Source organism: Castor canadensis, chromosome 12 (assembly GCF_047511655.1).
Source record: "Castor canadensis chromosome 12, mCasCan1.hap1v2, whole genome shotgun sequence".
Taxonomy (NCBI): Eukaryota; Metazoa; Chordata; class Mammalia; order Rodentia; family Castoridae; genus Castor; species Castor canadensis.
The window spans coordinates 26,041,950-26,186,128 of NC_133397.1; the positions used below are offsets into that span (position 1 = coordinate 26,041,950).

Below are 144,179 nucleotides of genomic sequence, written 5' to 3' on the forward strand. Positions count from 1 at the left end.
CAATTCCAAATCTGCCCTGCTGTTAATACTGGAGCTGGATCCAGTACAGGTCTCCTTGCCTGCTGGTGTAATGCTCTACTCTGTCAGTAGAGGATGTTACAGGGGCACTGCAAGACTGCAAGACCTAGCAAAGGAAGAGCTCCTTGCCCTGGCTCTAAGTGCCTTTCTTCTTCCTGCAGCGTGATTACCAGCGGCAGTAGGAGACCTGTGTGCTCTCTCCAGCGAGCATCTCCAGGACCCAGCAGGGAGCCTCCTGACCTGCTCTAATCCACTGGCCCCCTGTGACCTTCTATGCTGTTCTACAGTCTGTGGCTACACTCTTTCCAACAAGGCCTGAATGTCGTCCAGGTTCTCTGTTCCTTGTTTGGGTGAACTACCTCAGCCCTTAACGGCATCAAGCATTTACTGATCTGTATTCCTCACAGGCCTCTTTTGCTGCCCTTTAATAGTTTATAATAGTTCATACATAATATATTTTCCTTATTCAAGTTGCTGGTGTGAATTTTGTCTCTGGACTGGACTCTGACAAATTTATAGTAAGGATGATCATATATATCATTCAATGATAGGGAAAATTGTCACACATAACCAGAAACTATGGCAACTCTAGAATTTACACCCCCAACCTGAGTGAATGACTTCCTTCTTCAAGGGGTTCTGGAGTGTTATCACTGGACACTTGGTGGTAGTTTAGGGAAGACCAGGAAGAGTCAAGGTGAGGAAATCAACAGCCTCATCCAACAGTTCTGCAGTTTGCGTACTGGAAGGACCAAGAACGTCCGTCTGGAGAGATCATGCAGGGCAGAAAAATTACCATAAACCAATAAAGACCAATAAACTCAGACTAAAAGTTGGTAATAAGGAACGTGATCCAAAGGCAGGAGCCCAGCTCTTCTAGGATAAGAATAATACAGAGCTCAGAAAAGAGTCAATAACCCAGCTACCTTGTCCTCAGGTCAGTTGGGTTGGACCCTTGTAGCTGTAGGGGAAGGTTCTGAACCCTCGACCCACAGTTCCATGTTGTAGAACATAAATATAGGAGTAACCTGTGTTAAAAAGAACTCATCTGCATCATTCTTAGGGATCTGTAAGCCCATAGACCCCAGCAACAGGGCAAGATTCTGGTACCCAAAGTGGGCAGATGTATGGCTCCCTGCCCTTACAGAACATTAGTTCAATCCAGCTTATCCTGGTTGGTTTTGCTACTTTTCCACCTCAACAGATGGTAGCTGGATGGAGGCCTTGGCATGGAATGTACTCTAGGCTCTGCTGCACAGCCATGTGGAGGTGGGCATGCAGATAGAAATGTGCAAGATTGCATGAGTGGAATCCAGGGTCCCTGTGCTGAGCTCCGACTGCTCCTACTTTGTAGGGATCCTGACCCTAAACTATAAGCATGGCAGAGACTTAGCGAACAAGGAAGCTTGGAAGGGAAGTATTTAGGGGCCAGGTCGACCCCTGGTTGAAGAAACTGACTAAGGTCCAAAATTGAGATTACAGCCTGGCCCTGCAGTCCTCCCATGGTGGTTCATGTCACCATTGCTGGGACTGTACTTCTGGCAACTCCTTGCCTGCAAAGCTCAGCCCCGGGGCTAGGTAGTAATGAGTAGAGATGGCCATTAGGTGTCACTGCCTCACCATTATCCACCCAGGGGAATGTCAATGCTGGCTAAAGGCCAACTCTAGATAGGTGAATGGAGTTTTTCATTTTCACAGTCATAAACATACAAGGTAGAGCAGCAACTTCCAGGCTGAAGGAAGAGAGCACTGTTTGACTTACTGTCCCAGTCAGATTTGCTGTTGCTACACTGCTAGGGACTCTTTCTTTTCCCCTGGCTATTAATTGGCACTCTCAATGATGATTGCTAATTAGAATTTATTAGGATCTGGCTCCCCAAGTTTGAGACATGGAGGGACCTTTGAGATCTTCAAGTCCAGCCCCTTCATTTTTGGAGAAAGAGGCAGAGAAGGAGAAGGTCGTTTTCTTAAGGATGCACAGCTGGAAGGAGGAAGAATCTGGACCTGAGCCCTAGACAGAGGTGCTTCCCTGGGTCCTGTTTCTCCATTGTGCTCCCTGTCTTTATACTACATATGCTCAGTCATTCTCTTAACATTCATGGAGCACTTACTGTATGCTATTTTCTTTGTAGCTGAACAGAGCTGGGAACTCTTAGAGACATAGATGAGATGACATGTCAGGAACAAAATCTGGGTGACCATAACTCAGGATCAGTTTTCCTCCTCTTTGTCCAAAGAGCTTGCCAACATAATCCACTCTTTCTGAAAACAATGGCATAAGTGAAATAAGGACTCAGAATTCAAAGGGGACAATTTCACAGGAACAGCAGCTTGGATGGGGCGTGCTCAGGCAAAACTCACTTATTGAGCCACACTGAGGTCACACTGGTGACTTCCATGGGCAGGAAACTTTGGAAGGTGGACGATTTGCAGGTGCAACATTGTGACCATCAGGGGGCAGTGTTTCATCACAGAAATATTTACTTTCTTCCGTGTTTGGTTAGATTGGATTCTACTAGCGCTGAAGAAAGTAAATCTTTTTAGGGAACAGAGGGTGTTTGAAGTAATATCCTAAATGCAGAAAAGAGATAGATATGTCAGTTTGAACTTAAAATCTACCTCTCAAAGGCAGTCACTGTATTGTTTTGCTTGTCTCTCCTTTTACCCAGCATCAACATCGTTGACACAGCTGCAAAATTGGAGAACTATCCATGTGCCTAACAGTCTTGCACATGGCCCTTCTTCCACAGCACAGAGTTGTTGAGAACTTTAGAAAACTTCTGGTGGTACTTGATGGTTTCAGAAAGAATGGTCTGGAATCTGGTTAGAGATGCTCCAGGATGTGTACCCCAAGCCAGTCCATCTTTCCCTCCTCTGTTCTCCATTAGGCTGGAGGAGGCCCCATTACCCATTCTGCATCTGTTTTCTGAGATGCATCCAGAACCTGCATTCCTGCAGTCCTGGGTCACTGGCGCACTCATTATTGACCATTCTGCTGGTATATTAAGCATACTGGGCTCGCCTAGAGGACGGTTAATCAACAACCTTGTCAGCGTGATGGATTCTCCTAAGATTATTGCTTAATTAGCTTGTTTAGAGGGAAAAAAATCTACCAGGACATCAGTTCTCTGGGAGCTGGAAGGAAGAGGGGAACTGAGCAGAGGCAGAAAGAAAGAATCTTGGAGCTCTCCCAGATGTATTGGTTGGGGCAGGGAGGGGATGGGGCTTTTGACCAGGGCGAGCATTATGCTAGAATTCATTAGGCTAGTTCCCCTTGTTATAGCTGCTCTAGAATTGTCCCATTCAGTTGAGTTGAAGGGCAGTGATTCCTTAAATGTCACCCAAGGACCAAACACTTCACCTGGGGAGGTTGAAAAATATAGATTCCAAGGGCTACTTCCAGACTGTCTGCATCAGAATCTTTGAAGGGTTGTTTTTTGTTTTTTTTTAAAGTTATTCCAGGTGCTTCTTGTGCACAAGACAGTCTGAGACTTTTAGCTTCAGAGGCTGAATAGAGGAGTGAACAGATCAGCACTAGGCAAGTCCACATTTCTACCAGTCACAGCTTTCTCTCCAGTCTCCACACCAGCACACATACATACATGTCAGTCTTCGTCCTCCATTTTCATCTTTGACTTCTGTTTTGTCATCTGTCCCTCCCATCTTTGTCTTTATTGCTCTTTGTCATGTCTCCTTTATCTGCCTATCATCTGTCCTAAAGTTTCCTCCCCTCTACCCCAGATCACTCCATCTGCTTGTCTTTCCTTCTCTCTCTCTCCATTTTCTTTTCTCTGTGCTGGCTGTGTTCTTGGCACCAGACACCCTTTACATCTGTTTCTATATTAACTTCTATCTGGCAGGGACTGGGAGCCTGAGAACTATCCTTGCCAGGAGGGTTTCAGATAGATTTGCAGTCCCACTATTGAGATGAACTGTGTGGCATTTGGAAGACATAAGAGAGGCTGAAGCAGGTGGAAAGACACGTAGACTTCAGCAGAATGAAGTTTTGTCTTGCAAATCATCCATCTTGGCCTACTGAGCTGGGACCATTATTGACAGCTCCCTGTAGTGTCTGATTTTGGTGACAGAAATATTCTTCTTGAACCTGGGAGTTAGTAGTGACCTTCCTGGCCTTTGTTCCTCCAGACAAGCCAACATCATGCAACTACTTTATTCCCTGTATTAAATCTCTTCCTTCTTGAAATACCTTGAGTGGTTCATGTTTTTCTGACTAGATAATCTCTCTGTTCCTCCCTCGTACTATCCTCTTCTTTTATTCCATACTCTCCCCCCTTTCTTATTCCTTCCTCCTCTTAATGAGTTATTAAATGGGACTAAAAGTTTTAAATGATTAAGTTTGAGTTACATTTTCTCAGTTCTTAGTCAAAAACATGGGTGAGTTGAACTCTTTAAGTTGGAAAACTCCTCAATAAACTTACTTGTCTGTATCTGAAACCCTACTTGGATTCTATCCTAGAGGTTCAGGCCCCTTGATGAAGAAAGGGGGAGGAAGAAAAGAGAGGGCGAGAACATTCATGACAAGTCTCCTGTGATTTCCTACTATGGATCTTGCTTCCATCTTCCTTGGACCTGAAGATGCTGAGAAATGAGTAAAATGAAGGGACCCATTTCTGTTCTAGGGTCCCTTCTAGGGAGGGAGCAAAGCTGAAGGCACCCCTCCCCCACCACCATGTGGTATACACATGGTGCTGCTTTCTGGAATCCAGCTGCCCAGTGAGTGTTCATATGCTTTCCAGGAAAGTGGGCCTGTCTTTTCCTCTCCTCCACCCAGGGCCACTCTAAAGCCAAGTTGCTCTAGGAAGTACTGTCACTGAATCGGGGACTTGAATTTTAGTCTTGTATATGCCACCTCTAGTGGTGTGGCCCCCTCCTCCCTGGGTCTTAGGGATCTCATTTTAAAATGGACAGGAAGAGCCTGGCAACCTGCTTCCCTCTCCAGGTGGCTATAGCTTCAGAAGTTCTGAGGAGTCTGAGAAGCAAATGCCATTGTGTTTGAGAATTTCTCATTTGCTCTTTGAGGTCTCCCCAACCCTTCATTTCATCTATCTAGGCACCAGCATGCTCCTAGCATACCTCCTTATCTTACAGAGACAAAGCAACCTGTTCCAGGACCCACAGTGTCTGAGGTCCTCAGCAACACTCATGCCCATCTTGCTTTGGGCCTTTCTTGACCTTGGCTGAGGGATGTGAGGACCCCCAAGAAGGTGCATCTTGGAGACATGCTGGCAGATTTGCCCTGAATTTCCCTTCCCCAGGGGGATTGGAAAAAGTATCTCCCAGCTCCAGGCAGGAAAGCCAGAGCCTCTGTGCCACCATCATAGCCTCCCTGAGCCCTCTGGAGCCCCAGTGTGGCTGTGAGAGTCAGCTTTTCAATCAATTAAGTAACCTCTTCCCTACATCCTGTTAGTTTTAAACAGAAAATTTCAAGTCTGGTTCCTGAGTGAAGTCCCATGAAGGAGGAAACTGCTCTGCATTGTTTTGGACACCAATCTAGCCAACACAGAAGAGGCATGGTCCACACCATGACTGCTCACTATTGACCCTAGGCTTCTAAAAGTGGTCTGTCCTTTCTTGTCTCCCAAGACTCAAGCAGTCCCAGAAGGAATTCTGGATGACATGTTTGAGACAGCACAAATACGCAGTAATGCTGGACTTTCTATGTGGATGTCCAGGAGAAGGTGACCTCTGAAGGTGTCCTGCAGGAATGGCCCATTCACTCCTTTGGGCTTTCCCTTTCAGCAGAGCCTATGTTGACCAGGATATATACATTTTTTTTCATGCAGAAGATCTCATGTGACAGGGAAGTCTAGCAGGCCTGTACACAGAATGTTTAGACATTATCTCTGTTCACACAGAGGACCTGGAGACAAAATGACCTGCTCCAAGGACCACACAGCAATGAAGAGCTGACTCTTCAACGAGTCCATACCACCTGAAATGAGGGTTTGTTGGCTATTTGTACTCAGAATGTGTCAACCCCAAATAATGACCTCATTCCTGGCATAAGGGAGTGTATAAGAGACAACCCTTCCCCCACCATCCTACCTTTTGATGGGGGTCTGCTTATACAGTCATGCTCTGGAAGGTCCCCACCTCCTGTCCTTTAGACATGTACTTTCAAGGATCCCCACTGGTGAGATTTTTGCAGAAATGAGCTTTTAATAAAAATTCTAGTGAGGAGTCTGACCTGCTCATTCTCTGGAATTTTCTTCTAGATTCTTGTGGGCCATGATGTTTTTGAGACACCCAAGGACCACTTCATAGATGAGGAGGAAGGAAGTACCAACTTTGCTAGCTGGATTGTCCTTTCCCCAAGTGTATTTCTGAGTTAGGACTGAGATTCTTCTTTTAATGAATGAGACACCTTCATGGAAAAATGTGTTTTATTTTGCCATTTAGCTGTGAAACAACCAGGACTCAAACATTGGAGAATGTGATAATTTGACAAATGATGCCAAGTTGACCATTCCTGGATCACTCATAGCATCCTGGGGATCGGCAAACTGGAGCAGTCTGGCTCTTCCAAGAAATGGATTCAATCGATGGGAGGGGACCAAGAGGAAGATTCTCCCCTCCTTTCCGAAAGTGGACATTATCTGTTCCATTGTCCAGGGAGTCCAGGTTGATGTCAGAGTGCTCAGATGACTTGCTTAGTGGCCTCGGGTTTATCAGGCCTGACTTGCTTAAGGACCTAGGCCAGGCTCTTGGAAGGAAGCCTTGACTCCTTTTCAAATGGAAGGCTCAGCTGTATCATACACAAGGGGCAGCATAGCCTCATGGAATGAGCCAGGTTCTTGAGTGACCACTGGGAGCTTGTTCTAGAGAAAGACATGGATGCTTACATGAAGAAGGCCCAAGAAGAGTAAAGAAACTTGCCCTTCCTTCAAGTGACAATGGAGGCCTGGCTACTTTCCTATAGCTGCTATTCTGAATCATTGGATAACAAAGGGAGCACAGAAACTGCAAAGTTGACTGACTCTATCACACCAGGGGCCCCCAATAGATGTGTGTCCCCCATTTTTCAACCCCCCTCGGCATGTTCTAACTGCTCTACACTGCCTGCAGCCTGGGTCCAAACCACACCACACCTAGCACTGTGGACAGAATCCCAGGAAGCAGATTTTCTGCCCACCCCTGGGCAAGTGGGAAAGGCTGAGGCTGGGGGCAGCTATAACAATGACTCTGCCTTATGTCTCAGTCTGCTGGCTGTGGACTTCTGCAGAGGAATGACTTTTCTCAAGTGCATGTGGCTTGGATTAAAGTGACACTCTTGCATAGATATTTCTTCTACAACTGTAATTGGTCAACTTCCCTGCCATGGGGTAAAGAAGCCCTAGCTCTCCTTCCCTCTCTTACATCCTAAGCTCTTGACTTTCAGACTATTTACTAGTTGGCTTACTTATTTTTAAATAATAACTCAGTTCAATGTCCATAATTTGAAAGTTCAAACAGTACTACAAGTCAGGAAGGAAAAAGAACAATCCCTGATTCCATTCTGATCCTTAATTCCCCTCCTTAAACTCTTTCTTCTGATGCTCTCTCCATATTTCTAAATAATACAGTTACATAGCTATTCCTTCACTTGTCAACTTCAATGCCTATTGACTTCTTATGATGGAATATGGTGCCAGGGAGCTCCTAACCCTCTTTTATGTCTATATCTTCTCTCCCTCCATTCTCCTTGTATATTTATACCACACTTTTGTTAAATCAATAGTCAATTTTTATTTTACTACAATTAGGTATGTACTGTTCACTGCTGAGTGAAGAAATACTCTGGGATCACATTTCTTTTTTTCTATAACTTTTTGTTCTTCTAGAAGTTAATCATTACCTCATTTTTTTTGCTTGTGTAGTCTGTCATTACCCTAATAATTCTTCCAAAACTCTCCAGCAGAATTTTAAAACCCTTCTGAACACATTTTTCTCATGATTAAGCAATCTGATAAATGAGTGGTTCCATTTTCCCAACACTCACTCCTCCTGTTTCCTTTGGGACTGCTTGCTCTCTTGCTCTGCTGCCTAGCTTTGGCATTTGGACTTTTCTGCCTCTCTCTGGTGTTGGATCTCTTGCCTTCATCTAGTGGATCTCCTGTTTCTTGGATTGCATTCCTCCTCCCTCTTGGATTATGATCTTGGAATGTGCATTCCAATGTTGGGTACATTTCTCCTCAAAAGCCAGCTCCAGAGGTTGGATGCTCTTGCCTTGTAAGGTGCCTGGTAACCAGTAGGTGTATGTTTGTCAGTGCAGTCTAGAGATTTTAGCAAACTCAGACTCTCAACTATTAACTAAACTTGCATGCGAGAGTTTGATTCTAGCCTTTGGCAGTCTTGTCTGCTCCATGGTACCAATCTTCAACCCAAAGTCTAGTCAGACATCTCAAAAAAGAATTTCTTTGGTCCGAAGGATGGGAGAGGTGGATACATGAGATGGAAGCAAAGCCACAGTGGAGGAAACTGTTGATGCTACTCAGTGAGAGCAAGACCACAGCTTCCCATTTCCCCTTTGTATAGCTCGTGAGAGGGTGGCCCTTTCCTGCAGACAATCTATTTCTATGCAGTGGGAAATTATTACAAATACCAATTTTTTTTTTTTTTTAGAATAGGTACTTTACTGCCATGTTGGCAGTACATCAGCATGAACATAGAGAATACTAAATAGACAAGCTCTGGGTTCATGGCAGGATGTGATTTGCAATATATAAATCATTTAACATCAACATAGCCTCAAATGTCAAAGGAGTACATCCCAATGCAATATTAGCATTTTTAAAGTATGAACTTGATATTTTAACATCTATCACTTGTGATATACCAATGGAGGCACACGCTTTGTTTTAAAGAAATAGACACTATGGGAGGGGAGGAAGAGCAGTTCAGCCTGGTTACACACACTGATATCCTAAACTACTAGGCCAGAGGGAAGAATATGGGGTGAAAATGAGAAAGAAATAGAGGAAAAGAAGCACTGTCACAATGGCATTGCAACTCAACTTACCCATTGAGTCTAAGGGTGAGGGGAAAGGCTTCTTGTACATAATTTGTAGGAAATTACTCAGAAGCAAAGTAGACTGGTGATGAAGTCCCAATAACCCCCACTGCAGGGAGAAGATTACTTAGCAAATGTGACAAAGTCTTTGCTTATTCCAACAACACTGCTTTTCACATAAGACCAAACGAGTGGGTGGGGGAATTCCTTTTGGACTGAATGCTGGGCAACAGTGAAAGTCTCTTTGCAGCGATAGAAATCCCAGAAGAAAGTAACTTTGACTTTGAAATAGCAAGGTGAGAGAATGTTAGGGAGAGTTGAAATGAGGCCTGGGCATAGGAAAACAAATTTCAAACAGATGAAGGATAAAAAGATCAGATGAGAACCTTTATAAGCAAATACAGATCATGATATATTACAGACAATATAAACTCTTCTTCAGTACACCGATGGGGAAGAAAATAGAGAAATAGCAGGAAACGGGTACAAGATAATATTTACAAAAGTCAGAATGTGAAAAAAACAGAGGAAGATAAAACCTTGAAAGAACAAGTTCTTTAGGTCATTTGGGAAGTGGTTGCTGAATGACTTCCCTGTTTGAGGCACTTTGCTTTGTGCTAAGGAGATAGCAACAAACAAGATGTACCTAGACATTAGAGTCTAGCAGTAAATACAGACATCAAGCAAGTAATAAAAGCATGCCAACTTAGCCAACTACAAACAGAGGAGAACTTCACCAACCTGACAAATGGTATCCTAAAGTTAACATCGTATTTCATGATGAAGGACTGGGTATTTTGTGCCAAGACCAGTAACATAAAGATGCCTGCTTTCTCTACCTATATTCAGCATTGCACTAGACATTCTAGCCAGGACAATTAAGCAAGAAAAAGAAATAAATGGAATACAAATTATAAAGGAGAAAATACTAGCACTTTCAGAGGACATGATTTTATATAAATAGATAAAATATATTATATATATAATAACCTGTATGTATATATATACATATATAACCTGTATGTATATATAACCTGTATGTATATATAGATTTTATTTTATGTGTATATAATCCTAATATATATAATCCTAAGGAATCCCTTCAAAAACCATTAGAACCGATACGTGAATTTAGCAAGGTTATAGTATATATTATCAGTATACAGAAAATCAAATTTATTCTTATATACTATCAATAAGCAATCTGAAAATTAAATTAAGGAAAAATTCCATTTATAATAGCATCAAGATAATACAATACTTAGGAATAAATTCAGCAAAGGAAAGACAGGGTTTCTACACTGAAAACAGTAAAATATTTTTAGGAGAATTAAGATATTTTAAAAACTGAGATACATCCTATATTCATGGATAAAAAGCTTCATATTGTGAAGATGACATTTTCCAAATTAATCTATAAATTCAATGTGATCCCTATAAAAATATCAGCTGCACCTTCCTGTGTTTTCTTTTCCGAAACTGACAAGCAGATCCTAAAATTCATGTGTAAATGCAAGAAACCCAGAATAGCCAAAATAGTCTTGAAAAATGAAATAAAGACTCACACTTCCTAATTTCAAAATATACTACAGACCTATATTAATCAACACAGTGTGGTGCCAGAATAAGGACAGACGTGAGAATCAATGGAGTAGAACTGAAAGTCTAGAAATAAATCTTTACTTACGATAAGTTTATTTTTTGAAAGGGTGCCAAGAGAACAAACTGAAAGAAAATGTAGTCTTTTCTACAACTGGTGCTGAGTAAACTAAATATCCACATGCCAAAGAGTGAAGCTAGACTCCTACTTCACACATATAAAAAATACCTCAAAAGAGTTCAAAGATCTAAATGATAAGAGATGAACTGTAAAAATTTTAGAAGACAGAAAGAAGTAAATATTAGTGACTCTGGGTTAGGCAATGACTCATTAGATAGAACACTAAAGATGCAAGTGACAAAAGAAAAAATAGATAAATTGAACCACATCAAAATTAAAAACTGATGTACTACAAATGGCATCAACAAAAACAGAAAAGACACCCTGTAGAAGAGGGGAAACCTTTGCAAATTACACATATGATAGGGAACTAGTAAATAGAATATAAATAGATTTCATATTTGCAATTCAATAGCAAAAATTAAATAGCCCAATTTAATAACAGACCAAGGATTTACATAGATATTTATCCAAAGAAGATACACAAATGGCCAGGAAACACTGAAAAGGAGCTCAGCTTCATCGTCATCAGGGAAATGCAAACCAAAACCTCACTGCGCTCCCTTTAGGATGTAATGTACAGACAAAAGATAACAAGCACTGGTGAAGATGTGAAGCAATTGGAACTCCCACTCACTGCTGGTGGGGATGTAAAATGAGAGGTAGTTCCTCAAAATGCTACACATAGAGTTACCATCTGGCCCTGTAATTCCATTCCTAGATACATAACAAAGTGAAATGAAAACATATGTCCACCCCAAAATTCATACACACACATTTATAGCAAGATTATTAACAACAGTCAGAAAGTAGAAACAAGGCCTGGGCACAGTGACTCATGCCTGTAATCCTACCCACTTGGGAGGTGGAGATGGGAGGATTGCAAGGCCAACCTGGGCAAAAGTTAGCTAGATCCCATCTCAACAAAAAAAGGTGGTACGCATCTATCATCCCAGCTATGTGGAAGGCTTAAGTAGGAGGATTGCACACATGTGCAATGGAAGCAACACTAGGAATCTCTCTGTATAGCTTTCTCTCAAACTAGCAAAAACGCTATAGCTTTCTTATTGTCTCTTATGTTTTCTCTTCAACAAAATTGGAGAACAAGAAGGTGGAACAGGTTCTGCCTGGAAGCGGGGGTGGAGGGGGTAAGGAGGTGGCCCAAACGATGTATACACATGTGAGCAAATGTGAAAATGATTAAAAAATTTTTTTTAAAAGGCCAGCCCACAGACAAAAAAAAGTTAGCAAGAGAACCCCCATCTCAACCAATAGCTGGGCACGGTGGCATGTACCTGTCATCCCAAGCTACACAGGAGGCTGAGATCAGGAGGATCCAGGCCAGCCTAGGCAAAAAGCAAGACCCCATCTCCAAAATAAGGAACTGAAGGCATGGTTCAAGTTGTAGCATATCTACCTAACAAGCACAAAGTCTTGAGTTCAAAAACCCTAGAACCAAAAGACAAGCATAAAGGTAGAGTATCCATTAACTAGTGATTAGGTACACAAAATGTGCTGTATTCATACAATGACATATAAAAATACTGGTACATGCTATGACACGGGTGAACTTTGAAAACAGTATGCTAAGTGAAAGAAGCCAGATGTAAAGGACCACATTTTGTATGTATATAAAATGTTCCAAATAGGCAAATCTATACTTAGAAGTCTTTACTGCTGGGAAGATGAGGAGAAGTGAAAAATGACTGCTATTGAGTATAGGGTTTCTTTTGAGGGCAACGAACATGTTCTAAAATTGATTGTCCTGATGGTTGCACAACACTGTGACTAAACTAAAAACCATTAAATCATATAGCACGAGGCAAAAAAAAAAGTAATACTCTTCCTGAAAAATAACTAAAGCAAAAAGGGAGTGGTAGAGCACCTGCTTAGCAAGCATGAGGCTCTGAGTCCAAAGCCCAGTACCATGAAGAAGTAGAAACAACCTCAATGTCTACCAATGATGAATGATGAATAAAATATGGTATAGAAACCATGCCATATTACTTTGCACTAAGAAGAAATGGCATATGAATACATACTACAATAAGGACGAACCCTGAAAAAAAATGCCGAGGGAAAGAAACAGTCACAAAGGACCACATATTTTATGATTCACTTATATGAAATATTCAGAATAGGCAAACCTGTAGATACAGAGGTAGACTGATGGTTGCCTGGGACTTGAGAGTGGGATGCAATTGGGAACTGACTGCTAAATTGGCATGAGGTTTCTTTTTGTGATAATGAAAAATGCCCTACAATTGTATTGTGGCAATATTTGCAGAATTCTGGTGGCCATACTAAAAACAACTGAACTCTATACTTTAGATGGGTGAATTGTATGGTATGTTAATTGTATCTCAATAAATCTCTATAAAAAATGAAAGAAGTGGGCATCAAGAAAAATGTTTTGAAAGTTAAGATTGGGGAAAGGTGATAAATGAGTAACTAATTTAGGGACTCAGTAGGGTAAAGTGTGAAGGATCAGGGTAAGGTGTGAAGGATCAGGGTAAGGTGTGAAGGATCAATGGAAGCAGTGAGGTCAAAGACATGGACAATAGAAGAGAATAAAGGAGGGCAGGTGTTGTGGGGATGGAACAGGAATAAGGTGTGGTTAGATGGGTGGGCAGGGGCTAGATGATGCAGGCTTTGGGGGTCCATGTTAATGACTCTAGACTTACCTTTTACAGCAATGGGAAGACACTGAAGGGTTTTAACTTTGAGGATGCAGTGAGTGGATCTGAATTTTTAAAAGCATACTCTGTCTGCAGGAAATTGATTTGAGGGATATGAATGGATATAGTAAAATGAGATCAGGAGCCAATGCAAGCTTCAGGGGAGACAGATGATGTCTAAGAAATCCAAATTGAAGTAGTTTCAGGGAAGAGTGGGGGTAAGGACATAGAGACAATTAGCTCTTATATGAAGTTTGGCTGTAATGAGAGGAGAGAGAAGCAGTTGTAGCTAGAAGGGAATATGAGGTGGAAGAAATTTAAAAGACAGACATGTTTGAATGGGAACTGGAAAACTCCAGAGAGACAGAGGTTTAGTATTCAGAAGACAGAGGAGAAAATTCATTCAATCAGGCCCTTGCAAAGGTGGATGGTAATGAGATACAGAACACCCTCAGAGAGACATGCCCTTTAACAGAACAGGAGGACAGGAGGAGGTGGTAACGAATGCAGGTGGATTTGTAGATTTGGAGGAGGAACTTACTCACCCCCAATTCTATAATGCAACTCATGAGCCAAGAGTGAATGGATAGGCTGCAATAATGTGATGTCAGAGAGCCGTGATCAATGAGGAAGCCAGGGAGCACTCTTAGGAGCAATGATAGGCATTAGTGAAAGATACTGAAATACACATAACCATGCAACTTATATTATACCTTCCTTCTCATATGATCTTCAAAATGAGAAGGGTAGAAAAATTAGTTAAGAGGGAACTGGGACTCTAAATGAAGAAAACATAGCAAGGAAGAAGTCAGTCACTTCAAAAGTCCAACCATTTAGGCTCTGTGTGCCAAGTTAGCTTCAAGACACAACTGAAGAATCATTCTTAATATTAAAAGTCATGCATATTGTAAGTGGCACAATAAAACTGGAAATGATTTGTTTTTAAAAAGCAGTGAAAAAAGAGTTCAAGAAGATATCATTGAGTCAAATTGACTGTGAATCTGTAGTTTGTTAATTTGTGATCATTAGGACACACCAAATGCTCATCACGAAGTATTTATGCCAAAATATTATATCTTTGTAGAGTCACTATCTCATGATTTCAAGGTACATACAATGATTGATAGATTAAATAAATACTGTTTACAGAAATAACAGTTTCAGAGGGCATGAATCACAGGCCAGCTGTATGGAGAACTGCACACTTCAAAGAAACATACAGAGCACACACAGAATGGTTGCCAGTAGGTTCCCAATGAGAACCAAAAGGGATAACTTAAAAAAAGAGGCTTTAGGTGAACAACAAAGATATCCTCAAATACTCTAAGGCCTGGTATGTCTAGTCACTTTTTTTTCTGGAGTGGTCCAGAGAGTAGAGCTAGAAGCAGGGGTAGAAGGTTCCAGGAAAGTAGATTGTTGCCTCTTGATAGAGAATATATAACACACCTGGATATGGCCAAAAATGGAGAGCATAAACTATCAGTCTTGGGTTGTAGAATACTCTACCAGGGCTTCTGCTACAGCAGGGTAGGGATGTGTAATTCTATACACTATATAACACTTGGATCTGTTCCATGAAAATAAATGTGAGTGATAACTCATCAGCACACATGTGCTAGAGGTATAAGTGCTGTTGCCTACAGATGTCCATGATCTGCCCAAAGCAACCTAGTGGGCCATTGACTGAGCTGGGGATGGACTCGACTCTCCTCTCCCAAGGCTCAACTGTTTCTATTATTCCACACCATTCTATTTTCACCGTTTCTGTTCCCTTGCCTGCGGTAGCAGATCAGCCTTCTTCCTTGGAACTTCAATTAGGAGTTTTAAGTCCCTCATTCATGACTCTCAGGACATACTCTTCATGAATGCCCAATGGTCTACATGGTCTGAATGAAATTCACAGCATTGGCCTTGAAACCTGGGGGTCCTGAACAGCTGAGTCTGGCTCACACTGATAAGCTTTCTCAAGTCCCTTGGGAGCTTGTTTCCAGGGAGTCTTAATGTGTACTTCCTGGAGGAAAAGGAGAAATGTTCACAGGAGGAAAGGATCCTAAAACCACCATGTCTTACCTGGTCCATGGTATCTTCTGTATTCGTCTCAGTTGTACATGACCAGGTTCATCCACTAAGAAATAAGTATCATCAATGCAACCAATTCTTTAATCTTGTTCACTTATGCAGAGCAAGGCAAAGGCTACCCTCCTCCCTTGGAAAATCATCACTCCTTTCCAGTTAATTTTTCCTAAGCAGGAGGTCTCAACACCCCTGTCACAAAACATCTTCCACTATTCCCTAAATAGCCAGGCAGTGAGAGGTATATCTGAGGTCGACCAGCTAGCTGCTGGAGTGGCTCTCCAATTCAGTGGGAGCAAGTTTAATGTACAGTGAGTTCAGCAGGCTGTTCTTCAGTTCCCTCTTGGATTTATGACTCCTACATAATCCTCTGGTTTATTAAGCTATTGGAAAAAAATAAAATTGGTCTGCCAAGATCCTAAAGCAGCCTGGCAGCCAGCAATATATAAAGGCAGTAATTGGAAGCAGGGGGGCAGCAACTTGGCTGGCTTTTGATATATTCTCAGGCAAAAAAATGCCCCCGAAATCAGATCACGAGAGGTGGCCTGAGACTGTGCCTGGTCCTGAGACAGGAAGGTGTCTCACCTCCATTTCTGTCAGGTAGAGTCCTTTTCCATCCTTGGAGAGGTTGCGGAATGTCTCTAGAATAAAGAAAGAAAGGTTTTGACTGACAGAGGAAGAGGAGAGCAAAATAAGTCAGGGCCCATGTGAAGACAGAAGCCAGTGTGGTGGCTCTGTACAAAGCAGTCTTCACTGTCCATAGAGTGGCCTGTCCTCCATCCTTTTCTTTCCAGTCAAGGTCTATACCATGGGGTGGCTCAGAGCTCATCTCCATGAAACAGCTCCATGACTGCTCTGGCCTCTCTCCTTCCAGATTACCTGCACCTTGCCTCTCTTCACACTCAGTCTATGTAGATGGGAAGGCTTGTCTTTCTTTCATGGACACAGTTTGGAGACCTTCCTAGTCTACCTGGGAACTTCCTGGGGGCAAAGGTTATGACTTGGGATTCTCTTTTACCCTCCCAGGGCTCTATTTCCTCCTTTATTAATTGCCCCACTCAGAACCCCAAGTGTACAGAGGTCTCATGACAACATTCAGGTCAGAGGTGTTTTTGGCACCCACTCTATCTCATCCTCAACAGCTCCATTTTGAGCAACTCTGTGGCCTGGGGTTTCAGATAAGATTTCATTTAAAACAAAGTCTGTGCTGCTAAAAAGTGGCAAATACTCTGGCCCCGTCACTGGATTTCTAAAGCTTGAGGACAGACCTCCTGCCCCCACCCGTTCTCTTGTGTATGAAAGTCCTTCAGCAGAGACAGTTCTTCACGCCTGACTGCAGAGTAGGTTTCAGTGATAAGCACAGCCTGGAGAGGAGATGGGGTGATTGAAATTAACCTTGTTTCTTAGAGGGAAGCTGAACAGGGTGAGGAGGAAATAAGAGACCTGGGATAGAGGAATACTGGGGGAACAGGGTGCGGAAGGCAGACTGGGGACAGGGCCAACCACACTATTTTACAGGCTCACTTAACCCTGTCCTCTCAGAGCAAGGGTGCCTTAAGCAAGACACCAGCCTACACACTCCTGAGGCCTTGCCCAGGCCTGGGGCAACTGTGTCACTGTGAAGGTCCTCAGGATGTCTTTCAGGGACACTTACTTGCCATGGCTTCCAGGCGCATCAGGAAACAGACCAGACTGGGGAAGCTGACCCTGCCGGTGCTGTCACTGTACCGGAGGGTCATGAGATTCAGCAGCTCACGGCTGACGAAGATCCCTGTAAGGAAGTCTGGGGCCACAGGGCAAGGTGGTAAGCAGGGAGGTGGCTCTTTGTTTCAGGAGACTTGAGAAACCTGTTCAGAGGGTGCTATAGCCTTCTACCACCTCTCCTACTCAGCCTGACTTGGCAACCAGTCCACCTCACTCAGGGTCCAATGCCCCCATTTTCTTTTGCTTATTGGCTACTAGGCTCCCCAGTGACATAGCTCTCCAGGTTCCGGACACCAACTCAAGGGATTTGAGACACTGTTCTTCTGTCAGATTCAGTTCTAGGTTGGCTGTTCAGGGAAAAAGTCTCCTCAGATGGGGAAAGCAGAACCCAGAAGGTGGCCTCAGCAGGGAAGGAGATAGGCACCTTGCCCTCTTTGGCTTTGTCATCTTTCATGCCTAGTTATAAGCTCCAGGGAGCCACACAGGGTACAAAGGCAGACTGGCCAGAAGTCTGGCTTTCAAGCTCTGTTGAGCAAGCAGAACCTTGCAAGCTGGGCCATCCATACAAGGAATGAGCCTGGTGGCCTATGGGCTCTCATGTGACCAGAGACACATTTGGTTTCTGCAGCAGAATTAATAAAATATGAATCAAGATGCCTTCAGATAGGGCATGTACTCTTCCAGCCTGCCACTTCTCAAGTCACTTATTTTCTTATGGTTAACTCCCTTGTCCTTTTAAGTTACCTGCCTGGACCCTGGAGGCCTTTGAGTTGAATTGAACTATTCTCTATTTCACTCCCTTTCGTTATTCTGCAGTCATAAGTGAAGGCTTCTTTAGTGATTCCATCTTTAACTTGTTCTTCAGTGGTTCTCAAGGGGTGATCCCAGACCAGGGGCAGGAGCATCACAGTGGAACTTGTCAGAAATGCAAATACCCCTGCCTCCAGGCTTCCTGAATCCCTAACTGAGGGGAGGCTCAAACTTCTGTGTTTTCACAGGCTCTGCAGTCAGCTCAGATGGAGCTCAGGTTAAAGTGTCACAGCTCTGTGCTATGAAGAATTAAGGAAAGGAGCCATGCTCAAGTCGGGCACAGTTTTGTATTTCTACCCCTCTTCATGCCAGTTGCCATGGGAGGGAGATTTATGGATCCTCTCCTTCCGAGTTAACCTGAGGGAACATGATTTTACAGTTTATTAAGGAAGGTGGCCATTTTCTTATGTAACCTTTTGGTGATTCATTTTCCTCATTGCTACTGTGGAGGTAATGATTCCTGCCCTTCCCAGTTGGCTGGGTAGTCAAGACAATCAAGTGAGATGATGTGAATAAAAGTTCTTGGTGAACTATGAAGCAGCTATGCACCTTCCGGGGTTGTTATCATTATCCCAGCACTGAAAGCTTTTGCCTACTTGAAGCCAACAGATGCCATTTGGTTTAATTTAGCCCCAAACTCTCTGTGAAGAAAAAGAAGTGAGATTATTAGCCTGCCCCTGGGTATTTAACCCAGACAGTGAGGTGGAGGCTTCTGGAAGACAAGCTCCATTCCTGGTACGGTATCAATCATATAAGGCTACTTTCTCACAATTAGAGCCACACTGGGGAGAAAAGGCAGCTGGGAAAATTGAGTGGTCCAGGAGAGCTCAGATGGGGGGTGAGTCCCAAGCCCTAGAGGGCCACGAAGGTCAGTGTAGACAGGGGAGGATGTGGGAACTATAGCTATCCTCTCTCCTGACTGCTCAGCCTTGCTATGCAAGCTTTGCCTACAGCATGCTGGGAGTGTGGGTACCACAGCCACCACAGAGCCTCCAGTCTTCTCTGTTCGGGTCCCCCAACATTACCTGTATTCTGTATGGCCTTCCACAAATCTGAGCTCAGAACTCCAGAGCTCTTGTGAATGTCCTGGAAAACATGCTGGTGTGGAAAAAGAAGCAAGGAGACAGTGAGAGGATGTGGATTGGGGAGGCCCTGGAAATCCCTTTTCCATCCCTGGACGTAGACTCATTAATGCTTGGGTGGAGCAGGCTCAGAAGTGGGCAGGGCAGCAGAGGGGAAGACAGAGCAGGCAGGAGGAGCTACACCTGTTAGGTTGACCAGACTGGCCACAGCCGAGGGCCATGGGCTCCCCTCTCTTTTGTACGTCTAGATAGGGCCCTGTACAGGGTAGTTTGGGAAGTGAGGGATGCACAGGATTCTCTAAAGAGTTTGCATGTGTAGTGGTTAAGAGCACAGACTTGACAGTGAAATTGCCTGATTTTAAGTCCCAATCCAAGTTGCTTCATCTTTCTAGGCCTCTGTTTCCTGATCTGTAGCACAGGGCTAATTACGGTAGCTACCTCATGGGTTTGTTGCAAGGAATCAATAAGCACATATACAAGTGAGTGCATATGCTCATATACTAACACAATCACTTATAAATTAGAGAGTGCTGTGTAGAAAATATTGAAAGCACATTAGAACTGAGTCCTGGGTCAAGCATAGTTGCAGAACATACTAACCATAACACCTCATTGCATTTACCTGAGGCTTTTCCACTCAGCCTAATCCTGGTCATTATCATACTTCCCAGATGAGGACACTGACACTCAGGCAGGTTAAGACTGGACCTTGAGTGAAGTGCGCAGCTGCACAGGACTGACCACAGCACACCCAACTGTAGTGTGTGCACAGCTGCCCCAAAGGAGATTTTCTAAGGCAAAATAACCCACTAGCAGGTGTGTGAGGCCAACTGTGGGAAGCAATGGTTGAGCAGTTACCTCTTGGGAGCCTGTCCTTGGCCTTAGTTGGCTTTGGGTGGGTGTAAAAACAGACCTCGAGTATTCCGCATGAGGTTTTCTCCATTCATTTAGTAACTGATTAGTCTGGTCATTTTTCAACAATATTGAATGCTCTGTGTTATACACACTGTAGAGGCTCTGGTGAAAGATGAATTTGAGGGAGTCCCTGCCTTGGAGGATCCTGCAATCTAAAGAGGAAGTGGACATGACAACCACTACAGTGCCCTGGGAGAAACCAAATAATCCTGGTTAAGGGATTAGGTGACCACTGGCATAGCCACATAGCAGCACTTTATTCAGCGTTTTAAAATGTTCCAACCCAGGCATGGTAGTTCATGCCTACTAGTCTAAGCTACTTGGGAGACAGAGACTGGGAGGATCATGGTTTGAGGCCAAAAAAATTTTTTTTGTGAGACCCCCATCTCAACCAATAAAAGGTGGGCATGGTGGCATGTGCCTGTCATCCCAGATACTGGGGAAACATAGATAGAAGGATTACAGTCCAGGCCAACCTGGGCATAAAGGCAAGACCCTATGCAAAAAATACCTAAAACAAAAAGAGCTGTGGCTATGGTTCAAATGGTAGAGCACCTGCCTGGCAGGCACAGGATGTGAGTTCAAATCCCAGTACTGCTAAAAAAAATGTTCTAGAGATATTTAGTGACATTATCCAGTTGACATATTGATGCCTTTTATCTTTTAAAAGCAGATTTTTATTTATGTGTATGTACACATATTATAGGATGAATTCTGAAAAATATTCATTAGGTTTTAATACTTTCTCTTTGGCAAGATATTTTCTTTTTGCTCATCAATATTTTCTACTATGAACATGCATCGCTTTTATAACAAGGGAAGGTTTTTTAAAGAACAACTTAATAAGGCAGTATAGCATGGCTTACCCTGACAGATGTGGGCCCCAGTGTGATGAGCCAGATGGGACACTAATCAGGTCATGGGGGCTGACAAAGGCAACTCATGGGCAAGGAAAGTATGTCTGAGGATAAATTCTTAGGGTAGGTGAGCACTGGCCAAGCTTAAGGTGCAGGGAAGGGAGATGGAAAGGACAGGCCAGAGGCACAGGGCATGGCAATTACAAGGAATAGCGAGAAGTTTTATAATTGGGGTCAGAGAAAGTGGGATGAGTAAGAAGTGCTTCCCCTGAACCCAAAAGTAGGAACCCAATTTAGAGGGTCTATGTGCCACTCTGATGAGTTTAGACTTTGTCCTGAGGACAACAGGAGGTCACACGCAGGCCATAGACCAACCATATCTGTGATTCCACAGGTCCTCTGGCAGAGGCACTAGAAGAGAATGAAATGGGTTTATAGATTGAGGGAGACTGAAGTGAATCTGGGAAGAAATGAGGGAACACTAATGGCTGGAGGTTCTAGCTATGGTACACAGTGACTTTTTTCTCCTCCAACCTCTTAAGAGTGCCTCAGGCAGTGTCTAGGCCTTCTCTTATTGCATGTACCTCTCCCCAAACAAAATGCGAGCATTCTTGGGGGGCAGGGGCAGGGTTTCCTCTCCTTTCATATCCCTCAACTTAGGCATGGGGTTGGGCACCCAGTAAATATTTGCTAAACTGGACAAAATAAGAGGATTAGTCATAGAGAGCATGCTGGTACCTGGCAGCAGACAAGCCGACTCCACAGTCTCCCAAACTCCTCCTGGTCGAGCCGCCCATTCACTTTCAGCTGGACAAGTAGTTAAGAATGAACCAGTCCAGGGTGCAATAGCAGCGGGGCTGCTTTCCCTGCCAACAAAGCCAGAGTAGCTCCATCCTTCAGCCAGTGACTCAGTCAATGTGATGCCACCTAGAAGTGGCCCTATGCTAGCTGGTACCTACTCTGGCTGAAGGCAACCTTGATTAGATTTGTTTATATAAAGGAAAACAGACTATTGGAAGAAGGAAGCCCTAAGAAAGAGAAGCCAATTTCACTTGCATCCTAGGGAAGACAGTGAGTCCAGACATGGTCTTCATAATTGGGGTGGATTCCCTGACAGGGGTAGGTGGGGGAGGAGCATGAAGGGGTCTTACAACTCCAGAAACACAGGGAGAAGTGAGTGTGCCATCCTGGTGCCATGTATGGAGGGAACATACTTGTATTAATGCAGCTCTCACCACCCTGTAGGATGGGCTATTGGTCACTAATGAAGGGAAAAGAATCAACCTCTCTGAGAACTGGAATGGAAGCCATGGGAGAGGAGAAAAGATAAAGATCTGTCTGCTAAGCAGGGGTCCTGCCAATGGGACCTCCCCTTGGGGCCATAGGGCTGCCAGGGCCATTTGGTTCCTCTGTGTCTCTGAGTAACTGCAGACCAAAGCCAGCAGAGACAGGACCTGATTTATGATTTCATCAAGAAGCCCTCGTGTTCTACAATGGCCAGTTTCGCATTCACAATCGAGTCTTGTTAACGGTGTAAGAGCTGGGTAATCTGTCTCTTAGGGAGACAGCACACAGCCAGGGAGACAAGTTGCCAGGCTAGGATCCACACAAGTATGTCTCTCCTGTCTGCAGGGAGGCAGGGTGGATAGGAGGAGAAAGGGCTCCTTGGAGAGCAGAAGTCAGGATGAGAGTCAGGAGACTGGGGTTTGATTCTTAGTCCTGCCATTTGTAGCCATGGAACTGAGTGAGCCATGAATGGCAAACACAGCATGTTAGCAGCTATGGGTGCTGCTGCTGTGTACACTAAGGAGGTTGATGCATGTTTATATAGTTGTTATTTTTGCTGATTGGGTGATTGATACCTATGGAACCAAAGTAGTGAAGATTTCTCTAGTGGTAAGAAAAGGGGTAAGGGAGAGAGATCCCAAAGGAGGAATAAATATAGATATTTACCAGTGCAATACCCAGCACACAGTAGGTGCTTGATTGATGGTAACTATTCCCATTGCTTGTTTGGTTGATCTAGAGAGGTATTGAGTTGATAGGACCCAAGCCCTTTGGTGAATCCTAATTAGATCCTTGGGAAGCCCACAGAGCAGGTGGGCTTCCAGCGTGCAAAGGATACGTCCATCAGAGCTATGATGCTGCGGCACTGGTCCAAGCAGAAAGTGTCCCCTGGAAGTTCTGAGGAAGGAGAACAGAAAGGACTGAAGTGCCAGTGGAAGCGAGGACTGGGGGCCTGGGGTTGAGGCCAGCAGGCCTTCAGGATGACGATACCTGTCAGGAGCTCCTGGTTGAGAAGACTCTGAAGCTGGGTGGCATCAATGTCCTGCCCCTGGTCCAAACAAGAGAGAAACATGGGCATTAATCTGGGCCCAGGACATGAAATGCACATCTATGCAACTCTGTAACATCTCTCCAACTTCTATGCTCTTCCTTCCCATGGTGTGCTTGTCCAGCCTTTGTCCTGAGCCTGACCTGGTGCTCCAGCCATGGCGGTAACTCCCTTCCTGCGCATTTGTGGTGCTAGTCACTCCTGACATTCACAATCTGTCTGCGTTCCCTGGCATTGTTCTCTCCATTCTTTATAGAACTGAAAGCAGGCTTCTTCCTCCTCAACCCACCTCAATGCCTGACACTGGTGAACCCCTCAGGATAACAATATTGGATAAATCAATGCTTTAGGTGTCTTCCCCATCTGCTTCCAGAAAGAGACTACAAGAAAATATGACTGTACGTACGCATATGTGTGGACACATGTGTGATAATAGGAGTTAAAAATAATCTGAAATCTAGGCTAAGAGAAGCTGTTACAATTGAGCCACTGAAGCAGAAAGGGAGGTGTCCTGACTTTCCTTAGATTAAAAGTAGGAAGCAATGGAGGTTTCAGAGAAAGAGGAAATTTTCTGGGCCTAACATTTGGAGGAGTTAACTGCACTGGACTTTCACTGGGGCGCTGTCGGACAGTGTGCTTGATGGAAGCTTTAAATCTACTTTAGGGAAGCTTTTACTTGGGAAGTTGGCACTAGAGTGAGGTTTCTCAGCTGGTAGCTTTGTAGAGTGACACAGAGTCAGGTGGTAGAAGATGCCTCCTGGGGGTCTTCTAAGAACCAGTACATCACAGATAATAGGCACACTGTCTCTTCCATCTCTCAGGGTTGGCCTCATCACCCAGCACTGAAAGCAACAGCAGCCCCATAGCCTGCTTCATGGGGTCCTTCAGTGAGAAGCATGTGCCCTCAGGATGACCCCAAGAAAACATTTTGCCAGTGGCTGAAATTGGTCTTCAGGTCACCCCTCCAATATCTCATCGTTTGGGCATGTCAGGGAAGTTGCTATTGTGTGCCCAATATGAACTAAATTTCTCCTCCAGAGAATCTGAACACCTCACTGTAAACAGCAGTTGACGTGCTAATGAGGATTCCTGACAAACATGGAATCACCTGAAGAGTACAAAGCAGCATTGCCATGGACCATGTCTACTTCCTTCTCCCCACCTAAGACACAGTTTGACCTGGACCCCACACTCTGTAACCCACCAAAAGCATTTGAAGAAATGAAGGCAGAAATGGAAATAATGGTGGCTTAAAAGAATTGTGCATTTGCCTCTATCTCCCCCATGTGAGACTCCCAAAGACTGATGCTTTGATATTCCCAAAGCTTTGTGCAGTACTTGAAATATCAACCAAATAAATGATGGATGGTGAATGGATCTGTACCATTTCAGACCCCAAGTGCATCCTTCCTTTCTCACAGGCAAACTCTTGGTTATAGTACTGTCACCATTGCTATGGCTAAAGAAACTAGCAGTATCAATAGTAATAAACTGCTACATTAGTTTAAAGCTAGTTAAATCCATATAAGAGATCAGGAAGAAGACACAGCAAATGCATGAGGGAATATTTTGCTTTAAAATGTCATGGGAGAACACAGCCTCTGAGGATATTTTCAGACTGTGCAGGGTGATAGTTCAAGGGTGCCTGGCTGAGAAATGACCTTGGCACAATGCCGTGTCTAATTTAATTCCCACCAAAGTCCAATATGAGCCGCTAGGAGGAGGCATTTGGCTGTTGTTTGGAAAAGTCCTGATTAGGGAATCAGTACCATCTTACCATATGACAATTTATATTTTTATTTTGTTTAATTTTTATTTCATGCAGGTGCATGGAACCTGCATGAGAATTTGACACCTTCCCTGAAGATGCTTGGTCTCAGTCATCCTAATTGGGTGCTGCTGACCACCTCAGGGCAGCTATCCTGAGTGTAGGCATAGGTTCTGGGGAGGATAATCTATCTTAATTCAATTTGACAGAAATGACTGAGCATCTCGTCTGGGTGCCATTCCTGCATTTGAGTGCTCACAGATTGGGGACAATCTTCTGTGTCAGTCTTGTCATGCACCAAGTGAAGTGTCCTTAGAATCAGCTCAGGGGTGGTCTGAATTCTCAGCACTGATTCCAGGGAGGTCCACAGTCCATCACTTTTTGCAGCAGGTACCCCTCATTCCTGACACACTCTTTCCCTCAGGCCCAGCCTGCCTCCAGGATATCATTACCCTACTTGCCCTCTGCATGTTGGGGAGGACCTGGCATTCCTCCTGTCCTTGGCCTCTGCCTGCCCCAAGCCAGCACAGCACACATGATCATCATATCACTTTCTGCTCCCCATACTAACATGGTCATTAATGGTTAAAGGCCCATCACACAGAGCCCTTGGCAGATATTTTATCCTGATGACTCAAAGAGTTCTTTGTAACAGTTTGTTAAACCATTACGAAAATCCCAAGTGCACATAGGTGGCTTGGCAAGCATTTTGGTGCTTCCTGAAGCTAGCCAGCTCCTGGTAGGAAAGGCAGTTAAGCCAGAGAAGGAAAGATTTCAAGAGGTAATGCTAACCAACTGCTTGCTTACAGGTATAAATGGCAATACACCCCCCCTAATACACACATCTTATAATTATCCCCTCCATTTCCAAGTTCTGAGTTCCAATGTGTCACCCGGATGGGGGGGTACCACTTCTTTTCAGAGCTTGGCAGCAAGAGCAGTTCTGGAGATGGTCCAGGGAAAGCACGAGGCTGATAGGATGACCCATCAAGTCCCTTTTCCTCTCTGCATTCTCATAGGGGCTTGGAGATCCCCCTCCCTGAGGACTCTGTATCACCTGCCCTATGTTAGGACCCTTGGTGTTGGCTACTTTACCTGCTGAGCGTATCTGTAGAAAATGCTTTGCTGGGAGCCACTTTCTAAAGGACTTCCCTAGAACAAAGGGAAAATAACCAATGTAAAATTTCTGGGGAAGAGGTCACCTGTTTGGTACAGTGAGGGCATGACAAGCCTCACCTAAATCTGAAGAAATTGGCAGTTGGAAAAAATTGAAGGGGGGATTAGAAAACCAAAGTTTGTGGAAGAAAGATGGTTGGGATTCAGCCTAGCCTTGGAGGCCTGGTTTTCTCCTCCCACTCTGCCATCCTCCCCTTTGAGCCACTATTGACCCATTGTGGGATCTCTGTTTTTATTGGTCAGTTGTGAGGTGAGGCAGGACATAAAAGCTACAGTGGAAAGGATATGGCTTTTCAATCAGGAAAGCTTTTCAATCAAATCTTCAGGCACACCTACCTTCAGTGCTCTGAGGTTATAATTGCTGTTTGGATTCCTAGAAAATGACAGAAACAGTGTGACAAGGATGGCTAGCCCCCATCTCACAGGAGGTGAGGGCACCCAACAGCATCTGATAGTTCTGTCATGGGTGAGTGGAAAGCCCTCAGCACCACAGGACATGAAGGGGGCAGCCACAGAGTAGCAGACAGATGAGTATGATGACCACATGTCCAGCCTTTTGGGTGGACATGGTCTGGTCTTCTAACTATTGTCTTTCACAACCAGAAACATATGTATAGTATTGCCACGATGACAATTAGCTTTGTCCCATGTTCCATCTTGAATTGGTGGTAATGGCTACCTGCCAGATGGACTGAGAAAGCCTCCCTCACATTCACTGCAAAGACCACATGACTATAACAATGTCTGCCCCAAGCCCAGAGTGGGTAGTGCTTGTTCATCCTGGTCTTAACCCACTGACTTGGCATTCAAGACTCTCAAGACCATTTTTGTCTCCCCTCTTTGTCACCCCATATTCCAGCCACATTTCAGATAAGTGGACTCACATGCTATAGACCGCCTTCCTGTACATATTGCCAATGCCACTTAATCTCCAACAAGCCCTGTGTTCACCCACATCCCTGCTCCTGCTCAGGTTCTTTTCTTCCACTTGCATGGCCTTCCCCTTTAAGCCATCCAATTCTGTATTCCTTTGAGAACCAGCTTGAGTGCCATTTTCTCCAAGAAGCCTTTCCCAGTCTCTCTGGCCAAAAGTGTTCCCTCCACTCTGTTCTCCCACACAACTTTGCATCTAGCAAGGGCCACATGCTGTTGGGGTCTTAGTTATTGGTTCATAGATTTTCTTGTCCCCCTGGACAAGCAGGAACTGCATTGTGTCCCCACCAAAACAATACACACTGTATATAATGCACAGAGTACCAAGCATAATAACAGAATGCATTTTTATAACATTAAGTAGAATAAAACACTTAGGATCCCATAGGTTCTGTACCTGTTACTGTCTGGTATTTTCAGGAAGATTCGAAGCAAGAACTTGACTTTTTCTCTTTTTGCCCAGGGGACCACAACATAGGTCCCAGGGCTTAAATGGTAGGACTTTGTGAAGTTGCACCCTATGGATTTGTCACCTGTGCCCTCAGCAGCAATTCTGAATTTGGAGAAGAATGTAGATGGCAATTTCTCCTGGAACTGTTGGAACTAGAAGAGACATGATTTTTATGAGAAAGCCCCTATCCCACGCTTGGACCTCAGCCACCAGGACGGACCACTGCCTTCCAGAACCCTCTCTGCTCATCAGAAACTGAATTGCTGGCTCTGCAAAGGGAGACAGTGCTAACTTGAACCCTCAAAAACCCAGTAGAGTTCAGACTATTTCGTCTAGATTCTAGACACTACAGTAAACGCAAAAAAAAAAAAAATGACTCACAATTTTATCTCATTACATCTAATAGCATCCTGTATTTCTGGCTTTTTCTTTCTGCTTATATGTAGAGAAATAGTGACATGGAAAACTAGTGACATTGTTGTTCCAGTGTCTGCTTTCCTTCCTTCCTTCCTTCTTCCCTCCCTCCCTCTCTCTCTCCCTCCCTTCCTTCCTTCCTTCCTTCCTTTCTTTTCTTGGCTTGAGCCATGACTCCCAGCCCTTTATGCTCTGCTTTTGCCCTGGCTGGCCTGGATCACAGTCCTCACTGTAGCTGGAGTGACAGGTATATGCTACCATGCCCAGCTTTTGAACTTTTTGCTTGGACTGGCCTGGAACTGCAATCCTCCTTCCTAATCTCAGCCTCCCAAGCAGTTAGGATTACAGGTGCAAACTACCAGCACCTGACCCAATGCTTAATTTCTTTATGGGCCTCCTAAATCCCTTTCTCTCCTAAACCGTTAGTGACATACTCTGGGCTGCTATAGCACTACACAGTTGAATTCTCTTCACTTCCTCTGTTTCCCCTCTCCAGCAGAGCCCCAAGATTCCTTCTCATTGGAAAATAATAGGCCCTGATCATTTTCCTTTTATTTCAATATTTTCTTAGAGATAAAACAATAAATATAATGCATTCCCTATTATAGGATGTCACATACATATTACATAATAAAACCCCTTACTAAACAAATTTTCCCCACTATAGCCAAGCATGGGGATTTCACTTAGAATAGTTACGCAGCATGAAATGATTATTTATGAGCGGTGCAGTGGAGGAAGAACAGGGAGAGGGGGAAATTTTCTTTTTAGAGGGCTCCAAGGTGAGGCAGGAGATAAGTCACTGCCCCAGGGTTACAGCACAGGGCTGGTGGAACTTCCTGAGCAACTCCCATGGATTTGAGGTCCTGGCTATATTGAGCCTTTCCATCATAAGTAGTGCTGGACCAGTTCTTCTCCAAAGGGCCAGCCACGCCCTCTGGCTCTGGGTATGTGTGGACAGTATGCCTCCTACAATCCAGAAGGTGAGGACAGCCTTGCCTACTTGCTGTCTTGACCTCCCCACTCCATGCACCTCTGCAGCCCTGCTCAGGCTCCCAATCCTTCGGAACAGACTTGCTCAGTGGCAGGCAGATGTGCAAGTGCGGAGTGACAGGAGATCTTGACTCAGTGCTCAGAGGAGCCCGCTACATGTTGATGCAGGACCAGACAGGTGCAGAGCAGACTCTTATACTCTAGGGATGGGGCTTGTGCTTTTCCTGGATTAAGTCCCTAGCTTGGTCTAGCTCTGGGAACTGAAATGCAGACCTGTTTCTTGCACCTGAGTGCTTCCCTCAAAACCCTTCTGGATGTTCCCCTTCCACAGCCAGGGTGCCAGGGTGCCAGGGACCAGAGGCAGATCCTAACCTCCAGCTCTGTGGCTGGACTGATGCTGTGAGCCAGGTCTCCTTGCTGCCAACTTTCTGCCTGGGTTTCCAAGTATCCTCTGCTCTGAGACTCCTTACTCTGGCCTCTGTCTATCTAAAGGGCTCCTTTGGAAGGTCTAGAGGGGCCACAGTCACCATCTGTTGGCCACTGCCACATCTTGTTCCTTTTTCCATCCATTGTGCCTCCCTCTTGGCAAAAAGGTCATTGCCAAGCTCTCAGCTATGGGAGAATCTGAGTGCCTATGAGGGCAGGTCTTCAGAACTCTTTCTTTCTCCATCCTTTCTCATAGTTAAGTCACCTTTCACAATACTGGGCCAGGTTATCTGATTAGAAGGGCGGAAATCTATTTGTTAGAGAAGCTAGACGGTGTGCCTTGATATTGCATGTAAACAGCATGCTTGGCTTGTGGTGGATTTAGGGGGTGAACAAATCCAGGAAGCTGATGGTCTTCCCCAGATGCCCCTTAGTGCTGCTCTTGACTTCAACACACAGGAACTAGCTGCATCAGTCTTCTCTGTCAGGGCCAAACACTTGGAGACAGTTTTACATTCCTACCCCTCTTGAATGTTAAACAAGAGAATCTCCAAGGGTCCAACCTGCAGCTAAATATTTTCTTGCTTTGTTGAGCTGTTTGGAGTTTCTAAGCTTGTATCTGATACAAGATGTAGCAAGACCGAATCTGCAGCCTGGAGCTGGAAGTCTGGTGTTAGAAAAGGCATAACACTTATCAAGGGTCAGCACCAGAGGTGTGAGGACAGTGGTGAGCCATACCTGAGAGTCCACCTGTGGAAGAAAGGAAGAAAGGTGGTTCAGGACATTAGAACACAACAGAAAGGTAAGCAGGTCTCCCAGCTTGGCTCAGGGGCCCAGACTCCTTCTTGTGTGGTCACTCTGTTTCCTGGCACATGGGGAAGACATATGGTTACTCATCCCCTGTGGTTTTTTGTTTTGTTTAGTTTAGTTTTGTTTTTTAAAAAGGAACCCTACTAAGGTGTGGGAAGTAGCAAGAGAGGTGCGGTTACTTACTGTTCAATAGCAATGATGGAAACTCTAGAAGGAAAGGGCTGGAAATAAGACAGAACCTAGGTCAAGTGTAAATTCCCCAAGGTCAATTAAAAATTCCCTAGTGTTGGGAGCTTCAGTGAGAAGGCAATGTCTTTGATTCTTTCAGACCACTATTTCCTTTAAATTTCCTTTGTAGGAAATTTGTTCTGGGGCAACCAGTGCTTGTAGAGATATACATGTGCATATGAATGGGGAAATAGCTGGGCTCTTCTCTACCATCTGGTGGGAGGAAGCACTGAGGATGCAGTTTCATCTTTAAAGCCCTCTATAGTTTGCAAAGGATATTCATCATAATCCTGCAAGCAGACCCTGGGCATCCTATTTTATGTATAGAAATGGAGGCTCTTTAGGTAACAGAGCTGGGAATAGTGCAAGCTGTGTTGCATCTTTTATAATGAAGCCCTACCACTGCCAGACATGGTCTTTCCTAGGTGGTATGAATTTTGATTCTTGTCCTCTGTGAGCCTGAGCCTCACACATATGGACAGACCACTTGATTTGCCCAGACAGACTTCTCAGTCAGGGGAAAGTTGGGAGGGAGGTAAAAAATCCCAGCCTGGGGGAGGAGCATTGGTGGGAGGGGCTTTGGTGTGAGGATGAAATTTCTTTTATTTTTTTTTTAATTCATATGTACATACAATGTTTGGGTCATTTCTACCCCCTTCCCCCCGCCCCCTCCCTTAACCACCCCACCCCCTCCCTCTTCCCCCTTACTCCCTAGCTTCCAGGCAGAAACTATTTTGCTCTTATACTCTCTCTTCAACAAAATTAGAGATAAGCAATAATAGGAAGGACCAAAGGTTTTTGCTAGTTGAGATAAGGATAGCTATACAGGGAGTTGACTCCCATTGCTGTCCTGTACATGTGTGTTACCTTCTAAATTAATTCTTTTCAAACTAACCTTTTATCTAGTTCCTGGTCCCCTTCTCCTATTGGCCTCTGTCGCTTTAAAGTATCTACAATAGTTTCTCTGTGTTGAGGGCAACAAATGCTATCTATTTTTTTGGGTGTCTTACCTATCCTCATACCTTCCTTGTGTGCTCTCGCTTTATCATGTGATCAAAGTCCAATCCCATTGTTGTGTTTGCCCTTGATCTAATGTCCGCATAAGAGGGAGAACATATGATTTTTGGTCTTTTGGGCCAGGCTAACCTCACTCAGAATAATGTTCTCCAGTTCCAGGATGAAATTTCTTGTCCACTCTTATCCCTCTTCACTGTTCTGACTTCTCCCTGCCTGTTCACACACCAGTGGTATCCAGTTAATGTAAGGCAGAGCAGTGCTCCCACAGCAGATGTGGAGTCATAGCCTGCAGGAACTCCTGAGTCATAGCCATGGGCCTGGAGTCCTGTTTCAGCTGGGTCAGCACTGTACCTACTGAGCACTGGGGACTGCTAAGAGCCTAGTTACTGGCACAGATATTGCCTGCTTCTCAGTCAAACTGCAAAAGGCACCCAAGTGTCTTCTGAGATGTCAAGGTCTAGATTGTTCTTTGGTGTTTAACTCACTCAGGGTCCTGAAAGACCCACTGCAATCTCCAGAGACCCTGAGTAGATCTTAGATCTGAGTGCTTCTTTGATAAGCAGACAGCTGACAAATAATGCATTTCTGGTGAAAAGGAGAAAAGTGAGCTTTGTAATATTTTTAAGATGGGTTTGATTACAATCTTGCTAGGGATCCTGAACTGTAAAATCTTTGGGAAAATCAGTTAACACATGGCTGAGGTATTGCCCAGCTCTAAGGTCCCAGGATCATAGGTGACACTGTGAGCAGCAGCCCCAGGAGTGGTGCACTGGGGCAGCCCTGAGACCCTCTCTTGGCTTCTCACATCAAGAAATAAGAGTTGCTGAGACATTTTTTTTTAGTAGATTTATCTGGTGCTTGAGCTGTTCAATACCAGCTGGGCAGACCAGGTGACCTGATTCCTTCTCAGTTCTTTCTAAATCCTTCCCTCTGGCTCCAGCCTTTTGCTTTCTGAGTTGAAAATTGGGGACTCTGAGGATAAGGATCTTCTTAAAGGGCACTGAGTCAGTAAGGATTCTTGGCTGAAAGCAATGGAAAGCCACCCAGCCTGGGGGAGGGAAGTTGAAAGACATTAATTAGAAGGATAGCTCCTAGAGTCCTTGGGGGATCTAGAAAGTGCAATTGAGATTGTGGGTAGGAGTTGGCCAGACAGCACCATAGGAACTGTCCTGTATTACTGCTACTGTGCTGAAAGATGTGCTGAAAAGAACCCTTGCCTTTTCCTACCCCTTTTATTTAGTTTTTCAATGGTCAAAGCTTGGAGTGACCAGATATGTGGGTATGTGGTGAGGCTGTTGGTGGTGATGAAGGGAATATCTAAGTGGACAAACCGGGGTCACAAATCTACACTTTTTGCATCCCAGGCCTGGGGAGAGAGAATATTTGGCCACTAACTTCTGCAATGGGAGGCTGGGCCCTTCTTTGCACCAAGATTCCCTGAAAGAGGAAAGAGTGTTCAGGTGCCAGGTGGTGATGAAAATGACAAGTGTACACTATTGCATCCTTAGGAGATGTTCTTTGATAGCCTTGAGAAGTTTGAGGCAGCTCAAAAGCATTGTGTTGAGCCCCAACAATTTCTCTTCCATAGAATATACATACCTGGGCACTCAGAGCCTTGACTGTTAAAGAATTAAATAAAAGGAATAAGAACAGGGAAGAGTTTTGAAAATATAATGAGAGAGAGCAGACCCTACAGGCTCTCCTTCTAGAGCCACAGTCCTTGTTTCTCTTGGATCCCTGGGCATCCCAAGAAAGGCAAGTGCCTAAGTTCTGTTGAAAGTTCTGGATGTGGTACCCTAAGTGCTGGGATCAAACACTACCCCTCACCTCTAGCTTTGTCTTGGAAAGGTCATTCTTGCTTTCTGGCCTTTGGCTTTCCACAACTATAAAAGTAGGGATCACTGGGGGGTTTTTTGTTCCTTTTTTATGGGGGGATGTGGAATTAGGGTTTGAACTCAGGGCTTTGCATTTGCAAAGCAGACATTCTGCTGTTTGAGCCACTCCTCCAGTCTACTTTTCTCTGGTTATTTTGGAAATGGGTCTCTTGAACTATTTGCAAGAACTGCGACCCTCCTGATCTCAGCCTCCCAAGTATCTAGGATTACAGGTGTGAGCCATCAGCACCCAGCTGATAACTGGGTTTTGGGGACAGTGAATGTGAACATGCTTGTGATTAGTGACAAGAGGACTTATGACTAATGAGACCCTCAGCCAGTGTGCAGGACTCCTCTCCCAGTAGTGGGGTGTTCAGGAACCCTGCGTGGCCACAAATGGGCTGTGATCCATGTTTTTGAAACCTGCCTTAGTCTCAGTGAGCAGAAAATGAAATCATTCAAGGACACTTTAAAAAGAATAAATAAACTTGAGTCCCGTCTGTTAACAGACTTCTGATATCTGTGGTGCTCACAAAGATGACAGGTGTGTGTGACTGTAAGGTTAGGGGACATTTGGTACCCAGCCCAGCTCTGCCATTAGCTCTGATGTGTCACTTCAACTCACTGCATCCTAGTTTCTTCAACTCTAATGCGAGGAGAGTGGACTCCAGCATTTGAGGAACACATGATCTTATTGATCCACTCTAGTGCCAGGAAGTGGGGGATGGATGGCTTGAGAACCATTCTTTATCTTCAGGAATCATTGAATTGTTTGGGAGAGGAAGAGGCAGCAGAGGTATCAGATTTTCTTTTGTAACTTTTTTCTTTTATATGATATTTTTAAAAAATGAGTTTCCTGGTTACCTCCTCACAGTGGGTGTGTGAGCTGGCAAGTAGGTATGCTGTGAACTTGTTGGGGGTGCCACAGAGGGGAGAGGAGCCTGGGCAGAAGGGAAACCCTGGCTTTGAATAAGCAGCCAAGCAGGTGCTTATGTGAAGATCTCCAAGCTATAGCTGTACTTTGGTCTAGACATAAGAGAGCAAAACATACCTCTGGATTTATATCTTTTTTTTTTCTTAAACAATTCCCCAAATTTTAACAACATAATATGTGCAAGCATCCCTTGGGGAGCTTGTTAAATGCAGATTTTCAGGCTTGGTCCTTGCAGGTTCTGACTCAACAGGTCTGGGGCTGACCTAGGAATCTAGGTCAACAGATGTAGTTACAACAGATGGCCTTGGACCACATCACTTTTGAACTACAGGCATTAGATTCTCAGCATAACAGGAAAACTCAACAAGCAACACAGGCAGAAGGTTTATTCCATTGTAGACATGGTCAAGTCTAATCTTCTCTCCAATTTTAGGTTGTCTTGTAAATTTAGAGTTGGACAGGTAAACATTACAGACCCTTTGGGCTTTATCTCCAAAGTCATGGTGTACCCAATTCTCCCAGTCTGATTGGCTGCTTTCAGCAGTCCAAAGTATGTACAACTGTCCCCAGAAGGCAAGCTCTAAGTCAGACTGCCTTACCTTGTACACTTCGAAGGACAGTGGATATTTCAGGTCTGCTTCCTGTGGCATGACAGTGAAGGACACAACAGCATTGTGTCCTTCCATGAAGTTTTGCACAGAAAAGAAGTAGTGAGAGTCACTCCCAGGTCTTCCTGTGAGAGAAAGAACCTTTACTAGTATTCAGCAACACCCTTGAAACTTCCACTTGGGACCATGTCCAGTTTGTAGAGTTCTGTGGGGTTGAATTATTTAACTCGGGATTTAGAGACCTAATGCCTGGGTTTCTCCCCCCAAAGTTACTAGTTATGGCAAAAGTTTCTTTACATTCTAAGCTGCAGTCTCTTCCTCTTAAAAACAGGGAGGGGAAGTAGAATTCCTACTTGGTAAAAATAAGCTGTAAAGTCAAGCCTATTTTTTAATAAACGAAATTCCAGAGTCATCAGGGATGCATGAATTTATGCATTCGTGTTAACCATCAAGAGTCTTGAAATGGCTTCAATCACCAAGCACCAATGGAGACAGAGAAAACAGGCAGAAAGATGGCAATCCACAGTGATCTTCTACCCAAGCATGCCCATCGAAGTCAGAGCAAGAGAAAGAGAACTAATATGGGGACCCTGAGATTAAAATGCAGGAAGCAATGGAGATAAGTCAGGATAGAGATGAATGGAGCCTCATCAGAAGGTCTGGGTCACAACTGGGAAGCTATGAGAAGCTAGATGGAAGACAAAGACTGTCATGGTCATGGGCTTTCTACAAGGACTGAATAAGACGATGTATTAAAATGTACTTAGTAGCACATAGCACTGGCACCATTCCCTCTATCCATTCAAAGATATTACTAAAAATGGCCCCAACATACAATTTTGGTTAGTTCATTGATGTGCATTAGATCTAGGGAAGAGGGCTTTGGCTATATAGTCAGACAGGCAGAGCTCAGGAAGATGAATCAGTAAGAGTGACTCCACATTTCTGTAGTATCTGCCAGACGCCTCTGGTGAAGAAGCTCTGTGAGTAGCAGAATGATCACAGGAGCCTGAGGTCAAACAGAGGGATACCCTGGGGTCTAGGGTCATTTAGGGAAACCATTTGGGATAGGCAGCTGCAAATATACACATACACACTCATACACTCACAGATGTGTTGTTTATAGCCTCTCTTATCAAGGATGTACTGGCATACTAAGACTCTACAGGGAGTAGTTTCATTCATTAATGTCAAACAAGAAGCAGGAAGTACAGTGAGGGAGGTCACTCTCCTAAGAACAAAATCAACAGCATTCATTTCAGAAGAGTCAAAGGGCTTCTGAGAGGTGCCTACTACTGCTAGTTCATAACCCAGGCAGGGCACAACTATCTTACCTTGTGTCTGGGTGGTGTTTTGTGGGTTTACAGACAAGGATTACTAAGTCCACTGCCTACATTCAGGGAGGCTGAGAGCAAAGAGACACTCTATATTCTCAGAGTCACGAAGTTACTATATGACAAAGACAATGGTTTAACCTAGGTCCTGACTTTTGTCCAGTGCTCTTTCCACAGCCCTTCCCACTGTCCTGGATACTTAATGAAGGACAGGGAGCCTGTTTCACTCCCCCTAGGTGGGTGGAGATGAGCAAAAGGGCATGAAGGTAAGGTATGAAGGGCCAGAAGAGACACATTGGACATTTTCCTTATCACACCCACCAGCAGTCATTTTCCCTGGAGAAGCAGTGGCTGTTCCTTTAGGCTGACAGCCTCTGATCTGGCAGAATGATCACCAATGCCATACATACCTGCAGTGTTTCCTAGGATCACTTGGTTCTGAAATATCATTTGGTCCCATTCTTCATGAGGCATGATTCCACGGTCCAGGATTATTGGCATCTGGTTGCATATGAACAGGCTGGAAAAGTTCTCTTGGAAATCTTGACAAGACATCCTGTGGAAAATGGGTGCATATCACTAAATGACCACTGGTCGTGTCTTCAGGTAGAGGTCCCATATCTTCACCATATCATTTCAGAGTCAGCTGAAGTATCCACCTGTTGACCTACCACTGTCCTATCCAAAGACTGGAGTCTGATTCGGGTGCATTCAGTATCAGTCACCCTTGCATCTTTTCAGTCCCTTTCTCTCCCTTGGTTGGAAGAGCAATGATAGAGTCAAATTCTGGGTTTTGCATGTCACCTGGCAGGAGCTTTATCACTAACCATTTCTATGTCCCATTAATACAACTGTGAGCCCTCTCATGGCCAGTGGGACAGCAAGACTGTATGTGCTGTGGTCTTGCTTGCTATCAGGAAGTTTGTCTTTCCTTAGGGCCCTTTGCCAAATGTATTGTTGCAGTCTTTATAAAAATAAAATGGATTCTGAGCCTAAAATCCCACCTCCTACTGTGATTAAAGTGAAGATATTTGGAATGCTTTTTTAAAGAAAATTTGTCTCTCTGATTCCCAATAACTGAGACCCAGGCTCCTTTTCACACATGCTAAATTTCATTTCAATATGTCGTTAAGTAAACCAGACAACCCCTCTGAGAAATGTCCAACCTCCTCTAAGATGTGTGCATATGGCTGAGCATGTGTCTTTGCAACATCCAGTCTTGCCCGGCTTCTGGGTGATGACAATGATGTCCCACCCGGAATGCCACAGTTGGGCTGGGAAATGTACTTCCTGTTGCTCTTTTGGGGAGTCACACCAGAGGAGACTGGTGCTGCAGGGTCCCCACCATAAGGGTGTGACAACCAGCCTTCTGGTTTCGAAGGAGCTGTTCATTTTAAAACTCTGACACAGATTCCCCTTTGCCATAAAAATGTCCAGGGAAGTACAGTGCTCACCACCTGGATAACTTTCCACCAAGAGGGGCGCACAGCTATTTCCCATCCAAAGATTTTGGTCTCAGTAGAGAAAAAGATCCCTCTAAACAGATCCTGCAATGCTAATTTTCTTCCTCATAAAAGTTTAGAGAAAGCACCAGGAGTTAAGGGCTTGGACAATAAAGACTTAAAACATCATTCTTAAAGAAGGGGAAATACCAAAACTCGCCATCTTCCTTGTTCTCATACAGCTGGCTTTTCCGATGGTCATGAGTTTCCTGCCACTCTTGAGACCTGCATGTGGAGAGACAGACCATAAGGTGGTATCTTCCAGAGTGTTTATCTCAACCACATATGGCTTAGCCGGGGCTCTTTGCATGGGCCACTCTCAGTTCCTGGGAACTAGTGGAGGGTCATGCTACCTAAGGACAGGACTTTGTCATTCTTTACATGATGATGGCTTTCAAACATCTGTCCCCAGACTGCTTCTCTTTCCTGAGCTCTAGACAGATCTATAGTCCATTCCACATCTCCACAAGAGTCCCACTGTGACCTCAAGTCATCTGTCCCAGACAGTCCTCATCCTCCACCCCCTGTTATTGCCAAGTAAGAACACTAGGAGTCTCTTCCTCTCATTGCCCCACCTCTGAACAGTCACCAAATATTTTTTATTGATCCTACTTCCTAACTCTTTTCATAGCCATGCCATTCCCACTCCTCCTTCTGATATCCTAGTTCAGGTCATCCTCCTTTCGCTCTTGAACATTCAACTGGGCTCCTGAACCCATTCCTGACCACTTTCCCACCCAAATTCCACACTGCCATCAAAATGATCTTTCTAAGACATAAGCTTGTTTTGTCATTTCCCTGTCTAAAACATGTCAATGGCACCTATTACTCTTAAGGCAAAGTTCAAACTCCTTAAAGAAAACTGTGGCCTCTGATTACTTGTCCAACTTTACCTGGGTTGTTCCCCATTTCCCTTTTTCATCCCTCCTTCCCCTTGAACTCCATACTCAGCAACCACAAATGTCTTCATTTCTCAGAAGATACCCCCCCACACACACCCATACCACCAACACACACATCTCTTGGCTTTTGCCACGATGCTCCCTCGATCTGGAACACTCTTCTTCCTCTTTGTTCTATTGCCTGCTAACTCTTACTAATCTTTCCTCCTAAAGGGCACTTTTCTGGGAATTCTAGCTCAGCCCCTTCTGTTCACGTGCTTCCACACACATAGTCCATGTAATGCCCTCTTATGAGCACAGCAGCCCCTTGCCCCAATTCTTTCTCAGCACTCAGTGACTTGTGTTGTTATTGCTCCTTTATTTGTTGTTCTTCCTTGCTGGACTTTAAGTGCTAAGAGATCAATGACCTCGCTCTCCATAATATCATCTCAGGTGTTTGAACACATACTTAGGCACATAGTTAGGATGCAGTGGCTTTTTGCTTGTTTTCCTAGTTAATGAATGAATGATGGCCTCTTCATTGGGATGATGCTTTCTGGGGTCTGGTAGAAAGGAGACCCTTCTAGGCAGAATGGAGATGTTTCATCCCATACTTCAAAGTGCAGGCATGTGCACAAACAACAGGCCCCAGAGGCACAAGATTTTAATGAGATTTTTCCCATGGAGGAACCTGGGTCACTTCTGTGACAGGACAGCAAGGCGGGACCACCACTCAGGCTTCAGGCTGCAGGCTGAGGCAGTCCGATGTGTTATTGTAAAATGGCAATTTTATAATTAAGTGATAATTACATTTTCTGCAGTGTGTAAGGGAAAATAAATGTAGTGTAAATCAATATGCTATCGATTCACGCAAGTTTGCCTTTAAGTGTGTGCAACTGAAATTTCAATTATGGCTGAGATTAGACCATCCGGCTCGCTCCATCCATCTCCATTCCTAAAAAGTAGAGAAGAAATCTACCACCTGCATGGAGACAGTGATTATGTGGTCCCCAGCGGTTCCTTCCAATCCAGGTTCTGGTGGGAGGAGAGTGACCCTCTACACCAACCAAGGGACATGTACCTACAGTATAGGGTCTGCTCGGTACCTATCGCTCCCCTGTTCTGAAGCCTTCGTTCACGCCCATCCCTGTAGGGTACGAATTCAAGCTTCAAAACTGGCATCAGGCTCTTCAGTCCTGCCCCCACCTTTCCCTGTTTCAGGCCAGCTTGTGGGACTATACTTGTTCCTGAATAGGAATCATGCCTGTACTACTACTCTGACCCAACGTCTTTTCTGGAGTATACCATACCCCAAGTTTGACAAGTACCCACATAGGTCAGACCCACACCTGCCCCTGGGCTTACAGAGAATCAGAAGTCCTGCCATAGCTTGGCCTGGGGCAGCAGACTGGGTTCTGGGCTGCCCCACATCAGGCCTGGAACACTGATTGACTGCATCTGCCTTCCAGAATTCACTGTTCTCTCTGTATTGACTTCTACTGCTTGTTAGATCCTGTTCTGTTTTAACATATTGTGTGTCCTCTCTGGTCATGCTCCCAACCTGCCTCCTACTGGCAGCAATGCTGCAGTCAGTATGTTGTGACACTTTTCATGGATCTGCACAGACCCTTAGTGAAATGCAACAGGGTGCAGTCTTACTTGCCACCAAGAGGAGTGAGCCACCTGTTGCTGCCCCTCTGTCCTTTTCAGGAGCACCTTCTCACTCAGAGTCATCAAGGTAGTAGAGCACCAGGGGTCGGTGTCATAGGAAATGCTAGCCTTGGAGAAGCCACTAAGCACACAGCTGGGCCCCCATTAGAACCTGCTCATCAGGGTACTCAAGACCAATGGACTCCATCTACTCCTACCTTGTGCAGAGTGAATTCTAGGTACACGAGGCACATGGAGTCCAGATCAGTAGGAAGGACTCACTATCTAAGTAGACTGAGTAAAAAGACTATCCAGATCTTTGCCTTGGTTTCTCCAACTCCCCCAGCTATAAAGCCTTTTCCACCCTGATCCCATGGCATCATCAGGATCAGAATCCACAAGATCCCTTCTTGGGATGAGGCCCCTGCTCTCTACCTCTCTCTCTCTAAGTGGGGGCTTGGCTGCTGCAAATCCTAAGAATATCCATTTTCAGCCTTAACCTTTAGCCTCCTTGAGGACAAATCAGGTCTTGTCATCTGTATATACTTAACAACACCCACCTAACACAATGCACACTTTCTAAAGGGTACACAGTAGGTGTCTAATAGATACCTGGAGAATAGCATCATGGGAGCATGAGGTGTACCTACAGCCACAGGCTTGCAGTAAGGTCTGCAGTGGACAGGTCAGACACTGCCCTAGTGGGCAGGGCTCTTTTAGCACTGGACTCTCAGTGAATAATCTCCATGAAGGTTTCCAGAAGCCATACCTATCACTCCAGCGCCCAGTCCATTCCTTTCTGCCCCAGGGGTTCCATAGACACATGATTTCTTCCAAGCCCCTCCTGTACTGAATCTGTAATGAAGAAGAAAAAAGGGAATTGTCAGGCTCTTTGGCAAAAGTCAGCAGAAAGAGGGAATATGAATGCAGCTGCTTTTTACCTCCTAGGACTAATTTAACTTCTGACCTCATTTGGCTGCAGCCAGAAAAAAAAAGAAAGGAAAAAACAATCAACGTCTCTCTTGCTGCCTGCATGGAGTTGGAATAAGAGGAGAAAATTCCCCTTGTTTTGCTCAGCCCTGAGCAAGGGCAGGTGCATCTCCATCATGCTATGTGGCTGCATCCTGGAACCTGGGTGAGCTCAGATTTAACAGTAGGTAAATAGTAGGATCTGCTGCCTCAGGCTTCAGAGGATTTTCTGGGTCCCTAGCTTCCTGCAAGTCCTGGCACAGATAGCATCTCTATCCCATGGACACAGCCTGCATCCCTCCAGTAGCCTGCTAGAAGCTTTGCAGCAGGGGTTTTGTTTGTTTGTTTGTTTGTTTTTGTGAGCAAGGAGCATAAAGGAGACTGATGTGAATAAGACTGGGGTAGCCTGGGAGCTGAGATAGCTAAGGCTAGCGCTCCTTACCCTGCATCATGGCCCTGACCAGACACCCTGGTCTGAGAGCAGATGGCCTGCCATGTCCCTAACTTCCCTTTCTTCCTCATCATCCTCCACTTCAGGTACTCAAGATGCACCTTTGCTCCCTATAATCCAGAAGGTAGGTCTGTGGGGATTTTATAACAACAACAGCAAAGCCTTGAACCCACATTTCAGGGAGCTGGGAGCCCTCAGCCTGAACTGGGAATTAAAAGAGATAGCGCTGAAGCTGGGCTATTGATCTGTGCTAATGCTATCTGAGGAGACAAAGGGGTGAGGGAAGAAGCAAGCTTGTTCACTGATTATAGGTCACAGGAAGCTGAGAAAACCAAGCAGCATATCACCACGCATTGAAGAAACTCATACGTGGAGGCAGAACTCAGAGGCAGGCACCTGCTAACTTGCCTTATGTTCTTCAGTTCTCTGGGGTAAATGTTTCTACAGTCCTGGTCTTGTAGCAGAGGAAACTGAGGATCAGAGAGGTTAAGTGACTTTTCCAAGGCCACAAAGTAAGTGGCAGAGACAGAATTCTAATCCTAGCTCTGACAGTCTCCAAAGCACAGGCTCTTAATTTCAGAATGGGATGTGGGTAAAGGCCCCTTCTTGATGTGACTGTGTCCTTGGCCTCAGATACAATCCTTGAGCCACCTGGCTTAGGCCCATGAGGTAACCAAGAGGGCAGTGCCCTGAAGGAGGAGCACAGTCACCAAGGGCCCAGGACAGGTCTTTTCCTTTGCTTGTCTGCCCCCATCTCTGCAGAGGAAGATGTCCTGGCTGCCAGTGCTTCCCTGGGGCTCCCGGCACAAGCCCAGGCTTCCCACCCTCTCAGTTGCACCCCCAATCCTAGCACATAGGCTGTCATTAGCTGCCAGTACCTGCTGAAGTCCACTGAACAGGGACATGAGAAAAGGTCACCTGGCGGTCCTCAGAGTTTAATGAGCCACCCTCAGTGCCCAACGGATAGTTGGGGGCTCAGTTGGGCATGGGGAGGAAAAGCAGCCAGAGATAGGAATGGGTTGAGCACAGGGCTAAATGAGGCATGCAGATAAACACTCACCCCCTGGCCCGGGGGAGCCACTGGGAGCTAGGTGCATAATAAAAAATGCCAATTTCATTTATCTTCCTGTCTGTGTCCTGCCTGGAGGGAGGATGAACAGATTAAAAAGCACACTACATTTACAGGCTGCTTTAATCTTAGCACTTGTGGCTCAGAATTATAGCCTCCTCTCTCTGGAGGAAGAATTTATAACCAAGTCAAGTTCTTGAGTCCCTGTATAATTGCCCTTTATAACAGTGTCCTATTGGTGATCACATGGGATGTGGCCAGTTTTGCCAGGGCCACATTCAAGGGCAAGACCATGGCTGGGGATAAGAATGGCTAGCTCACATGATTCACTGCTCTGGCTATTGACCATACTCTTGACTTTGGTCAGCTCACTCAGAAAAGGTGCCACTGGGCAAGAAGTGGCCCAGTTTATCTACTGTAAAATAGTGTTTCCTTAAATGTATTCTCCTGAATACTAGCTCCATTGGCTATTAATAGTTCTTTCTAGAAAAAAAAGATTTCAAGGCTAATGATAGATTAAAACCAAGCAGTAGGTGTCTGTTAATACAGCCCTTCTCTGAGTATTTAAACCGCTAATATATACTATGAGTCTCCAGGAAGTGTGGGGTACCTTTTCTCAAATATATTTGGAAACCTGTTTTTATTGAGGATCTCCCAGGCTAGTGCTCCTGAGAGCGTGTTCTGCAAACTGTCAGCTGCTTAGAACAGCAGTGCAAGATGGACCACACAGGACAGGTGGTTGTGACACCTGTCATCCCAGAAAAGGTGTCTGTCCAGACCACTCCCTCATCCCATGCCCACCACATTGATCACAGCTCTTTTCCCAAATCTGGAAGCAGCATCAAAGTCTCATCAACACAGGAATCCAGACAGCATGGCCAAGTGACCAAACCCAGCACATGGATGAAATTTATTTGCTTTCCTGATACTTGTTCTCATTAAAGACAGAGTGCTGCAGGGAGCAGAGGGATCATATATGGCCAGGTGGGATGATGGTATTGGCTATTCCCACTGAGAATTTAGGGAAGAGAGGGTGGGACAGAAGGGCTGGGGTACATTTCCAAAGATGAGAGTCTGGAGCCACTGTGAACAGAATCTCTTGGCCCGGGCGCATCAGGGCAAGCCCTTCCTTGGAGGCATAAATGACCTCTGGCCTCTTTCTCTTCCTCTGGTTGGGAGATGAAGGACTTGGAGCATCTGTCTTGGGCTCACAGGTGGGAATCCCCTGTTGAGAATGGCAGAACCATCTACCACCCAGGATCATCTGATTACCTGAAACAGGAAAGAACTTGATCTTTTCTAAGCCCCTAGATTTTGGAGGGTCTTTGTTACATTAGTTTAGCTTGTATGTCATAAATAAAACCCGTTTCAGGGCAAAACTTCCCCCATGGGTGATCCATTCTACTTCCTTGTGAGGCTAATCCCTCATCTAGCTACATGCTCAACTCTGAGATCACTTCACTGAGAGCAAGGACTCTGGGGGCCTCCATGAGGAGGAAGGTCCTAAGTCAGAACTTTGAATGAATAGAAGGAACTGAGGCTGCCAGTCAAGAGGACCACAGCAGGCCTAAGATGATACTCATGTCAGCTTTGCCAGGTTTGTTGGACATGTGTTATTCTGGCTCCTGTTTAGAGGAGTAAGAACAGGGGTTGGAGCCCCAGAGAGAGATGCCAAGCCAGAAGGCCACTCTTACCTGCTCAGCCCCAATCATGGTGTAGGCATGCTGACTTACAAGCCCATTCTCCATCACTGTGGACTCGCCTGTCAGCTGCAGGGGAGAAAAGCAAAGGGAGCACTCAGCACTCACAGACACTGACTGAGGCAGTGGGGCTCCAGGCCCACTGCGATGGGGCATATGTGCTGAAACTCTTCTAGAGAGGCTGAGGTGGAGGCTGTGGGGTGGGTGAGGCTCCAGGTATTTCTGGCCCCAGGAGACACCCACTTCCCATGATTGATGGAAGCCACAGAGTCATGAGGACTTGGGCTGCTTGCCCCATCTACCACTCATCATTAGCAGACACAGCATAAAACATGTCTTCTGGGGCCTTTCTGGGATCAGGGAATCCCCTACTGCTCTAAGCCGAGGCATGAGGGTTTAAAAGGCACCTTCAGTTTCTGGTGGCATTTCAGATTAGGAAGGTGTGACTTGACCAAGCATTTAAAGTATATAGGAAGTACCCCCTGAATAGGGAGCCAGATGTCTTAGAACAGACACAAATAATTTAGGGTTCATGCAAGCTATTCAAAATGAGACATACCACCCTTAGGGCCTATGAGAATCAGGGCTGTTTGTAAAGTGAAGGAAAACACAAAAAACTTCCCATAGCAGCAGAAGCTGTAGCTGCCTTTCCAGTCACAAAGCCCCTGGGAACCCTGGTCAGGAAGAAGCAGTAGGAAAGGGCTTTGGTCAGCAGCATTTGAACTCTGTTCAGCATTTTCTGGCTGTGTGACAGTGAGTCTTTATTTAGCCTCGGATCCTGTTTCCTCTTCTGAATAGTGAATTCTGCACTCCCAGGCTTGGAGGGAGGGCTGCTGTAGGACTGAATGAGCTGACCTTGGAGCAACTCACCATCAGCACTCTATAGTTACTGCTTGCCTTTCCCCTCCATAGCTATGGGTCCTGGCTGGACACCCCCTGAGCAAGAGGAGGGTCAAAAAGTGCAATGGGACTCCTCATCTACTCACTCCTTTTGGGGTGGCACAGGTCATCAGGGAACCTCTCTTGGCTGCTGTCTTCACTGCCATCAGCAGTTCGGAAGGAGAGGCGTGCAGGCTGATGCTGGAGACCACTCCTCCCGTGAGGTCCACCAGGGCATCAGGGAGGTAGCCATAGTGCAGGTGAGAATAGGATCCACGCAGCCTGGGGTGAGGAAAAGAGTCATATTAGCCCTTGGGGTGCCTTTGGGGAGACAACCTGGGAAGAGGGAGTGCACATTGCCTCTCTTCCTCTCCCCAGGTGAGGCAGTGCTTCATTCACTCTGGTCCACGGCCACCCAGGAGGAGAGAAGACACCATGAGCCCTTAGTAAACGTTAGGTGTTAGGTGTTGTTTCAAAGAGTCTCCTGCTCCTAGTTTGGTCTGAGAGTGCAGTAAGGACTGATGGTGTCCCAGTGCCATGTTAGCTATGTGCTCAAAAATGAGCAGGACCTCGTCCCTGACCTCAAAGAGCTCACAGTCAACTCTGAGGCCAGCTTGGCCACATCAGCCTCTGTTCTCACTCTGAGTGAACCCTGATCCAGAGCTCCAGTCCCCAGATCACCCCTATCCTCTGAATCAGGTGGGAGATAAGGTATCTTTATCTTCACTCAAGGTACCAGAGGAAGGGATAAGCCTGACACACGCACCCTCAGACCTGTTCTCCAGAGCCCCTTGTAGTTCTCATGGACTTCTGTTTTCACATCTGTTCCCCAGAAATGTCCTGTCCGGTTTTCCTCCTGATTCTGCCTCCAATCTCGGCAGCCTATCCAGTCCTGGCTCCCCTCTTATGAGCTCTCAATCCTTGAGCAGAGGCCTGAGCTTTTCTTAGGCTCCCTTTGCCCACTTGGGGAACAGACATTAACACACCTGCCTCGGTGGGATGTATAGGGCTCCTGAGTGAATATGCATGTTGCACACAGAAGAGCCCCTGGCTCTGACAGCATTGTGAGGCCCAGCACGGTGGCTTCCCTCCAGACCTGTTTACCCTTCACCAGTGTGTGGGCATCAGGACCTGCTCTCCTTATACAAGGTTATAAAGTTCTTTGCTTTCCTCAGGTGTCTATTAGCTATGAAAACAAGTGAATCACTGTAGAACAGTGCAGGTAGACTGAGCCCATCCTGGGGGTCCAGGGAAGGCTTCTGGAAGGGGTATATTCTGAGCCAAGGTTCAGCTGGGCAAGGAGAGTGGCAGGAAGGCTCCCAGAGCCTAAACAGCATGGTGGAGCTGGACAGTGAGGAGGCCAGAGAGGCCTGTATCCCCTAGTAGAGAGAGTGGTTTCATCAGTTACAGTGACACCGCTGAAGCCAGGAGCAGATAGGGTTACATTTGCTTTGGGAGCTACAGTTCCTCTCAGAGGGGTGAACTGTGACCTCTAGTGGATTCCTGAAATATAGCCAGAGCAAATCCCAAAGGACAGGGAATGGAGGCCCAGTGGGCAGCAGACCCTGGGGCTGCTTCTTGGCTTTAAAGTTGCCCCATGGGTGCTGCTATCTCCAACAAGCAAACAGAAGTAGAGCCCTTCATAGGTGGTGGGCAGTGGGGGTACCTCTGCTGTGTTTTTTTGGTTTTTTAGTACTGCAAAATCAAATAGGGGTCAGGGACTTGGGCCCATCCTCACTGCTGCCTCTGATGGGGTCTTGGGCCTTGGACAAGACCCTTTCTTTCCCTGTCTTTGGCCTTTTCATTGTAAATGGAGGGATAGACTGGATCACTCTGGAGCCCTTAGATACTACTTTCTCACCTTTTCACCTGCATCATTCTCTCCTCCTGGAGACTACCCAGAATTCCAGCAAATTCACTTTAGCAAATACATATCAAGCAGCCACAGTGAGCAGGATACTCACTAATACTCCTAAGTATTAATGCCTGGGGTGGCTTCAAGAGCCTGTGATCACAGAAAGCTAAGGACCCACAGAACAAAGGGGCAATTCTATAAGAACTGCCATGTGACAGATTTATCTAGCTTGTTTAAAACTGTGTGGTCTTATCCTCTGCTCTCCTTCTTTCTGACCCCAAGTTCTGACTGGTATTGGATTCTGATCTCTGGAGTGTTCACTTAGTCAACCACCCAGCCTCCCTTTGATCAGAATTATGCCCCACTGGGTCTGAATGTTCAACTTTTGACATCACACGTATTTTTGCTGAGGACCCTGGAAGTTCACATGCACCAGGATTTTGGACCCCATCCCAGAGCTCCACCACTTTCTCCCTGCAACAGCCCTTCCTGCTGATCTTCTCTGACTTCAACCAGAGTTGTGGGAAACAGCTGGGGGCTCTGTCCTCTCTTCACTGTCTCATAGACGCCTATCTCAGCGGCTCTGGTCCTTCTCTGAGGTCTCACACTGACATGGTTCTGTAGTCACTACAGATACCCCACAGAACAGGAAGTGCTTCCTGTCTTACCACCCCTTCTACAGCCAGCAGCCCCCTTCTGGCTGTGGGTTCCAGAACCTTCTCTCACTATCTATAATGCCTGTAAAACCTGTCCCAGCAGCTGCTGGGTGTTTTGACAGGGAGCTCTCTCTCTACTATAAAACATGAGCTTACAGATCCGGCTGATGCTTCAGGAAAACAACAACTATTCTTAGCCCCCTTGGCTGATAGGAAATAGAAAGGAGAAGAGAGAGAGAGAGAGGGAGAGAGAGAGAGAGAGAGAACTATGTTCACCAGTGCTGTCACTATGCCTTGTCACGAACCCAGGAATTCTGAGCGAACCTTCCTTATTCCTCTGCTTCAGCCTCATTTCAGGGAAATGTCTGTCTGCCTGTGATGCTATGAAAGAGGGAGGAATCCAGATGTCTAAGCCCAAGGCAGACAGGATGCCGAAGTGGTGTAATTCTTACCTGCGGAAATTCTACACAGAATGATAGGTAGCCTGCCAGATCTTGTCCCCAAGATCCATTTTATGACTTCTAGAGGAAAAAAAAAAAAAAATCCCTAAACCTGGATTTCTTTCCCTCACATTTAACTGACTTGGCCAATTCATTTCCAGACTCCCCAGTTGCAAGAATAATTGAAAATTTTCATTCGGTGGCTGCCTGCGTCCTTGGAGGGAAAAAGGCCTCTGCATATGGACAGATGGGCTCTCCACATTTGTATGGGGTTCCCGTGTGCCAAGCATCAAGTTCCAAAGGAAGCAGAAGCCAAACCTCTTTCTGCAGGAATAACAGTATCAAGGGCTGATGGAAGAGTATGTGATGAGGAAAAACAGTTCTCAGGCCTGACCTGGGCTTGAATCCTATGTAGCCTTGGGCAAATCATTTCACTTCTCTGAGCCTCAATGTCCTCATCCTTCAGAGAAGAAGAGGGGCTCAATGCTCATGGAGGTATCTTCTAGCTCTAAAATTCTGCAACTCTATTTTGTTTGCTCCCGCATTCTATAACTTTCTTTTTTTGGATGTGGGGGGTGGGGTGGGGGAAGCTTTTAAATAGCTTTAATAATTTGAAACATTTCCTCCTCTACTAGGTTTCTTTAGGCGGTGGAATGTGGATTCTGGGGTCCACTTTCCCATTTCTTCTCAAGCCAAATGATTGCTTTAGGTCAGCTGTTAACAAAGTGGGGTCAAAGTCTTCATTTCATTCCATAAGCTTTCTAATTCTCCCAGTGAACTGCCAGGCTACCTCCTTTTACATAAGGAAGAAAAAAAAAAAAAAAAACAGAGGCCCTGAAATGATGAGGGTGGATCCATACTGGAAAGATAATGGCAGTGTTTATGTAAGTAGCTTAGAAGTGAATTAACCTCCCCAGACATGTGCACTGGTTCAACAGCCCTGGCTGTTATCTGGGTTTCAATTCTCCAACGTTAATGAACAGCTCTTCCTGAAGCTGGAAATGAGCAACAAACTTAGTTTTTTACAAGTTGTCTCAGAAGAATGTACACAAAGAGGTCTTATGGCACCTCTCCCTTTAGATTGTGACTTCCAGAAGGACAGGGACTGGTAGATTGTTGTTTTGTTACCACCCCATAGAGTTCAGGACTGGACCCGGCCAGGGCTATAGTCCTGCTAACTGGAGTCCTGCTATGGAGCCCCCTTAGGGCTACACCTGCTGTCATTGCTACCCAGAAGCTCAGCTTCCCATGTGGGACATGAAGAAATTTCTGACCCTTTGACCCTTTCTCCTGCTCATTTTCTCCCCAAAGGTGTGGTCATCTGTGTGGGATATGATGACTCCTTGCTCTAATGTGACTTTCTCTGTATCTCTGCCCACACAGCCCTTCTGTGGGGAACAGCTCCTTCCACAGATCCTGCTCACAGGGATTTATAGCCACTTGGCCCTAGTCATGGCTGAGTGGGTCAAAGGAGACCCTACACCAGCTTGGCCAGGTGGACTCTTACTCTGTGGAACTGGAATCAGATAAGAAGCAAGAGATGTGTTAGAACCAGCAAATGCTGAAGCCAGAAGGAGGCAGAGGCCAAGCTGTGTAATGAGGAATCACAAAGGAGTGAGTTTCCTGAGGAAGGAGAAACCAGGCAAAGAGAGAAGATGGGGAGTCAGAGCAAGCTGCCAGGCAGGTTAGGAACAGGTGTACAGAAGCTGGCCCTGCCAGGGAGGTCATAAAACCAGCCAGAGCTTTCTCCAGGCCCTGAGGTTGGACCTTATTAGAACTCTTATCTTGGAATTCTGTGAGATTTCATCAACCAATTCCCTATGTGCATCTTTCCCCTTCCCTAAAATATCACTGAAAAGGCCTATTTATTTTTCTTTTATTCTGTTTACTTATCTCTCTTTCCCTTCTTTCCGTTCTTTTCCTACCTTCCTTCTTCCTTCTTTCCTTCCTCTCTCTCTCCCTTCCCTCCTTTCCTTCCTCCCATCCTCCCTTTTTTTCCTTTCTTCCTTTTACTCTTATTCTCTTTCCCATTCACTGACAAACAACTATTTCAGGATGGTTAATGCGCACCTTTTTGTTTGTACAGGTTCTTATAAAATGTGTATTGCTGTGGTCATAGTTTCCATTTCCATAAATAGCTTTGTGTTTTATTGCTCAGTTTTCTTGCCCTATTTTCTCAGTACCCAGCCTCCAGGGACCATCCTATGTGTAGATTGGCTTCTGACTGCTGTGTGGCTTTGCATAGAGTGAATCTGTCCCACTGTGCCTGTGCACTCTGGTGGATGAACACTCCAGGCCACCCCCACAGCACTTCCAGGAACAGTCTCAGGCCTGTCCTCCTAGGGCCTCTTTAGGAATGTTCTTACTGGGTGTGAGACTTACATGCAATTAATCTAAGGGTAGTCAAGTGGCCCTTCAGAAGGCTGCCTTCTGGTACTCCCTCCAGGGTTGTTTAAGAAGTCCCGGATCCCCACATCCTGGCAAACAGGATGTCATTATCCAGCTTCTAATTTTTGTAGTCTGAGAGGAATAGAAGACACCTTATTAATCTTTTTATTTTTCTGATTGCGGAAAGTCTGAGCATCTCTTCACCTGTGAGGGTCTTTATACCAGCACCCTCTTCCACATATGCCCTTGGGCACATACAGCGCCTTTGCACACATCGCAGCCTGAGGATGTCTAACTCAGTGCCAAACATGGTGCCTGGCCTACACTTAAATGCTTACTAAACACCTGTTCAACAAAATAACCACCAAAAACCTAAGTAAGACAGGGGCGCTGGGAAGCTTTCAAATCCTTGAGCCTCTCCCACCAGAAAGGTGGGCCCTTTCATGGCGTGTTGACAGTATTAGAAGGAGCAAGTCTCTCCTTCCCCACAGCTACACACAAATGCAACGTCACTGAAGCCACATGAGACACTCAATTACCTAGACCTCACATTGAAGCATCCCACAGATGCCTTTGCTTGACCCACTCTTATTGGGTATGAGTGCCTGGGGCTACCTCCACCCAAGAGTCTCCCCTTACTCTGTGGAATCCTACCCATCCTCCAGTCTCACTCAGATGCCACCTCCTCTGACAACCTCAGCCTGACTCTCTGTGAGTCAGGAAGTCAGGATTATTTCCTTCCCTGCCCTCTCATCAGACTTTGATATTATAGAGTCGGCTCTCCACATCCACAGACTCTGTCTACAATTCAACCAAATGCAGATCAAAAACACTGGGGAAAAAGTTGCACCTGTACTGAGCATACGCAGACATTCCTCTTATCATCATTCCCTAAACAATTCAGTATAGCAATGACTTGTGTAGCATTTACGTTGTATTATGTGTTATATGTAATGTAGAGATGATTTAGCATATACAGGAGGATAGTATAATTTGGATACAAGTATGATGCCATTTTACATAAGGATCACAAGCATCCATGGATGCTGACATTCATGGGAGGGTCCTGGAACCACTCTCCTTCAGAGGCTGAGGATGACTGGATTTCATTTGGACTAGTCTAGCAAACCTATTCTCTGTTCATAGCTCCCCTGCCCATATCTTGCTATGTGCTGCTCAGTTGCTCCTCATGGCCTTGGCATTGATAATTGCACATGGCAATTGTTTATAGAGGATGCCCAACCAGGTGGCAAGGACTTTAAAGCTCACATTCAAAGGGACATTGCTTGCATTCAGAGGAAATATTGAGAGCCACAGGGTCAGCTGGTGGGAGCATTGTGAGGGCAAGACACTGGGCAGGCACGACCAGCTGTCAAAACTGGGCAGAGACGTGAAGCACACTTACTTGGCATAGGCTTTCTCCAGCAGGCAGGGCCAGAACTCCTTCTTGTTTCGAGGACACACAAAAAGCAGGGAGTCCTTGCCATTGACAGGTAGGCGGTCATCCACCACCACTTCCACCCACTGGCCACACTGCCAGAACTGAAAGAGAGCCAAGCATATACCTTAGTAGAGCTGGGGAAGGAACCCTTCAATGTAAGCTAAAAGATCTTCACATTTGCAACATGACCTCAAGGACGCAACAACAGACTCAATCCAGAATGAAATCCCAACCCAAGTTGCTAGGCAGGGCACAGGTGTGCCATCCTCCACTGGCAGATGGAGAAAAATAGTCACAGAGCAAGAAAATGAGGCAGTTAGCAAAAAGAAATATGGGGGCGGGGAGAAGGAGACTTGGGTTGTAGTTTGACTTTGCTGACTTTTCTATTAACTGGGGCCTTGCTTTGGCAAGTCCTTGGTAAACTTCAAAGACATGTATGAGACTCTTCAGGTACTTCTTATGCACAGAAGGCAGCAGGGGGAGCATATGCCAAATAACCAAGATGAGTGGCACATACAGAGTTAGATCTGGGAACTGAGGGCTGGAGGGAGGAAGCAGACTGAGAATGCATTCCAGACTGCAAGGACTACAGGGACAAAGGCCTGGAGGTAGGGTGATACAGATGACTTAGGAGGGTTGAGCAGGGACAACCTCACTCTGTCCCTCCTGTCCTCACATCACGCTGGCCCTGCCATTACAGCAGAAAAATGAAACTGGCTGGCTTTGCTACTACTAAGAGTGCAAATATGCCAGATGTTCCTCTCCAAAACAGACTGCTTTCATCTTTAGCATTCAACTCTAAATGGTTCACCCAGGGACACAGACAAATGAGGAACATTCATTTCAAAGCCAGCTTTCTGAGTTTCTTCACTGGACTCTCCTGTGCTGGATGAGCAGTAGGACTTCTGGCTTCTGGCCTGCATCTGGAGGAAGGCAAATCTTCACCAGGTGGGCTCTGCTAAAGCTGGGAGGATGTGAGTTCTCATTTACATGGCTCTCTCCACAGCTGGATGTCCAGATGTTGGGCTGTCACATACAGCTGAGGATGCAATTTAAGAGCAGAGATGGAGACTGAGACAGACTTGTCAGTTGAGACAAAGCAAAGATGTTTTCATGCTCATTAATGAGCCAGTACACTACAGCTCAGGTTCAGGCACAGCTGTGGACTTGTGTTTTTCTTGCCATGAACAGTAAGATGTGTAGGTGGTGATGCTGAGGATCCTCCAAGGAAAGTCCCTCCAGAAGAGGGGACTGGAAGGCCATATGGATTTTGTGCTTAATTGGGTAGCAACATTCTATTCTGTGGAACTCTGCCTGAATTCTAGTTTTGCTTCAGATGTTGGGCAAGACATTTACTTCACTGTGACTCAGTTTCCTTATCTGTCATATGATGGTAAGATTAAGAGCTGCCTCAGCAGTGTGCCTGAGATCAGATGTGGCTATGAAAGGGAGAGTGCTGCCTCAAGGGAGCTTCTCTGGCTACTTCCATCTTAGAAATCACCCCCACCTCCATCTTCCTTCACCAGTAAGGGTGACCAAACTTGCTTTCCCTATACAAAGAGAAGATCAGATAAGGTTACTGCTACCAGGGAGGATGCAAGCGGCCTGACTGGTGATCAGGAATGAGGCTATGAACCACATTTCCAAGCTCATGCTCTGAGTGAGGAAGGCTGGCATCTGGCCAATGTCTGTATGCATCAAGAACAATGTGGGTGCCATTTTGTTAATTTCTAAGTGCCTGACAGGGAAACCAGAAGCATTTGAGGTGCCCCAGGCATGGCGTGCTTTCCAGAAACAGTGCCCAAGCTCACAGCAGTGAGACAAGACCTACAGAGGTCAGCACCGCAGCTGTTTCTGGGAAACTGTATGACTTTTATTGTCACCCAGAAGAACAGAGTGTGTCCTGCCTGAGTTTCTGTTGTCTTGACCACCTAAGTCACTCTTACTAATGCTGGCAACTCCATGGTGAGCCCAGGCACAGCTCAGTCCTGGAGGCTCTAGAGCAATCCTTGGTGTGTTTGTTGGACCAGCAGAGGTATAATATCACCAGATGCCTGTCAGAAGCACATAGTTGGATTTCAGGAGAGGAGAACAGGGCAACAGAGGAGACCCAGCAATGAGAGGAAGGGAACTTAGCAGAGCAGAAGGAGGCTGGTCTTGAGACTGAAAGGCCTGCTGAATTCTAGGCAAGATTATTTTTTAAAAGGCACACATCTGAACATATTGTAGAGAAATTTCCCAAGTCTAGGAAGAGAGAGAGAGAACCTCATAGAGATGTGCAATTTGAAGGTTCAGACTGCATACAAAGTCAGGAGAATAGATAAACGCTGAATTTTTTTCTGCAACACTGAAAGCAACAAAACAATTTGACAATAGGAGTTGTGAGAAAAGGAATGTGACACAGGAATCCTACATCTAACCAAAATGTCATTCTTAAATGAGAGTAAATGAAAAACTCTCATATACTCTGAAGGAAATTAGGTAAGGACCTACTTCTGTCTAATGGAGTTAAATTAGAACAAAATCTCCAGGTCAGGAATAAGGAAGGGTGAGAAACAGCGGCAAACAATGAGTTTTAAATATTCTTTTTACAAGAAACATACCTGTGACAGTGAAAAGGAAAATGACAATAGGGATAAGCAAAGATGCAAGAGGGTATGTAGGCAACAGGAAGCTGGAGTGGCAATATGGTTAACAGATAAAGAGGAATACATGGCTGAGATCATTAAATCATTAACTATAACAAACAGGGATATTATACCAGGTGGGTTTTTATTTTTTTGGTGGTACTGGGGTTTGAACTCAGGGCCCACACTTGCTGGGCAGGTGCTCAGTTGAGCTGTGCCACCAGTTTTAACAAGAAGATAGCAAGATCACAAAAAATTTGCTACTACAGAATACAAACAGGAAAGCACCCAGAACCAGACCATCCAAAAGAGGTCAATTGCTATTTTAGACTTTGATAAACTAAGCAGACAAATTCAGTCAAGTTAAAACAGACAATTGCAGATCATATAATCTGTACACTAAAATGCTTGATTCCATAAGTAAAACACATGACCTTTGGGTAATATCTACTCTTCTGTGTCCATGAATCATTAACAAACAATTGGCCATAAATAAAACTACTTTAATTGTCTCCCCAAATGCAGACATTTTATAAATGTAAATTTTATAAATCTGGTCATAATTTAATAAAACTAAAACTCAGCAACCCAGTGATACTCCCTGTAAAGCACAATCACTTGAAAATTAAATAATCCCTATGTACATATGAAAGAACAAATCAAAACTAAATATATATATTGTCTTAAAATTAATAAAAGTAAGATATTTCAAATCAAAATTTATAGATATAGATAAGATCTCAGAGAAAAATTTATAGTCTTAAAGCTTTTGTTATTTAAAAAAACTAATAATGATAATTGTGTACTTTCAAAAGAAAAAAAAAGTAAAACTAGGCAAGAGATAGTAAAAGAGAATTAATAAATATAAAATTATAGTTCATTATATAGTAAACAATAACTTAAAAAAAGAATAAGATGAATAATGAAAGCCAAAAGTTGATTTGTTTTAAAAAATACAACAGGGTAATTGGATTAAGAAAATCTGGATTACAGGGAAAGAAGAAAAAGAAAAATATAGTTCTGGGATTAAGAAAGTAGATCTAGCCACAGACTACAAGAGATTAAATGAATTATCAGAGAATCATATTAGCAGCTCTAAGGTAAAACATTTGGAAATGCAAAAAAAATAGTTAATTTTTCCAGTAAAGTGTAAATTTCAAGAATTAACTCTAGCAGAAATGAGACCCCACCAATTTAATAGCAACTGAATTCATTGAAAGAGTTAAAGAAATCACATTGCTGCTGGCTCACACCTGTAATCCTAGCTACATGGGAGGCTGAGATCAGGAGAATCACAGTTTGAGGCCAGCCTGGAAAGCAGTTCAGGAAACCCCATCTCCAAAATAAGCAGAGCAAAATGGACTGGAGGTGTGGGTCAGGCAGTAGAGTGCCTGCTTTGTAAGGGTGAAGCCCTGAGTTCAAACCCCAGTCCCACACACTAAAAAGAAAAAAAGAAATCACATTTAAAAGGGAGGCAGGGCCAAGTAGTTTAACTATTATCTGATTTTCTTACTTTCTTTCTTTTTTATCTGTTTTTCTTTAACTCTGATTATCAAAGAGAGTCAGTGATTAGCAAATATTATTCAAATTATATCAAATTTTAAAAATATGCAATCAGTTCATTAAAAAAGCTAGCATAACTCAAGCATGATAAAAAAAATAACACAAGCTAGAAACTAATTTTATAAGAAATTAGGTACAAAAATTCTAATAAAAGTTTTAGCAAATTGAATCTGACAGCATATCAGAAAAGTATATAACTAAAATCAAAAGGAAGCAGAATTTCAACTCTTGTCACTCTGACTCAAATGTGTAAGTTTCTAACTAATGTGTCAAGCAAAAGAGCAAAATAAGTTCGATGGATATTAAAAAGAGACAAAATTACCTCTAATGCAGATAATTTTATTAGGTAACTAAAACAGTCCAGATTCTAATAAAGAAAAAATAAGAACTCATAAAAGAATTTTGTAAAGTGGAAGATACAGTTTAATATATAACCAACTATAGCTTTTCTCTTTTCCAGTGACATGTATTTGGAAATGAAGAGAAAACCCCAAAACACTTCATTCACATTAGCTTAAAAGATGTAAAGTATTTGGGAATAAATTTACCAAGAGGAGTATAGCACCAATATGAAAACATAGCTATAACATTTTATTGAAGGTCATAAAATTGGTTCTGAATAAATAGAAAGATATATCATGTTTCTGGAAAGGAATAATTAAAACAATAAAAATGTAATTTTTCCAAATTAATACATAAATTTAATGCTGCTCCATTCTACATCACGGCAGCTTTTCTTTTTAATTAGACAAAATGATTTTAAAACTCCCATGGAAGAATAAATGTGAAAGAATTACCAAGATATTTTTGAGAAAAGAATAATGAAGGAGAACTAGTTCTCCCACATGTTGCAATTTCCTAGAACACTCCTGTAATCAAAACAACATGACACAGCACAGCCATAGAAAGAGACGAGAACTCAGCGATAGTCACAGGGTTCTAGGTTAATGACTCTTCATTGTTCCCACCATTTCTTTTTATTTCCATCAAACCATTTTAACTCTCATCTTCCCTGTGGGTGGTCAGGTCATAAGCAGGAATCCTTTTGGAGGTAGGCAGGGTAAGTAAAACAAGAGGGCCACTCCCACCTCAGGCTCCCAGGCCATGAGGGTATTCAAGACCCCTGCCTCCTTTCGGAGTCACAGAGCACCCCATCACATAAGGAGCACACCAGTGGTGCACATACCCGGAACCGAAAAATCCCTGCGTACTGGTGGGAAAAGCTTTGGTCCATCAGGATCTTCTGCAGACTCTGAGGGTTCTGGGTCAAGGAGCCCAGTGCTGCCAGGAACCAGCAATCTCCTGGGAAAGGATAAAGCCGTAAGACACTGGCTGAACACACCTGGAAGACCCACCCCTTGATTTCAAAGGTCCTGGCCACCAGAGTTGGCACACCTCCTTCTGAATACAAGTTGAATATTTATCTGAAATGCTTGAGACCAGAAGGTTTTGGATTTTGGAATATTTGCATATGCAAAACAAGTTATCATGGGGATTAGACCCAAGTCTAAATATGAAATTCAATTTGTGTTATATACCTTATACACACAGCCTGAAGGGAATTTTAAACAATATTTTAGTGGGACTGGGCTATAGTTTAGTGGTAGAGCACCTGCTTAGCATACATGAGGCCCTTGGCACCCAGAGCCCAGCCTCAGGCTCCCTAGAACAACAAAAGAGAGGGAGAGAGAGAGGTGAGTACGTTGGGCTGAAATACCAGCTACTCTACAGATGGAGGCAAGAGAATCATGAATTCAAGACCAGTCCAGGCAAAGTTAGTAAGATCCTATCTCAAAACCAAAATAAAAACAAAAGGACTGGGAATGTGGCTCAAGTGGTAGAATGCTTGCCTAGCATGTACAAGGCCTTGGATTCCCTCCCCAAAAGTGAACCTGAACCAAAAAACAAAAAATTAGTGCTGATGGTATGCTGGGGTGATGGTATGGTAAAAGAGGACAGTGGAGCCACAGCCAGGCTTTGGCAAGTTGGGGGTCTTGATTCTCTTTTTGTCAGAGGTGAGGTGCTCAGAGGTGAGGTGCTCAGAGCTAAAGTCACAACAAATTTTGCTGCTGGCATAGGTGACAGTTAATGGTTGCTTATACATTTGCAGAAAGTAAACCGTATTTTCCTTTGCTAATTATTTGTTCAGCTCCTACCCATGCAGAGGCCTCTCTAACTATGCAGGGGTTCTCTCCCCTTCCTCTTAAAGGATTCATGGCCTTGACTTTCTCTTTGGGTATCATTGTGAGTGTTTTTGAATATGCTTTCCTCCTCCCCAGTCTCCTTCCTTTACTTTGGCACAACTAATTCTTTGAATGCTATTTTATGGCAGGTACCATATACTTAGTGCAGAAGCCACAAAGACACCCTCAGACAGGTCCTTTCTCCAGTCAGGTAAAACCCTAAAAGGAGGATTATGGGATGGTGGTCAGGTAGGCTTTTTATCAGTTGGTCTAAGAAACAGTGATTCCCCAGGGAAGTCCAAGTCTAAGGGCTGGGAGGGAAGATGTTGAGTTCTTTTTCTTTTGTTTCTGGCAGCACTGGGATTTGAACTCAGGGCCTTATGCTTGCTAAGCAGGGGCTCTACCACTTGAACCACTCTGCCAGCCCAGATGTTAAGTTTTTACCTGCTTCTCCTTGTTGGATGTCAAATCTACTTGTACCTTCCAAGATGAAGTGAGGGGAAGAGCTGGTAGATTTTAGTAAATCCTTGGGAAAAAGAGGAAAAAAATGAGCATCTTTTATTCCTTTATATCCCAGTGTGGTACCAACAACATCATTCACTAATCTTTGAGGGATAAATGTTAATTCTTTTTTCTTTTTTTTCTTTGTGGAACTGAGGATTGAACTCAGGGTTTCATACTTGCAAAGCAAGCACTCTAACATGAGTAAGCCACACCTCTAGTCCATTTTGCTCTGATCACTTTGGAGATGGGGTCTCATGAACTATTTGCCCAGACTAGCCTCAAACTGCAATCCTCCCGATCTCAGCCCAGGTAGGATTAAAGGCATGAGCCACCAGCACCCAGCAAGTTAATTCTTAAATAGGTGCTTAAGATCTGAATGAAAAGAGTTCCCTTCCTTTTTCAAGTTTTACTGCTCTCAGAAAAGCAGGTAGCAAAGGCATGTGTATGTAACTGACAAAACAAGTATTAAAGGCACAAACAAGGTGTGTAAAGAGACTATATAATTAAGGACTGGGATCCTTATAGCAAGTAGTCAGCCCTCTGGTTCCAACAAGCCAGTGGTTTATCAGGAGGTTATAAACAAAGAAAAGCAAATAGAATACATTGATTAGGTAAACTTTTATAAATGTAATAAAGGACTATATCTTTCTATAGTAAAGTTTTTCTTGTGAAAGGGCATCTCTCAGAAATCAGACATCCACTCCTGGTTCAAGTCCAGACACGTGCCACATAGGATACAAGCTGCACATTAGTCAGATCTTTGCCCAAACCATGGCTCACACACAGACTAAGTCTGGAATACCTCTGTCCTTCCCCCACTTCCATCCCACATGCATCTGCTTATCACAGGAAGGGAGTTCTAGAGAGTGCCACAATGGGGCAATGTCTCAGGGAATTTGGGGAGCTCTCAGCAGACATGAGGACTGTGAGAGTCCTTAAGGGGAATCCCCAGGCATCTGGGGGGAACACACTGGGCTGAAAGTCTGGTTCCTGTCCTGGCATTCACCAGTCCTTTAGGTTCCTGCCCTAGTAGGACCCCATGGGACCACCCTCAGCAACCTCTCTGTGCAGCTCACCCTGATTTCCACTATGGGAGTTCGCATAATTTGGTAATTGTTCCTCTTGTTTCTTTTCATATTGACAAAAATGTCCTCAGAGAGCAAGGCCACATAATGCAGTGGATTCATTTCCCCAGCAACCATGAAAGCACAAAAAGTCCTATGCTAGTAGAACTAGCCAGTCTCCTGGTAGGGACACAGACTCGAAACAAAGGTGTGCCACCTGTATACACATCATTCCAGCTGAGAGCCTTCTCTTACCCAGCTTCCTTGTTTTCTTAATAGCTAACTGACACCATCCAGGAGAGAGGCACACACAGGCCCTACTGGGAGTGGGCCCCTTCTGCCAGAGCCATGGCAAGGCTGCCTGCACCTGGAAGCCTCCTCTATCCAGGCAAGCAGGGAAGAATGCCCTGACGGGCTACAACTGTGCACATATCTGTGGAAGTGGTTTTATGCTTACAGTAGCACAATTCACAATAGCCAAGTCATGGAATCAGCCTAGATGCCCACCAACAACTGAATGAATAAAGAAAATGTAGTGTATGTATGCAATTGAGTATTATTTAGCCATAAAGAAGAACAAAACTATGTCATTTGCAGGAAAATGGATGGAACTGGGGATCATCATGTTAAGTGAAATAAGTAACAAAGATTTATCTGCTCAGTCTAGATTAAATTAAAAAAGACATGAAAGCAGAAATGAGTCAATGGGGGGGTAGAACAATGGGAGGGACAGGAGCAAGAGAGGGTGAAGGGGGCTGAAAATAATCGAAATACATAATATGCAAGTATGAAATGTTGTAATGAAACCCACTATTTATTCTGTAAAGTTAGTAAAAATAATAAGATTTTTTAAAATGTAGGGCACTTCAATAACTGTTAATTTTCCCCTACCATCAAAAAGAACTATAGGTCTCAAAGGAGGCCTGCTGTCAAGAGTGGGGACATTTAATATTCTCCCTGCATAGAATTGGAGAGGAGAGTGGAGGGCGTGGGTTTGGTCCAGGAACACAGGCAATTTTGCTCTTTTTTCTTGACCACCAGCTCCTCTGTTGCTGTACTGTAGCTTCTCTCTTATGACATGCACAGGAGGGTGGTGTGTCTGGGGGTCCCTCCAGACAGACCTGGTGTGGAATCCTGCCTTGGCATTTCTTTCTCCCCAGATTTATTTGTCCCCAATATAAAAACATCGGGAGACCTTGAACAATTTCCTCTCCTTTGCTAAGGCTCAGATTCTCATGAGCAAAATGGGGACAAAAATGTAAGAACAGTTGAGAGAATCAAATGATAAAGCAAGGCCATGGATGCCATGGTGAAAATCTTGCTGAGTGGGCGGTGCTTTATTCCTGAGTTATTCCCTGCAGGCTCCCAACAGCTTCACAAAGCAGGATGAATCTTTCCAGTGCAAATGAGGAAGGATGCGAAATACTCAGCATAGCATCTAACAGGGAACATGTTCAATAAGTATTGATTCCCTTCTCCTGTGATATCTGCAAAATTAAAAAGGCCATACTCATAGATAAACCCATAGCCTCAAAAGCATTTATTATTAAACAAGACAGAATCAAAACATGAATTAAACAGTCGATTCATAGACACTAGAAAGAAAAGGACAAAGGAACCTCACAAAAATAGGAAGGAAGTGATAAAGAAAACAATCTATAAATTATAAAATAAGCCAGAAAAAACAGCAAGAATATTAAAGTAAATAAATTGTCCTACTTGGGGGTAGTGGGTTTGTAGAGAACCAATCTTTGGCACAAATATGGTAGAGAAACTTAAATAAAATTAGAAATAAAGATGGCCTTTAGTAATATAAAAACATGATGTGAAATTCTATGTTAGTCAATTAAAAATTCTGGCAACAATTAATGTGCTTCAAGTTAGTAAATAATTTGAAAGATGAAAAACCTTTGGACAGTGTTTTTTAAGTTATCAAAGAATATCGCCCTAATACACCTGTAAAGGCTCCCCAGTACATGCAATTTTCCTGCTGAGTTCTCTCAAACACTCAGGGAGTAGACAAGTCTTATGACATTCACAGTTTCAGTGTTAAGAAAAATAAAGGATCCTGCTACCATTTAAGAAGCCAGCATATCTTTGATGTCCAACTTGAGAGAAAATACATACGTACATACACCACACACCAGCCCAGTTTGGCTCACTTATTATCATCAAGTAGGATTTGGTGTAGAAATACAGAATGCAAAGATGATTTCATATCAGAACTTCTAATAATATGAAACAGTACTTATATGAGCCAAACAGGGGAAAACATAGCCTTTTGATAAATACTATGAAGTCATTTGATAAATTCAAATCAATCTTTTATGATTTACCAAAATAACTGAAGTTATAATTAAAAAACAAAAGTTTTAGTTATTCAGGAACAGAATGATTGATATATTAAAAGAATGAAAATTATAAGGCAATTATTTCTAACCCAGAGTTAAGAGCTGATATCAAGTGTGCAAGGAAACACTGGACTCTTTTGCATCGACGACGGGCACAGCCCCTATATCTCCTGTCCTGTGTCTGTTCCTTCTCATTCTGGGCTTTAGATCCCCAACAAATAAGGGATGTGAGAAGAGATAGGAATGACACCCAGAAACATTTCAGGCTGCCAGGCTGACTTCCAGAGACAAAGCCCATGAAGAAGGTAGGTGACTATGGCTGACAGATGGAATGCTCTGGCCCTGGACACTTTCCCTGTTCCTGCTGGACTGGCACCCCAGGGCAGTGGTGAAGTCAGTGTGATAAGATCCTAGATCAGATTCAGGCTCAGCTACTCCAATGGTGATTCAGCATCACCTAGCAGCTTTGCTTGCACGGAGGCTGCTGAGCTCCGCCTTCTATAACTTTGGTTTAGTAGGTCATTCAGAGGCAGAGTGCAAGAGTGACACAGCTATTCTGGTGATTCTGAGGCCGGGAGGAGTTTCAGAGAAGCTGAGCCATGTGTTCCAGGTCACACAGGAAGCAGACTTGGAATCAGGCAGTCTGCCCCCAGAGGACCTGCTCTTTCCCTCAGCAGTTAGAGTCCTCAGCTTTAATGTTTTCTGATTCTGTGAGATGGACTGGGCCTCTGAGGGCTCTGAAACAACCGGTTGTGCAGCAGGAAGCTGTTATGATTAATTTGATATGTCAACTTGACTGCATCGCAGGGAGCCCAGCTATTTGGTAAATATTACTTCTGGGTGTGTCAGTGAGGGTGCATGGGGATGCAGTTAGTATTTGAATTGGTGGACTTAGTAAAGCAGGTTGCCCTCCCCATTGTGGGTAGGCACCATCCAATTCATTGAGTGCCTGAATAGAACAAAAGGTGGAGAAAGAATTTGCTCACTCTCAGATTGAGCTAACACAAGAGACTTCTGTCTTCACACTGGCAATTACACCAGTGGCTTCCCTGGCACTCAAGCCCCTGACTTAGACTTACTCATGTCACTGGCTTTCCTGGATCTCCAGGGGGCAGACTGCATATCATTTAAATTTTTAGTCTCCATTGCTGCATGAAAAAAATCTCTCATAATAAATCTCTTTTTTTTTCCTTTTATTATTTATATGTGCATACAAGGCTTGGGTCATTTCTCCCCCCTGCCCCCACCCCCTCCCTTACCACACACTCCGCCCCTTCCCTCTCCCCCCCCACCCCCTCAATACCCAGCAGAAACTATTTTGCCCTTATCTCTAATTTTGTTGTAGAGAGAGTATAAGCAATAATAGGAAGGAACAAGGGGTTTTGCTGGTTGAGATAAGGATAGCTATACAGGGCATTGACTCACATTGATTTCCTGTGCGTGGGTGTTACCTTCTAGGTTAATTCTTTTTGATCTAACCTTTTCTCTAGTTCCTGGTCCCCTTTTCCTATTGGCCTCAGTTGCTTTAAGGTATCTGCTTTAGTTTCTCTGCGTTAAGGGCAACAAATGCTAGCTAGTTTTTTAGGTGTCTTACCTATCCTCACCCCTCCCTTGTGTGCTCTCGCTTTTATCATGTGCTCAAAGTCCAATCCCATTGTTGTGTTTGCCCTTGATCTAATGTCCACATATGAGGGAGAACATATGATTTTTGGTCTTTTGGGCCAGGCTAACCTCACTCAGAATGATGTTCTCCAATTCCAATAAATCTCTCCTAGTAAAAATAACTCAATAGATTATATATGTTAGTATATATATACTATACAATATATTATCAATATACATAATGATAAATTTATTGATAATAAATATACAATAATATCTATATATTTATACCTATCTCTTTCTCTCTCTCTCATATGTATATATACTCTCTCTTTTCTCTACATATATATATATATATATATATATATATATACTGATATATATATATATATATACACATGTACTGATTGTATGGATTATTGGTTCTGTAGCTCTAGAGAACCTGAAAAGCCATCAGTAATAGTCAAACCAAGTAATCAGAGTAACTTAGTTCTGGACTGTGGGGCCCTTTCTCCAGGCAAAGTTTGGGATGATCTCTGTTATATCAGGTGCCAGAAGCTCATGCAATGCAAGAACCCCTGGCATCTTAGCAAATAGCCTCTTTGAAGTGGCACTATACCAGCCACAGTCCCCCAATCATCTATAGAGATGTCTCTCCGCTACGTGACAGCATTTGCATCTCCCTGCATTCTCTTCTAAGGCTGTTCAGGACTTCCCCATACTGCAGGCTACTCTTAGATGAGGGAATGCTAGTGTATTAGTTTTGCACAACTGTGATCAAAATATCTGAGAAAGCAACTTAAAGGAGGAAGGATTTATTTTGGCTCATGGTTTCAGAGGATTCAGTTCATGGTTGCTTGGCCCCATGCACTTGGGCAGAACATAATGGTAGTGAGAGCTTATGGCAGAAAGGCTTCTTCACCTCATGGTGAACAGGAAGCAGAGAGCAAGAAAGGGACTGGCACCAGATATAACCATCAAAGGCATGCCCCCAGTGACCTTGCTTAGACAGGTGGCAATTTCATTCCCTTTTCTATTTTTTCCTAGAGAGCTTTTATGTATTGGCATCAAAGCGTTTTGGCTTGATAGCAATTAGCTGTTGACATAGTCACTTCTGTGCCTTTTGTTACCTGTTACCTGATGGGACATCTTCACACCCTACTGTACCCTCATATCTCCACTTATTTTGTCTCTTTCTTTTCTGAAAACACATTTTGGTCCCAAGGTGAGTCATTTCTACTAAACAATCCCATCAGAAACTGCTCTGGCTACAAAAAAAAAATACACATTGTTTTCTAAACAGGCAGTGCATTGCTCTGGGGTGGCCATGGGCTGGATCAATTATGGGGCTTCATGCTGAGACCCAGACACCCATTGGACAACATGTTCTGGGGATACAGCCCAGCCTTCAGTGGAGAGGTGAAATGCTTTCACTGCAGAATAGGAACAAAGAGGAAATTCCAGTCCCTTTATCTGACACGCTGGAGACTATTGTGAAGGTCTACCATCTACAATTCCACGCTGTCCAATATGGCAGTCACCAGCTGACTGTGCTTATTTACATTTAAATTAAACAAAATTAAAACTAATTTCTCAGCAGCAGCAGCCACACTTCAAGTGTTCAATAGCCACGTGTGCTAGTGGCTACAACACTGAGCGGTAGAGAAAGAACACCTCCTTCATCACTGGCAGGTCCACAGGACGGGGCCTTTCTATTTAGTGAGGATAATAACATCATCTACCTCACAGGACTGTGAGGGTAAGTCATTGAAAGATTGCACATAAGGAACTTCAAGTACACACATGTATATACTCGATAAATAAAATTTACTATGTTGATCCACAAAGTAAAAATTCTGTAAGGGGACACCCTGAATACCAGACTTAATTGAGGGAGCTATTACACAGATGTGCCACACTGTACAAGTGTAATTGTCAGCATTATCCCTTGCTAAGACCCGGGTTACGGGAAGCATTGAGAAAGACTGATGAGGACTCAAGTCCCTCGCCACTGGGTCATAGGCTATTGCAGAACCTGAGTTGGGTGAGGGGAGGGGTTGGAAATTCCTTAAACTAAGTAAACCAGAGGAAGCAAGTTGTGAAAGAGTTTCTATTTCAAACAAGTTTTCAGCAGAAGAATGGATTGGGCTAATTATGACAGGAAGGGATAACAAGAAGAAGAAGGATAGGGTGGGCAGAAGGAGACACAGAGTGAGGGGCTGGGTAGGAACAACCCTTCTCCCCAGGCACAGAAAGCTGAGCCTCATTTTCATGCCCCTGCCTATCGGGTTATTGTTAAATCTACCAGGCTGGGACTAACACTCCAGGTAGAATGATGTCCATGGTGGTTTAGAAGTTTCCTGAATGTGGGATTTCCCTATTGTGTAGAAAAGGCTAAAATGTGGAGATGGTCCAAGAAGACTTGGTGCCTCCTTACCATGACATAGTTGATGTTTAAGGTGCACCAACTAGACTTCTGGATAGGCATTGAGAAAACTATAGAGATGGGATACAGAACATGAGAAAAAAAAGGAATTTTTGCACACTCCTGTCAGCATTCCCTTTGACCCCTGTTTTCCTCTGACCTACATGATTACTTGGGAGCATTTGCTGAATTTGACTGAGGGCTAAAACTGAGGTTCCTGCATCCTAAAGTCCCAAGAATATGGGGCAATAGCTCCAAGGTATCTCCTCCATGACATCTATCCCTAATTTACCACCGAAACAATAGCTAATGTTTAGTAAGTACTTACAATGTGCTAGACACTGTTATAAGTATAGCACTCATTTATTTATTGCATGAAATAATCACATGAGGTACAGTTACTATTTTTATCCCCAGTATTTTTCACCTAAGAATGGAAAGAAATGCACAACATAGATCTACCTTAGAGAGAAATTTATTCTTCATTTCCCATATAAGGTAAGAGAATCTATTGTTGCATAAAATACTAGTGGTAAACAAGAGCCCAGAATATGATATGAATTTATGATGCTTTATAGGGGACAATATAGTTTTGGGTCATAGTTCAGGTGTTAGGTCCAGGGTTCAAATCCCAGTTCTAACACTGTCTAGCTGTGTGACTTCAGGCAGGGTCACTGTACTCTTTGTTTCCACTTATCATCTATGAAGTGGGAATAATAATAGTCCCTCATCACAGAGTTGTCATGAGTCAGAGGTACCTGCACACCCATGTTTACTGTGGCACTATTCACAATAGCCAAGTTATGGAAACAGCCAAGATGCCCCACTACTGACGAATGGATTAAGAAAATGTGGTATTTTTACACAATGGAATTTTATGCAGCCATGAAGAAGAACGAAATGTTATCATCATTCACTGGTAAATGGATGGAATTGGAGAACATCATTCTGAGTGAGGTTAGCCTGGCCCAAAAGACCAAAAATCGTATGTTCTCCCTCATATGTGGACATTAGATCAAGGGCAAACACAACAAGGGGACTGGACTTTGAGCACATGATAAAAGCGAGAGCACACAAGGGAGGGGTGAGGATAGGTAAGACACCTAAAAAACTAGCTAGCATTTGTTGTCTTTAACGCAGAGAAACTAAAGCAGATACCTTAAAAGCAACTGAGGCCAATAGGAAAAGGGGACCAGGAACTAGAGAAAAGGTTAGATCAAAAAGAATTAACCTAGAAGGTAACACACACGCACAGGAAAGCAATGTAAGTCAACTCCCTGTATAGCTATCCTTATCTCAACCAGCAAAAACCCTTGTTCCTTCCTATTATGGCTTATACTCTCTTTTCAGTAAAATTAGAAATAAGGGCAAAATAGTTTCTGCCAGGTAGCAAGGGGGTTGGGGGGAGAGGGAAGGGGCGGAGTGTGTGGTAAGGGAGGGGGTGGGGGCAGGGGGAGAAATGACCGAAGACTTGTATGCACATATGAATAATAAAACAATAAGAAAAAAAAAGCACCTAAAATTGAGCCAGCCATTTGGCCAGCATTATGTGAGCATTAGCCATTACTAGTAGGCTTGGGGTAGGCTGGCTATTGCTCTTCTTCCAAGGCTCTTGGTAGTCACAGCTGTAGTAGTCAAGGACATCACATTGCTGAAGAGGTGATTACATTCTGCCATTCTATGTAGAAAACATGTCAACACAAGGTTGACTCTGTTACACATATGAGTTCAAAACCTGCATCAGGCACTTGTAGATAGACTCATTCATTCATCTACCCGCCCATTTATTAATGCATCCAAATCCTAACAAAGTCTCTGTGAGGGATTCAAGTCCATATGAGGAAAAGTGTAGCATGGGGAGTTAGGAGGCTTGGTTTAACTCTTGGGTCCTCCCCTTCACAACCATGTTACCTTGGTCAAGCCATATCACCTGTCTGAACTTCGGTTTGTTTTCAATAAAATAAACAAAAGATACAAAGTAGAAAAAGAGATATGCAAAGCTCTAGCAAGTACTAGATAAATATAAATATTGCCAGTTGAAAAAAGGAGCACATACATCTATGCTATTTAAAAAGAAATGCTGGAACGAAAAATGAAACTTGTAACTTTTTGGATGAGAAGAGTAAATGAGAGTAAGACTATGGCTCCTAGCTGCCTCTGTTTGGGATTCCTGGTATGATTCAGTATGAGTCATCTCACTTCCGTTTGCCTCAGTTTCTCTTTGTTCTCAAAAGACACCACAAGTTGAGGTATTGTTGGAATTGGAATTAGATCATAAAAACTCTCAACCCTTTTTGAATAGAAATGTTATAGATTCCTCCACACTATAACTATAGTCGCAGCACCTTGTGAGGAAAACAATCCCCATCACCTTCTAAAAGAATCTCAGCTTTTAAAAATAACAAAGGGGGAAAAATGACCCATCAGAATTCCTTTAAATGGAGTTCTCTACCTCAGCTCTCCTTAGGAACTGAAGGCCAGAAGAGACTAATAGTGGGGGACTCACTGCCAATGACGGATGATGTGGCCCTAGAAGGCTTAAATGCACAGGTTTCTTTAAGCTGCATTCTAAACACTAGCTGGTCTCCACTAACCCTTTCCTCCCCAAGAGACCCAAATCTGCCCTAACTAAGGTAAGCAGTGTCTCCTCAAGTGCTTGATGTCTTAAGAATTCACCCACAGACCAGATAGATACTGTCAGAGTCTCAGAGCCTCATACCAGGCATCCTCGGAAAACTCCTTTTCTATATAACTTGACCTGGCATTACTGAAAGTGCCCAGTAGATGCTTGGCATTTAATCCAGGCTCTCACTAGACTTTGTATTATTTTCTTGTTCTAGGTTCTGCTGGCAGATTTTGGAGGCATGAAGAAATTTGGCCATCAGGAGCCTCAAAGTGGTTCTTATTGGGCTCCTTTGTATTCATAGGTGTCCTAAGGAGGTTTTGACAAGCTTGAATCAGCTGAGATATTTCCCATGGAGCTTCTTACTTAGAATGTTCTCCAAACCTTGCTTCTGCTGAGCTGAGGGGTGGAGTGGTAGGGTGATTTGAGTGTTGCCCTGTAGTAGCTCCCTAATTTTACAGTGATGTCTGAAATTCTTTTATGGGGATCAAACCTTTACAAGACTGAGAGTGTGAATATAAAAGAGAAAGGCAAGGCAATTATTTAAATTCATCCTATAGTATAAATGACTGAGATCATATAATCTCTGAGTAAACTCTAATAGGGAAGGAGAAAAGAATATAAAGACACTGACACCTGAAGTGAATAAAGTGTGGCAGACTGATAAATGGGTTCAATTACAGAGGTGGGAGAGACCCTAAAGACCTACTAGCAACAATCTCCATACCCATGGCTTTCCATTTTTCAAGTGATGGAGCTGAGGTCTTTTAATCTAGTGGTGTGCTCAGTGTTAGAACTGGATTAGAATTAAGGGTCCAGGTCCTACCTCCTGGCCAGGTCTTCCTATCTCACTAAGTATACACAACACTACAGCAAAGGGACTGGATGAATTTCCTTTTCCTTCCAGTTTGGTTTGAGGCATCTCTGAAATTCAGATATCAGACCCATCCTCCTTTCTCTGGGAGGTGCCAATGCTGGCAGCTCCAAGGGCTCCTACAACTTGGTGTGTTGGCGTGGGAAGGGGTGGAGCTCACTCACCCTTGGCCTCTTCCATTGCAGGTTGGAAATGTTTTTTCCCTGGCACAGCTTCTCGCCAATAGACGAAGCGTTAGCAGGGAATGTCTCATCCTTAAATTTCATGTTCCTGCTTAGGCAATGATCCCGTAAGGACAGAAAGTCCTGATTGTTGAACTTGACCACGGAAGTCTCTGCCAGAGAACCTGGGTTATGTGCCATGGCTCTTCTTAAATGTCTGAAGACCTTTCTTCTGGTGAGAAAGAAGAAGTATTTTTAGCGGTGAGAATTCAAGTCCTTGCATTATCTGACGTGAACCCTGGAAGGACAGTCTGATGTCCCCATCTATATAGGTAGGGGGTGGGGACTGAGATCCAGATTCACACTGTCCCTGGTGACACAGCCAGTGGGTGGGAAAGCTGGAATTCAGCATCCCACTTACTGTTCAGTTTTCAAGCCACTGTGCCCAACAGCTTTTCAGTGTGTCCTCGTGTGCACGAGAGGTTGCCAGGGGTATTTGTCCATTTAATGAACATTTATTGAGCACTGAATGTTGGCAATCCAAAGATAAATGTAACATGATCTTTATCCCCTAGGGACTCATTATCAAGTGGGAAAGACAGATTAGATATTTCAACCAGCTCTCATCCAACAGAAACTGTTCAATTAAAAATGTGTATAAAGTTCTGTATACACAAAGAGGAGGAGCTATGATTTACTATGGGCAGTTTCTTATGACTCTCCCATAGGCATGACATTTGAATTGAGCCTTGAAGGAAGAAGAATTTCCCAGGTGGAAAACTGGCCACTGGAGGGTTGGGTGGGGTGGCGACTGGGCAGAGTGAGTGTTGGAAGAGATGGTGAGAAAGGCAGGTTGGAAAACTGGATTAAAATATATATATTTTTATCCTGCACACACTGAGTGGAGGGCTATGGGCAGGATGCTACAGGTTGGGGACTGATTTGATCTGTAGATAGGATGGTGCTGTTCAGAGCAAGTTTGGGGCCAGATGGAGGTTGTGATGTGTACAGAGTGGAAGCAGGGAGGAGGCTAGGAGGCTGCTGCATCTGTCAATGGGAGAGGTAGTGGTGAGGCATCAGTGGTGAAGATGATGGAGAGGTGACAGAGCCCAGTGTCATTTTATAGGTAGATGACACACAGAACATGGCGGCAGGGAGGAGGAAGGGAAAAGGAAAGGGCAGTGTAGTGAATGGTCACCTGGGTTTTGATGTTTTCTTTCAGCTTTCACCATCTACCTACCAGTTTTGTAATGCTGAACAAGAATTCAAGTCTGTGAACCTATTTCTCTACCTGTATGGATTGATAATATCAACCTCATAGGGTTTGTTGCAATATTAAGTATGGTTTGGCCTAACAGACCATGCAGAGTGGCTGGGATACAGCAGACATTCAGTAAATGCTAGTTTCTGTTTTCTTTTTGTTTTTTAATTTTATTTCTATTTAAGTAAATTTTTATTAGGATATATTCATGATACAGGGAGGATTTCATAGTGACAATTCTGATTAGACTTATATTGTACATTAGTTACATTGCCCCCATCGTTTCTCCCCCTCAGCCCCCTCCCCACCCCACTTAAAGCGATTGCAAGAGGTTTTCTAGTTCCGTTTCATATATATGAAGTCCATCTACCATATACCATCACCTTAATCTCTTTAGAGGAGATGAGTGTCTAATTTTCTTAAAGAGATGTCAAGGAAGGTGAGGGTCTCTTGTTCAGGCAGCCTTAGCAATACAGACAAAATATGCATCCCATTATTCATCTGTGTGGCTGGCCGGGTCTGAATCCTGAATCTACCTTAATAGCCACAAAACTTGAAAAACTTTGTTGGACCTTAAAAGTAGTGCTTTTGAGGCTTCTTTGGCCAAGGTTTACTCAGGTGGTCAAGACCCCAAGGTTTGCATGGCTACTCATCTCTGCTTCACCGTGAAAAAGGAATCAGATGATAAAGAATGAAAGAACATAATAAATAACTTATAAGGAAAGAACATGAGCTGACAATCAAGATTTTGAATCCTAGAAAAACATATGCAAACTTAAAATAACTTAGCAATTATCTCGCAGTTACTATATAATGGTGTGTGGCAAATTATTTAGATAGAACAAACTCAGGCAAAATATCACCAATTAAGTGTCATTCTACAAGCATATTTGGAGGCAATTGTACGTACAATTGTCTTCCAAACAAGATATGAATAATTTACATTTGAACTACTAGATTGAGCCACACAAAACCAGCATTTTTATGGATCAAAAAATAATTGAATATAGTTAGGTTCACATGGTTAAACTGAAGGTTTAAAAGTGGTTAAATACAAGTAGTTTCATTTGGTTTCACCTACTATGATATTTGCATTTCTTCAATCTAATTCTTGGAAAATAACAGGCCCAAATATTCAATATGCCTTACCATTCACAATGGGGTTATACAGACAGCCCACAACAAATTAAATAAGTAGCAGTAAAGCTGAAATAACACCAAGCTATCATTCAGGAGTGAGAAAACAGTGATAGAAAATGCTTATCAATTCAAGACAAAGGCAGTGACACCTGGTGAGGAAGAGCCAGGAAACTGTGGGTTTTTCAGCTCCATACATGCTCAGAAACAGAAGAACCAACACAAAATTGCCTCCTACCTCCCCACCAAATACTGAACTGGAATGTGTGATAAACTCCAGCAACAAGCTAATTTTAGTTTATGAAAACCAAATTGTAGTTACCCTTAATAACCCAATTGTGAGATTGCTAAAAAGAAGCCCTTAATTTCATGTAAAAATGAAAGTCTAAAGAATTGTGCTCCATTTCTCCGTCAGAATCATACAAAGGTCTTACATGTGGGAGATCAGTTCCCAGCCCACCTGGAGGGCCCCCTTTGCCCACCATCAGGGTGCGCTGTTGAGACTTTTGGAGTGCCTGTCCTAAGATTCATTGTCTTCATTTGTAAAATGGAGATGATAATAATGTTACATACATAAGTGGATGGTTGTAAGACTCAGAAGAAAACATGTTTGTAGAATGCTTAGAGGTCAATATGTCATTTGATTATTGGTACAATGGTTATGATCATTTTGAGCATGAAAAAAATTGTGCACATGCCTGACATCTTCTAAGACACACCCTAGGAAAGGTTAGGATCACAGGGTCCTGCAGGGTGAGGGCAGGGTAGGGATTACATCTCTGCTCTTGGCTCTCTTGCTGTTCTATGCTTAATCACTGGGCTGCCCAGACCCGGGAAAGAAGGGAAAGGCTGAGGGCATCAGCAGGCCACTGTCTGTTCCTGGAGGAGATGGGTTGCTCTGAAGGAATCTTGATGGAGAATAGAGAAGGCAAGTAGGCAGGGAGGCTTCTTCAGCCTACACACACACACACACACACACTTCAACCTAGCAGGGACACACACACACACACACACACACACACACACACTTCAACCTAGCAGGGTCTCTTCCTGTCTCTGTGAATTGCTTGCCTACATAACTTGACAATATTTCACTTTCATGTGCCCCAGAAAAACCAGCCAATTTTCCTGCTTGTCACTTTAGAGAGGGCTTTTTGGTTTCTTTCTTCTTTTCTCTCCCCTCCTTGCCTTACTTTTTAAGATATATAAGGGCAAGAGAAGACTCAGCTGCCTTGATTTAAGAAAAAAAATAATAAAAGAGATAAAAGGCTTAAGAGATGTTCACTTAAAGTCTCTCTTGCTGCTGGGGACCCTTGGGGGTACAATAGTCCAGGAGGAGTTAGAAAAGTGGCCAAAAAAAAGTAGACACAAAGATCTTCCTGTAAGAAACTGGGTGAGCTAAGGAGTCAGGCTTCAGAAGCAGGCAGGAGTTGCTGGGGGGGCCACAAAACCTCCCCTTGTGTCCATCTTGGTGTCTACAAAATAAACTGTATCCAGGTTTCCCTGACTGCTGAGTAGGAACTTAGCTCATTAAGCAGCATGCTATGCAACAAACTACACCAGACTGGGTCCCTAACCAACAGGATTATTCTTGCAGGTCTGTCTGGAGGCTGGAAGTCTGAGACCAGGTACCAGCAGAGTCAGTTTCTTGTGTCCTAATATAGTATATGATTTTCCTTTCTTCCCCTTCTTACAAGACTACAGTCACATCAGATTAAGCCCCACTTTTATGACCTCTTTCCACCTTATTCTCTGCTAAAGATCCTAAACCCAGACAGTCACACTGGAGGCTAAAGCTTCATCTGAATTTGGAGAAACACAGTTCAGGCAACAGCAGTGGCTAACCCCAGGGTGACCTGACAACTCTTGGCTCTCACTGTGTGTTCCAGGGAGAGACAGCTCAAAGGGAATTGGAGCATGTTAATTAGGACCTCAGGGTATAGGTGAAGAACTGCCAATGGACATGAGGAAAGATGGTAGAACTGCACCTGACAATGCTGAGTGTACAAGCACTATCTTCATTAGTGGAAAGATGGCATGGGCCCCTTGATAGGAATACCTTAGGTTCTTGATACATGCAACAACATGGACACATCTCCAAAATCATTGTGATGAGTGAAGAAAGCCAGTCAAAACGGAGTATATACTGTATGATTATTTTAAATAAAATCCTACAAATTCAAACTAATGTACCATGACAGAAAAAGGTTCAGCAGTTGCTGAGAGACGAAGGTGGAGAGAGAAATGGATTAAAAAGGATATGAGAGAATTTGGGGGGGGTCATGCAAACACTTATTTTGAGTGTGATGATTTCACATGTGTATACACATGGCAAATCCATCAAGGTTCTTCACACTTTAAATATGTACAGTTATATGTTAATTACACCCAAATTATTGTAAAACTAAGTATTATACACAGTTTATACAGTCTTCAGCAACTTGCATTTTTTAACCCCACAAGTTAAAACGTGGTTATATTTCATTCATTTTCATTGCTGTATAACATGCTATCATTCTACAGTTTATAAAGACATCTCTTCTCGGTGGATATTTGAAGTGCTTTTCCTCTTTGCTTTAATAAAAAGATCATTCTAAAAATGCTCTTGGCATAGCTCCCTGTAAGTGTGTGTGAGAGTGTCTCCAGGTTGTATTCCTAGGAACAGAATTTATGGGTGTAGGGTATGCACAGACTCACCTTCACTAAGTCTGCCGAGTTATCTCCAAGGTCATACCAATTTATAATCTCACCAGCATTGTAAAAGAGTTCCCATTGCCTATATCCTCAGTAACTCCTGGTGTTGGAAAGCTTCTAATTTGTATCTGCCTAGCGAGAGTAAATGGCAGCGCTTTGTGGTCTTACTTTGTTTCCCTGATTACTGGTAAGATGAGCAGCTCTCAGTATATTTCTTCTCCATTCATGTTCCCTCTCCTGAGAAATGAATATTCGTATCTTATGTCCATTTTTCTATTGGATTGTCTTCTTATTGATTTGTAAGAATTCTTTACCTACTCTGGATATCCATCTTTTGTTGGGTATGTATGTTTTGTGGCTTATCGTCTTAATCTTTTACAGTCACTTGAAGAACACAGATCTTCTTCACTTTATGCAAATATGAATGTATTATAAATATTTGCTTATAAGTTTAATTTTAATTTTATTTTTATTATCACATTATTGTTGGGGGGGTAAGTTGTGACATTTACAAAAGTTCTTACAAAATATCATAGTTAAATTCACCCCCTCCATCATTCTCCTTTATTCCCTCTCTCCATTCTTGGAATAGTTTCAACAGGTCTCATTTTCCATTTTCATACATGCGTACATAATATTTCTATTACCTCCACCCTCCTACACGCTTTCCTTATATCTTCCCCCCTCTCACTGGCATCAACCCCCAGACAGGACCTGTTTTGCTTTCCTGTTCTCTATTTTCAAAAAAAGCCATTTTTGTTTGCTTAAAGTAGCTATACAGGGAGTTTCACTGTGACATTTCAGATATTATAATCTGAATTGGTTCATCCCCTCCATTTTTCTTCTTCCTACCTTAACCCTCTTCTTATGGTGATTTCCACAGGTTTAAAAATTCTATATTCATTCTTGTATAGAAAGTACATCAACCATATTCAGCTTTTTAATAAGTTTAATTTTTATAAATTAGGTCAAATGTTAATTATTATGAAAATATAAGAAACTTTGTGAGAGATTCTTTTTTAAAACCTTTTTATTTGTAATTAACACTATTATTTTTCAAAAATACTGATTTAAAATTTTTATAGTTCTATAATAATATTTTTTAAAAGTCTGATATTCATAGAAAAGTTCTGAAATGGATTTGCAAGAAACATTTTGAGTACTTAATAAATAATGCTGAAGTAAGAGAATCTCTATATATAATTTCTTGATTTTTAAAAAGTGTTTGATAAAATCTCCATTTATTCTCTACACGTAAGATGGTGAAACCAGACTAGTCTGGATAGGCTGTATATCATGTCATATGGAAGAACAGTGCACTGTAGCATAGTAAGGTAGAGTGTAGCACGGGAACTAGAATTCATAGTGTAACCAGGGGTTACAGATGAGTGATTCTGGATTATCTTTAACCAATGCACTGTAATAGTCACAGAGCTCTGCCCCTAATCCTGTCCCGTTCAACATTTTATACTGGTCCTAGAAGAAAGTGTTGAAATGAAAAACGAAGATCCTTTTCAACTGTTTCATCATGTTTAATAATAAAAATAAAGGAAGAATCATGAACCAAGTAGATGGCAGAATCTACTTTAGAGATTTTAGAATCTCTAAAATGACCTCAAAACCAAGAAGATGAAGTTAACAAGGCAACTGCAAAGCTGTCTTCACATTTGAAAGTCAACTGTTCAGGTGTATAGTGAGTGGGGTCTGTCCCAACTAGATTTCATTCTGAAATACTTTGCATGCCTTACTTCCTGTTATAATAATGAGGCAAAGCTATGAAAGACTTGGCAGGGTCTGAAAGCTTCAAGAGCAGTCAGTGTTACTCTAGATGGGACACCTTCAGTCTTACATGTATAGCTGCTCCTGACCCACGTGGACATCTGTGTTCCAGCTCTAGGGGCCACAATCCAAGAGGTCCACTGATGCTCTTGGGTATATCCAATGAAGAATGTTTGAGTAGCAAAAGAACACCTGGCCATGGAGGCAGGCACTCTGCTCACAGGCAGGCCTCCAGGTATGCAGTTATACCCAGCTAGAACTTTATCTAGTTGGCACAAACCTGCGATACAGGCTGGATGCAGTTCAGCCAAGCAGACAAGGAGTCGGGAAGTCACTGCCAGGGGGAAGAGTTGGAGATCTAGAGATGTTTACTGGGAGAAGGGCAAATGGAGGGCCCTGCAGACTCATCATTCCCAGCCCCTGGCCCTCCAGAATAATCCTACTCTTAGCAGCTGAGGTTTGGTCACAGCGAGGCTCCCTGCCCCCTCCCCCCTCAGTCTTCCTGGTTTCTTCTCTTGCCCCCAAGGTTAGGCTCTAGTTTGGAATTTGTCTCTTAAGAAAAAAGGAACAAAAGAGGCAGCATGGCACGAGCAGGTGGAATCAGGTGAGAACTTTGACTCCAGCTGTCTCTCACTCACTGAATGACTTTGGGCAATACTCTTGATATTTCTGAGCCTCCTTTTCCTACATATAAAAAGGGCTGGAGGCAGAGGTAGTAAAACTGGCCCTCTAGTACTGATGGGCATTAAGTGAGAAGATTCTTATAAAGGACTTGATGTGATCATCAGCATCCCATCAGGAACTCCTTAAGTGTCCTGCCTGGCCCACTGTTCTGACCCTGAACTTGAGCCCAGTAACTGGGACCCCACTAGTATGGGGTGGGCACTCCAGGCCCTGGGAATTGTCCCCCTGGACTTCCAACATCAAGTCTCTCCAGGTTCTCAGAGTCATGATTTACTCACTTGTAGGGACCCTCACATCTGTCTACCTGGCAGAAACTGAGAGCTCAACATCTGGGGAGGCTCTGAGATACATTACCTCTCAGCACCCACAGCAGGACCAAGTTTCCACAGCCTCTACCCTATCCCAGGAGCATTTATTTTCCTCTCCCTGCCTACCTTGTCCTGCCACAATGTGCAGGATGTCCCTAAAGCCAACAACACCCCCAGAGGAAAGGATTTGAAGGCAAAAGAAGCACGTGTAATCTGTGGGGTCCAGAGGGTGGAACTAGTCCCTAGATATTTTGACAGGAGGATGGTTTTAATTAGAGAGCTTTGCAGTAGAACTTTCTATGATGACGGAAATGTTCTATACCCATGTTATCCAATACAATAGCCACCAGCCACATGTGGCTTTTGAGCTCTTGAAATACGGCTAGTGCAACAAAGGGACTGAATTTTAATTTTTTCCATTTTATTTCATTTACATTTAAATGTAAATATCTACATGCAACTAGTAGCTGCCTTATTGGACAGTGCAGAAGAAAGAGCTATCAATGACATGAATAACCAGGGAACACAGACACACTTCAGGAACTTGCTGAGTGGACATGGATGATTGCTAAAGGGTGGTACAGAAGGATCCTTAAGTTGGGCAGAACCCTTTCAGAGTCCCTGATGGACTCTCTCCAATCAATTGTTTTTCCTTAGCATCCAATTTTCACACCACCAAACCACTCAGTCACCTTCTGCCAATGATAGGACCCAGGACAGCAGCTCCCCCAGGCCTCACAGTGACAGGTACAGGAGTTGGCCTGGTGGCCCTGCCTGCAAGACATGCTTAGCATATCCCAGTCACAAAGGGTGACTTGGTTTGCATTTTGGTTTTTAATCAGCTGAGAGATAGGAAGCAGTGTTCAATTGTTGTCTGCCCAGGAATGATGCACACAGCACTTTCCTGGCTGGTGTTTTTCAGAACAATGGAAATAAATCTGATGTAATGTAGCAGAACACGACAAGGGACGGCTTTCCCCTTAACAAATACTCATTTGAAATGGTGCCCAAACCCTACACGAGGAGCGATCTATTTCCCACAACAGTGTTCCAGCAAAACCCATTACTAATTCCACAACTCAAATTAAAACTAACAGAGCTTGAAGGCTGGGGCTGACACTCTCTCTGCTGACAAGGAACAAGGAAGGGTGGGGGAAGGGGCCCACACACTCTCGTGTGTATGTGTTTAATTACACTGTTTAACACATGGAGAATAATTTGGCCACCCAAGTGGAGAAAATAAGGCACTTAACTGCTCTCAGGCGGAAAAAACCTGGTGCAAACCACTTTTAGCTCTATGCCACCTTAGCACACCTGAGGGCTTTGGGGAGAGACAGAGAGGGAAGAAGGAAGGGAAAAGAGGGAGAGATGGAGAGAGGTACGGAGGATGATAGAAAGAGAGAAAGAGCAAAGGAGAGAGAGGGAGAGCTGGAAACAGAGAAGAGACCAAGAATAAAGAGAGAGGGAGAGAGAAAGCAGAGAGAGGGAAGGAAAGCAGAGAGAGGGAGAGCAGAGAAAGAAGCAAAAGAAGAGAGCGAGAAAGAGAATTTTGTGCATATGTAAATCTGCCACAGTGGAGAACATATGACTGCTCTCAAGGAGAGCTCGTGGGAGATGGTATCAGTGCGAGAATGAACATTCATGACAGATTTTGAAGACAGAATTTAACCCTTGGTTGGGTGTTGTTCCTGGGCTACTCCCACACTTCAGAATCATCTTAACATGTTTTTGTGCCTTTGTGACCTAAAAGCTATGGATGGAGGTGCAGCCCTAGAAAGGCAGATCACACAGGAAGATTGAAGGAGGGGAATCTGAGGCTCAAGGTCAAACAGGAGAAGTAGCCCTCCTAACAGACTCCTGTCCTGAACACATCTTTACGAATGGATATCTGGCCTGCAACCAAAGCATGGTGCTGTGCATCCTGCTTTCTGCTGAAACACTTGCAAGGATAAGCAAGTGTTTTTCATTGTCTGAGATAATCTCTAATCCACCAATAGCCACGGATGTGGGAGACATTAAAGAAGCCTCTCTCGTGGCTCAGATTTAGTTGTGAAGCGTCCCAGATCTGCAGCAGGTGCCAGAGAAGTGAGTGCTCAGAATAGAACTATCCACTGCCTGCCAGTGACTAGGTTCAGACTCAGGGCTGGCTGCCAAGGAGATCAACAGCTTGGCATGAGAGTGCAGAGCACAGAAGCTCCCTTCTGTGGCTCCACAGACGGAAATTGCTTCTCCCTCTCTCCCCACATGCCTCATGAGTGGACCCAGTCTCACAGCCTCGGAGCTCAGAGACCCCAACCACTGGGTTTCTCTAAGGAGATTCTGTGGGGAACAAAGACAACATTTGCCTGGCAGAAAGGATAGTTGTGGCTTCACTGGAGCCAATGAACCCTGGATATGTGACTCCCTTCAATAGTCTCAGTTTCCCCCTCTGGAGCACTAAGAAGATTGGACTTTCTTTTCTAAATTTTTTTTCCAGCTGTAATATTCTGTTTCTGGTGCTGAGAATATGGGCTCTTATGATCCTTAGATGATATTGTTGGGAAGATGATAAAGTAGGAACCCACAAAATGTTTTATTCCTTTCTATTAAGTTTGGATTCATGTGCCAACATATACACACACACATAAAAGGCAACTTGTCTTTTCATGGAAGGATCCTCCTCTCCCCTCTCCAGAGATCTTTGACTGGTGTCATTCAATTAAAAAAGAGGCCTAGAAAGCTCTTGAGTAGTCTATGGACAAAGAAGAACATTCTTTCTGGATTATACAACTATACACATCTCAGAAACACTGAATATTTGCTATTTTCCTAAGCTTTTTTTTTTTCATCCATGAAGAAGGAATGTGCTACTCACTTAGCTAATTCAAATCTTCTCTTACATTAGGAAGACTTGGTCTCACTGACAGAAATAAGCATATGCTTAGGATGAAAGGCTGGAAGAAGATTTACCAAGCCAATGGCTCCCGAAAACAAGCAGGAGTAGCAATACTTATCTCTGACAAAGTAGACTTCAAACCTACATTGATCAAACGAGATAAAGAAGGACATTCCATACTAATAAAAGGGGAAATAGACCAAAAGGAAATAATAATCATCAATCTGTACGCACCCAATGTCAACGCACCCAATTTCATCAAACATACCCTGAAAGACCTAAAAGCATATATAAATGCCAACACAGTGGTTGTGGGAGACTTTAACACTCCATTATCATCAATAGATAGGTCATCCAAACAAAAACTCAATAAAGAAATCCAAGATCTAAAATATGCAATAGATCAAGTGGACCTAGTAGATTTCTACAGAACATTTCATCCAACCTCTACACAATATACATTCTTCTCAGCAGCCCATGGAACCTTCTCCAAAATAGATCATATCCTAGGGCACAAAGCAAGCCTCAGCAAATATAAGAAAATAGAAATAATACCGTGCATACTATCTGACCACAATGCAGTAAAAGTAGAACTCAACAACAAAAGTAAAGACAAAAAACATGCAAACAGCTGGAAACTAAATAACTCATTACTTAATGAAGAATGGATCATCGATGCAATAAAAGAGGAAATTAAAAAGTTCCTGGAAGTCAATGAAAATGAAAACACAACCTACCGGAACCTATGGGACACAGCTAAGGCAGTCTTGAGAGGAAAGTTTATAGCCATGAGTGCATATATTAAAAAGACTGAAAGATCCCAAATCAATGACCTAATGATACATCTCAAACTCCTAGAAAAACAAGAACAAGCAAATCCCAAAACAAATAGGAGAGAAATAATAAAAATAAGAGCTGAAATCAATGAAATAGAAACCAAAAAATCCATACAAAGAATTAATGAAACAAAAAGTTGGTTCTTTGAAAAAATAAACAAGATCGATAGACCCCTGGCAAACCTGACTAAAATGAGGAGAGAAAAAACCCAAATTAGTAGAATTAGGAATGCAAAAGGGGAGATAACAACAAATACCATGGAAGTCCAGGAAATCATCAGAGACTACTTTGAGAACCTATATTCAAATAAATTTGAAAATCTAAAAGAAATGGACAGATTTCTAGATACATATGATCATCCAAAACTGAACCAAGAGGAAATTAATCACCTGAATAGACCTATAACACAAAATGAAATTGAAGCAGCAATCAAGAGTCTCCCCAAAAAGAAAAGTCCAGGACCTGATGGATTCTCTGCTGAATTCTATCAGACCTTTAAAGAAGAACTGATACCAATCCTCCTTAAACTGTTCCACGAAATAGAAAGGGAAGGAAAACTGCCAAACACATTTTATGAAGCCAGTATTACACTTATCCCAAAACCAGGCAAAGACACCTCCAAAAAGGAGAACTATAGGCCAATCTCCTTAATGAACATTGACACAAAAATCCTCAACAAAATAATGGCAAATCGAATTCAGCAACACATCAAAAAGATTATTCACCACGACAAAGTAGGCTTCATCCCAGGGATGCAGGGGTGGTTCAATATACGAAAATCAATAAATGTAATAAACCATATTAACAGAAGCAAAGACAAAAACCACTTGATCATCTCAATAGATGCAGAAAAAGCCTTTGATAAGATCCAACATCATTTCATGATAAAAGCTCTAAGAAAACTAGGAATAGAAGGAAAGTTCCTCAACTTTCCTTATGACAAACCTACAGCCAGCATTATACTTAGTGGAGAAAAACTGAAACCATTCCCTCTAAAATCAGGAACCAGACAAGGAGGCCCACTATCTCCACTCCTATTCAACATAGTACTGGAATTCCTAGCCAGAGCAATTAGGCAAGAAGAAGGAATAAAAGGAATACAAATAGGTAAAGAAACTGTCAAAATATCCCTATTTGCAGACGACATGATCCTATACCTTAAAGACCCAAAAAACTCTACTCAGAAGCTTCTAGACATCATCAATAGCTATAGCAAGGTAGCAGGATATAAAATCAACATAGAAAAATCATTAGCATTTCTATACACTAATAATGAACAAACGGAAAAAGAATGTATGAACACAATTCCATTTACAATAGCCTCAAAAAAAATCAAATACCTAGGTGTAAACCTAACAAAAGATGTGAAAGACCTCTACAAGGAAAACTATACACTTCTGAAGAAAGAGATTGAGGAAGACTATAGAAAGTGGAGAGATCTCCCATGCTCATGGATTGGTAGAATCAACATAGTAAAAATGTCGATACTCCCAAAAGTAATCTACATGTTTAATGCAATTCCCATCAAAATTCCAATGACATTCATTAAAGAGATTGAAAAATCTACTGTGAAATTTATATGGAAACACAAGAGGCCACGAATAGCCAAGGCAATACTCAGTCAAAAGAACAATGCAGGAGGTATCACAATACCTGACTTCAAACTATATTACAAAGCAATAACAATAAAAACAGCATGGTACTGGCACAAAAACAGACATGAAGACCAGTGGAACAGAATAGAGGATCCAGATATGAAGCCACACAACTATAAGCAACTTATCTTTGACAAAGGAGCTAAAAATATACGATGGAGAAATAGCAGCCTCTTCAACAAAAACTGCTGGGAAAACTGGTTAGCAGTCTGCAAAAAACTGAAACTAGATCCATGTATATCACCCTATACCAAGATTAACTCAAAATGGATCAAGGATCTTAATATCAGACCCCAAACTCTTAAGTTGATACAAGAAAGAGTAGGAAATACTCTGGAGTTAGTAGGTATAGGTAAGAACTTTCTCAATGAAACCCCAGCAGCACAGCAACTAAGAGATAGCATAGATAAATGGGACCTCATAAAACTAAAAAGCTTCTGTTCATCAAAAGAAATGGTCTCTAAACTGAAGAGAACACCCACAGAGTGGGAGAAAATATTTGCCAACTATACATCAGACAAAGGACTGATAACCAGAATATACAGGGAACTTAAAAAACTAAATTCTCCCAAAACTAATGAACCAATAAAGAAATGGGCAAGTGAACTAAACAGAACTTTCTCAAAAGAAGAAATTCAAATGGCCAGAAAACACATGAAAAAATGCTCACCATCTCTAGCAATAAAGGAAATGCAAATTAAAACCACACTAAGATTCCACCTCACCCCTGTTAGAATAGCCATCATCAACAACACCACCAACAACAGGTGTTGGCGAGGATGAGGGGAAAAAGGAACCCTCTTACACTGTTGGTGGGAATGTAGACTAGTACAACCACTCTGGAAAAAAATTTGGAGGCAACTCAAAAAGCTAGACATCGATCTACCATTTGATCCAGCAATACCACTCTTGGGGATATACCCAAAGAGGCACCTGCACATCCATGTTTATTGCGGCACTATTCACAATAGCCAAGTTGTGGAAACAGCCAAGATGCCCCACCACTGACGAATGGATTAAGAAAATGTGGTATCTATACACAATGGAATTTTATGCAGCCATGAAGAAGAACAAAATGTTATCATTCGCTGGTAAATGGATGGAATTGGAGAACATCATTCTGAGTGAGGTTAGCCTGGCTCAAAAGACCAAAAATCGTATGTTCTCCCTCATATGTGGACATTAGATCAAGGGCAAACACAACAAGGGGATTGGACTATGAGCACATGATAAAAGCGAGAGCACACAAGGGAGGGGTGAGGATAGGTAAGACACCTAAAAAACTAGCTAGCATTTGTTGCCCTTAATGCAGAGAAACTAAAGCAGATACCTTAAAGCAACTGAGGCCAATAGGAAAAGGGGACCAGGAACTAGAGAAAAGGTTAGATTAAAAAGAATTAACCTAGAAGGTAACACCCATGCACAGGAAATCAATGTGAGTCAATGCCCTGTATAGCTATCCTTATCTCAACCAGCAAAAACCCTTGTTCCTTCCTATTATTGCTTATACTCTCTCTACAACAAAATTAGAAATAAGGGCAAAATAGTTTCTGCTGGGTATTGAGGGGGGGAGAGGGAGGGGGCGGAGTGGGTGGTAAGGGAGGGGGTGGGGGCAGGGGGGAGAAATGAACCAAGCCTTGTATGCACATATGAATAATAAAAGAAAAATGAAAAAAAAAAGGAAGACTTGGGAGGCTGGGCTGACCACATATAAAGGTAAAGTGCTGATAAGAGCTACTGTTTCAGATCGTTGCTTCCCAGGCAGGAACCAGGTGGGAGCATTCCAAAAGCTGAACTAGGCAGGGTTAGGTTTAGGATATTTTTCCTTTTCTTTTCCTTTTCTAAAGGCTCTTTGGAAGTTGAGGTCACATTTAAATAACCCATTTATTCTTAAGGGATTTCTTCTTCACTTGTCTTCTTAGTCTTTCATTGAAGTAAGACAAAGAGAAACAAAATAAATGAGGTAAAGACAGAGGGACCACACAGAGAAAGAGAGGCAGGGAGACCAAGACAGAGAGGGCTCAAGAGATAGAAAGGGAACCAGAACATACAGTGGGAGGGTGTGTGTGGTTAGGATGGTACAGAAGAGAGTAGAAGCATAAAAGACCAAGATACAGGGAAGGGCAAATCCACCAAAGGAAGGCATTCTCCTTTAATTCTAGCAGCCTTTGGTGCCTTAACTGTCCAAATGTCACTAAGCTTCTTTATCCCTCAGATGATAGTATTCAAGGCACAGTAGGAAAATAGAGATGCAGCCACAATGGCCCCTACCCCTAGCACTGCTTCTAGCTACAACATGGGGACAGGAAAAGGCAGAGGAGCCACCAGGTGGATTTCTGGCCAGATAGATAATACCTGGCCATTCTGAGCATCAGAGACAGTAGTGGCCACACAGGTGAGAAGGCAGAGTCTTGGGCTGGTAGTCTGGCCTTGGCTCTGCCAATGGCCCCTCCCACCTTTGGTGTGGGGATTGTGGGGGTGGGGAGAGAGTAAGCAGCACCAGCAGCCAAGCTCCTTGGCCAAGGGGCCATTCCCTTTTCTAGTCAGGAGTTCAAGGACACCTGTCAATGGTTCCATGGAGACCCCAAGCTAATCTTCTTCTGAGATTTTAATGAAAAAATTCTTCCATCCAAGCTGATAGAATGACACCTCTGGGGTGAATAACAGGGTGTGGACTAGTGGGAGAGCAAAAATCTTTCAAAAACAAAAGCTTTCTGTATTGAAAATGTCAAAGAGCAGCATTAGGGAGAATGGATCTAGAACACAAGTCTGCCTGTGTGTAAATATGAGTGTGTGTTCAAGTGAGTGAGTAAAGCAGAGCCAGGTGGCGGGGGTGGGTGGTTAAACCTCTGAGAAGTCCCATGTCCTTCCATTAATTTCCACCCCCAGCCCTTAGAACTTCAAGTGGAGTCAGAGCATTTGCAGGAGAGACTATGGTAAGAAGGAAGAATGGTAGAAAGATAGGAGCAGAAATGATTAACTGGCCTGTATGTGAGTCAGGCCTATGAGGAAGGACAGGCCTGGGAGCCTCTGCCTGAGAAGAGTTGGAGATGCTGTCAGGGCCCCTCCTACTTCCTGGGCCACCTTCCACAACAAAGGAGGCCATTAGGGAGCACTGTACCCATTTGGAAAAAGCTGCCTGTTGAGGGAGCAGATGGGGTTCTTGGACAGGTCAGAGGGAAACTACAGCAGTGGAAAAGGACAGCCCTGAGATGACTAATGTATCTGCCTGTCCACCAGAGTTCCAGGAACCAGCTTATTCAGAAGACTTCTGCCCCAAATTCTTTCCCCAGTCAATGCTACCTGAAAGTTTTCTAACTTTCCTTCCTGAATGGAAGCTGGGCTTTTGGAGATGGGCTTAATACTCTAGTTTTAGCTGCTTAGCCACCACTCCTGATGGGGCTTAGATTGGGGAAAAGGTGAAGGGTGACTGAGAGATCAGGATACATGTTCCTGTGGTTCAGGATCCTATAGCCTCTCCTACTTCAGGCCCTTGAGAACCCATTGGATCCAGATATGGTCATTGGCGTGTCACCCAGAGGCAGGTGTGAACTGCTGGAGACACTGCCCCTCAGCATCTCTGGTCTACAGATGTGAAAGGGTCTGTCTCGCTTCTTCTCTGAGTAGAGAGAAAGGTCCTGGTCAAGTCTAGTTCTCAGGCCTGGGAGGTGGGTGGGACCCCATGTCCTAAGAGAGCTGTGGGTTGCCTAAGGGACCCTTCTTTCAGAGTGAAAGCAAACAATGGTCTGGCCATTCTCCCTTTTAGAGGTCCTTTGGGGCATATTGGTGGAGTGAGGATGTTAACCCCAAAGTCCCAACTCTTTCTCACCCAAGTACTTAGAGGCAGCACATCACCAAGGACACAGTACGGTCATCCTTCAGTACCTAAGGGGGACTGGTTCCAAGACCCCTGGGAGATCAAAGTCCAAGGATGCTCAACACCCTTATATGGAATGACATAGCACTTATATCTAACCTACACACAATCCTTCAGCATACTTTAAATCATCTCTACAGTACTTACAATATCTAACACAGTATAAATTAATTGCAAATAGTTGCTATGCTTAATATTTAGGGAATAATGGCAAGAAAAAGTCTGTTCATGCACAAACATTATTTTCCAATAATTTGATCCACAATTGGTGGAATCAGCAGATACCAAACCCACAGGTATATATATGTATATGATGTATGTTATCAATGTACATATATTCATTAGTAACAAATATATTAATAGGATATATATTTATATCATGTATTATGTATTATAGTGCTCTTATCTCATGTACAACTCAGAGGAAGGGGTAGTGAGACAATCCTTCACTTCCTCCCCTTACACCATTTCTTTAAATAAAGTTGGTTCTGTTTATTAGCTCCACCTAATAAACAAACATATTTAAACAAACAAAGGCAAAGATATTATCTCTGAGTGGATGAGATGACCTATAACATCAACATGCTGCCTTTCACCATGAACATCCCAGATTACAGGAAGCTGAAAGGCTCTTAGGGACCCCATGTTCAACTACCTTCATTATTAAGACAAGACACTTCCTTATTTAGGCTTGGCTGCACTTTGCTGGTTGTTTAATGGGAGACTCAGCTTTGCAGATTGATGAACTGTACAGCCTCCTCTTGTATTGCAGAATTTTTTATTCAAAAGTATTGTGAAAAGCAAAAACAAAATAGTACATGGTAGAGTCTTTTGGGAATTCAGGGATCAAGATAAAAGAGACAGAACCCAGAGTCTTCATCGTCCAAATCAGTGTTCCCTACAGTGTTCAGTATGGGAGGGTATTGTGTAATCAGTTAGACTGATTTCTTTGCTCTGGCCTTCTCACAGCTTTTGTGTGCAAATCTGAATCATGACCCTCAGAAAAGAGAAAAGCAGGAGGCAACACAAGTCTAAATATCATAGAACTTGTATATTGAGGTGCTCTTGACAACAGCTCCCAGAAATTGTTTTCTATGCACCACGTATTAGGAAACACTGTTCAAGAGGAAGAGTTCCAAGGGCAGTAGAAAATCATCTTTCCTTTCTGGACTTTGCTCGGGTCTTTTGCATGGCCTTGGGTAGCATGCTTTACCATGTGCAGTTTTGGGAACTTTGGTATGTACTCCAGCAGACTTCCTTCAAACATTGGGGATGGAATGGACCAGCTCATCTGAGCCCCCTTCATGGTTAACTCATGTGAGAAAGAGATGACCCCTAGGAAACATTAGTACCTTACATAGTGTCCAGAAAATACTAATAATGATAACTTGATCTTTACTGGACATACTTTATTTGCAGCCTCAGTTTCTTCTATTCTCACCTATGTCTGGGACTCTTGGTCTCCTTTTCTCCCCAGCCTAGGAAGTGGCTTTGCTGAACACTTGTGGACTCAGATGAAGTGTGAAGCTTCAGGACCAGGATCTGGGTTTTCCAATGGCTGCCAAGTGGGCCAGATGACACAGCCAGGAGTGCCAGAGAATGTGTTCCTCTGAACACAAAGAGAGAGAGAATAGAGAGCCAGCAGATGCACTGCTTCACCACACTCTAATGGGTCATTCTATTCCAGAGCCATTCTGCTTTGGCCAAGTGGCTGGCTGTGTCTCTTTGTGAAGAGAGGTCAGTGTGCAGGCTTGAATGGATTCCCCTCCTTCTCTGCTTACTTCCCATTCCTCTCATTTTACTGCCCTGGGATGGCAGCTCCTGATAAGTTAGTACAGCAGCACTTACACTGCCTCAGCCTTTGTTTCACAGAGAACACAGGCCTACATGCTATCATGTACCAGATACTGCTAAGTACTTTACAGACTACCTCATTTAAACTTTTCAATCTTTGGAAGCAGATGCTGTGGCTTTCGCAGCTTAGTAATGAGGAAATGGGGACCCAGAGAGTTAAGCAACATGCCCAAAGTCACATAGCTAACACATAGGGTAGTATCAAGCACAATCCTCAGCACAGAATAGTTAGGTCATTCCTTTGCGTATTTCTTGATGGCACCTTTTCTTCTCAGGTGTTCTTCCAACTGGGCCACTGAATACAACCAAATAACCAGGGGGCAAACAAGGTAAAATAGAATGCTAGCTCTGTCATTTATGTCTGCTAGGGGCTTAACAGCAAGTCACTTTTTCCATCTACAAATTGGGACTAATGAGCTTGTACTACATATAACTCTTGTCTATTACACACTTGGCAGATTATTATATTCTCATCAGTCAAGACACTAATAAGTGAATCCTTTTATATCTATCACATACTCACTCCTCCCAAAAAGCAGTGAGATCAAACTGAGTACAAGGTGGGGCAAAAGAGGGCATGCCCACCAGAGACCCAGTTAATGTCTCTTATGACCTAGTGCAAACAGGGTGGACTGTGTAGCTCATGACCCACTGTAACTACAGAGGACAGTGTTTGTCCTCCTCCTAAGCTGGTTAGCTCGGTTCCAAGCAAAGCAGCCTGAAGGGTCTCCCTGAGAAGAGCATCATCTCAGAGAAGGCCCAGCTTTAGCAGTCACAGACACATGTGACTGTGATGCAGCTGTAGTGCTTGGGAACCATCCAAATCTCTGAGGTGGTAGCAATCTGATTTTTGTGATTAGCCCAGATTTTTAAAATTTTGCTTATGGAACTATTATACTAGATCATTAGAAAACAAAGAGCCTGGACCCCCTTCCTCCTTTTACCAAGCATGTATTAAACACTTAGTGTGTGTCAGAAACTATTTATTAGTGAAGACAGAGGCACAATTTCCACCATCAGGGTATCCCTTGCAGCCAACGAGGCCCTCAGGGTTGCACCTCTGAGTGAGCAGAAAGCAAAGGTCACTCGATGGAGAGATCCTCTTTCTAAACAAACTGGGAAAAATTGCAATATGCTCCTCTTTGAAAGGCAACTCATGTTTTGCCCTCATTCTTCTTAAAGCATCTTTCTCTCCTTGGGCCACTTGCATGGGAAATCCTAGTGTTCAGACCTATTGATCAACCCTCTGGGGATAGGACTCAGAATCTGCCTCATGGGGGATTCATATTCTCACTAATGTCTGGAGTACTCTCTTGGTCTGAAGCCCGTTAAGACAACTATTCATATCTTACCTGTGTTCTGCCCAAGTGTGGCTGATGGAGCTGCCTTGTTAGCAGTATTCTCACAGGAAACCAAGTTGGGATGGGCTCAGCCCCCACAGGCTCAGCAGCAGTTTTGATGGAGAGTGGCAGGGATCACTGGTCAGAGGAGAGAGCTGTCTCTGGAGAAACTGTGAGGCAATTGACACTGTCTGTAGCTGCCAACTTCTTGCCCTTGGGCTCTTCCTTATATGGGCATGCCAGGTGTGGCTGCTCTACCTTAGTTAATCAGTGACTCCAGTGTAGGTCCTGGCAGGAGAGAGAGAGAAAGAGAGAGAACACCACCCCAACCCCATCTCTGCTGGATCCCACCTCACTTCTGGAGGCCCCTAGCTACAGACTTGGTTGTGGTTTAAATTATCTTCAGATGTTTCCATTTCTTTGTTTTTATTCTCTTCTGGGAATTGGTTCCTTTACAAAACATTTCTAAGAGCATAGAAGAAGGAATGAGGAAGCAACCTTCCTTTACACCTCATTCTCATCCAAAGAAGCACAAGTGCCATTCCTGTCAGGAATGGTCATTGGAGGCAAGTCACATCACATGCTCTTTCTGCTTTGGAGCTAGCATCCCCCTTTTCCAAATAAATTGCAAGAAACATTAACCCCTGGGCATGGTGAGAACATGGATGGTCTCTGCTTAAATGGACTGGGGAAAAACAGTTGAGCATGTGAAACCCATGCTTCCTGATTCCAGAACCCTAACAATGAGGTCCATCCTAGGTTATAGGGATAAGGATAAAATTGGTAAAGCAGGAAAAAAGTGTGGAAATCACCTGAAACTGATATGGCAAGTCTATTCCCAAATGTGGAGGGGTGAGAAAAGATGGGATTTGGAACATGGAAGCACCTAGGAGACCAGGCTCAGACCACCCTGGAAGGCAGCACAGTGGTGAGTGGGGGCCACTGCTTGATTTGAAGTGGGTTTTGTTTGTTTTTTTAGGCAGGGTCTCACTATGTAGTCCAAGCTGGCCTTGAACTTGTGATCCTCCTGGTTAAGCCTGAGTGCTGGAATTACAGACACGAGCCACCATACCTATCTCAAAGTGGGCTTTAATCCCAACTCTAACAATTCTGCTTTTATGATCTGGGCAAGTCTCTTTCCCTCTGAGTCTTAATTTACTAATCTGTGAAATGAACTTATCATACTTGTCTTATCTGCCTCGGATGTGTTTATGAGGAACACCTGAGGACACTATTAGACTTTTTGCCATAAATACAGCAAGCAACACATACATTATTATATAGATATGGTTAATAAATAAACATACAAATGTTTGTGGTGCATGCTCAAAATAATATTACTAATAGGACATCCATCAAAAATGTTTGGAAGTTTTCCTTTCAGGAAAAATGGTAAGAAAATGCTTCAGGAAGCCCGACCCACGAGAACCTGTAGTAAGATGGTGCCTCAAGGCCAATAACGGCATTTCCCAGGACTGATGATGGTTTTGTCTTCTTTCATTTTATGAAACACTTTTCCCCTAAGAGCAGGAGCTGTTGTGCTTTCAGTGGTCTTTGAGAGGACTGAGTTCAAAAGGAAATGTCTCCCGATGGAGTATTTGGTGGCAGGAGACAAGTCCCTTTGGAGAACAGTTATGCTGTAAGAATGGCATAGTGAGGAAGACCTGTTTCACAAATCCAAGAGACTATTTTTTTTTGTTTCTTTGGCTATTCAATGTCCTCCTCCCCAGTCATTATGCACTCTTTAGAAGCCAGTGCTCAGTGATTTGTGTTTTCCAGAGAATTCTAGCCTGGTAATAAACTAGGTAACGGCTAACAGTAAATTCCAGGCAGGACTTCCTACTTTGAAGGAGTGTGACATGCTCCTGGCTTCACATCCTGCTCCAAGATGCAGCCCTTTGGTCTCTGCTTGGTACCTACTATGGTTACCCCTTCCACTGAGGCTCCATCTCCTTCCCTGCATATGATGGCAGCTCTGTCAATGAGGCCCACAAGATCCCTACTGTCACTACCTGTGTCTGACAACTGTGCAGATCCTGCAGTGGCCATCCAAGCCTGAGCTGCCAGGCCTGGTCCTCAAGTGCTGATCCTGGATGAAAACACTGTCGTTACCACAGCCTGTGGCCATACCTACACTCCTCTGCAGTGTCATGGCTGTCCCTGCCATGGCTCATCCTGCACCATACTGCTGACATCTCAAACTATAGAAATGGCAGAGAAACCACTCTTTCTGGCTCCTCTGGGCCAGAAGAAAATCAGAGAGAGACTAGGCTCAGGTTCTGTACCCCTGACCTTCAGAGAAAGGCCAGAGTCTTTGAATTAGCCTACCTTCCTTTGAAAGACTCCCTTCTCTCCCCTCTGGAGACTCTGTTCTCACATAAATACACTCCTGAGTTCCCTCCAGCCTTCCAGCTCCCCAGCCTCCAGTCAGACCTCGAGAACTACCCAGATCCTGAGAGACCCAGCTCTTCCTTCCTCCCTCCCTCTCTTCCCCACATCTTCTTCTCATCTCGCTCCCCACCCCACCCCTCAGCAGCCCTCTGTTCTGCCTGTCTCCTTGTCTGTCCCTCCATCATTCCTTTACAAGTGACTTCCTGTGCTCCTCTGTCACCATCTGTATCAGGCTTTGTCCTAGGCTCAGGACACATAGCTATAGACTCAGTGTGTGTAGACACAAGACCTGTAACCACAGAATAGTCAGACAGTTTAACTTGGGATCAGTGCTGTGAAGGAGATTCGATGAGACTCCAAGGCAGGGAACGCTCACTCTGGGGTTGGTCATGGAAGGCCTCCCTGAGCAAGGAAGGATAAGAAGAGCCTATAAAAGGCTAGTGAGGTAGAGCGGATTCAGGCAGAGGGAAGTGGTAAAAAAAGTACAAATTCCATGTCCAACTTGGTGAATTTTCCCAAGTGAAATCCAAGATATCAGTACCAATGTTAAGAAGCTGTATTACACTAGCCCCTTAGACACTTCCTTCCCATACTGATCCTCCAGGGCACATCCAAGGTGAAGTGTCACTGGTCTGATTAGCTTTGATATGCCTCATTCTCTTTTCTTTTTTAAGAAAATAAAACCACTGTTGATTTAGGGGATTAAATCAAATGCCCAAGTAAAATATGACAAAGAACACTTCTGTGGCAGGTAAACAGGTATACAGAGCACTTGCCATGTAGTCAAACTGATCATCCAGCAGATTTTGTGTGTTGTTACATTTCCGGGTGGGTGGAAATGGTAAAGTTAACAAGGGGGGTGATTTTTGTTAGTACAAAAAAAGTAGGAAGAGACTACAGGCTTGTCCAGCTTGAGTCTGCTGAGCTGTAGACAGTGTTCTGGGTCAAGCCGAGGTCCAGTCCACCCCAAATTCTTCTTATGTCCTGGGGACAGGACCCCAACAGAAGACAGGGATTCCAGCAATGGTTTAAAAATGACTTAGTAGTTACTTCTTTTGTCTTTTTTTTTTTTTTAGACACATTCATACACAAAATTCAGACATGACAGTTATTAGAGCCTATAGCTCCACATGAAACAGGGCAACCCACTTCCTATCACACGGACTTGGAGCCTCTCCTCTGCAAATCTTCCTTTGTATTTCTGGGAACCCTGGGCCATCTGCTGGGTATACACAGAGAATCCTCTGTCCCATCTGGGGGACCCTGAGCCCTCTAGGGAAGCTCAGCCTTGCCCAGGATGCTGGGCTCTGGAATGACCCATCCATTTTTTCTAGCTCTGGTTCTCCCTCTCCCAGATTGTTTCCTGGGCTCTCTTCACTCTTCCCATGCAAATCACCCATGTGATTACATGCTTCTGAAGGAAGGTGTTAAGAGTTGTAGGTTTCACAAGAGGCCACGAATAGCCAAGGCAATACTCAGTCAAAAGAACAATGCAGGAGGTATCACAATACCTGACTTCAAATTATATTACAAAGCAATAACAATAAAAACAGCATGGTACTGGCACAAAAACAGACATGAAGACCAGTGGAACAGAATAGAGGATCCAGATATGAAGCCACACAACTATAAGCAACTTATCTTTGACAAAGGAGCTAAAAATATACGATGGAGAAATAGCAGCCTCTTCAACAAAAACTGCTGGGAAAACTGGTTAGCAGTCTGCAAAAAACTGAAACTAGATCCATGTATATCACCCTATACCAAGATTAACTCAAAATGGATCAAGGATCTTAATATCAGACCCCAAACTCTTAAGTTGATACAAGAAAGAGTAGGAAATACTCTGGAGTTAGTAGGTATAGGTAAGAACGTTCTCAATGAAACCCCAGCAGCACAGCAACTAAGAGATAGCATAGATAAATGGGACCTCATAAAACTAAAAAGCTTCTGTTCATCAAAAGAAATGGTCTCTAAACTGAAGAGAACACCCACAGAGTGGGAGAAAATATTTGCCAACTATACATCAGACAAAGGACTGATAACCAGAATATACAGGGAACTTAAAAAACTAAATTCTCCCAAAACTAATGAACCAATAAAGAAATGGGCACGTGAACTAAACAGAATTTTCTCAAAAGAAGAAATTCAAATGGCCAGAAAACACATGAAAAAATGCTCACCATCTCTAGCAATAAAGGAAATGCAAATTAAAACCACGCTAAGATTCCACCTCACCCCTGTTAGAATAGCCATCATCAGCAACACCACCAACAACAGGTGTTGGCAAGGATGCGGGGAAAAAGGAACCCTCTTACACTGTTGGTGGGAATGTAGACTAGTACAACCACTCTGGAAAAAAATTTGGAGGCTACTTAAAAAGCTGGACATCGATCTACCATTTGATCCAGCAATACCACTCTTGGGGATATACCCAAAAGACTGTTACTCCAGAGGCACCTGCACACCCATGTTTATTGCGGCACTATTCACAATAGCCAAGTTGTGGAAACAGCCAAGATGCCCCACCACTGACGAATGGATTAAGAAAATGTGGTATCTATACACAATGGAATTTTATGCAGCCATGAAGAAGAACAAAATGTTATCATTCGCTGGTAAATGGATGGAATTGGAGAACATCATTCTGAGTGAGGTTAGCCTGGCTCAAAAAACCAAAAATCGTATGTTCTCCCTCATATGTGGACATTAGATCAAGGGCAAACACAACAAGGGGATTGGACTATGAGCACATGATAAAAGCGAGAGCACACAAGGGAGGGGTGAGGATAGGTAAGACACCTAAAAAACTAGCTAGCATTTGTTGCCCTTAACGCAGAGAAACTAAAGCAGATACCTTAAAGCAACTGAGGCCAATAGGAAAAGGGGAACAGGTACTAGAGAAAAGGTTAGATCAAAAAGAATTAACCTAGAAGGTAACACCCATGCACAGGAAATCAATGTGAGTCAATGCCCTGTATAGCTATCCTTATCTCAACCAGCAAAAACCCTTGTTCCTTCCTATTATTGCTTATACTCTCTCTACAACAAAATTAGAAATAAGGGCAAAATAGTTTCTGCTGGGTATTGAGGGGGTGGTGGGGGAGAGGGAGGGGGCGGAGTGGGTGGTAAGGGAGGGGGTGGGGGCAGGGGGAGAAATGAACCAAGCCTTGTATGCACATATGAATAATAAAAGAAAAATGAAAAAAAAAAAATAAAAAACAACAAAAAAAAAATAATAAAAATAAAAGATTAAAAAAAAAACAGTTGTAGGTTTCTAATTTAAATTTACTCTCAGTAGGGTCACTCTATTTCTGTCCATACATTTCCTTTCATTATTTTTTAAATAAAATTGGAATTATACTATATATCATTTTGTATTATTCCCCTTCCAGTTAAAATTTGATCACAAACATTTTCCTATGTCACTGTACAATCTTCAAAACTAGGATACTTAATGACCAAGTAGTATTCCACTGCTTAAATATAGCATTACTTTGTAATGGAAGTAAAGCCTAAATCAACCCTCTGTTTCAGTCGCATTTAGTAAACTTTAGCAATCAGTAATTTCAAAGGTCGCACAGCTGAGCAATATATTGTTATCGCTAATTGAGGCTACCTAATGGGGTCAAATTGTTCTTTGGGAAAAGTTGGAGCTCTAGTTCTGTTCCCATTCTAATCCTCAGACTGTGGTCTTCACCCTGAATTCCTGTGGTCTTTCTTCTTTTTAAACTCTCTCTTTTAAAAATTATTCTATCCTATAAATTGAACAAATCAATGAGTTTCACTATGGTGTTTTCCATACATGCATATACCATGCTTTGATCTTATCTGCCCTCCTTTCTACCTTTTTTTTTCCATTTTCTTCTTTTCCCCTCCCCCAGTCCACTTCCTCTTCTCTAAGTTCATTTTCTGTTTTCAGGTCATCCTTCTGTTTTGTTTGATTTTGAGTTTCTGCATGATGACAGCAAACATGTGATACTTATTTTTCTGTACCTGGCTTATTTCACTCAATGTGGTAACCTTCAGTTCCATCAATTTTCCTCCATGAGCAACAGCTCTCTAGTTTTGATTCTAATTCCTGGAGAAGCTGGCAAGGGCTGATTGCTGCTAATCTACCATCTTGATTCTTGTTTTTCTAAGCTGATTCCAGGTACAAGAATGTCCTTCCCTTTCCAAGATAAGACAATGCCATCACCAGAAGGTCCCCACCTCCAGTAGGCACCACACTGACAATAACTCTTGAGAAACAATGATTTCTGCATGCAGTCCCTCATCTGTCCCCAATATAAATTCCCTGACTTCTTCCAAAGATTCAGAAGGTGGTGTTTGAGACATTAAAATGTCTGCCTCCTTCCAGGTTGTCAGCATCCTCAACAAAGCCTACTACATTTGCCCTAGCACCCATCTCTTAGGCATTGCTTGCTTTCTGTGGTAAACCTCCAAACCTGAGTTCCATAACAGTTTAACCTATTCTGCATTTTTGACCATATAGATTATTTCTAACTTTGGTCACTATTAATCCTTTCACATGAATCTTTCTAAATGATGCCATGGAATTTCTTATGATAAATTCCTAAAAGTGAAATCACTGGGTTAAGAGTTATGAACACAGTAAAGGATTTTGGTCCCTATTGCTAAAATATTTTTTCCAAAAAACTGCTCTAACTTAACTCTCCCGCAGTGTATGGGGGCTCTTCTCTCATCTTTGAAGTATTTTTAAGTTAAAATGGTGCCACTTCCCTATGGCAGGAAATGGGCACTGGAGGGTAGAGAAGTGATCTCCAAACCCTCAAGGAAACCTTGAGTTCGCATGCCATCCAGCCAGCACCGCTCCTTCAGCCTCTTCTATGCCATGAACCCAGGTCCCAGCCACAGGAGTACTTGATAATCCCCAGGTACATCCTGTACTTCTACATCCCCATTATTGCAATTATACTAGTTTTTTGGTATTGCCTCTACTCAATCAAACCCTAATCACCTCTCAAGGCTAAGTTCAAATATTACTGCTTTTCTTACCTCTTACCAGGAGCAAATGTTCAGTAAGTATTAGCAATGGCCATTACTATTTCTTCTTCATGGTATAGTAAGTCTAGGCCCAGGCTAAACATTTTCTATGACATATATCATTTAACTTAATCCTCATAACCCTACAAGAGAGGTGTCATTGTCCACATTTTACACACAAGGGAATATGCCTTTGAAAGGTTAAATAACTTACCCATGATCACACAGTTGTGAATTGCCAAGTGGAAGCCAGACTTCAATGCCTGGGTTCCTATCTTCTATGGAATGTTCCCTAATCTTTCCTCACCTCTCTCAATCTCTCATTTTCTCATTTAGACTATTGTATACTTGATCATTTCCCTGCTATGAGCTACTTACAGGACATGGATAATGTATTCTCCATAGAGAAAATCCATGCTCCCGAGTAAATACTCAACAAATCTGTGTAGCATTTAGTGCAGTTCCTAATCAAGTGGATTACTTAAGTATGGAAGAGGTAGACTATTTGTTTATCTAGGAATAGCATAATGATTTTACCCAGGCAAATAAACTACAAGTTAGAAGGGGTCCTCAGATTCATTGGTACAGAATGGTTTGAAGACAGAGGAAGGTCATTTCACACTCAGATGGAGAATGCGTCACTTATCCAGAGAAATTGAAGTGATCCTCCTCAGGCCTGAGAGGACTTTGGGAAAGTAGAGGCAGGATCCCTAGGACACAGGGTTGACAAGCAAGGACTGGTGGCAGCACAAGCCGAAATCCACATGGGGTGATGGTGTGACAGCCAGGATGGACCAGCACAGCATCTTCCTGTGGATTCATGGGCTCTCCTCTCTGTTCTTTTTTTTTAAAAAGATGCATGTGCCACTTGGGGGGACAGAAATAAAGAGCTGTCCTGATGAGACTGTCTGTCTATATCTGGTCTCAAGGGTAATGAAGAGACTCCAACAGGGGAGATAAAAGAATCCTCAGAAGAAAAGAAGACTCTGGAGAGAGAAGAAGGGTGATTGCCAAGGCCTGAACCAGCAGAGTGTCCGCGTGGGGCTCTTTCCAAGGCTGATGATCGCTGATGCATTATCTATAGAGACAATGAAAATAATTTCATTAATATGAATGCTGGCACCATCACCAAGTAATTAAAGGAGAGAGTTAAAACTGCCAACTACTACTGTGTATGAGGAGTACACAGAGATGCTTCATGAAGAAGACTTCAGTCAAGCTCAGCCTGTTGTGATTACACAAAGCCACAAGGAGTGGTCAAAGGAATATGTGTGCCTCCTTAATAAGGTGATACCACTGGAGAGGTATGCACAAATCTATTTATAGCTATTTTCATCCATGTTAGAGCCATACTTACATCTTGAGAGGGCAATCATTAGACAATGGGCCAAGCATGAAAATAAGTACAATGAGCTCGGTTGCAAATACTGCCTCTGAACAGAACAATCAAGCTTTATTCAATTCTTTTTCAGCTCATTATGTTAACCATTTATTCCACAAAACTGTTAATTGAGTTGACAATGGCAAAAAAAAATTTGGGACAACTCACAGGCGATGTTTACCTTATCTGCTAAAAGGAAAGAACTGGAAGGAACCTCTGCAGAGGGTCCTCAGATCCTCATAGAAAAGCTGGTTGGTCTTTCCAGGAAACCGCAAGTCCTCGACCTTGAGTGTGCTTTAGAAAATGGAGTGTGCTGTAGGAAACAAGGGAACAGGAGGGCCCCTTTGAGGCACAGCAAGCAGAGCTGGCACATTGGTGACAGGTACACAGGAGAAAGCCACCTGGTAGCGAGCACTCAGCAGCAGTTATCAAACCTGTGTGCAGAAGATTCACTTGGGGACTTTGTTAAGCAAAGTAGAGTCCTAGGCATTTGGGTTGGGACCAGAGAATCCACAGGTTTAATAACCATCCCAGGGGATCCTGCCTTCTTCTGGTCCTCAGCAGGTCAGGAGAAGAGTCTCCCCCTGTGAGCATTGGCCCTGGGCCCAGGAAGTGATCTTGGGTGGTAAAAGTCAGGGCCTGACCACCAGGGGTCAGGGAATATGTGTGGAGTGGCTTTCTGGAGACTGTTAGCCTTTCCTCTAGTCGCTGTAGCCAAAAGATTCTCAGTCCTGGCTATACCTTCAAATCGCCTGGGAAAATGTTTAAATTCTTATGCCTGGGCCCTACTCAGAGCAGTTATCAGAATAGTGGGGGTGGAATGAGGGCACTGTTGGCAACAAGAGGTGATTTTAATGTGCAACCCGGATTGAGGACCACTGGTTTAGTGTTTTTCATGCCTCTGGGTCCCTTCTCTCCTGTCCCGAATGGGTGGGGATGCCTCCAGGAGCCCCATGCTAGAACCATAGTCTCTGGCTGCCCAGTGGCATGAGCTCAGCCACTCTATAGAGACCTGCTCTTTCTTGGAGCTTCAGGGTCTCTTCTCTCCTCTCCTTTCTTCCAGACAAAATGCTCTTCTCTATGACTGTGAGTTCTAGAGGAATATGATGATTACATCATCCTGGAGGGACTATGTGCATTTCTGTGGCCCCTTCATTCAGTGCATAAATGACAGTTGGTCTAATGGTGTTAGTCAAGACCTGAGAAGCAAACCCTAAGAGGGAGGTTCATGTGCAGAAGGTTTATTGGGAAGGGCTATTGGGATCAGGGCCTATGAAAGAGTAAGGGCAAGAGAACAGGAGGAAGGGAGGAATGAGGTAGGTGTGACAACAGAGGCTGTTACAAAAGGCCTTGGCTGACCCCATAGGCAGCTCTAAAAGTTGGAGGGCCCTTCAGAATCAGTCCACTCTAAGGTCATGGAGCAGGTCTGTCTGTTACGTTCCTCCATGGGCTAGTAATTGGATGCTGGCTTCCTCTGGGGAAGGAAGGATAGGAAAATTGACCTTGGATAGGAAAATTCTCTTCAGTTAAGGGAAACTGGGGACAATATCTAAAAAGGACCTCCTTGGCAGCCATCAGTTGTCAACATGCCCAGCAAGTAGCAGAATGAGGATCTCAGTCCTGAATGGGGATCTGCCTGTCACATCCCCTCACCAAAGACACCATATTTGCCCTGGTTTTGTATTTCTTCAGACACACTTCCCAATAAGAAGGGACTTGCTGTCTCAAGGGAGGGAGGTTTTTCGGTGACCTTAGGTATCAATTTAGGCTTGGTGTAAAAATTTTTGAACTTGGATTATATTCCTAACTTGGCCTCCTCCTGAATTTAATATCTTAGGCAAGTCAGTTAAAACCTGTAAGCCTCACTAGATTCATCTGTGAAACAGACTCATGAATTTGTACATTAGATAACTAGGTGTGCTGGTGTGGGCAGGGTCTGGGGCACAAGGATATGTACACAAAGGCCCCACCTTGAGAAGGACTTTGCTCTCCAGGCACTTTCTCCACCTCTGACCCCACAGGACACTTGGACAGGACTAAGGCACTTCTCTCCAGTTTCTGCCACTTGTCCTGGTGGCTCAGAAGCTGAGAGAGCATTGGTAATGACCCTGGTGGAAATGTCACCCACATTTGGTTTGGGCAACTAGATTCTCAGATTTCCCCTTCTCTTGATGGTGTATGAAGAAATGCCTTGGCCCACTCCCTTTAAGTGACAGGAAAATTTTTCACTTAAGGAAAATGTTATAATGAAAACAGGAGCCTTAACCACTCACCAACACCCTCTTGGCCCTGAAGAAACCCCAAAATCAGCTTGAGGGACCAGCACCACCGGACTCTGCTTCACCAACAGGTCAAAAAATCTCCCTAATAATATCCATTAGGAAGCTGATTAATAACTAGTCTTGGCAAAATGCTGTAAGCATATCAAGGGTAAAGAAAAAGTGGGACTCAGAATAAAATATTCGGTAAGATTCCAACTATGTTATATAATGGCTGAGAAAAATTCAAGAAGCAAAAAAATGCCAAGATGTCACAATAATTGCCTCTGCATAGTAAGCGTGTGGCTGATTTTTTTTTCAAGCTTTCTTTTCTCATTTCTGTAGTTCTACATTTTTCCACAATGAGCAGGGAGTGGGGTAAAAAAGGAAATAGAAAATGCACTTGCAACAGGAGCACATGCATGTCATCGTCTCCCACAGGCTTCTCCTGCAAATGACAGTGGCTGGTCAGGGGAGGGGGGGTCATGATGCTGGGTGTCCATTCCACTCACCTAGACTTTAAGGGCTGTCCATGTGCAGAGATGTAAGCAAAACACACACTTGTGTTAATCACCATTCTGAGCTGGGCTGCCCGAGTGTTTTCTAGGAGCCTCATTGTCTGTTGAGGCTGCCCGCTGGGTGGGGTGGATTTCCCAGCCCTGGAAGGATAATTTTATCACCAAGGACAACATTTATAGTTCCACATGAATGGCTCTCCTGGTGAGATAAAGAGGAGGCTGCAGCTCAAGCCTCAGCGCTGAAGCGGAGGGGCTGAGAAACTGGCACACACTGTCTTAGGAGAGTGAAAGTTAAATAATAGCACAGGAGGCACCTGGAGGCTCAGAATGGCACAGATGGGGGTTCAAGGGCTCCTGGTAAGTCCTATTTGTCTTCAGAACACAGTTCTTGTATCGGTCCCCTGGCCATTCAGCTTCTTGAGCCTTGTCTTGGGACCTTCGAGAGCACGCATCACGTCACTGGTTTCAAGTGTTTTTCAAATATTTAACCCACTAGTGAGAGAACCTTTAGAAGGGAGCCAGGAGGTTTTGATGAAGGGTAGCAATTTTAAACAGGGGATTTTAGAAGTAGAATAGTCTTAACATCACCTCATTGCCCCCTTCATTTTACAGGGGAAGACATGAAACCCAGACAGGCAGGAAAAACCATGCATTTGACCTGTTGGAATCCAGGCCAAGATTCTAAACTCGAGCTGTTGTAGTAGTTGATCTGTACTCCCCTTTCTTCCCCCGCTAAAACAAACACAAACAACTCCTGTATGTTGGAGTCCTAACACTTCATTTGAACAGCTCATTCAGAGACAGGGTCTTGACAGATGTCAAGTTTAATGAGGTCGTCAGGATAACCCAACATGATTGGTGACTTAGGGGACACGCATTCCAGACACAGGGACGTGAGCTCATATTCTGGGACAATGTCATGTGAGGACTAAAATCAATGCTGTGCCAAATTCCTACCAGAAGCCAAGAGAGAGGTCTGAAATATCTCTCCCTAGAGGCTGCAGAGAGAGCCTGGCCCTGACAATGCTTCAGTCTCAGACTACTCGTTCTCTGGAAGTAGGAAACAATGAAGCAATACAGTTCTGCTGTTTAAGCCTCTCAATTTTTGGTGCTTTCTTATAGCCACACTCTGTCAAGGGAGGGTTTCTTTTCTATTTCTTTCTTTATTTTATTTTATTCATACAAGGGAAGGGTTATGATGTTGGCCCTGTTAGAGGAAGCAAATCAGTGAGTTCTAACAATGTATGCTTTTTGCTCTTTACTTCTTGCTCTTTAATAGCTAAGATTGAAACTCAGAGATAAACTAGATCATTTGGAGGATATCTGGAAACTCAGCTGCTACCCTAGAACCTGAGAAGCCAAGCATTTTGGTTTGGTACAACTTGGACAGAGCCAGGTGGTCCTGGCTACCTGGAGAGTGGCTGCCTCTGGAGCAAGAGAGAACTCAGGGAGCACAGTGACACAAAAGCAGGATTGTACTTTTCTCCTATTGCCTTTTGGATGTCAAAGACAAGTGTCATTCAGAAATCCGAATAAGCTTCCAAGTGTCATTAACTAAGGAATCAAACTGGACAGGGTCAACTCTGTGACAGGCATGCTTCCAAGAGAGACAGGAGTCTAAGGAAGGTGGGAAATGGATTAAATTCAAGACAAAATAGTTCTTTCTCCATTTCAGTTGGGATTTTCCTTAAATCCCTCCAGTTTGGCACTTAAGTTCTTTTTATTACTAAGAAGTGAAGGTTAGGGACACCTTGCCTTGTCAAAGTTACAACCTGGCCAGGACACATCTGAAAAACAAGAGTTTGGGCCATATTTGCATTTCCCCCTTTCCTTCATTAGCTGGCACAGTGCGTCGATAGTCCACAAAGCAGTGAGGAACCCTGGACTAGAAATAGTCTTTTTTTCAGGCTCCTTTGCCTCCAGGAAGGTGGAATGAAATTCTAATCTGTTGCTACATTGCCACATCCAGTGACTGAGCTGACAATATGCCACACCACCATTGTGGAAAAAATTTAGCTTTGATGATTCAAAGCAACATGGAACCTGGGGATTTAGCTCCTTGAAGGGGCACATGTGGGAAAGGCAGAACAAAATTCTCAACACTTCCTGCTGAGCCCAGCCAAAGGGCCCTGGCATGTAAACTGGCAGGTGGCAGAGGTTAATCATCTTGAAAGGTGACTTCTTTTTTTTGCAATGAGTAGACCAGTTTTTTAAAATCTTAATTGGAAGCCCACATAAACAAAAAATAGTAACACGTTGTCCAGGTGAAAACGGAACAAAGGACGTGACTAGAGCTTTCTACAAACAAGGTCTACAAATGGCCAGTAAGCCCATGAAAAGATGCTTAACATCAAGCCATTAGAGAAATGCACACCAAAACCACAATGAGGCATCAAACCACACTATATACTCCTGTAACTGTTACACAAAAACAGAAAACAGCAAGTATTGCCGAGGACTTGGTGAAAGTGGAACATTTCTTCCCTGCTAGAAGGCATGTAAGAGAGGGCAGCCAGTGTGGAGAACATTACAGCAGTTCTGCAAAAGAATAAGAATAGAAATGCTATGTCACCTACCAATTCTTCCGGGAATACACCAAAAAGAATGGAAAGCAAGGACTCAAACAGATATTTGTACAGCCTATGTTAACAGTAGTATTATTCATAATACCCCAAAGATGAAATTAGTACCAGTGGTCATTGATGGATGAATGGATAATGAAAATGTGACCTATACATACAATGGAATATTATTCAGCCATAAAAAAGAAGGAAATGTTGAATCATGTTACAATGTAGATGGAGCTTGGAGACATTATGCAACCTGAAATAAGCCAGTCACAAAAAAGGACAAACACTGTATTATGATTCCACTTATATGAGGTACCTAGAATAATCAGTTTTATGTCATATATGTAGTAAGAATAATAAACTACTCTGTTTCAATTTTTAAACCATTTTTCATGTATTTGGGTTTCCAAATAAGATTTTTTCCCCTGCTTGAGACACACAGCCCCTGAAGAACCTGGGAGGAAGCTGAAGGAATATGGCTTAGCAATGCCCAGACACCAGGATTCAGAGGGCCATCAAACTCTGGCCAGGGGATTTCAAAACCCTTGGCAAAGATTTCCCTGCCCAAGGCACATAGCCACCTGGGATAAGCCAACAAAACTGAGCTATCTCTTTCCTCTTACCAAATGCAGTGTTTCATTTTTCAAGTTAGGAAACAATAGGGACAATTCTAGAGAACTAAAGACCCATTCTTAAGACCCCACTCTGTAATGTGAATCTAAAATCTATCACTATACTCACCTTAAAAGGCAAATAGCATGAACCTTAAAAGAATGTCCATCCTATTCATGAGAAGCACTTACTATTTTTTTTTCTTGCAGCTAAGTCATGGAAATTTGGAGTGTATTTTATTTTATCTATTTTTTTTATTTCTTTTATTCATATGTGCATACAATGTTTGGGTCATTTCTCCCCACTTCCCCCTGCCCCCTCCCTTTCCCTCCACTCCCTCCCTTTCCCTCCCTACTCCCTCGCTACCAGGCAGAAACCCTGAGAAGCACTTATGGGATTAGTAGCTATACATTCATTTCCTCTTGAGTCTATCACCATTGAGATAAATGCCCCCAGCTTGGATTACCAAACAGATTATACCTAGAACTGCAAGATTTGGATCCTTACCATTCAGGGACTGGCACCATGCACAGCTGCTTTCTCCTTAATGTTCTTATATAAAATTGAATGAGGACTATGGGACAAAGGTTTTGAAGCCGTATTTAAGAATAGGACTATGGGACAGGTTTTGAAATTGTATTTAAGAATGAAGATTCTAGAATGTCTCATATCAGAAAAATTATTTGAAGGAATAAGTTTAAACTGCTGACCCAAAGACCTTTGATCTAGTCACATAAACCCTTTTAAAGGAAACCATATTAGTTTATTTGAAAAGATTTTGCTAAACTGAATTTGGATGCAGTTTGAAAATGGGCCTATTATGTTACAATGGAGATATAATGTTCAGATTTCCCAGTGGGCAATGTTCCATTTCTGAAACTTCTTTTAAAAATGTCCTTTTTAATCTAGTTGGGTTCTGGGGAGAATAATATGAAGATAATAAGATACAACCCTGATTAGCATGAAGGGCTGTCTTCTTCAAAATGTTCTATTATCTTGTTTTGAGCTGTTGCCAGGTGTTAGGGGTTGGCCACAAGTACAATCCCGTAAGTGGAGTCCATCAGAGAGAACTTGGCTTTGGAGAGCTGACTTAGAGGGAGGTTGCATTTCAGGAATAGAGGCTCAGCATATGTGTATATTTAAGTGCTAACTGGATTAAAAAGTGTTTCAATGAGTTAAGCCAACTGGGATTAGTCAGGGAATGATTCCAGGAGGAGGGAAGACACATAGCAATGATTCCAGAAGAGACCAACACATGACTTGGCAATGAGGGCTTTTAAGAAAATCTGAAAGTCCATGAGTAATAGGTAGGAAATAAGTTTTCCCAAATCAATGTCTGAAGGTAGGTAAACTATGATATGTGCCCTGGGGGAAATAGTAGGAATACATTATAATTAATTTTATTAAGATTCAAGTATGGCAAGTTCACTTAGATCTTGATAGCCATTAGGCAAATGCACATACAATTTCACAACAATTAGGTAAAAAGAGAAAGGCAACGACCACCAAACCCTGTAATTTTTTCCTTAGCCATCAGGATGGTAGGTTATTCTCCCTTTACATATTTTAAAATTTTTGATACATATTTCTTCAAGATGACGATCACTATTTTATTTTGTTTTCAAGTCAAACAGGGTTTATAAATGCTGGGCAGATGCTTTGAGTTTTAGAAAACTCCAAAGTTTTTATACATTCAGACACTATTAATTTTATATTTCTTACAATTGTTACTCAACAATTGTCAAGATAATGTAACTGAATAAAATTTAATAGATAACTTTTATTAACTTTACTTATACCTGTGTCCTGTAAGAAATAGTACAAATATATTGGACTATTGGATAACCATTTACATACATACACAGCATTTCACAACACTGGCAAATGGTCACAGAATAATGTGGAATAAAAGAAAAATGTCTAGATTATTCAAGACAATACAACTTAAATAATTCTGTTTAAAAATAAAAGTAATTCACATAAACCCATAACTATAATAGAGTGATTTTTTTTCTATAGAATATTCTATACTTTTCATTTTGTCCGTAAGGCATATATATTATTCTTATAAATTTTAAATTAATTAAAACACTAAACTGATATAATTTTAACTTTTAATTAAAGATTTAAATTTCTTTTAATGTAATGTTTTTAATTTACCACTGTGGAAAAATGTGATAATTCCATAAAAGTTAAATAAAGAATTGCCATAGGATGCAGCAACTCCACGTCTGGGTATATACCCCCCAAAATTGAAAGCAGAGACTCCAATGGATGTCTGTACAAATATATTCATAGCAGCATTATCCAATGTAGCCAAAGTTCTATGAAACACAAATTTCTACCTATGGATGAATGGATAAACAAAATGCAATACATATATCTATGTAGTCATGTATGTATATATGTCAATCAAATATTCCTAAAACAGAAGAAAATTCTGATGCATGACTCTAATATGGATGAACTTTGAAGACCTTATGCTAACTGGAATAAGAAGTCACATAAAGGTAAGTGCTCTATGATTCCTTTTACTTAGCATAGTCAAAATCATAGAGATAGGAAGTAGAATGGTGATTAACAATAGTGGGGAGAGAAGGGAATGGAGAGTCAACATTCAATGGACATTTGGTTTCAATTTTGTCAAGATGAAAAGAATTCTTAGGATGAATGATGGTGATGGTTGCACAACAATGTGCATGTCCTTAAAAATGCCACTAAACTGTACACTTAATAAGAGTTAACATGGCAGAATTAAGGTTATGTGTATTTTACCACAATTTAGTAGTATTTTTATTGGATTTGAATTAAAATCCTGATAACTCTAGAGTCCCAGAAAGATGATACAGAGGGTACTAAAGGTGGAAGGTGGTGGGAGAAGTCATGGAGAGACTGATGGCCTGCTGAGCTGTTAGGTAACAGCCATCAGGAAAGCCATGGTGATAGCTGAGCTGTAGAACCAGTAGGGCAGTCAAGCGTAGGATGCAGAAGTAGCAGAAGAGGGGAGGGAAGCTGAAGTTATCATCCTGGGGAAGGTAGAGGTCTGTCTAGAACTCAGATATGTCTAGCCCACACCACTGCCCTTTATTTCATACCATATGGCCTTTATGTATTATAAATCAAAAAATGGGAAAGAATGCTGAGAGAGGAGAAGACAACAGAGAGAATGGGGAGAAAGAAAGGAGAAAGGAAAGCCAGCAGACTGGAAGATGAGATTCAAAGCTGCAAACATGAACAAACTTTTAAATAAGACCCTGAGTCTGCATTGAACTTTTGACAATTATGGTTTGTCAGCATGGTAACCGATTCGTAATTATGTTATGGGAGTTTAGTAACTCTTTATGTAACTGGCACAGAGCAGTTGCAGAGCTATTAATCCTGAATGTTTATTACCCACCACTCAATAAATAGCTCAATAAATCTAAAGAAGTTCAATTTATGGGGATGGTTATGACATGCTATTCAAATTCCAAGCAATTACAATGAAACCATGTCTATTGAGGGAAAAGTGACTTAAAAAATTTTGATATTAGAATGGGCGAAACTTGACGACCCTTTCTTTGCTACTTGTTTTAGGCAACAAAGTGTGAGCGAAAAATAGGGGCCAGAGGATCTTTGGGTTGTTATCTGCCAAGAAGATGGGGTAGGCCAAGACACAGGCTTATCATGTTCCATTCTGTCCATGGAACTAGGTGTCTGGTGACAGCAGCATTTCTTTTTCTTTTTTTTTTTCTCTTATTATTCATATGTGCATACAAGGCTTGGGTCATTTCTTCCCCCTGCCCCCACCCCCTCCCTTACCACCCACTCCGCCCCCTCCCTCTCCCCCCCACCCCCTCAATACCCAGCAGAAACTATTTTGCCCTTATTTCTAATTTTGTTGTAGAGAGAGTATAAACCATAATAGGAAGGAACAAGGGTTTTTGCTGGTTGAGATAAGGATAGCTATACAGGGCATTGACTCACATTGATTTCCTGTGCGTGGGTGTTACCTTCTAGGTTAATTCTTTTTGATCTAACCTTTTCTCTAGTTCCTGGTCCCCTTTTCCTATTGGCCTCAGTTGCTTTAAGGTATCTGCTTTAGTTTCTCTGCGTTGAGGGCAACAAATGCTAGCTAATTTTTTAGGTGTCTTACCTATCCTCACCCCTCCCTTGTGTGCTCTCGCTTTTATCATGTGCTCAAAGTCCAATCTCCTTGTTGTGTTTGCCCTTGATCTAATGTCCACATATGAGGGAGAACATACGATTGTTGGTCTTTTGGGCCAGACTAATCTCACTCAGAATGATGTTCTCCAATTCCATCCATTTACCAGCGAATGATAACATTTCGTTCTTCTTCATGGCTGCATAAAATTCCATTGTGTATAGATACCACATTTTCTTAATCCATTCGTCAGTGGTGGGGCATCTTGGCTGTTTCCATAAATTGACTATTGTGAATAGTGCTGCAATAAACATGGGTGTGCAGTTGCCTCTGGAGTAACCTGTGTCACAGTCTTTTAGGTATATCCCCAAGAGTGTTATTGCTGGATCAAATGGTAGATCAATGTCTAGCTTTTTAAGTAGCCTCCAAATTTTTTTTCCAGAGTGGTTGTACTAGTTTACATTCCCACCAACAGTGTAAGAGGGTTTCTTTTTCCCCACATCCTCACCACCGTGGTGTTGCTGATGATGGCTATTCTAACAGGGGTGAGGTGGAATCTTAGTGTGGTTTTAATTTGCATTTCCTTTATTGCTAGAGATGGTGAGCATTTTTTCCTGTGTTTTTTGGCCATTTGAATTTCTTCTTTTGAGAAAGTTCTGTTTAGTTCACTTGCCCATTTCTTTATTCGTTCATCAGTTTTGGGAGAATTTAGTTTTTTAAGTTCCCTGTATATTCTGGTTATCAGTCCTTTGTCTGATGTATAGCTGGCAAATATTTTCTCCCACTCTGTGGGTGTTCTCTCCAATCCCATTGTTGTGTTTGCCCTTGATCTAATGTCCACATATTATACAGTGCTTCTATGGTTTCCTTTATTTCTTCTTATTTCTTCTTTTGCTTTTTCAAATTCTCTATTTTTGTTGTCTTGGAATTTCTTGAGTGTCTCCTGTACATTTTGGTTGACCCTATCCAGTATCATCTCTATATAATTCTCATTGAGTACCTGTATTATGTCTTCTTTTAAATTATTCTTGTGGGCTTCATTGGGTCCTTTGGCATAGTTTGTCTTCATTTTGTTGGAGTCTGGATCTGAGTTTCTGTTTTCTTCATTCCCCTCTGCTTCCTGTACTAATTTTTTGCTGTGGGGATACTGGTTTTCCTGTTTTTTCTGTCTTCCCGTCATTGTCTTTGGTGTTGTTACTGTCCCTGTACTGTGTGCAATTAAGTATTTTCTAGCTTGTAATAATAACAATGGTAATATTTAGAATGGAAGGGTGAGCTAAGATGGAAAGCAAGAAGTTAAAGAAAAGGGGAAAACAAATACACAGACAAGAGGGAGAAAGCAGAGCAAGGTTTCAGACAAGAAAGTTTCAAAGGTATAAACAGGGAACATTAGTGTGCTAATTGACAGTAAGCTGAACAGACATTAGAGGGACAGAGATAGGATTGAAAATAAAAAATAAAAAAAAAATTAAGATAGGAATAAAAATAAAAAATAAGTAAATGAAAGAAATATCTATATATTAAAAATGAATTAAAATAAAATGGAAAATAGAAAATTAAAAAAAAAAAACCAAAAAACCTCTAAGTTCAAATGCAATGAAGTTTCAGTCTTAATAATTTGGGTGTCCGTCTCAGTCTCCAACCCTGGAGATGGTGCCTCAGATGTTGTTCTGTAGTTGTCTCATCAAAGGGGATGCATAAAGTAGAACAAAACTATACACACACACACAAAAAAACCCACCTAGGGTCCCAAGTTCAAATGCAATACAGTTTCCTTAAGTTTTTCTGCTTGCAGGTGTAATTCGGTTGTTCTCTTATCAAAGGTAGGGAGAAAAAGAAAAAAAAGAGTCTGGAGACAGTTCTGGGAATGGTATCTGCAACTGTGGCTTGCTTGCCCACTGCTGTCAGCCTGCTGTTGCTGGAGGCATTGTTTATGCAGATCTCTGGGGTGAGCTTAGCACTCACCTGGCCCCGCAGGCTTTGTTTGTTCAGAGTTCTCCTGTGCGGGAGCCTCTGCTACAGGCTTTCCCCTTTCCAAGCACTGGGAAAGGTGACACTGCACCCGCGTTGTCAGGCCTGCATGTTTATTTACAGTTCATGTGGGAGGTGGGTCTTCCCCCCTCTCCTGTGAAGTTTTCTTCCCACTGCCACTTTCTCAAGCTTTCCTGCTCCTGATTACTGGGTGGTGCTGCTGCTCCTGCCAGCCACCATGTTTGTTTACAGTTCACGTGGGAAGTGGGTCTTCCCTCCTCTCCTGTGGAGTTTTCCTCCCTCCGCCACTCTCACAAGCTTCCCCGCTCCTGGTTGCTGGGCACGCGCCCTGCTCCCACCAGAGCCTCTCCAGCCTGCCCGGCTTGTTTATTTACAGTCCTGGGAAGGATTCCCTTCCCCCAATCTTCAGCGCTCAGGGCACCCCACCCTCTTTCCAGTGTGTCTTATTTGTTCTTATTGCTTATTACTCAGTTTCTCTTTTTTTCCCTGGGTGGAGGTCAGTCTGTCTAGGGGGCTATGCTGCTCTGGCCCAGGCTTGTCTGTGGGAGTACCGTGGTACCACGAAGCTCACCTGGTCCGCGTCTTCCCAAGCCATCTGGGAGCCAGTGACTGGCGGCCTGGGGGCCCTCCTTGTTTCCCTGTTTAACATGAAGTGGAGATTCTCTGCTCCAGCTGGAGGTGTGGAGGGGTCAAAGTTATGCCTTTTCTCGGTGATTATGCCTGCAAAGTGTTTCTCCAGCGTCTCTCCAAGATTTCACTATAGGAGGCTCGCTTTCTGCTTCCTCCCTCTAGCCGTCATCTTGGACTGAATTTCTTCTTTTGAGAAAGTTCTGTTTAGCTCACTTGCCCATTTCTTTATTGGTTCATTAGTTTTGGGAGAATTTAGTTTTTTAAGTTCCCTATATATTCTGGTTATCAGTCCTTTGTCTGACGTATAGTTGGCAAATATTTTCTCCCACTCTGTGGGTGTTCTCTTCAGTTTAGAGACCATTTCTTTTGATGAACAGAACCTTTTTAGCTTTATGGGGTCCCATTTATCTATGCTATCTCTTAGTTGCTGTGCTGATGGGGTTTCGTTGAGAAAGTTCTTACCTATACCTAATAACTCCAGAGTATTTCCTACCCTTTCCTGTATCAACTTTAGAGTTTGTGGTTGGATATTAAGATTCTTGATCCATTTTGAGTTAATCTTGGTATAGGGTGATATACATGGATCTAGTTTCAGTTTTTTGCAGACTGCTAACCACTTTTCCCAGCAGTTTTTGTTGAAGAGGCTGCTATCTCTCCATCGTATATTTTTAGCTCCTTTGTCAAAGACAAGTTGGTTATAGTTGTGTGGCTTCATATCTGGGTCCTCTATTCTGTTCCACTGGTCTTCATGTCTGTTTTTGTGCCAGTACCATGCTGTTTTTATTGATATTGCTTTGTAATATAGTTTGAAGTCAGGTATTGTGATACCTCCTGCATTGTTCTTTTGACTGAGTATTGCCTTGGCTATTCGTGGCCTCTTGTGTTTCCATATAAATTTCACAGTAGATTTTTCAATCTCTTTAATGAATGTCATTGGAATTTTGATGGGAATTGCATTAAACATGTAGATTACTTTGGGGAGTATCGACATTTTTACTATGTTGATTCTACCAATCCATGAGCATGGGAGATCTCTCCACTTTCTATAGTCTTCCTCAATCTCTTTCTTCAGAAGTGTATAGTTTTCCTTGTAGAGGTCTTTCACATCTTTTGTTAGGTTTACACCTAGGTATTTGATTTTTTTTGAGGCTATTGTAAATGGAATTGTGTTCATACATTCTTTTTCCGTTTGCTCATTGTTAGTGTATAGAAATGCTAATGATTTTTCTATGTTGATTTTATATCCTGCTACCTTGCTATAGCTATTGATGATGTCTAGAAGCTTCTGAGTAGAGTTTTTTGGGTCTTTAAGGTATAGGATCATGTCGTCTGCAAATAGGGATATTTTGACAGTTTCTTTACCTATTTGTATTCCTTTTATTCCTTCTTCTTGCCTAATTGCTCTGGCTAGGAATTCCAGTACTATGTTGGATAGGAGTGGAGATAGTGGGCATCCTTGTCTGGTTCCTGATTTTAGAGGGAATTGTTTCAGTTTTTCTCCATTAAGTATAATGCTGGCTGTAGGTTTGTCATATATAGCTTTTATAATGTTGAGGTACTTTCCTTCTATTCCTAGTTTTCTTAGAGCTTTTATCATGAAATGGTGTTGGATCTTATCAAAAGCTTTTTCTGCATCTATTGAGATGATCAAGTGGTTTTTGTCTTTGCTTCTGTTAATGTGGTTTATTACATTTATTGATTTTTGTATGTTGAACCACCCCTGCATCCCTGGGATGAAGCCTACTTGGTCGTGGTGAATGATCTTTTTAATGTGTTGTTGAATTCAGTTTGCCATTATTTTGTTGAGGATTTTTGTGTCAATGTTCATTAAGGAGATTGGCCTATAATTCTTCTTTTTGGAGGTGTCTTTGCCTGGTTTTGGGATAAGTGTAATACTGGCTTCATAAAATGTGTTTGGCAGTTTTCCTTCCCTTTCTATTTCGTGGAACAGTTTAAGGAGGTTTGGTGTCAGTTCTTCTTTAAAGGTCTGATAGAATTCAGCAGAGAATCCATCAGGTCCTGGACTTTTCTTTTTGGGGAGACTCTTGATTGCTAACAGCAGCATTTCAAAGCCAACACTGCCCCCGTTGTGCTTGAGTGTACCATAGCCCAGGCTGGGTAGGCATTGGGCATTTTCTAAATGGTGAACAACTCGAGAAGAGCAAGGAACAGTGACTTTTCTTCTCATAGTTTCTTTAGAAGTCATAGACTTCTCTTCTCATGCCAGTAACTCAATGACACCACACAGATGATGGGTGTTAGGTATAATCAGAAAGGGAGCCCCTCACATGCACACAAACACCCTTAGTGGTATTACTTACTCCTTGACCCATGCATTTCTTCCTGCTATCTGACTCCATCTCTTCCTAATGGGAGGCAACTAGTAGAAAATGATGCAAAGAGGGATCTGGAGACAGAGATTAAATAGAAAACACTGGGCAAAAGGGTTGACCAACCTAGTCCTTGCTTTGGATCCTATGTTTGTTACTGTATAACTTGCACAAGTCACTTCATCTGCTGCACCTCAGTTTTCCCTTTCAAGTCTGTCATTTTGTGATTCTGTGATTCAAGGAAAATGAATAGCAGGTCAATTAGAGACAGGTAGAAGAGGTGCTCTGCAGAGGAGGATCCCTGTCCGGATTGGAGGCCAGACTTTACATCATCAAAAAGTAAAAAGTCTGACTCCACCTCCTTCTAGCTCAAGTATTGAGAACTTACTGACTACCCATGAAGTTCAGTGTTTGAAACAGTACATAAGACACACTTCCCTTCTCCCTAAGAGTTCAAATCTAGTGAATAAAGACACACACATTCAATAATCATAGTACAAGGAAGTAAATGCTAATCTGGCATTATGAAGAAAATGTTTTAGATATACAGAGAAGAAAAAGTCACTTGTTTTGAGTTGAAGTAGGATGTGTTTAAGTTGCCTTCATGGAAGTTGATATTTGAGCTAGCGTAAAGGATGGTGGATTGATATTCATCACCAGGAAACTAGAGGAAGGGCTCTCCAGGTAAAGGGACCAGCTGAGGCAAAGAATGGAAGACCATTTGCTCACTTGCTGTATACATGGTCTGTGAGGAGGGGTGGATAGGGCTATAGCAGTCAGTAAGACAGAGCCTTTGATCTCATGGAGTTTGCAGTCAAGACTTCTCTAGTCTCATGGAGATGGTCTTTGGAAATGGAGATACCTGCATGCCTGCAGCATGGGGTATGGGCTGGGGAAAAATTGGACATGAACTTGAAAAGATAGAAAACTAACACATTGTGGATAGTCTTAAATGCAGAACTAAGGAATTTTGTATTGTATTGTTTAGGTAACAGGAGCTAAACAAAGATGCTTTTAGTGGGGAAACATTCCCAGATTTGTGTTTTAGAATAAAAACAAGAACTAAAACCAAGTCAAGAATACATGAGATGAAAAGAACTGGATACTGAGAAGGCAATTAGAATGTTATTACTGTAATCTAAAAAAAAGATGATGAGAATGGATGTAGGGCCATATCTGTGGGAATAAAGGCAAGAAAATTTTAAGGCATTTCAGAGGCACAAATAAGACTTGATGACATGAGCAGTGAGCAAGAAAGAGGTAAAGATAATACCACATAGAGATCAAGTGACTTGGGGAACATTCTTGAAGATAAGGAAAATAGAACAAAAAGCATGCAGGTGAATTTGAGGTTCCCATGGAACAGGTAGCAAGTTGATTGCTAGAAATGTTAGTGTGGACTTCATAAAGTAAGTCTGGGCTGGGGTAGTGATTAGAGAATCTTCAATCTAAAAGTTTTCATTGAAGTCATGGGAATGCATGAGAGCACTCAGAAAAAGAATGGAGAGGATGACAAAGTCACACCAATGAAAGTCCTGCAGAAGGGGACTCTCCAAAAAGCAGAGAAAGAAGCCATTAAAAAAAATCTTCTGAAGGAGTATTCCAGCAAAGAAATTCTAGGAGTAATTGAATGTTGTGGTCATGACATTCATTCAATAAATATTTTTGACCTCCTTACACATATGAGACACTTAGCAAGGGGTCATTATGAGACTAGTAAGATGCAATTACTGTCTTCAAGATGCTTGCCACTGAGGAAAGATATAAGACAGAAAGACTTGTGATTTTGAAATATCTTTAATTTTCAAGTTTTCTCTTTCTTGATTCCTTTTTCTGATTGGGTTGTTTCACTCTTCTTTTTCTAGTTTAAGATGAGCATTTGGCTCTTTTATTTTTCATTGTCTTTTTAATAATTAAATATTCTGTTATAGTGGCTAGTATTATTTTTGTATGAATTGTATTTTTCATTGGTATCTAGGTAATAAGTAATCTATTTTAACTTCCTCTTTGAAATCAGTGAAATGGAAATGTAAAAAATAGAAAGCATAAATAAATCCAAAATCTGATTCTTTGAGAAAACCAATAAAGCAGATAATACCTCTTGCAAGCCTAATTAAAGTAAAAGAAAGAAAGCACAAAATAGACAAGATTAAAAATGAAAAAGGAGACATGTATCATAGTTGTAAGCTAGAATCATATGATAGCACAATTGAAAACCTAGAAGAAATGGATTAATGTCACATAAAACACATCCTACTAAAATCAGTTTAAAAAGAAATGAAAAATGGACATTGACTTGATCAATTATTATAAAAGAAGCAGATAATCTCATTAGTGAGCTATGTTGAAAGTCACCAGGTCTCAAAGCTGAGCTTTTGTGTAACTTAAGAACAGACAATTCCAGTCCTATTTAACCATTCCAGATGATAAAAAGAAACAGAAACTTCCTATGCAACTCTAGTAGCAAAACCTGACATGAAGACAACAAAGAAAAATTATACATGCCAATATCACTTATTGTTAATATATATGCAAAATTTGAAATGAAATACTTGGCAAATAAAATCTGACAATGATCTAAAGAATAATATGCGATGACTAACCTAGATTTTATATTGTGTGCCTTTCAATATGAAAGAGTCTATCCAAATAATCACTATGCCATTTATCATTATATTAATATGCATCAACTAGATCAATCTAAACCATTGTATCAATAAGTTGAATATATGTATGTATATGCATATGAATATATACACACATATCATATATTTATATCTACAAATAAAAATGGTAATTATATCTCTACATAATAACCTAGGAGATGATGCCCTAAGGTTGGGCAAAATTTATAATGAAAAGTAGACACTCAGAATGAACAAAACACAGACAAATTTGACTATGTATAATCAAAGTAAACCTTCATATAAGAATATAAATTAATTTTTTGTTTAATTTTTATATTTCCTGTTACTGTGAGTATTCTTTCGTGGTCCTGATTTTGGCCGCATGCAATTTTTCTGGGTGAAATTTTGCAGATCAAAGATTTACTGTGTATGATTTTCCACCATTGCCACTCACTCATGCTGTGTAAATCAGTTCTAATGGCAATATTCATTTTGTTTTTTATTTTTTGGTGGACTGATGTTTGAACTCAGAGCTTTGTGCTCACAAAACAGGCACTCTACCTCTTGAGCAAAATTTACAAATTTAAATTAACTTTTTTTTTTCACAGAAATTATGCAGCAAATATGTCAGAGAAAAATGGCAGAGTAAGATCCTCCAGAAGGTTTCTCCTCCACAAAGGCAATGGTAAAACAGTAGCACAATCAACATTTTTGAGAATTTGGAAAATTAATCAAAGGCTTGCAGAAACCCAGGATGCATTTATACAAGAACAATGGCTGGATTTTGATAAGAACAATGGGTATTATAGCATTTTATCTTGCCTTATTCCTAGCTTCTACTTCCCCCAGCTCTGCAGTGGCCATGAAAATCAATATCCCATACCATGGAGAGCCAACAGTCTGGTACCCAGAGGACAACTATTTTGGAAATAACTAAATTTATAAATAGTAAAAGAAGTACTGAGGGAATTAAGAAGGTACACTAGAAAAAATATCTATTTAACACAAAATGGGACAGTAATGGAGGGGAGGGATAATAAAAAGACATAGGATATTTACAAAGCAAATAGTATAATAGTAGACATAAATTACACCTCATCAGAAATCACATTAAATGCAAATGGATTAAACATTAAATGTGAGTTATTAAACTCTGAACAAAAGTCCGAGATTAGCAAAATAGATTTTAAAATAAATCCGTTACATGCTGCTCAGAGACACGCACTGTAGATTCAAAAGACACAAATGGTTGAAAACGTAAGAACTCTTTTCCATCCTGAATGCCTGATGATCAGCCACCATCATGAATGACACAGCTGCTATCCTGACCTGGAAGTTCAACTACTTCAGAGGAAGCAAACAGTCGTCGATGTCCTTCACTATGGGAAGGTAACAGTACCTAAGACAGAAAGTACATGACCACACCTGTTATCATTTTTGTATTTGGATTCAGAACCCATGTTGGTGGTGGAAAGACAACTAGTTTGGCATTAGGCAAAAAAAAAAAAAAAAAAAAAGGCCCAATGCCGACTTGCAAGATATGCCTATGTGAGAAGAAACAGACTTCAAGGAAACAGTGAAAGGTAATACAAAACTAGGATGAAGAAAGTCAGGGGATCACAAAGGCAAAAAGCTGAAGGAATAAGGATTCTACAATGACTTATCTGCAGCGATTGTCTGGATTTTTCATGAGGATTAATAAACTGCAAACTCACAAAAAATTTAAAAATTTTAAAAATTGTAAGGATAGAAAAGATGTATTATACAAATAGCAACCAAAAGGGATCTGGAATGGCTTATAAATACCACAAAATAGACTTTAAGAAATTGCTACTAGAACAAAGAGGGATATCAAGAAGATATGACAAGCACATAAATAATATATGTGTCTCACAATACAGTCCCCAATGAGATCAGCAACAAGATAAGGACATCTGTTTCATCACTTCTGTTTAATGGGGTAGAACTGAAAGTCCAGAAATAAACCCTTTTGCTTTGATCAACTGCTTTTCAATAAGGTCCCAAGACAATTAAGTATAGAAGGAACAGTCTTTCAACAAATGATCCTGGGAAATGCAAAGAGTGAAGCTGTAAACCCTACCTAACCCCATAAACATAAAAAAATTGAGTCAAGATGGATCAAAGATCTACACGTAGAAGCTAAGATTATAAATATCTTAAAGAAAGTGTAGACATAACTCTTCAGATCCTGGATTAAGTCATCGATTTTGAGCTATGACACTAAAAGCATATCCAACCAAAGGAAAGATAGTCATATCAGACTTCATCAAAATTATGAATTTTGGGTCTGTAAGGACATTATCATGAAAGTAAATAGACTGTACACAGAATGAGAGAAAATACTTGTAATAATATATGTAAGGCTAGTATCCATAATACATAAAGAGCTATTAAAATCCTCTGATAAAAAGACAACTCAGCTTAAAAATGGGCCATGACTGGGAGTGTGGCTTGGTGGTAGAGCACACACTTTGCACTCAGGAGGCCCTCAGTCTAATTCCAAGGACCAAACTAAATAAACTAAATAAAAATGGTCAAAAGATCTGAACAGTTGTCTCTTCTAAGAATATATGCAAATGGCCAATAATTATACTCTGTATCACTTAGTTATTAAGGGAAATGCAAATCAAAACTACAATTAAGTACCATTTCACATCCAAGAAGGCAGCTATAACAAAAAAGACAGAAGATATAATAAAAAGGATGGACAATGACAATCATGGGGAAACTGGAACCCTCATATGTTGCAGATGGGAATGTAAAATAGTATCGCTGCTTTGGAAAATAGCTAGTTTAGTAGTTTCTCAAAAGTTAAGCAAAGAGTCATTGTACAATTACTTCAGTAATTCTACCTCTAGATATATACCCAAGAGAATTGAAAACAGATTTGCAGAGAAACTTGTATATGAATGTTCATAGCAGCACTATTCACAATAGACCAAAGGTGGAAGCACTCAAATGTCTATCAGCTGATAAATGAGTAAACAAAATACAGTAATACAATGGAATATTATTCAGCCAGAAACAAGAATGTAGTTTTGATACATGCTACAACCTGGATGAACTTTGAAAACATTATGCATGAGTGAATGAATCAGACACAAAAGGCTCTATATTGTATAATTCATTTCTATAAAATGTCAAGAATAGACAAGTCCATAGAGGGAGTTCTATTTGTGCTTTCCAGGGACTGAGAGAAACGGGAAACTCGCCCTTCTGGGTAAGTAATAGATTCTGGAATTAGATCATGACGATTTTTGCAAAACCTTGTGAACACACTAACAAGCAGCAGATTGTGCACTTAGAAGGTGAATTGTATGGTACGTGAATTATATCTCAAAAATCAGGTTATGCATCTTGAAAAGAGATAATAAAGAATAGATTCATAAAAGTGTAATTCAGACAGTAGTTTAAAGGTTAATCTTTCTACTGTGCAGAGAAATTATAAATTGACAAACTAAACCACAAATAAAGCAAATCATATCAAAACATACTTCCCAAAAGGGCGTATGCAAATGGCACAAAATATGCTCGCTTCACTGACAGTCATAGAAATCCAAATTAAAATAACAATGGAAGTCTTTTTGGCACCCACCAGTCTTGCAAAAAATCAGAGAGAACTATCAAGTCTGCTGTTAGCAGGGGTGTGGGGAATAAAGAGTGCTTTCAAATGCTGTTGGTTAGAATAGTGAGTTAGTTACAGCAATTTGGAAGTGAGCAAGCAACATCTACTAATATTCAAAGTACTTATCCCCTGTGATCTAACAATCCTATTTTTGTGAATCCATCCCATATAAATAATGTAGCAGTTTCTAAAGACATAGACAGAAATACAAATGCAGATGGTTGCCAAATTGGTTATTGGTTATTGATGGCCCCAAAATAGATTGTTGCACACTTACAGTGTGGAATATTGTGTGAGCATAAAAAGGATGAATTAAAAAACTACCAGGAGATTTAGAGGGAATTCCATGGATTTTTTTTTCATTTTTATTTTTGGTGGTACTAGGGTTTGAATTCAGGGCTTTGCACTTACCAGGCATGCACTGTACCACTTGACCCATGCCTCCAGTGAATTCCATGGATTTTGATGAAGGAGAAAAGAAAGATACAGAAAGCCATGTATCTGTTATTGGAAAGATCAAGCATATAGGGATACATAAATCTTTATGTGATTATACTTTTAATATACCCATAAAAATAGAGGGGGTAAAATCACTTTGGTAGTAGATGTTTATTGGAAGTTCTTGCAACAGCTAAGTAGAGACATGATGAAGACATTGGCTGAATCAGTGTTGGATCCCAGGAGACAAACAATCTGCCAAAAGTCTATGGGGGTCTTTTGAATGTTAGAGTGCCCACTTGCCTTTTCTCCTGCACACAGGGTCTCCTGCTCCACTCATTCTTCCCTCTTCAACACTCTCTTCCCACAGGACACAAAGAATGAAACACCAGAAAAACTTCCCTACTCAGACCCTGCCACCATTGTGCCTGACTGTGCTCTCATGTCCATCTGATGATGTCCATGAATTTGGAACACGGAACTCCTAAGAAACAGACAGGGTCCAAAAAGGACAACCATGATGGTATGATTTCCTAGTGTTTATCCTCCATCTGGATAGTAAAGCTATCCGGCTATGATCTTCCTTTACTACTGTCTTGGCCTCTGCATGTTTTCTCTCCTCGTTCTTCTTCTGGGAGTCAACTCCACTACTTGTCTACACAGTAAAGCTTCTGAGTTCTCCCAGAATTCCATGTTCTCCTCCATTCCAACACACTCTATCCTCATCAATCCTAGACAAGACAGTCACATGTTGAGAGTGGATTTCTGACTCTAGAGCATATACCATTTCTCCTACACTCCCTGCTATTCAGCACAATTCACTGAACCTCTGGGAGTCTAATGTCCAATGGCTTGCTATAATGTTTGCTTATCTGCAATCTTTGAACTTCTAATATGGGCAAGGCTCTGCTGTAAGTACTTAGAGTCAGGGGGTGAAGAGGGTGATGGGAGGATGTGAAAATAGAAAGATGAGAAAAACAGGGCCTGTGCCTATGAGGAGCTCACAGCAAGACAAGAGTTACAAGAGGCAGTTACAATCAATATGACTGTGCCTTCACAGGCCAGAGGAGTTGAGACCATCCTAGCTGGAAGCACCTGGAAAGGCAGGTATTTAAGACCCACTTAAAGGGAATGAGTCTATCTGACCCTACCTGTTTCCAAAAGGGAGTAATCCACCTCTCCTTCTGAACCCCTAAAGCACATTTCCTTGAGACCCTTCATATTTTTCACTTGGGTACAACCCAAAATAGAACAGTGTCCACCAGTCTCCAAGGGCACTCCATGAACCAAGAAGCAGGGCCTTCCCACACTTCTCAGCCTCACATAGATCATGTGTGCACATAGCAAGCTCATAAATCCAGTGGGTCTTTAAAGTGTGTTAAAGAACTGGGTGTGATCTCACAAGAAAGAAGAGGGCTCACCAGGTGAGGGAAAAGGAAGGAATTCTGAACAGGTAAAGCAGTGGGAGTAGGGAGAAAAAAATTTTAAATCCTCCAATTAGGAAGGGGTACATTCCTGATTTTGAAACAGAGAGAAAGTGGAGGCAGGAGGCACTGGTACTCTAAAGACAAAGTTCTTCCAGATTGAAAAAGATCTCAAATTGGTGGGGAAATTGAGACACAGGTAGATTTTTTTTCAAGTGAGTTGTTGCAACATCAAAAAACTATTTTTGGTCATTCCTTCATAAGTTTCCAGTGGTTTTCCTGCCTGCCAGAGAGTTCATGAAGCTTTTGAAGAATGCCTCTGAGTGAAATCAGCCACAGAGACAGAGAGAGAAACCATGTGTGACATGGCCCCAAAAGCCTATCTCTCAAAGCAGAGCAGAACCCAGGGCAGGAGAAAGGGGATCCCGGGAAGAGAGCTGACAGGAAAACTGAAAAGCCAAATGCTGGAACACTTCTGCCTTTAGGCCCCAAGGACTTCTGAGACTTCCCTCCCTCTGTGCTTTCAACCTGTAAAAGCTGCCTCTGATCTCAAAGAGAAAAATGGATTCACCCTCCAGGTTAATGCTGTTTGCTAAGTATTTCAGAGAGGCTTCAAGACTCAAGCATGAGCAGAGACCAGGAATCACATGAGGCAGCTGTGGGGTAAAAGGTGGTCTGCTTAGCTTCCTCTAACCACAGTGTGATCCTCTATGAGACAGGGGAAATAACCCCTGTCCACATCCCTTCCCAAGGATGGTGCAGGAGGTCATATAAGGCTGGTCTCTTCACTAGATTTCTGGTTCCACATAATAGAACAAAATCCACAATGCACAGTGGTCTATAAGGCAATGTATGGAATTAGCTCACATTCTGAATCCAACTGATGTGGGCTGGGCTGCTCCCCACTGCTTGCTCATGGGGCTACTCGGCTGCGGGTCATCCCAAGGGCTCTGCTAACATGCGTGGGAGTTGCTTATCTAGCATGGCCTTAGCTGGAACAATGGGATACCTTGACTCTGTTGTTCCATGTGGCATCACCATATTCTCATGGGCAATGGCATAGAGTGAGGATGACTATACACACCTCTGCTCATGTCAGGTCTCCTAACGACCCATCGGGCAAGACAAATCACATGGTTAAGCCATGTCAGAAAGCGATGTAACAATGGCAGAAGACAGGGATATATAAGGAGTGATGCAGAATCAGGCCAGTTTTGACATCCTCCACAGCCTCTATAAACTGTAAGCTATGCAAATAAATGTGGGTTGATATTACTATCTGAAGGCAATTTAATCAATGTGTGCTTGTTGAATTGATTTACACAGGCATTGGCCCGTCTCAGACCTGATTACTTTCACAAGTGTTTTCCAATTGCTCCATAGTTTTTCATAGCTGGAATAAAAGTCCATTTAAAAACTATCTGTAAATTTTTCTTGGACAGCTGAAGCTCTGCCTCCTCTCTGTCTGATAGTACAGTGTGAGGATGTGTGGGAGGGGGTGTTAGTGGTGATTTTCAGTTTCCATCTAGCTTAAGTCATCAGCAATAACTTTAACTTGGCAGTTTCATCAGGACTCTTTCTAAATGTGCTGACATTTCAATTAAATGTCAGTGGCATCATTCTGTTTACCAGCTGGAAGATTTGTAATGGGGAATATTGGTAATGCCAGAGACTAGAGATTTCCATTTGGTAAAATGCCAGCCAATGTTTTTGTCTCTACTACTTCCCAGGGTTCTCTGCATATGAGTTTTGACAGCCTTGTTGGTTCTTCAAGATATCCCTGCTGCTCTGGGTTAGGAATTTTCAAACTTCTCCCTGAACCCTAATGGGGTACTTTTAGAGTTATGTTATTATTTTTTAATTAAGTTTTTTGAAATTTATAACTAGAATAAAATTTCTACCCTCCCAGCTTAATCAAAGAATAGGCTTAGCTTGCCAGGCAGGCAATCAAAAGTTATCATTTGTAACAATACATATATGTGAATTTAATTAGGAACAGCAAAAGAAAGTCATTTTTCAGATCATAGACTATGTGCTACACTGCTTAAGTTTGATCCCAGCTCTGCTGCTCACTAGATTTCTGTGTGGTTTTGGACCACTTATTTGGGTCTCTGGGATTCCATGTCCTCACCTGGTGGTAATATCTCATAGAGTTCTGAAGCTTAAGTGACTTAACATGTTTGATGCTCTCAGAGAAGTGCTGAAATATTACCATCATGAATACAATACAACCAAAATAAATGCAAATGTGTCAGGGGCTGAACTGTCTTCCAAGATCTCTGACTTAATCATTTCCATTAATCTGTCATAATTGTATGTATTAATGGGGTAAGCATGAAATTTCAATACAGGCATACAGGTGTGCTGATCAAATCCAGCCAATTAGCCTTCTGTCCCCTTACCATTTCTTTATGTTTGGAGACTTTGAGCACCTGTCTCCTGGTTCATCATAAAATATGTAAGTTACTGTGAACTATTGTCAACCCTCTGTGCTATAGAACACTAGAACCTATTCTGTCTGTGTTTTGGTGCCAATTACCCAACCTTTCCCTATTCCCTCCCACACACTCTTCCCAACTTAATCTTTTTTATTAAAACAATTTCATTATTGTCACTGATTACTTTTGTAAAAATTTCTATTGGCATTAGAAATCATTTTTTAAATACATAAAAAGTAACTACCATTTATCTGTTTAATATGTATTGAGATCCAGATAAGACTTCATTTGAGGGAAAAGTATTCTCTGCTGATTAAAATTTGAAATCCACTGCCCTTAGCCATTTCATATTACTCTGAGTTAGGGGCTTAAAGACACAGATATGATCCAGACCCCAACCCATGTAGCCTTGGGTGACAAATTCCAGACTGAGTATTTAAACACAGAGCTGATGTCATTCCACAGTGGTTTCCACTAGCATGCCCAGCTGAACCAAACAACAGTAAAGAACATTTGGTGCCAATAATCTCCTATGGAAATAGTAATGGCCTTGTTTGTTAATCATGGCTGGAAATGGTTTTCTGAATGGTTGCTAAAGGATCAGAAGCCCCTGAGGTTTAGGTGGCTACTACCATCATTGACATTGGGCCCAGTTTTCACGTTCTGATCCAGCAAGATTCCCAGGAGAAGCATGGCAGCCTCTCCATTCCTCTCCATTCCTCTCCATTCCTGCTACCGTGTGGAAAGATTGCTATGTATCCACTGGTGTGAGTTAGGGACTGGCCTGATGAGCCAGCAAGTCGAAACAGAGCAGTGTCCTGCCCCACCTCTTCTGCCAGAATGCAGGATGCCATGGTTGACTGCCTCACTCTCTATACTTACAGGAAAGTTCCAAATGGTGCTGCTCCCTTACCCAACGATCCCTGGGGAGACACAACAGGAATTCAACTAGCCATCAGTTATTCTCAACATGGCTCCTTACAACCTGCAGAAGCTTCCTATTTCACAGATGGACACAAAGAAGTCCCTGTGACCCAGTTAAGTGGTTTCTGACACCAAGTCCATTACATTTTCATTGTAACCAGCTACTGTTAGGGACTACTTCAAAGAAAAGGTGGCAAGTATGAACACTTTACTTCATAAATTAATGCAAAAGTTATTAATTTACATTACCATTATTTTGCCTCCAAAGTCTCAGGGAGATAGAATCTACTCTCCTTTATCCGTGTCCTTGATGGGGAGCCCATGCTCCCATGGCAGGGCTCCTACTCCTGTTTTAATGGTTCTTTTCTAATCTACAGAATAGAAGTGCTTTATTCTTAACATTTCTGTTATGGTTAACCACGCAAGTTGTGTTTTTACTACCAGATGAACAGTAAAAACAGATGTAATAAATATCTTTATGCTAATACTAAAATATCTTTATCGGCATATACGAACATAATTGATTTATATACTTTTTATCATGCAAAGTGGGAAAAACTTAATTCTGAAAATGTAGAAGGAATACGGACATTGAACTTGCTCAGATACCTCCTTTGACTGGGAGTCAGGCAGGGGTGGGCAGAGGCTCAGGGAAGGTAGGGACTAAATTGTTGAAGGACAGTTGTTGAGTGACAAGTGAAGATATTTTTACTCTTTCCTGGGTAATAGTGTGTTGCTAAAGAGGTAATATGTGCAAGCTGGGTGTAGGACCATAAATTTGAGGTCAAAGGACAGAACTAATTGGAGAAGAAACACAAGGCAGAGACTGAGGCAGGCCCAGGCGCTGCAGTATTATAGCTCTCTGACTGTTTTCTCATCTATGAAATGACTGGAAAGTTTAGAGCTCAGAGAAAGAGTTCCAGCTCTGGATGCTGCTAGACACTGATGTAAATGCCAGCTCAGCTACTTATCCATCTGTAAAATGGGGAGAATTTCTCCTTCCCCATAGGATTATGGTAGTGACTACACTTATGGGTATAAAGAACACATATCAATGGTTGGCACAAGCTTGGATAAGCAGTATCTGTTTCATTCTCATAGTTTTATAGATTGGAAGTTTTTTAAGCTCTCTTCCAGCCCTGATGTGCCATGGTTCTATTATGTGATGAGAAAATAGTTTGGAGAATGTCTTCCTAAGACTGAAATCATTGGCTAATGGATTACTGACTTAATCTACTTTTTAAAAAATCCTGGCAAGAACCCAAAGGAAAATAATAGTTATTAAAGATCCAAATATTTTGCTGAAAAAAAATGTTGTCTAGAAAGGTTTTCTTTAAAGTGCATTTAACTCACACCACTCTATGCTATCCAGGCCTGACGGGTCAGTGTCTCCAAGTTCCCAGGGGAAGAATGGAATGACATGAGAAATACACTTGGAAATTCATAGATGATAAAAAAGGATTAAAAGTCAATAGTTTTTCTGCTTCAACTCTTTTAAATTTGCTTTCATCCCCCTTCTGTAGAAAGAAGCATAGCTCCTGAAGACTGAGTAGCACATTTGGGGAATCTGATGTGTTTTGCTAGGGATATATATGTGTATATATACAACAATGTCACCAAGTGCCATCACTGACCGCAAACTTTTGATGTTTGGCAGAGGTTGTGGTGCTAAGCCTTAGGGAAGGGAAAATTCTAGAGCAGTGCTGTGCACTATGGGAAAATGGCTCCACAACCCAAGTGCCCAATGGCCACATTTGACAAATGGCTATTGTCCTGGATGGTGCAGGTAGAGAATATTTCCATCATTGCAGAAAGATCTCCTGGTCAGCACTGCCCTAGAGATTAATTTGTGATCCAGAATCTGAGCACAGAGGGATTTTGGAGATTCCCTCATTTTGTCCCCAAGTCAGACTGAGATATAGAAGACATACATCCCAGCTCTGCCACATGTACCTTGGTCAGTCAACTAAGGATCTCGAGCCTTGCTTGCCCCATCTATGAAAGTGGGGCTTAACCATCCATTCATTTGGCACTCTACTTTTAAAATATCTACTAGTTTAAGCTGAGCTATGTATTGTGAACAGCAAAAACAGGTTGCGCCAAATTGGGGGCTGTACCTCTCTGTGCTGATGAAACATACAAGTATGTCACAGTGCTGCTATCAAAAATGCCTCAGATAATGTGCACCCAGTGCCTTCTACTGGGTCTGGCACAGAAAAGGTGTTTAATGGCTGACTTGCTCTCGGAAGCCACTGGGGATAAAGAACTCCTTGCAGAGAATTGCTTTCTGGTATACCTTCTCACTTTGAAGGTGTTTTATACATTATTACAAGCTGAAAATGGCTTAAAGAAAAGTCAGAATGACTCACACCTATAATTTCAGGTATTCATGAGGCAGAGATGGGGAGGATTGGAGTTAGAGATCAGCCTGGAAAAAAAGTTATCAAGACCCCCATTTCAGCCAATAGCTGGATATGATGGTGCCCAGCTTGTCATCCCAGCTATGCTAGAAGCATAAATAGGAGGATTTTAGTACAGGCTGGGCTTGGCAAAAAAGTGAGACCCTAGCCCCAAAATAACTAAAGCCAAAAAAGGCTGGAAGTGTGGTTCAAATGGTAGAGCACCTGCTTAGCAAGTGCAAGGTCCTGAGTTCAATCCCAAGTACCACCAAAAAATGAAGAAGAGTCAGAGTAGGAAAACAGAACCTGTGTGTCCAGGCCAGGAGCTGGAAGCACAGCCGTAGATATTGCCATAACCCTGGGCCATTTCCCTTTTGTACCACCCACTGTTCAGCAAAGAAGAACCTGCTCCAGAAACCACTGGAAAGAAGCAAACATAGGGTTCACACCCTGCTCAGGAGAACCTGGAGTGTCTGCTCTTGAGGAAGAGCTGAAGGAAATGGCTCATTTTCATTTTGGCCCTACAGCATATTAGCCATGTGAGCATTTCCTACTCAGAGGATGTAGGTAAGGAGATGGATGGAGGAAGTAAAACCCTGGAAAGGAAGGAGGCCCACACGCAGAGTCCCTGTTACTTAGGACTCCTACAGGAGTCGGATGCTGGGGCCCATCTGACCCTCTCTACCATGTGTATGTGTGGGTGAGAACACCTCAGCCCCATGGCCTGTGGTTCCAGAGCAGGGTTCTCAGTAGAGTAGAGGAGACCCAAGTTCCCATGTCAACCTTGCCATCAACCTAGCTGTTGCCTAGGCAACCTAGCTGATGGCTAGGTTGCCATCAACCTAGCTGTGAGCTCAGGTAATACAGTGAACCTGTCAGTTTATGCATTAGTAAAATGACCATTAAGGGTTAGAGGCATACCTCAAGTGTTAGTTAGTTAGTTAGAGTGCCTGCCTAGTTAAATGATCACGGTCCCTGTCTTTTGTGTGTGCTTTTCAGTGAGAATCCAAATTCGAAAGCTAAAAGGAACATATTTGCACAATTTCAAGCACAGGCAAAGGTACTGATTTTTTGTCACTGAAGTGTGGCCCTGGAGAGCAACCCATATCTGGCCTGATGGCCTATGTAAGGAATCTGTGGCTTCAGGACATGGGGAAAAAAAAATCAAGGCTCTCAGATCCTTCCTCTATTGTTGATTCAAGGCCCTGAATTCTTCCCAAGCCACAGAACCTTATGGGACCATTACAGAACCTTAGGGACAATTATAGAACCATTACAGAACCTTAGGGACAATTATAGAACCTGGTTCTATAATTCCCTATTATTGGAATAGGGATTCCAATAATCCCTCCATGACAGCACTTCTGCACACAGTTCAGATAGCCAGGGCTTGGATGCTGCCAGTGACCAAGAACCCATTGCCTCCTAAGTCCGTTCATTCTATCTTTGGGTAGTCCTAGCTCTTTGAACAGCAGGAGGGCTGGGGCCCTTCTAACTGCCTGGAAGACCAAGTTAAGGAGGGTTCTGAAGCTATGTCCAGGGTCAATGGCAATGAATGATTGATTAATTACCTTTGCATATTGTTGATATCCAAGGGGACCTGTGGATGGATGCAGTGTTTCTGCCTTCCCATGTTAGATGCTCTTCTTTCTATGAGTCATATGTGCTCCTACTGATTGGTCCTTGGTTTTCCCTATAGACAGTACTGTTGGTGATCTGACCAAATATCAATCCCACCTTTGTGCTTCCCAACAGGGCCAGTTATTGCTCAGGTTACCACCACCACCGTTTCACCTTGAAATGACAGAAGATGACCCACATACTGCCTAGTGTGAATCATGGTCAGTCCTAACCAGCCAAGAGTAAACTAACTCTCTAAGCATAATGACCAATTCAGAATGGGCACATGGCCCAGTGCCAGCCAAGGAGATGTAATCAGAAGTATTTGCGGTGGGCTTCTAAGATCTTTCCTCATTCTTCTGAGAGTTATAGAGACAGTCCTTGCTGGAAATAACAAGGGAATGTGTAGCTCCCTGGCAAATGCAAAGCCCTGAATTCAAACTCCAGTCCCACCAAAAGAAAGGGAAAAAATCATTAACAACTTGTCATTTCAGTTAAGACATTGAAAGATGGCATGAAGAGAAACAGCTCTGCAATTTTAATGTAACTCAACAGGAGCTGAGGACTTGATTTCTAAAAACTCAGTTTTTATGCAACTTTATTCAGAGCCCATGTAGTGTCCAGTGCAAACAAACTTGCAACCATATTCAAAGGAGCTAAAAGAAAGCACGGTGGAATTTGACCAGAGGTCCTTTAAGTCATTCAATGGTGCACATATATACCACATGTTTCTTGGGCTTTTAAAAGGCAATGTTCTGTGCTGATGTTCCCCCCGGCTGTATAGATAATTGTAAAACAAACTCCATATTCCACTGACACCCTTTCTAATTACATCTCACCTTCATTTGGCTATTAAAGTGACAGATGGTAGCAATTACATTGAACCCCACTGAAAACTCTCTATCTGTGACACGCAGTGACGAGAACCTGAGTTATTTACCCAAAAGTCAGGAAGGGAGGCAGCCAGGCTGTAGCTGAGGGAAGAGAAGCCCTAATGTGACCACCAGCAGTGCTGGGGTCCCAGGAGCAATGATAGAAGGTAGGGAGGAGAAGACACTCTTGTGTCAACATTTTTTGGTTTTTTTGTCATACTGGGGGTTGAACTCACAGTCTCATACTTGCTTGGCAAACACACTAGCACTTGAGCCCCTCTGCCAGCTTTTTTGTGTTGGTTATTTTTGAGATAGGGTTTTGCTTTTTGCTTGGGCCAGCCTGGACCATGAACCTCTTATTTGTGCTTGCCCATGTAGCTGGGGTGGCAGGCCCACATCATTGAACCCAGCATTGGTTGAGATGGGTCAGGTGAAATTTTTGCCCAGGCTGGCCTTGAACTATATCCTCCCAATATCAGTCTCCTGAGTATCTGGATTATAGGCTTGAGCCACCATGCCTGGCTTTCTACTGGTCTCCTCAGATGCTAGGTATAGAAAATAGAGACTATTATCAGGTCTTATAAAATTACATCGACAAGTTTGAACATAATATGCAGAAGAGAGCCTCCAAAGACTGACTTACTCCCAGCCACTTCAAATGAGGAATAGTTGACAGAACTAAAGAAGCTGGACCTGGGGAAGAGAAGACATAAGAGCAGAGGGGGGCCATCTCTGGAAGCTCCAAGATGAATTAGACTTGGTATATCTTCACAGCCCAGGGGTATGAGTCAATTGGTTTAGGCAACAGAAATTCTGCTCTAATTAGTTTAAATAACTGGGCATTTGCTGTTTTGCATAACTGGAGGCCCAGAGGTAGACGGCTGATTCAAGAACTTAGTGCTATACTCTACATCCCAGGGTCTTTCTATTCCTCCACTCTGCTGGCCCCATTGGCTTTATCCTAAATTGGTGACTGTAGGATGCTCATGATAACTCTCTTAGCCTCAGCCATATAGTACTCTATTAATTGACTGACTCACTACTGAGACTGTAACTTTCAATCTAAGACCAAAAGAAGCCACGTAATCAAAAGAAGGTTAACATCAACACAAACAATGGTAACTCACCTGTATAGAGTGCTCAGCGGTCAATATGGGATTTTCTTAGATATTAACTCCATTAGACAGCACTATTAGAAAGGGATTGGCAGCACTCTCATTTGCAGATGAGCAAATCAAAGCTTGAGGAAGGTTAGAGACTTACCCCAGGTCCAGAATCTAGGAATTAGTAAGCTCTGGACATATACCTACACCCCCCCATGCCTGGTACTGTGCTACTTTCATCATTCATTGTGGGCTTCATGACTCAAATCCATTCTGGATTCCAGTCTGACAATAGGGAGACAAGCCAGAGAGATCAAGAGCCACAAATGCCTCTCTTTTATCTTCCCAATACCCAAAATTTCACCATCAAGGTCACTACTGCATGGACTGTTACATTAACATAGAGGTTCAGTGGAGTGGAAATGAGGGTCCTCCTTAGTATTGCTTCTTCCATTTTCTCCCAAACATTCATTCAACAAACTTGTTAGAATCATGGCTTGAGCCAGTTTCTGTGGCTCAGCTGTGGTTTCTGTGGAACATACACCTCCCCTAACCACCTCTTTCTCCCTGCCATCCCTCCCCCAGCACCCCCCAGAACCTTTGAGTCAATGTGGTTTTTCATCCCACAGGAAGAAATCAGCAGCAGACAGACCGCTGGATGGCTGACCCTTATTTAGAAGATACTGTCAGTGGGAAGAACACTGCCACCAGATAATGATCACTTGTCGCCAGATAAATGCCAGGGTTTGTCCCCTGATTGATGTTGTGCACGAAAATAGCAATTACTCATTGTGACTTTGTTGTGTTATTGTGGTGCTTACCCCACTAGGTGCTTACCCCTGGCATTTCTTTGAGAATGGAGCCACTGGAAACTGAGTGCAGCCTCAGTTTACCACCTAGAGTGCCCAGGCCAGGAGGCAGGAGAAGCTACACAGGCAAAGGCAAGGGAAATAGGAGCTCCATGTGCAGTTTGCTGTGTGACTTTTGTGGGGCTTTCTTGATTTGACAATACCTCAGTATCTCCAGCCTGTACTTTAATAGCTGTCACCTACATCCCCAGACTGTTTGAAGACTTTGAAATACTTGAAACCAACCCTGGGATGTCAAATAGCACTTCCAACACTGAAGGAATGCATACTTGGTTTCTCAGGCTAGCAGAAGGGGCAGGAGAGCTGGAAGGAAGAGAGTATAGGGTCTTCCTAGGTTATAGTGTGGGGCTGGGAGGTGAGAGTGCCCCAAGAGTGAGGATAGTGGCCACAAAGGAATCCTCATTGTGACTCTGAGCCCAGTTTTCCTTTCTAAGTAGAACACTGGATTTGGAGTCAAGTGGTTCTAGATTCAAATCCCAGCTCACTCACTAATGGCCTGTATGATTCTAAGTCAGATAATCCTGTTGAGTTTCAACATCTTGATTCAAAAATGGAAACACATTCTGTGTAGGCCTGACTTGTTGCAATCTCCTCTTAAGTGGCCTCCTGCTTCTCTTTTACCTCTTCAGAACGAGCCTTTAAAACACAGACCAAACCATGACACTCTGTCCTTTCATGACTTCTTGATTCAGGGAGATTAAAAGTCAGAGTCTACAGTGTCCTAAAAGGGCTTCCAGGGCCAGATCCCTCCTCCCCCTCTGACGTCATCCTTTACTCCAGTTACTCCATTCACCTCCCTGTCCGCTCTGAGAGGGATGTTCCCACTGCCTGGAGCCCTCTTTGCCCAAAGATTCGATGACTCCCTCCCTGCTTCAAGTGTTTGCTTCCTCAAGAAGCCAGCTGTCATTGACTTGCTAAAAATGTCAAGCTCAACGAATGGGTTTGTTTCTGTTAGCATATAACTCCTTCAACCATGCTGGACACTTAACTCTTCACAATTTAACTGTTCATGATTTATAACATAGGTCCTCAGCGTGTTCATTCCTGTCTCTCCTCATAAGAATGTTTGACTTCATGGAACTGGGGATTTTTTTTATCAATTTTATTCAATTCTGTATTCCTAGAAGGCACCAAATTGTTCAGCACAAAATTTGACATGCAAATTGGGGGGCTGTTACCAAAATATAATGTTTAAAATTGGGAAATAACAGAGCAAAGAAAAAAATCATTCAAAATTCCACTACCAAAGTTGTGTATGATCAGAATTATATATTATATATTTATATATATAAGGTTATTTATAAATAAATAAAATATATAATATTATATATTATATATCTATATATAATATATAAAGAATATTATACATTCTTTCAGGCTTTGGGTATGTGTATATGTATATACATATACATATGTACACACACATATATGTGTGTACATGTATATATAGATACACTATATTTATATAGCTTTATTTAATATCCACCAAGTTACCATTTCTGGTGCTATTTGTGATTTTCATAGAGTGACGTTTCCTTCTGGAGTCATTGTCTTGTAAAGGCTTTGACAGATTGCTGTATCAGGTGACTTCATTAACTGCAGTAGGACATGTTTCTTCCTCGTCTATTTTCTGGAAGCACTGGTATAATATTAGCATTGGGTGTTCCTTACTTTTGATAAAATTCAACAGTGGAAGCATTCAGATTTACATTTTTTCTTTGTGATAAGGTTCTAGATAAATTTAATAGATACAGAACTATTCAGATTTTGTATTTCATCTGTGTCCATTTTGGTAAGTTATGATTTTCAAATAATTTGTCCTTCTCTACATAATCAAGTTTATTGGCATAAACTTGTTTGTAATATGGTCTGATTGAGATCTAAGTTATTTGTGTTTCCTTGATATAGGAACTTATTTTTCTTTTCTTTTTCTTAATCTGTTTATTGATTTTATTAATCCTTTTAAACAATCAGTTTTTAGCTCAGTTAATTTTTCTTGGTTGTTTACTTTATGTTTAATTAACTTTTACTTAAATATTTATTATTTCTTTCTTCTATGTACTTAGGGTTTACCTTTCTCTTTTTCTTATTATAAAAACTTAGATCATTATTTTATTATTATTATTATTTTGGTGGTACTGGGCTTTGAATTCATGACTTCTTGCTTGCTAGGCAGGTGGTCTACCACTTGAGCCACACTACAGCCCTAGGTCATTAATTTTAAACCTTGATGATTTCCTAGTACAGACAATTATAGCAATGAATTTCCCTCTTAGTGCTGCTTTAACTGTATTTCATTATTATTTTGCTCAGAGTATTTTCTAGTTTTTTCCTGTGATTTTCTCATTAACTCATGATTTATTTCTAAGTATATTATCTAATTTCTAAATATTCAAGGCTACTGTTAGTATCTTACGTTGAATTTCTAATTTAATGCTGCTGTCTGACCTCAGAGCACATGATCTGAAAGAATTAAATATTGTGAAATGTACTCAGTTTTATGTAGTTTAGTATGTTTTATCTTGGTGACAATTCTACGTACACTTGAAAAGAATAGGTATGCTGTAGGTATTGAATATAGCATTCTATAAATGTCAGATCAAAGTGGATGATAGCATTATTTAGATCTTCTATGTCCTTGCTGATTGTTTATCTCGGTGTTTACCAAGTAATGAAGGGGGCTATTGAATTTGTTTATCTCTGACTTTAATTTAATACTGGTATATTTTTGCTACATACACTTAAATAAAGGTCTACAAGCCAGGCGCTGGTGGCGCACACCTATAATCCTAGCTACTTAAAAGGCAGAGATCAGGGGAATCGTGGATCCAGGCTAGCCCTGGCAAATAGTCTGTGAGAACCCCATCTCCAAAATAACCAGAGGAAAAGGAAAATGGACTGGAGGCATTGCTCAAGGAGTAGAGTGTCTACCTTGCAAGCACAAAACCCTGAGCTCAAACCCTAGTACTGAGTGTAATCAAGTACTTACACATTTATGATTATTTCCAAATGAATAAATACTTTTATCACTATAAAATGTAAGATTACTTATCCTAAACTCTACTTTGTCTAATATTAATAAAAGCACTTCAATTTTCTTTGATTAGTGTTTTAATGTTATATCTTGTTCTTGGCTGTCTCTGTTGCATATCCTAGGGAGGTTCTAGGATAGCTGAAAAACTGAATAAATAGGAATCTCGCCATCATAGCACCCTCCTTCCAAGGGCTGAGTCTTCATTTTCTGCCTGACTTGAATCAATTTTCAGTGCCTTCATGTGATATTTATCTTCATTTGTTTTCCCAGAGTTTGTAATTCTACATAGAAAATGATTAGTCTAGAACAAGTTACTGTGCCATACTAAAACAAATACCACAGGTGTGTTTTTCTTTTATGAGTTGTCTGTTTTATCTCCTCCACCCTTTTACTATTTATCTTCCTTAATCATCTTTTCTTGTTAATTTATAAACTGTACCTGAAGGGAATCATTCTGATCATGATCTATTTGAACTGGCTAGTAGAATAGCTTTTATTTCGCACTTGGAATAGAACATAGAGCATAGAAGAACATTTGCAAAGGAATCAAGGGCAAATATAGAGTTAAAAATGACTGCATGTTGCTAACTACCTACACACTACTGTGTAGGCCTTTGCATTTAGAATTCGTGTTGTCCTCACTGCTGGGCACACACATGACACAACCATCCCTGTCTCAGACCAATGTGTTGAGGCCATTTTTTCTGATTGCGGTGTTCTACCTACCATTTTAGCCCACTATTAGCCCACAATGTTCTACCCTACTATTTTAGGCTTTGCTCAATATGGTATATACACAACTGAAATTACTGACTAGTGTCCTCTCCAACTTTAAAACAGTCACAGCAACAGGATGCTGGGCTGTGGAAAGAACAAAGGAAGTGAAAATGCCTAGCACAATGTGTGGCACACAGGAAGAGCTCAACAAAAGTTGAATCTGCATTCTTTCTTGTTCTGTTCTATCCAAAAACAAAGACTAGAGGGGAAGGTCCTTGGCGATAGGAGCTTCAGATGATACCATGGAAACAGACTTAAATGAGGGTGGAGGTAGCAGCCCCACACAGATATATGAGACGGGAGAGGGAGGAGGGAACTTGGGGCTGGATTCCGCTAACTACTTCAGTTTGTTTTTTCTCTCTGGAGTAATAATAAATCAGTACTGCTTTACCAAAATTTACTGCTAAATTTCAGGTGGTCTATCATGCAGAAATGTTGGGGAAATAGAAAACAAATACAGGTGACTGTACAAATATAAAATTGCTAGTAAGGTGTACCTTGGATTCTTACCCATGATGCCAAGCATTTGTACATAAACAAATGTACTTTACAGAGAGCCCGACTTACAAAAGGAGCTCAGCCAATCCTAATATCTGAATTCTTTCTTTGCAAGTATCTTCCAAAGAGGTACACTAAGCTGAGATTGAGGACCCTGGGGGCAATTTTAGCCATGAGGTCACCATGCTTGTCTGCACCCAGGATGCACTGCCCAGAGTGGGGCTGGTCTCTCAGTCCCTGGCATGCTAGGAAATAATTCCATAGAGACTAGAAACCTAGAACAGCAACTCTATTCTTCCCCAGCTGCCTGGCCTCTAAGAGAAGGCCTTTGTGGAACAGGAAAAGTCAGAACCTTGAAGCAAGTACGAGAGAAGGGTCAGGGAGGGTCAAAGGGCCCAGCACACCAGGGACCCTGGTGAACTCAGCAGCCTGATTGTGCACAGGCATTCTGGCACTGAACCAGTCGGTCCAAATGCCATAGGTGTTTGTTTGGTTACAAGATGCCACCTATCCCTGTTGAGTGGAGACCAAACAAGGCTCCTTCATGGACCAGAGTGTGTCTATAAGCACACATTGTTCTCAGGCAAAGAAAAAAATAATAAAGGGAGTTATATTGAGGATTCGTTGGAAATACACAAAGGGAGTGATAACTGAGTTCCTCGGGTTCCAAGGAGAACCCATGCAAGGCTGAGCACGTGACATCTGAAAGCTCTGAAGAATGCACGTGGCTTAGGACAAACCTGACTTAGCTCATGGAAGCCAGAAATTGAAAATTAAAGGATTAGGAGGAAGGGGTAATTCTCTTTCTACAGCAAGATTCCCCCATTGGGTTCCTTTGAGCACCAAGTTCCTTGCTGCTATTAAAATATTACTTGATTTGCTAAATTTTAATTAGACCTAACTCTTTGAGAGCACATTTGCATGTGCTCTCAAACCTGGCTACCTGGGCTAGTATCAGTGTCATTTCCTTGCACTTACTCTGAGCAGCTCTTGTCGGGCCTTGTGCAGAGTCTCGTGCTGGGTGGAGATATCAAGGTAGACAAGAATCAGCACATGCCTGCCACAAAGTACACTCTGAATAAACTTTGGTTGACTGAAATGTTGAATGAAGGGCAAGATGTTTTTTCAAATAGCAATCAAGTCTTACACAAATAAGGGAGGGTCCAGACATGCTTTTGGCGACCCTTTAAATTGTCCTTAACGAATCAATCTTTGTCTTCTGGTCCTCTGCCTTCATAACTGGACTTATTCTTATTAATAAACTCTTCCTCCCATCTGTGGCTAAATTAGAAAGTTGCTCGTTGTTCTTGAACACCTTTGAATAATGTTTCATGTACATTTAATACACCGGAGGGAACATTGTATTTCTAGAAGAAGATAGATTTCATGTGTAATAGACCTAGGCTAAGAAATTGCATTTATTTTTTAAAAAATGGTTTCTTCAGCATTATGTAATTTTGGAGGGCAAAGGAGGTGCATTTACACAGACTCTTCAGGCTCTTTCAGGGGCATTGTGAGCATTTCTCAGAATTGTCTCCTCTACAGCCTCCGTGGTTAACTCTCTGGGTCTCCTGCATGCGTCTCTCCTTTTGTTCTCTACTTTATTCTTTATTCTCTCCTTTATTGCTTGTTGGTCTTTGCTGTGTTGTTTCCTCTCCCTGCCTGGTAAATGCTGGACTTCCCTGAGATTTTTTTCCTTGCCTCCTCTCTCCCAGGATGAACTCACTTTCCTCATCCCCTGCTCTGACACTTCAGGGCCTGTGACTTTTCTGTCTTTCTCTCCAGTGCTTACCTCTTTCTGGGGCTCCCTAAATAGCCACAGTTGGGTTCTTATCTTGAAATTAAATTAGTCTGAGAAAGACATTGGCTTTCCCTCCCCAGCTCCCTCACCTCCTCAATTCACTGATCCAGGCATTCCCGAGCCATCTCTGGGTTGCCTGTCCACACATCTCTCGCAGTAGCCACACAGAAACCCCATGGATTGTTCTTGGGAACTTTTCAGATTTGTGTCTTCCTCCCTGAATGCATTAGCTGTGCCCTGCCCTAATTCAAACCCTCACATTTTTTTTCTGTCTTGCAAAAGCACTGCAAAACCCCCACTGGTCTTCTTCACCTTCTTCCTCTCCTCTTTCCTCGAGCTCCTAGTTCATCTTAATGCTATTCTATTGACCAGTCCCTGCTTGAAAGGTTGTTATCCTTCCTGTGCCCAAACCTTTTGATTCAGGGAGCCCTATGACCAGCAGGTGGCTGGGACAACACCACCCCTATGTCCCTCTGCTCTTCACATTGCACCTCCATGATCCTGCCTAGGCAAGGTGGGTGAGAGTGCAGCCTTCACCCACACTGGTTCAGGTGTGGCAGGAGGTGACAAGATAATTTCCTTTGATTTTTCTCATTTCCTCTCTCAACTTCCATTCAGTTAAGAGAAAAAAAAAAAAACCAACAAAAAACAGCTCAGCATTAAGAGGATTAAAAATAAAGAAGGTGAATATGGTTGTTGCACTTGCTATACAAGAATGAATATAGAAGTTTTAAACTTGTTGAAGCCACCATAAGAAGATGACGGTAGAAAGGAGAAAGATGGAGGGGATGAACCAATTCGGGATATATTACATATATACATGGAAATGTCACAGTGAAACTCTTGGTATAGCTATCTCAAACAAAAATCTCTTTTTTCAAAAACAAAGGACAGGAAGGTAAAACAGTTCCTGTCTGGGGGTTGGCACCAGTGGGAGGGGAGAGGATATAAGAAAAGGGTGTAAGAGGGTAAATATAGTGAAAATATTATTTACTCATGTATGAAAATGTAAATGTCACAATGTACCACAAGTACAATATGATAATAAAAATAAAAAATTAAAACATAAAAAAGAAAAAATAAACATTTTGGGCCAGGTGTGGGGACACATGCCTATAATCAGCTACTTGGGTGGTAGACACCAGGAGGATTGTGATTCAAGGCCAGCCCAGGCAAGTTAGTAAAGCCCCATCTCAACCAAAAAACTGGGTGTGATGGTTCATGTCTGTAATCCCAAGCTGCATGGGAGATATAGGTAGGAGATCACAGTGTGAGGCTAGCGCAGGGGAAAGCATGAGAAACCCGATCTGAAAGGGGATGGGGATGGGGATCAAGTAGTAGAGTACCAAGTGTGAGGCCTGAGGTTCCAACCACAGTACCACAGAAATAAATGAAAAATAATTTCAAGCATATATGAAAATAGACAAGTGTATTAAACCCTAATGAACCCATGACCTAACTTCAGTTTTTAACTCATGGCTAATTTTATTTTCTCTTTATCCCTGCTATTCTCCTCTCCCACCTTGGGGCATTTGAAGTGAATCCAGATCTAAGACATTGGAGTTCATCTGGGCTGAAGTACCAGGGGTACAGTCCTTTTGAGTCACATCCTTGGTGCTCAGGTTTGTTTCTTCTCAATGCCTCCCTGTCTGCTGCCTCTGGATGCTGGACTCTACAAGGGACCCTGGAACTCAGCCAGTGGCTGATCCTGGCTCCAGATCCTCTGTGATCCCTAGTGACACCCTTGCTCTTCCTGCCCCTGTCTACTTTGGGCTGATTTTCCCCTCACCCCAGCCCTAAGCTGCCCTCTGCTGAAGGGATCTTGGACTGCTGGCAACACATTGCCCACTACCTCCCCTCACGGGACACCTGACCATCAGAGTGCCCATCACACTTATCCCTGCTCATGGGATGGTCAGCCTGAGCTTAATGAAGAGCCCAGGGAGGACAGCAAAGGGAAGGAGCCCTGTTTCTTAAGAGTTAAAGCAGAAAGTGCACTATGCAGGTTCCAGCAGTGCAGTCTGGGACAGGAACAAGGATGACCAAGGCACAGGTAGCACAGCCAGGGGACATTATTGTGTCTGGACTGAGGGAAGACAGGGCTGTCAGAACAGAAGCATCAGCAAACAATTCACTTGTCTAGGGACTCAGTGTAGCTTTTTTTGTAATCAGAAACATTTGCAAGGCTCTGGGCTCAAGATACAAATTTGCATTTTGCTTTACATAAGTCAGCATATGGAGTTCACTCACCCCTAACACCAAGAAAGGGAAATTAAATTCAATTAGATTAATTAGTGCAACTGATTGCAAATTGTTTTCAGACCTAGTATTAAGGGTGCTGCACGCAGGAAATACAGAATAGATTTCTTAATTGTGAGAGGAGGGAGGAAAAGAAGGAAAAGTTAAGGAAGGAGATAGGGAGACTAGGAGGAGGGGCCCCTGCACTTTTATGGGATGTTTTTGTTGTCATCCCCACCCTCCTTTCCCCAGCAGCTGATTTATCTGAAAGGAAGTAAACCTCAGGTTTAAGGACCACTCTCTGCCATGATTCTTTTCCAACTATCACTGCTCAATTTTGCATTTGTAAGTGAGCCCCTGAACTGCCTAAGTCCCTAAAACCCTAGATCTGCCCTGTTAGTCTCCCACTATTCCCACTCTTCTTTCCCTTGCCCTCCTCTTGTGCTGGTTTGATTCTTTCTTTTTCTGCCTTGTTTCTTGGAATTCAGGGTTCAAGGGAAGAGAGGCCTTAGAAGGGGTCTCTGGGAGGCTACAGTCTGGCCTATGAACACGGGTTTGGCCCAGTCTGAGCTGAACCAGTCCTGACAGCAGCCAGGAAGCAGCTTGGATCCAGGGTGGGCCTGGATGCAGGGCAGATCCTGTGCTTGGTACCCATCTGTGAGGCCCTTACCACCCTGACCTGCTGGGTGCTCTTTCATGAAGAAGATGTGCCTCTATCTTCTGTCTTTCTAAATGGACTTCCAGGGCCTGTGCTGAGAGAGGACCCTGGCTAGAGGCCCAGCTCACTTGGCTGGGGCCTTGACAGCCCTGGCCCTGGCCCTTGGTCTCTCAGTCCTGCTTAGTGTTCTCTTGCCGACTGGGGGTAGGTGAGGCTGCCTGTCCTCATTCCCATCTGGTCCCAGGTCTCTCCCCTTTCCTAGAGGCTTCTGTCCTATAGTCTTAGAGCACCCACAACTCACAGGTCTCTGCCTGTGCTTTGCTTTCCAGGCCTGGCCCCTGTGATGGCACCACAGAGGGCCATCTCTCCAGAGAGGCAGAGGCCTGGTAGGAGACTCTGCCCTACTTCTTTCTCACACACTTTCTAGACAAGACTATAGCTGTGGCTTCTGCAGGATGAGCTGGAGGGAGTGACACAGGGATCCCTGAGGGCTCAGCAGTGTTCTGGAGACTCTTCCACCTGACTTAGGTTAGGAGAATTCACTCAGTGATCCTTTCACTCAACAAGCACTTTTTGTTTTATTATTCATATGTGCATACAAGGCTTGCACATATGAAAAAAAAAAGAAAAAGAAAATATGGGGTTGCATTTATGAAAAAAAAAAAAAGCACATTTTGTCTTAGATGTGTTCTGAGATGATTCCAACATAGACCCATGGAGTTCAGTAAGGGAGGCCGAGAGCAGTCCAGAAATAAAATAACCACCAGGTGAAACAGAACAGGAAAATCTTTCAAGAGATTCACAAATAGCCTTTGCTAATTCAGAGGAAGGGGGAGCATATCTGGTTTGGCAATCAAGACAGAACAGCTCATACAAAGGAGCCATTCCAGACAAGGTAAAATGACAGCAGGTGGCGATGGGGGGGGCCCTATATGGAGTTACTGGAAGCAGCCAAGGGAAGAGGTGGCATGAGCACCTCAAAATGACCCAACTGGTGGGTCACCCCAGAAATAAGCAGCCATTTAGCTTGCCTGGCCCATTAGACTTTAGATCAGAAAGTAGTTGTTTAATTCAGGGGGATTAGTGGACAAAAGGAAGACTAAGGGGAAATAGGAGGAAGTGGCCATAGGGAGGAGGTGGAGAGAGAGCAGGAATTTGAAGAGGAGTGTAAAAGGCCTCTTGTTTTTCTCACAAATCCCTCTCATTTCCTGCTCCTCCCAACTGGTGGTGAAGAGGAAGTTTGAATAATACCAATTCACTGGTCCCAAAGTTAGACTCTGCTCAGTCCAGGCCCAAGTCTCCATGCATATTTCAGGCTGGACCTCCACTCTTGCTAGAAGCTAGGGTTCCCTGCAGAACCCCAGAATCCCTCAACCAAGCCTTGAACCATCTGAACACACTTTGCCGGGCCTCCAAGCAGGCCTGTTGTGAATGCTGATAAGCACACTGGTGACAGTGCTAAATAGCCGTCTACTTCCAATAAACCCCATGCTGGTGGATGCCACGTGAAAGGTAATAATCGCTCTTCCTGGCTCGCTCAAACCGCAGTCAGGATTATAAAGACACATGAATCAGAGATGGCAGCCTGTGACAAAAGCTTTACCTCCAGCTGTTTTGTTCATTTTCTAAACGACAACAGAACATTCCCTCCTTCTCGGCCCCTCCCTTTTCTTCCTTTGTGCTTGAGATTCATTATCAGCCAAATGCATTGGTCTAAGGCTTAGACAACAATTTAAGAATGGGAGGGAGGCCAGAGAAGACTGAATTACAGGAAGCTGCACCACCATTTGCATTTGCCCATCTCAGATGCCTCCATGGACCAGCTACTGGTGACTCCAGGTTCCTCTATACCTACATCCAGCTGGACATGAAGAGGAAGATAGCCTTGAAACAGGGTTGTAAAACATGGTAAACTGTCAATTAAAAGCTATAACCTCGGACAGAGCTGTGAGGAATTGCCCATTAGAGCCATGCAAAAGTTTGGGACCAAGATGAAAGGCACCATGCAGAGATAAGCACCCATTCCTGCCTTCCTTTGTCTACACTTGTAAATAAACTTTCCAAAGCAGGCCTCCCCTGCTGCACTTATCTAAACCTTAGGTCTCTAACCCACTACTAGCCCTACTTTATGGGAGAGCACATTCCTTGTAACCTGATATCCTGCGGTGCCTTTTAAATATCCTGTGAATCCTTTGTTCGGGGCTCAGACACAGGTATAAGGCTGGGCCTGCTAGCGTAAAATTAAAATCTGAGTTCTCCACTCCTCCGAGTGTTGCTTGGTTTCTCCTCTGACTATATTGCCACAACAAATGGAGGCCCCCAGCGAGATTCCAACCGACTGGCCCCTTGTGCCACCAGCCGGCGGCTAGGCTGCATCGGAGTAGGGAGGGACACAGGACTGAATGAGGTGGCGCGCCACCCGATGGTATTCCGGGTTCGCCTTCACCCTGGTGCCCCAACTCTCTGAGCAGTCTTGACCCGGCTTGGACTCCAAGGAGAAGTGGACCAACTCATCTGGCAGTCTTGTCCGGACTTGGTAAGCACCACCCCCGGGAAATCAGTCCTAAGTCAGGTCCCGTCCCACTGGACGGAAGGGGAGCTTGATCCACTCCCAGGAACCTCCAAGAGGAGTTCCACAGGTCAGGCACTTCTC

General features: G+C 42.7%; 1 protein-coding gene and 2 long non-coding RNA genes across 3 annotated transcripts; 2 read left to right on the top strand and 1 right to left on the bottom strand.

The window, feature by feature from the left end:
• Positions 1–6,425: 6,425 nt before the first annotated feature.
• Positions 6,426–90,519, bottom strand: Capn13 (calpain 13). Its single transcript, XM_074049442.1, has 23 exons — positions 90,340–90,519; positions 70,030–70,258; positions 58,867–58,948; positions 57,426–57,541; positions 52,014–52,150; positions 45,377–45,551; positions 44,385–44,459; positions 40,971–41,056; positions 37,821–37,895; positions 36,579–36,724; positions 34,826–34,959; positions 30,102–30,113; positions 27,477–27,682; positions 26,483–26,519; positions 26,066–26,122; positions 23,145–23,202; positions 22,993–23,051; positions 21,606–21,674; positions 19,039–19,111; positions 17,154–17,282; positions 16,085–16,140; positions 15,497–15,551; positions 6,426–6,857 (listed from the first exon to the last, which is right to left on the bottom strand). Exons 2-22 carry the CDS (start codon positions 70,225–70,227, stop codon positions 15,525–15,527), a joined length of 2,007 nt encoding a protein of 668 aa, XP_073905543.1. The 5' UTR covers positions 70,228–70,258; positions 90,340–90,519; the 3' UTR covers positions 6,426–6,857; positions 15,497–15,524.
• LOC141414788 (uncharacterized) lies at positions 62,884–71,557 on the top strand. The gene is made up of 3 exons (XR_012439653.1): positions 62,884–63,164; positions 70,144–70,287; positions 71,249–71,557. It is a non-coding gene; the product is annotated as an uncharacterized lncRNA (long non-coding RNA).
• Positions 90,520–102,842: 12,323 nt separating the features above from the next.
• LOC141415017 (uncharacterized) lies at positions 102,843–133,457 on the top strand. The gene is made up of 3 exons (XR_012440037.1): positions 102,843–102,938; positions 121,242–121,394; positions 132,281–133,457. It is a non-coding gene; the product is annotated as an uncharacterized lncRNA (long non-coding RNA).
• Positions 133,458–144,179: the final 10,722 nt, after the last annotated feature.

Coding starts and splice junctions, on each gene's coding strand:
- Capn13 (XM_074049442.1), bottom strand. CDS start 70,227: ATGGCACATAACCCAGGTTCTCTGGCAGAGACTTCCGTGGTCAAGTTC. Junction 21,675..22,992: donor GCATCATAGCTCTGATGGAC/GTATCCTTTGCA, acceptor CTACTTGTCCAG/CTGAAAGTGAATGGGCGGCT. Junction 19,112..21,605: donor GTCGGCTTGTCTGCTGCCAG/GTACCAGCATGC, acceptor TTTCCACACCAG/CATGTTTTCCAGGACATTCA.